The sequence below is a fragment of the Takifugu rubripes genome, chromosome 20, assembly GCF_901000725.2.
Source record: "Takifugu rubripes chromosome 20, fTakRub1.2, whole genome shotgun sequence".
In the NCBI taxonomy this organism is placed as follows: domain Eukaryota; kingdom Metazoa; phylum Chordata; class Actinopteri; order Tetraodontiformes; family Tetraodontidae; genus Takifugu; species Takifugu rubripes.
The window spans coordinates 8,171,434-8,310,634 of record NC_042304.1 but is presented as its reverse complement, the minus strand read 5'-3'; the positions used below and the strand labels follow the sequence as shown (position 1 = coordinate 8,310,634).

The following is a 139,201-nucleotide window of genomic DNA, read 5'->3' as shown; positions in this document are numbered from 1 at the left end:
TTCTGCACAGCAGCTCCGTTTATTACCGCAAACGTGCAGAGCCCCAGTTCGATCTGCCCGGCTCATTTAGGAAGAATTCTGCTGTTTTGGCCCTCCGCTTACACGGTCATTGTTATTAGGCTATATTCAGTTATTAAATCAAGCTCCCGTTTCTGTATTTCTAAAACCAGTTATGAAGAAGTTGGAACTTCAAACTTTTTAAAAACACTATTATTCTTCCCTTCACTTTCTTTTTCTTTCTTTCTTTCTTTCTTTCTTTTTTTTCTTTTTCTTTTTACATGTCAGTGCTTATACATTTTTACCCTGCAAGTGTTGCTGAACTGGCATGTTGGAGGTTGTGAGTTGTGGACTTTGTGCAGAAGGTGTGAATGTGGGAGGGGGGAGGACGTGGTCCAAACAGATAAAGCTATATGGTTCTGTTGTCAGCTGTCAGCACTGCCCAGATAGAGAAGCCAGTGTTATGCATGTGTGTCTGCAGCATATGTGGTCAGGTCATATTGCCTGACCACAAGTCATCATCACAAGTCATCATCACAAGTCATCATCACATGATGACTTGTTCAGACATATTCTGGCCATTGGAAGAGAGAGAGATTATTCGGCAATGAATTTTAACCCACTGTGTTTAATGAGAGCAAATTATAAATATACAATTGTTGGGTTTTGTTCTTTTTTAGCTCTCGTGGTAAGTAAACTTAAAAAGTAATAATAAAGATCATCAGCCACTTGAAGGTCCGTAAAACAGTAAAACAGACCAGGCCTGTATCAAATTCAGCTCGTCCACATCATCTTAGTCACGACGAGTCAAAAGAAGTGGGTTTGTGCTCAACAAAAGGCTAATTCACACAAGCAGAAACAAAGGGTTCCGTTAGCCTGGCTGACTGCTCCTTTCTGACTGGTTCCACTTTTAGTGTGGAGAAAATGTCCTGTGAACAAATGCAAACTCATGGGTTCTGCACCCGTGTTCTGCTTTGATGGGGTGATGTGGTCTTCCAAATGAGGCATTAAACTCAGTAAAACAAAAAACCTTGTATATATTTTGTGTTCAACAAGCCCAGAGAGACTTTTCTTTCCTTTAATTACCCCCCTTAAAGGCTTTTTATTGTACTTTTACAAGCAGGGACTGCTGTCCGTTTCTTTATTAAATATATGTGGGCTCTATTTTTCCTAATCTGTGTTGTGTTTTAAGCGTTCCTAGAGAGGAAAGAAGATTGTAAATGTGTAGTGCTGGATGCAGTGACGAGGCTACCATTAACATATGATCTAGCAGAAAGAGAACACGGATTTGCAACGAAGAAGCCTTCAATGTTATTGAATTTAACACACGCAATAAAAGCTGTCTTGTGACATGAATAAGACCATTCAGCTTCATCACACACACATACAAACAGAATAAAAATAGAATCTAAGGATTAAGACATATAAAAGTGTTCCATAATGTGTTTGAGGGCTGAGTGTCATATGATATATTGGGTTGGGATTGTTCTCTCTGCTTCTGAGGGGTGAGGATGAGGGGGGAAATATGGGAATTTAGCTCGATTACACTTGGGGAGAAACTGTTCTTCACGTGTGGAAGTTTAGATTCATGGTGAGGCTCATTGTCCAGAACACTCAGTGAAAACAAGAGGTGAAAAGGGCCTCAGAACATTTCAGGACCTGCAGACAGCTGAACATGTCCAGAGCGGATGGACGTGTTGGCTCCAGTCGGGTGATGCAACTGTCCCGTATGTTGGGACACAGAGACTGGCTGTTTATACAACATTCCTGGTGCTGAATCAATCATGTCCTACTTCATCACGACCTTCGTGGTAAAACTACTTTAATCTCCTGTTAACGCATTAAATTATCTTTTGCTTTATGACACCGTTGATGCTTCAGTGACTGCTGTTTTTACATAAACTGTAACCTTCACTAAAGAAGTCTGACAATAATCCGACATCTTTTATGACGGGAAGATTTGGTTGTTTTCCATCTCAGGGGCACCTTAATCAATCACTTTTTGTGCAAACACATTTTTAAGTGAAAAAACAGCCAATGTGTCCTCCAGCAGAAATCCGTTAACACACACCTACTGATGTGAAGGGGTTCACACACACACACACACACACACACACACACACACACACACACACACACACACACACACACACACACACACACACACACACACACACACACACACACATCTGTATTCTTACCCACTCTGATACAGGGTCACTTTCTCTGCCAGTCCCTGAAAAGCAGGCATTTAATCAGAAATTTAAAATTCATCCTCCGATTTAAGAACTTTACTTAAGAACTTTACTGTTTTACTCTTAAGTGAGATGATTTAATATTTTTGACCAGAATTATTAATGGATGCAGTTAAGACTTTGGTCTACAGGGTGCGCTACAGGCGTACACTTGATTGAACAGGGCCATGACCCATCATAGCCCGGAGTTCAAAGAACCATATTCTGATTAATGTTTAGATTTTGCTTTGTTAAAAATTTTTACATCGACATTTTTCAGACTGTATTCTCTGACTTAATCAACTGATGACTGGCAATAGGAAATGTTCTTAACAGCCAAAAATGCAAAAATATCATTGTGTCATGATGAAAAATTTACCATAAGAACTTCTTAAATACAATATATTCTGTCTACAATTTTTAATTGAACATTTTTGTTATTTATTGTAATGAAGGTAATTGATTGTGTGAAGGTCTGATGTTTTTTTTTGTTTTTTTAAAAACAAAAAAAAACATTAAAGTACAGCGTTAACATCAATTGAATTAATAATATATAAGAAAATCTATTCTTCCACACTGATGCTGAAGAGGACAATAGGATTCCTGAACGACGCTCCGCTGCCGCTGGACATGTCCAACACAAAAGGAATCAGTTTCATCAAGCGTGAGCTGCTACGTCATAGTGACTCAGAGGGGGGAAATATACTCTGAGGAAAGCAGTTTGTTATTTGACACACTGAAACTGAAAGAATGGAAGGAAGGGGTCGTGGAATTTCCTCATTCCTCAGGTTACTTCCTGAGTATGAGAATGAAAGCCTTATTAGTCAACACCAAAACACGGTGGTATGGCCGCCAGGGAGCACGGAACAGACATTTGCCCCTTTTGTCCAGGCTCAGTGCGAGAGAAGAAAAATTAGTAGATTTCACTGGTAAAAACCCAGTTTGAAACTGTTCTGCTGCACATAAATCTCCCAAAAACCAGTGTTAACAGGCGGGACTGGTGGTTAAATCACCCTCTGGTCATCCAGTCCTTGTGGATGTCATCCTGTGTAACCACAGGTCATCATCATGCTGCGCTGCTGGTTAAAGAAATCCTCACGAACGTGCATCAGCCAACCACATGAGCATTCTTCAACCTGCCCCATGAATGTATTCGACCCTTTACCTCCCGGCTTATCTTGTTTCCTTTGCTGTGTTAGCTTTTAGGCATTGTTTCGATACCGGTCATGTGTGATTTTTCTAGTCAGCAAATTCATTAGAAGCTTTGACATTTTCATGTATCCATAATTCGTTTTAAGAACATATCAACATGTTTCATAAGGGCTTTTTTGTGTGACCTCTAATTCCATCATTAGGCTTCCTCCTTTAATCTACTTACTGTGGAACTACTGTTCACTAGGGGGCGATGCTGTCCTGTGCGTGGGTTGACCCATCCGCTGAAGACTCCCCCGGGGCAACAACAAATACTCTTACTTGAGTAGTCTCGGTGCTCTCAACTGACACAGACCACAAAACCAAGAGTACTTTAACAGCAAATCGGCCTTTTATGCTCGTCTGGTGGAGAAATGGCTGATTTAGGGGAGCAGAACCAGGGCTCCTTCAGCTCTTCCTCTGGGCTTCTGAGTGCATGACGGTTAACCGCTGTTGCCTTGACAGAAATGCTGTTACACATTTAGAAGCACATGTACCTGTGACGGCTGCGTGGATTTTCTCACAGACGCCGCAGCCAGCCTCCCTTACTGACGAGCTTCACCGTCGTCCCCTTTTCTTTCCCACTCCCTCTCTAAACAGGATGTTTGCGTCTCGGTGGGGCCGGCCGCAGCAGAGCAGCACAAAGCTGATCAACAGATAGCGAGGCTGCGGAGTGCCCAGTTCTCCCAGCGCTGTGGCAGATTAACTGGGATTTAGGGCTTCTATTCAAAGTCCCCGCTAAACCAACATGCTGCAGGAGACAGCAGAGCACAGGAGGTCACGCAGCTGGCAGCACGCTTCCTCTGAGCTGTGTTTTACTTCACATTTCATCTTGGACTCCGAAATATCCGCTTTTCCGAGTAGAGCAGTGAATAGGCTGGGTTGAGAGGTCTCCCAGTGACCCCTCACTTATCTGCAGGAGATAAGAACATATTTTTGCTGATGGTCTGATGAGATCTGTCCCCCTCAGAAGAAGCAGCCCTGGAAGTCTTTTATGGTGACCAATAATTCAGGCAACAATGATTATATTCAGAAGTGATATCACCGGGCTCGGGAGACGTTTGTTTCCTTGTATTGTGTTGCTATGCACGCGTACCTGAACAATTAATACAACATGCCAAGCAAGGCTGTAGGGAGTGTGAGATCTGAACCAGGAGTGAGTGTGTGTGTGTGTGTGTGTGTCTGTATGTGTGAGAGTGTGTGTTTTTCAAGCAGGGTTTCAATGTAAAGATGACGTTACACCTACAAAAAGGCGTGGCCAAACACATTTCCTGTTGCAGAGGAGAAGTGAGGTGTTTCATTAATTCTTTATATTGGTGATGGTGTTGTAAAGATGAGGGTGGTGGGGGGGTGTTTGGGGGGGGGGGGGGGGGGGGGTGACGCAGTTTAGGCTGGTTTTATTAATAGTCTTTTGCACCGGAAAAGAAAGGAAATTTCATGGAAAAATTTGGAGGGCATTTCCTCTGAGAGGCAACGAGCAGGACTGAAAACACAGGAGTGGAAAGACGTGAGTGGCTCTGCCCTGTCCTGTTTCAGCCTCTCCCCACCTCCCCCCCCCTCCCCCCTCGCTCTGTTACTGACATTTACCATTTTTGGCCCTAATTTAGTCCACTCGCAAGCATGAGATCCATCAAATTCATTTTTTAAAAAGTGTGTGTGTGTGTGTGTGTGTGGGGGGGGGCTTTCGGGACTAGGAGGAATCATCAAACACGGATACCTAAACGTGTCCCCCGCTGACCCAACTGACACAACCGATTCTCTGTTGGTTCGATCCCCTCTGATGTTGCGTGGTTTTTTTCCTCTCCCAAATATGCACAAGAACCTGTGTGTGAATCGGGGCAGTAAGTGGTGTCATTAAATCAGCGACGCCCAGACACACGGGCCTTTCACGCCCTGGGCTCACGGCTGCGTGTGCACACATGTGCCATAGATGCGGCACACAACTGCACTATTGTCTGAGTCCAACGTTAACCTGTGGTCATAACCAGCCCTCGTCTGCCTCTGAAGCACGGGTTGGATATGAACTTGAAAATATGACATCACTGGTCAACCGTCGCCGCCTTCAACGCGCGTTTACTTTTACGGCTGGAGCCCAGCTGACTCGTGCGCGCTCTATCCTGTAACCCCTGTTTCCTCTTACGCACTCAGGAGGCCAGACTGCGTAGTTGAAGTGCATTGTAACAATTCCAGTAAACAGAAACCAAATCAAGTTTCCTGTTCGAGCGCTATCATCCGCCTCAGATGTGATTGCTAATGTCCCGTATAGGCTTGTTTCTCTTTCAACCGTTGAGGGCCATTTTCCAGGGTTTTCCAAGGCAGTGGGAATGCCAAGTGCCTCTGAGGCGACGGCGCTGGCAGCACACTCTGAGGTCATGTCTTTATCTTTGGGTCTGTGTCCATGGAAAACAATGGTGAGACAGAGAATCCTTAGGTCTAATAAGCCTTAAAAATGTGCAAATTGCGATACCTCGTAATTCACTCCATCCCGACACACTTGAAAAGAGTTGGCTCCAAAACCTGAGCGTGCTGGAAAATGTCCTTACGCACCAAGCCAAACACGCAAACGTACAAGATTAGGCTTCATTTGTCATTTTCCAAACATCTCCACAAGCCAATCCAGAACTGGGTCTGGGTCTACATGGTAACGCTTGACATCCTTTTTAGTCAAAATAGTGGGGACAAATGTCCATTTTCCTGCTTCAGTAGTCTAATCGGTCAGATTCTGCCGGTCCAAAGACCAGTTTAAAACAGTCTGTAGCAGTTTAATCTCGAGGCTGAACCATTGGAAAGGATTCCTTCAGGAAACTGTAAACTCTTTCATGTTTGTACAGCGGGCACATAAACCCCAGACGCATCTGACGTATCCTTGTTGGCTCTTCTCTTTGCAGCCCTCTGTTTATTTTCCCGCTGAATTCTCTCTGTCTAACCCGCACCCGCACCTCCCCCACCATCCACCTTTTTTCACCTCTTGTTCACTTTGCCCTCCATCAATAAACAAGCATTGACCATTACAGTCATCCTTTTCTCGTCCTCAGCTGGGGCGTGGTGGCGGCCTCTGCACAGCTGCAGCACACCGCGCGGCGCCCACAGCGACACATGTGGAGTGGCGAGGGTGCTGACGTGATCGTGGGCAAAGGGTTGGAGGGTGTTAGAAACCTAAGTGGACCGTGGAGGCGCTGTCAGGTACACCAGAGAAACATGTGTCCAGCACACGATGGGAAAGTTTCAGGAATACTATGTACAGGAATACTTTTTTTGCCATGAGGTAACCACAGCAGTGGCCCGCCTAAAATAAAAGGGGCTGCATTACGATGCTATTGAGATTAAAGCTCAATAAAATGAAGAAGTCACACCTATGATAGCTGCACTTTGTTTGGGTTGCGTTGACCTGCTCCGGGCCTGCGGTCAGCTGTCAGCGTCACCTGTGTAATGAGATGTGAAGTGTGTTTTCAGCCATTATTTTGTTCAGCGTGTCCCCGGAGCCGGGGAGCTTTAGCTTTTTCCAGCCTGTCTTACTGTCGTTGCTGGTTGAGCGGTCACCGTGGTAGCCTTTACTACCACTGCAGATCTCTATCAAGCCTTCCTTTATATGGAGAATCGCCGTGTCACACGGGCCACAGAGGCTGTTAGTCCGACGGTGACTGATCGCCATTCACACAGCGCTTCATTCACAAACATGGCCCATTCATACAGTGGCTCCGTCAGGTTCTCACTGGGTTATACTCTGAATGGACGCACAGATATGCTGGCATACCAATAAAGCTTTGGATTTTTTTCTTTGTACATTTCAAAACAATCCTTAAATAGGGAACAAAGACAATTGGAGGATTAGGGGGCTCTCAGAGGCCCTCGGTAATGGTAGCTTTCACCTTCCCACTTAAATTTGCTGCTGGATTCGAATCGGCGACGTTCTGTCCCCAAGAAACTTCGCATAGACATTTTTTGAAAATAATTGTTGAGGTCATGTCAGTTATTCCAATTTTTGTGTAACTGCATTAACATTTGGGTTAAATGTCCAGTTGGGAGGAGACCTAAGGGTTGGACCCAGGGCATGCTGAAAGGACTACGTTTCCCATCCAACCCCAGAATGCCTGGATGTTCTCCCAAATAAGCTGCAGGAAGTAGCAGAGGAGTGGGTGGTCTGGGCCTCACCCCCATGAACCCTACCTGGATACACAGATGAAAACAGGAACAAATTTGCCTCACGAGTTGATTCATCCAGAGGAACATGTGGGAAAAGATTAAAGTCTCACCACATGTGAGGGTTTTGGGACAAGGCCATTTTTGGCCACTGAAACCAAGAACACAGCCTGCTGCCTCCAACATGCACGTGCACAGACCTGTGCTGCACCACAAATACAGCCCGGCCCTCTGGTTCATCCAGGAGAGGTTCAAGTGGTTCTAAGTCTGGACTGGTGGTATTTGGAGATGGAGCCTGGTCTGTTTCTGTCCATGGGCTCCTTCGTTCTCAGGCTCCAACTGCGTTTATTTGGAGAGCTGCAGTTTCGGGGTGGGGAGGAACAACAGACTGCTGGAGAGGTGGGCATTGGGGGGGTGGTGGATGTTCTGTAACCTGGGGGTCACTGAAACATGTGTGGAGCCCCATAACTCCTCATCTCAGGGGGAAATGTAACCCTGACCTTTTCCTATAGAAAAACACACAGGACAAAAGGCAAACAGCCTCCCTGAAATAGGACTCATGATTCCTGCAGCAAACAGATGAATGTTTGCAGAGAGTCGCGTTTTCAGGGTGAAGGAGTGACGCTAACACAAACACACGAGGGAATGGGCACTGACACACACCGTGCCTACACACAGACACACACACAAACAGGGATCTAAGACAAGCTTTCCCACACATGAGAGAGGCCGTTCTGAGAAAAAAATCTGGCATGACTGTTTACACAACTGAGGTCAGAGTTATTTTTGACATATTCTGGACCTGAGGTCCACTTTGTGTTTAAGGGTTCCGCGTTGTAAAAGAAAATAAATGATGTCACAAACGAGACTTCTGGAGTTGGGTGAGCTTGCCGATCCTCTCTCGTAGATCTGAAGATGCCTCTAAGTCCCTGAGGTAAGTAAAGGAAAAGAAAGATGGCCACTTGTGTAAAGTCCTGATTTCCTACGAATTAAAGCGGATCTGAGTGACGCATCCTTTGAAGTTGCCCCACTAAGCTGGATCCAGATAAAAAGTTTATCTGACAGAACCAGCGAGGCTGGTTTTTAGACAGGCAGTCACCCTGTGGCTGAAGCCCTCCACTGATAACCCACCACCAGGACCATTTCCCCAGATACCCTATCAGCCCACAGAACCCCCGCTCCTGACCTCCGACAGGGAGGATGTGGTTGCTCTGCATGCAGACAGTGTAGCCCTCGAACCCCAGCGACACTACTAATGATCGCTCGTGATGAAGGAAGTCCTAGATTAGATATGGCAGATTAGTTTAGGTGGAGATGCGGCCAGAAGACGACCTGGAGAACATCGTTTACCTGAAACAGATGCCTCCATCTTTGATCCACGGCGTCTGGTTCCTGAATCTGTCCATGTTTTCTTCATTCAATTGACTGAATCAAATCAAGGCTTAACAGACCTCAGTCCAGATTTTACACAGTCCCTAAAAAAGAGAATATGTTTTACCAACAGCAATGAGTTATAATCCAAATATGTATATATATTAACAAAGTCAAATGATCTAAAGGATTTTAAAGGTTTCTAAAGATTCACTTTCAACGTGGAATAAAAGATAAACTAGGAAAAGCGGGTGGGCATCCAAATCCAGGCTCAGTGACTTTAAATGACAGAAAGAAAAGGAAACAATTAAACTTAAGAAAGGTTATAAGAAGCTTAAAGACATTGCAGTTTTGGTCCGAGGGCGGGACTTTCCCCGACCCATTACCAGCCCAATTTGTACAGATTTTCCCCACGGCACAAATTACCATTCATTCTTTTCTCCCGATAATAAAAGTTCCTGGGAGGATTGGTGGAGGGGCTCTTCTCTCCTCCAGCTCGCTGGCGACGGGGCAGTTACTCACTTCTCATCCTCATAAACCCTAATCACTCTAATTAATGATCGTCATAAAAACAGGCGGTCAGACTGCTGAGCGTAGAGCAAACATTCTCATCTGGCCCCCACAAAGGTCTCCTCAGTGGGTGTGTAGACTGCAGGAGTGTGGGGCAGAGGGTGGCGGCCCCGGAGGCCTCCCTTTTCCACCGCTGCCCTCCTTCGTTCCCACTGCACTTTGCATTCCCGGACATTTAACTCACCATCGGCCTACGCTGGCGTATTCTGAATCACGGAGCACCCCCACGCACGGACACACACAGTGACCACACACACACACAAACTGAACCGCACACACAGCTGCAGTCACAGACAACAGCACTATTACACAATGTTTTTTTCCAGGAATCGACAACAACGGCATGTTCTTTTTATGACACTGTGACCTGTAACCACATTTCCTTTTTTCCAACACAGCACCAAACATCCAGGATGTATGTATCCACCCTGCAGCAACTCAGCGCCAAGGCCGTCAGGGCGTTTATATATGGTTATAAATTGGAGGGTGGTCAGGGAGTGTGTACATCTCTCACTGCTCAGGGTAAAGTCAACAGCTTGGAGGGTCATTCATTAATCTGCCCGGGCAGACGGGAGAGCCAGGCTGCCTGTAACCTCTCACAATCAGCGGTGCTTGAGAGGGAGAGACAGTGGTCTCCTGCTCTTTCTTGGCTATTCCCCTCACTGCTTCTTTTCATCAACATTTGTCACGGCGTCGGTCTCTGCTGGCTTATCCTGCCATCCATCATAGTCACAGTTCCAGGTCTGCTCGATCTTATTTTAGCATCCTAGATCCAGTAAAACAAAGCACAAAAAAACAAACATTAAAAAAGAGGGGGGACAAAGACACACTGTCAAAAACAAAGTAGATATGGTGCTATTTCTAACACTGTCTTCAGTCCTTTTATCACATATGCATGGACTTTTTAGATCAGAAGGACTTCTATGGACACAACGCCATTGGCATAAATCCATTGTTCAGATTGTTTTTAGCATTAATGTAAAATCAGAGGCGACCTGTCACAGAAAAAGAGAACTCTTCAGAGCCAAACCTGGGTGAATCGCGCACATAAAAGAGTGATACTGCTAGACAAAAAGATAATGGCGTGCTTTATTGTGATAAGACACAAGGTAAGGACAGCAAGATGACAGGAAATGAGGGGGAAGAGGGGTGAGGAGTGACATGGAACAAATGATGAGCTTTTCAACCCCTGTGCAACCAGGATATCCCTGGTTCAACAATGATATTTCCACCATTCTTTTCCTCCAAAAAGAAATCCAAAATATAGTATGTTTGCAGAGAGATTGTGGCAGATAACTGAGTACAAGCACAAACAGGTGTAAAAGTGTATTTAGATTGGTGAACAAACTAGAAATCTTCAAGTTGTTTTGTGCTGGGTTGCTTTCCTCCCGGCTTTCCCTCATTCGAAGACCATCTCTCTTGCTCTCTCATGAATGTGAAACCACAAATCACTGACCATCATGTGGGGAAACTGTAGTGAACCTCATGGTGTAACCGGCCCTATTCCTCTCCCTCCAATAGTGCACAATCCATTCATTGGAAAAGTGGCTTTGGGGAATTTAACTGGAATGTGGACGGGCCTTTTTTTTCCCTCCACCAAACACAATGTAAAGAGAGCTCAAAGAGGGGGAGGATGCGTTCATTTGTTGGGGCAGAGCTGATGAGAAATTGTGCTCCGCGGTTTCATTCTAATCTTCTCTGCTGCTGGAAGGATTAAAAAAAAAGAAAAGGTTTGGATGGACTTGATGACATTTTCAGAAATGCCTGAGGCCGCGTGGCATGAAGAGCTGCAGATGAAACCACAAACGGCATCTCAGCGCATTATTTAGCCTCCCATTTCCGCGTCTTCCTTTTTGTTATCCGTGACAAGAATGCAGGGGAGAAGTGTCACCCCCCCCCCCCCCCCCCACCCCCATCCAAATTCATTTCTGTTGGTTCCAAAGGGGAAAACTCTGACCTATCTCACACTCCGAGAGGCCGAATCATCATTTATCTGAGCATATAAAACAGTGGGCTGTCCAGTCACATTTATTACAGACAGGCTGGTTCCTGACATCTCTGTGGATGGAACAAATTCCACATAAAGACAAATAAACACATTTGCTTGTTTTTTAACAGCGCTTGAGATGTTTATCTTTCTGAAAATGAACTGTGAGCGAATGAATCGTCATTTTAAAAATATGCACCAGTCACACAAACATAACATGAGGGTTGCCTCGCGTGGCCACAGCTTCCCACAAAAATGACCCTGCTGGTTAATAGGGCGCTTTTTGCCATTGTCCAATATGGATCTCCAAAAAAGCTAGCTACACACTGGTGTGATGTAGCAGCTGCAGAAATTGGTCTGCTGGGTTCATGTACTGCTGTGTGTTTGAAGCTTCAGCTAAATCTAGCGGCATAAACATGGACCCAGCCGTGGAGACATTGATGGGAGAGCTCTGCATTCAGAAGTATTGTCAAAACTCTTTGTTGTAGCATTTATTTAAAAACTATCGAACACTATTGTGAGTATAAATGCTCTAAACACTCAGTTCAGTTATGACTTGCGTTGTACACAATTCTCCATCTAATATTTGTGAATATTAGTTTCCGTGGTAATAAAATGGTTATGCTCTTTAAAAGTGAGGTTGTGAGTCAATATCAGGGTTACTGATATTGGCTACTTCAAGAATCACACACATTTGGCTTAATTAGGGCTTTCAAACTCTAAACCGAGTTTCACCAAAGCGGATCAAACTGAGCACCGGTTTCAGTTTAGTTCTGAGACGAGGTGTCTGTGCAGCCTCTGTTCATCTAGCGTGTGGCTTTGACCTCTGCCTTCACTCATTACTAATGGAAGGAACTTCATGGAGAGAATGAGGGAAGATCCCGCCCCGCCGGCGTGGAGGGCTGAGAGCAGTTCGGCCACAGCTGGAGACGGTTCACACCGAGCGGAGAGTGCGCCGAGAATTCCAGGACGCAGCCCAGCAAAACAGGACTTATCACAAGAGTTTGAAACTTTCCCGGCGACGCGGAGGATACTCAGACTTCTGTCTTCGGTCGCGTCAGAAGTGGCGGATCGGTTGTGTCCGTTTCTGAGGCGCGTCTTTACGCACGGGAGGAGATCGAGGTCCGTTAGTCTCCAGCGGGATGTGGGACCAGTAGCTCAACCAGGTACAAAAGCTCAGTGTTGGAGACTGTTTTACTGTTCCACGATGATGAGAACATGGTTCTTATACCTTTATAAACCCGACGGTAACTAATAGTTCAGAGAAATAAGGAATAAGTTAATGACTTTAGAGTTAGTTAATAGAACTTTAGAATATAAGCTGAAACACGGCACAGATACACATCTGCACACGGTTTGGTGTATTGGAGTAACACAACAGCACAAGAGGAACTTGTCAAGGTTCATTTTTTGTTTACATCTAGTTTTATGACATAATGTATTTAACGGGTGTCACTTTAACTGCTTCCAGTTACCCTGCTCCCTTTTATATGTTGTCAGTTGAATGTATTTATCTTTGCCTTTAAACGTTGCGCTGGTCGGAATCATGTGTACCGCCTGCTCTGTGAGATACTGTTTAACTCTTGATAGTTGTCTAAGATGAAGTTCAGTCTCCTCCATTTGTCTGGCAGGTCAGTTTGGAAAGCTTTAAGATGCCAGCTGTGACCCTCCCTGGTTGAGCTTCCCTCCTGTGTCCAGTGCTTTGGCGCCCTCTGCTGTCTAACCGAAGTAGGTTGTGAAGGGGGGCAAAAAAAGGATGGGGAACGAGCTGGAGGAAGGCATGAACCTGATCATCGTCAAACACTACAACCACTCCGGGAAGTGGGATCGCCCCCGCAGCAACGACGTCAGTAAGACGGTGGTGCTGCTCTTCATCTGCGTGCTGATCGTTCTGGAGAACGTCATGGTCCTCCTGGCCCTCTGGAAGAACAAGCGCTTCCACAGCCGCATGTACTTCCTCATTGGGAACCTGGCGCTGTCAGACCTGCTGGCCGGTGTGGCCTACATTGTGAACAACTTCACCTCCGGGCGCAGGACCTTCTTCCTGACGCCGGTGCAGTGGCTGGCCAGAGAAGGGAGCATGTTCGTGGCCCTCAGCGCCTCCACCTTCAGCCTCCTGGCCATTGGGATAGAGCGACACATGACCATGGTGCGCTTGCGTCCGTGCGAGACAGCCGGCCGGGGGAGGCTCCTGGGACTTCTGGGGGCCTGTTGGCTGGTGTCAGTGCTGATGAGCGCCCTGCCCAGCCTGGGATGGAACTGCTTGAATAACATGTCCTCCTGTTCCACTGTGCTCCCTCTCTATGCCAAGAGCTACGTGGCCTTCTGCATCAGTGTGTTCAGCGTGCTGTTGGTGGCCATCATCATCCTCTACATCAGGATATACCGCTTGGTGACGTCGAGCGGCCGCAGGGTGAGCAGCCGGCCCTCGGAGCGCTCGCTGGCCCTGCTGCGGACGGTCGTTATCGTGCTGGGAGTGTTCGTGATGTGCTGGACGCCCCTCTTCTTTCTGCTGCTGCTGGACGTCGGGTGCAGCCCCCAGCGGTGCCCGGTGCTCTACCAGGTGGAGTGGTTCATCGCCCTGGCTGTGCTCAACTCCGCTCTCAACCCTCTGATCTACACCCTGTCGAGCAGAGAGATGAGAGCTGCGTTTTTCCGGTTGTTGTGCTGCTGCCAGAGCGGTTTGGAGCCCACTGGGACAACCGTGGTGGGGAACCCTCACCTGGGCACTGTCATCCCCACGGCCGAGAACAGCAGGTCCAGTTTTGGCGGAGGGGGCAGCGGCACCGGGAACAGGGGGAAGGTTCCCACGCCCATCAACTCTGAGAATAAGTGCGGGGATCCCTCGGTGACCACCGTGCCTCACCCCTCTGGACCCGCAGACCTGCTCTCCGCCGTGCTGGTGAAGGCGGGGGCGTTGCCTTCACTCAGCAAATTCTAAGCGGAATTTGCCCAGGAGTGGACTTAAATCCAGAACTGAAACAGTCTCGCTCTCAGCCACTTTCTGTCGATGCACTACTGCCAGCAAGGCCTGGAGAAGATGAAGTGATGATTCATTAGATCCATATAAACACAAGAGCATCTGAAATCAAACCACTATTTAGATTTTACATTGCAAATACGGCAGGTTTGCGCTCATATTTCAAACCACATGACCACTCTGACGATTTCTCCCTCTGGAAAGGAGAGAACATTATGAGGCAAAGTGACCTTGATTTTCTATCTTAGAAGTTGCTGACCTCAGCATTCGCTCACTTGTAACTTTTAAAAAATGTGGTCATTTTAAAACATATGCGTTGGACCAAACCCCAGGGTTCATGGACAGATGCTAAAATAACCTGGACTAAATCATGGATTAACTCATCTAGCTTGGACGAGAGAGCATCTTTATCGATGTCGTGTACACCTTTTTGCATTTTATTTGTCATTATGAGCGTTGAATTTGGGCACTTTTGCATTGTGCTGTTTGAACGTCAAACACGTGCATTTTTCATCAAAGCTAATTCTGTTAACCTATTTATTTTCTGTGAAAACATTTACAATGTTGATACTATTTTTTTAGTATAGTTTGTGTGGACACAAAACAGTTATGGTACAAAGCTGTTCTTCTTTTTTAATGTAACAAGTGGACTTCTGGCTCTGTTATGCTTGTTACACAACAGAGAACAGACAAAATTTGCTATATTACATTTTAATCAGCATCGGTGAAAAAATTGACATATGTACTGCGACTCATGTATGCAGCCCGGTGCATGGCTGTTGTTCTTTCTGCTCCAGCGTTAGCAGTGCAGCTAATAGCTGCAGCTAATAGCCCATGGTTGTTTTGTGCATTTTATCATCGGCACATCTAGAAACCACTCACACATCAACTAACCACTAGTGAATTGGAGTGTTGGATGTGAATTATTTAATGGTGGTAGACAGTAAAATTACATTTCTGCCTAGGGTGGTGTAGTGCCTTACATATTATAGCATCTGAAACATAAAATAAAAGCCGTATTCCCTTTATTGAAGATGTCGCGTCTTGTGTTTTTTATATTAAATCTCGCATCATAGTCAGGGCCCATATAAGACAGGGGAGGGGGTGCACTGTAATAAAGATGCTGAGGATGTTTGCTCATGTCAGCTGAATGTCGTAAAGCTTCACTCATACATATATTAATGGCAGAATGGTCCTATTTGTCATTTTGCAGTCTGCTATTCCAACAGCAGGAGGAGAAACGTCACGCGAGTTAACCTGCGATGTTCTGCTGTGGGGCTGGTTTCTGACTACCTTTCCTCCTGAGACCAGGGCTAGCCTGGAAAATAATTAATCCTTTGATATTTGTTTAATTAGGGGGTTCCATTTTTGTAATTACCAGTTTTCTGGTGTTTAGCTGTAGCTTAGCATCAATTAGACTCTTCAAAACAGTAGAATATTGTAGTTTTAGCGGGCTTAGCCACACACTGCCTATACGGAGGGTTTTATTTACCTGGAAACATTTAATTCCTGCATTTGAATCAGGCAGCGAAGGTTAACCTGTCTCGATGGGCCGATTGCAGCGTAGTTTGCTCTTCTTAGCACATCGCACAGCACAGCTCAGACGAGAGCTGACAGACTGGCATTTCATACTCACCTCGAGTAAACGATGTGTCTATGCCACACCCCCCCTCAGATCTGATGGAAAAAGACAGCGGAGCTGCCTCAACAGCCACGCATTTCCAGCTTAAAGGTCACTGACTGCTTCCTGTCAGAAGTGGTGTGACACTCTGTCCCTGATAAACTGGGGATGATGGTGGCCTTATGCCTTCTGTAGCCCACGAAACCTCTGACGTTGCTCCCACAACTCTGTCAAACGTCTTTCCTCTGATTACCAGCTGAACCTGGAAAAAAGAGCTTAGTATTTAAGAGGAATCTCCAGATTTTTCAAATCTGTTGTTTGGGGAGAAGAAACAGAAGCACAGAAACATGTAAGCAACTTATACACACTTCACATTTGAAAGAGGAGCAAGAAAGATTTCTTTAGATTTGCCGTGATTGCAGACTCAACAATGGTTGTTGGGAACCAGAGGAGTCTGTGAACGCAGCCAGCAACACAAGCTTTAAAAACAAATACATCTTGGAAGATTCTCACTAAAGAGGTCCAGTTTGGAACAAACAAATGAAAAGAAGTTATTATGGTGGAATTTAAATTCTAGCAACTCGTGTTGAGCACATGTCCCCTGCTAATGGTGGGCTGTGGACGTCTATGTGCACCATCACACCAGGCACCCAAACACACAAATGTGAGAAAAGAAGATTAACCTCTGAAAGTTATCATAAAAATACACAGTTAAAAAATCTTGAGATTTCAGGCTATGAAAGAAGTGGGAAAAACGACCGTTTCCTAGCTGAATGAACATCTAACTGGGTCAAACACCTTAATGAATCATGTTAACTAAATAACCGTCGCCGGTGTTCTTCCAGGATTTAGACATGGAGGATTTGTGTCATTCTCTGTGCTCAATGATACGATTTGCATATGCAAACGGGAGCACAAAAGAGGACAAGAGAATCACAACACCCCCTGTTGCCATGATCCCGGCTTTATGCCGCCGCGCATCCCGGACGAGTGCATGCATGCGTGTTTGCGTGTGTGAAAACATGTTTGCGTGTTTCTGAGAAGCACAAACAAAGACCCCATCTTGCTGCGGAGTTCTGCCGAACGGTGTTTCTGGCCAGGTCAGAGGTGGAGTGGCGCCACAAGACGGATGCATTCAGAGTGTCGGGAGCCCCAAGGTGAAGCCAATCTGTCCCAGCGCCACCTCCGCAGCTCTCCGATTCAATATGGTCCAATTACAGCGGCAACAAAGACAACAAAGACTCGTGAAAACTTTATTGACAGAGGCCCAAACGACAGGAGGCCTTTATCCAGGCAGCAGCTTTGGGAGCGGAGTCAAAGGTCACGTTGGGAGGAGGAGGGCTGAAGATGGCGAGCATCTCTCCCAAAGCCCCACCACAATTAACCGGCCTCTGCTGTGCAGACAACATCAGGCTGCAGAGCGAAGGAAACATTGATCTGACATCTCCTCTAAGTAATTTGATCTCCATTTTATTCTCCCGCAGCAACAGGAGTAAACATTCAATAAACATTCTGTTCTATTATGGACGTTTCTCCCAATAATCTTTGCAGGTTTAATTGTTTGGTCTCTTAAATGTCAGATTAAAGGAGTCTCAAGATGATGTTTTTGGTATTACAGATTCAGCCTGTAGAGAATAAGATGAACAACTGTTTTAATAGCTTTTAAATGAACAGCAGAAACTTGTCTGTTATAGCACACATTTATAAATCGGAGTAAGTCGGAGGATTACATCCATGCTGCTATGATGGCGACCGCAGAAAGAACAAAGCAAAACAGATCAAAGTGTAACAGAACATGATAGTGAGAGCATGAGAGGGAAGCTGACCCTGCTCTGAGAACAGTTCTAGTAGGAAAACTGGAGTATTCCCAATTGAACCTCTGCATCAAGTGACACTTTCTTTCTGATTGTTCACGTTTGATATAAAGTTCAAGAGATTTTTTGCATACGTTTCTGAAAAAAACTGGGAAAACAATTGAAAAAAGCAATTTAAACACCACCATGTAATAACAGATAGATGGCAGGAGCAGATCAAACACACACACACACACACACTCACACACACAGAGCAGCTGCCTTCACTCCAAACTTCCTCTGAGTGCAGCTCTCTGGCACGGCCTGACCACACACCCACCTGCTCCCACTGACCTCCGATCCATCTCCTCCTCGCCTGCCTGCCACGGCTGCAGGGATTAACAAGTCTGGCTGAACAGCAGCGTCCCGTCCCTCATTGCCCCGCCGCTGCTTTTGAGCAGCTCAGTGTGGCGTCCCCGACAGCAGATATTATCCTGAGAGATCAACTGCAGGTAAATAATCAATTAGGTCATTAAAAATGACTCTTAAGTGAAATAAATTGGGCATTAAATGGCTTTATAGGGCTCATATAATGAGTTAGACACTTCCCACACGGAGACGGTATATATCTTAAATGAGCATAAAAATCGAATCGCTGGGTGTAATCAGATTCTCGTTATATGACCTGACCCAATCACAGTGCAGGTGAATGGGGAAGAGAGGATGAGCAGACATTCTGCTTCTATATGGCATGTTTGCTCTGTTTTTTCCCCTGCCTTCACATCATGACTACGACTACTGGAGTAATCTCTGTGTGTGATCCGATTTCTCATAATCATCTAATCAGATTATGCTGTTTACACGATCACACGCACCTAATCGCTCCAGAAGACTGAATAATGGTAGGATGTTTGTGCTCATGTCAACAGGCTGATTCTGACTAAAAGAACAGATGGAAGAAGTGCAGTGTAGCAAGTTCTTAACGTGGCCACGCACGGTTTTTACAGCGTGTTTTGATGTCAGTTGTCGGGAAGACTCAGCCAGTCGCCCCGTGTGTGTTGTGTGGATATTCTTCCATATTATCTTGATCTGAAACATGCCTCTAGCTTTTGCTCCTCTCAGACTGTTTTCCAGATTTATTTATTCACATTTCCGAGCACAGACATTATCATTTCATACTTAGATTTAATAGTTAATAAACTGGAATATTTCCCTGCCATTTTAACGCTGGTTTGGTGTCGTGACAGTGTCACAGCCACCCTGAAACTTTAGAGGCCAACCTGACTTCAGCTGTCGCTGGTTCACATCCGTGCTCCAAACGCCCCGACGTGTCAAGGCGGCAGACAGGCGCGTTTGCCCGCCTGACAGAGCTCTTCGCGTGTGCACGCTCTGGATGTTTTCCTGATGTGTTCCCTGGCTCGCCGCTGATCACAGGTGTTTGCTCCTCCCGGCCTGCCTGAAGGATTAACAGCTGCAGGCGCCGCCATAATCGCTGTCCTCTCCACAAATCAGACACGGGGCACAATGGGATTCAGACGTGACAGCTGCGCACACGCACGCACAAGAGCCGAGGAGGTAATGTTGCTACGGCGACACCATTCGTTTGTAGCCTACACAAACGTGCCCTTAAAAATAAGTCGGGACTAGCTTCTTTGAATGGGCTTTATTTACGGGGGGAAAGGAAGGGGAAGGTAAAATTTATGTAGAGATGCATGAATATTTCTTTGATTCCTACAAGCTGTAATTTTCAAGCTGTCATTATTATTCATACCCCTCCCTGGGGAGCCTTGTTGAAAAAATGGAACTAGAGAGCCATAGTCTCTCTAACATTCAAACACACACACAAACACACACCCACACACACACACTTGCTTGGAGTCTTGTCAGGGAAGTAGCGCCAGACACCCTTCTCCCCACTCCGCTTCCCCTCCCTCCCATCAGAGAGGGATCCAGCTCGTCTCCTCTCCCCGTCACATGGGTAATCAGCCTCTGCTATTTCATTTTGGCTCGGTAATGAAAGCAATCCCAGCGCTTTTCACTGCAGAGCTGCCCAAATAATGAGAGCCGCCTCGCCTCGCCTCGCCCCCTCCCCAACCACACCTCACCCTCTCCCTCCTGGCACGGCTGTTAATGGATGAACGGAAGCAAATGCACTGGCAACGTTGCCAAGCCCCTTCTGTCTTATTTTCCCCATTCTCTTCTGGGTTGCAAATCAGTAGATTGTAAGTCATTTTTATCATCTATTATTTGAAATCAGAATAAACCTGCCTTTCATCCATTGGCACCGGTTGTACACTGGCAGAAGAACCCTTTTCCAACTGCGTCTTACCGATTTTCAAACAAAAGAGGCAAGAATTCAAGAAACAATCAAGCAGACAATGCTGAAGAGGCCATTCAGAAAACTGCCTGCTACCTGAACTAAAACACCAGCCTTCACCTAACAATCTAGTGACTGACGACAAGCTGAAAAAAGAATGAGGATCCAGCTCAGCATCCATGTTTTACTTCATGTCCATGAAAAGACGACAGTGACGGGTTTCACAAACCCTACACGTCTCTCAACTGGACGAGATAACGAGGTGCAGGTCAGAAAAGTCCACATGAGTACCAACAAAACACAACTGTGGCTAACAATTCCCAGCCAGATCCTTAAAGTCCATCGGCACGGCGCCACAGGATGTCCGGGCAGAGGATTAAATGTTGGGTTGTGTACAAAAGGTGGAAACCTTTTATCTCAGAAAATAGCTTTCTTTATGGAAAACGTGCATTTCCCAACATTTACAGGTACAAATATGAAAAATCAGAAAAATATGATATGAGGTTTTCATCTACATCGTTCAGTCGGGTGTTTTTTTTCTTTTTATGTGGGACAACAAAACCTCTAAACTAAATCTACTGCAATCTGAGTACATTCAGAAGAGAATACACACGTTCCTCCGAGATCTGCTGGATTTAATTCAGCTGTGGAATAAAGTGTATAAGGAAAAAGGACCCCAGCTGTCCCGGGCCTTTGATTTGGAAAAGAGTGGCAGAAATTACATCATGGTTGGTGTATGGATCTGCCATTATAATGGAGATCCTGAATGTTCCAGACATTTGGCACAGCATCAGTGGAGGCTGTTAGCTTTAGCCTGTGGGGTGAGGAATTAAAAGTATCCAGTTTGACAAGAACACTAGCACTGGACATTCTGGTCCACGTGTCCATCGGAAATAACTCCTGCAGGTCCAGGCAGACCGTGGAGGGAAGTCAGAGTGTCTGCACCAGCACTGGGAAGAGCAGGGACAGGTGTTCTGCACCTCGGACCGGGAGTTTATGTGTGGTGTAGAAATGGATGACCTCTGGGATGGTGTCAAAGGGAGGGCTGTTCTGTCCCAGCACGTACTTCCCGTCTTTGCACTGAGTCAACTTCATGTGCATGAAGCCCTGGCAGCTCCTGCGAGGGAAAACACAAGAGGATTGCTCTGAGAGATGAAGGAGACAGGCAGATACACGCTGACAGACATGTTGTGATACAGGCTCTGAGTGGGGACAGCACAGGATCAGATGTCCAAGGGAGAGAAATGCAGCTAGCCGCAATTAGCAGATAACTGATAGAATAATAACTGTGTGTGCTTCAAGAACACTCGGTATTCTGGGAGAAATCAGCCCCATAACAGACAGGATTAATGACTGTTATCAGCTCATTTCTCTGATTGTTCTCCTTATTAAAAATACTGAAATAGCAGCAAGATCGTACTCTGGGAGGCATTTAAAATGCCTCAGTGCTGCAATGTGTAAAACTGTTTTTGCTGAAAAGTTTAGAAATCAATGTGGTGCACACTTAACATTCAAACTTTTTTCCTCACATACATGAGATGTCAGAAATGACAGCTTGGATTTGAAATTTCCTCATTTTTCTGCCCTTTGCGGCCATTAGAGTAACAAAGCCTTAACAGCATGTGACAACTTAGGAATAAAGGGACATTATAATGGCTCAGTGCGTGGGCTAATAGAAGAAATGACAACTCAAAGGAGAATGTGAGGGGAGAATGCTAAACCATCAACGTGTCTGAGCTGGAACTCTGCGTCGGTATCGCTCCCTGTAAGCCATGACATGACTTCCCCTTTAAGCGAGCCAGCCCATGACAGAGTATGTCTAATTATAGAAGCAGAGGGAAAGAAGGGGGCTGGATCCAGTCATTTTATAACTGTCATTGCTCAAGTAAACTAAATAAAAATTTGAAGAGTGGTGCAACTGAACAAAAACTGTGACAGCCAAACAACAGACAGTTTCTGATCATCCCACTGGCCTCCTGAGAACTGCTACTTCAACCCGCCAGCGTTAACAAATGTGCTTTCATCTAATCCTGTTTGTTTGTCTCCCATGTGACATTGTGCGTCTCTTGTATAAATATGCATGCTCCAACTCTTTGGTATGATGTACACTTGGAGCGATGCCTTATTTTTGTCCCATTTTAACAACCAATTGTCTGTGAGACTGCGTTATCTTAACGTGGTGGTTAAAATGGATCTAATCCAGACAGAATGTAGCTATCAAAGAATGTGTCCTTCCACTGTAACATGGAATGACTCAAAATCTCAGAATAACCAGCAAATTAGTCACAACAGCCTCATCCATATATGGTGGGACAATGTCATTCGCTGCCCAACGTCATGATACTGCTGTGTGTGGAATACTAATGTAAAGGATGTGTTGTATAAGTTACAACTACCAACAACGAGCGCTTTCCTGCCAGAGGAACTACACAACCCTCATCGGAACCTTTTCAGTTGCAGGCATGTCCTTTGACACTCTCAATTTAGCTCCTTTTTCTGGGTCAGGCTTGAAACTACCTGTCATGTATGTTGGTAGGTCAAACGCCACATGAGACATGCCATGAAATGGCAACTTTGCTGTGAATCGCAGTTTGTCTCACGTCGCTTCACACGAGTTCACATGAATACAGCCAGAAAAACAGTCCTGTGGGAAAGCTGCTCCTGGGGAAGGCTCTTCAGGTGGTTTGTGTGTCTGTGTGCGCGTGCACGACTGTGGGAATTGTTCATGCTTGATCCCATTCAGACTTTGAAGGTGATTATTGAAGGACAGTTCCAACGTCTAAACAACTAAAATAATGTCAATAGGAGGGCCGGCCCACATTTGGGGAAGCGCCGGTGGCGACCTTGCAATGCTGCCTCTGTACATGTGTGTGCGACAGTGAGTGTCAAGCCCGCTCTGCTCATTTAAATGAGTAATGCATGAGATTGTTTCTATGTCGGCGCAACACAGTGACACCCCTGCACCCCTCCAGCACCCCCCCCCGCCCCCTTCCCATGGAAGGTAATACATATTCATTAGCGATTACAGGGAAGATGATGTGTGCACTGAAGTGTGCTCTACCTGCCTGATTACCACTTAGAGAGCCCATTGGGGTCAGCGAGGGGGGGGCACTCACTAAGGCAAGGGTAGGGTGAAGAATGAGGGATGATGAGAAAGCGATGTGAGGCCAAGACGATGGATCATGGCACTAATTACAAGGGAGAGATTTGACCAGATAAGCAGTATTGTACCCTGCAAATGAGTATCGGGAGAGGAATGAGGGCAGCGATGATCTTGAGAGGAGGGGGAGGCAGATGGAGAGGTGTGGAGACTGCGATATGAGAGAGGTAACTCAGATGGCTTCACACGCACTTCTCAGACTAACCGTGTGTGTGTGTGTGTGGGGGGGGGGGGGTTGCAATTAAATTGTAAAAATGTGTACTGATTTATTTAGCAAGGGTGCATTTGTTTGCCTCACTCTATGTGTGACTGTGAATGTGAATACATCTTACCGTAGAGACAAGGAGTATTCGGAGTGGTTGGTCTGGCTGGTCCTCACCAGGTAGCTACACTCTTTACACAGCGTTAGCAGAGACTCCGCCTCTGAACGAGACAAGGAACCGTGGTACCATCTGACACACGGAGCAGAACACAAACACACTTCAGAGGCTGAGAGCAAATCAAAATCACTTGTTTGAGACAATGCATGATTCATATTGTGTGCATCATTAAAGCTCACATTCAAATGTGGCACACTGGGTTAAAATAACTCCATAAGCTTGCATACATACACCTGTTTCTCCAGAGGCAGAGCAGGATCCACTCTTTCCCCCATCATCTGGCCGTCCTGTGGCATTCGGAACTTCATCCCACCTCCCGCCAGCGGGCTTGACCTCGGTCCGGGAGGACGCAACCGCTCGGTGGGAGAAGAGGAACGGTCCCATTCTGCACCGTCAAACTGTACTGTTGGACAAAAAAAAACCTTGTCGTGTTTAAATGAACCAATGTTCAAAACATGATTGAACCTCACAGCCAGACTAAGGTAAACACAAGACACTCGGATATTGCTAAAAGTAGCACGTAGCACAGGACCCATGCGTGGATGGGTTGAAAAGGAGGGCAGAATGAGCCTCACTGACAGATAGCCAGATTATCTTTGTCAGCACAATTACGTGTTTTATGACACCACGAGGACCGACAGAAGAAGTAATATTGGCATTTTCTATGTCTGCCTGTTGCATTTTTCTTTCTCTCCAGCCTATTACTTGATGTTTACCACACTTATTGCACCCCGGAGTTGACCGCGTGCACAAGCTAGAGGGTTATTTACCTCTTTGTGTTATTCCCTCCCCAACATTCAACCATTGAATTTGCATTTTCCTCCATCAGAGCGAAGAACTGCAGGACTGACCTGAGAGTTGGAATTTTCTACACCATAATGGCCTCATCTGTCAGCACAATCATTTCCTTGTTTGTAAATGTGAAGACGCACACGTTCTCCCCCTCTACCAACAAAAACCACTGGTGCGAGGGGTAGATAGCAAATCCTAACAAAAAGTGGCAAACACCCACAGAAAAGAATCTGAAGCCATCCAATAAAAACACATGGCAAGATTAGTGTAGATTAAGAAAATGTAGTATAAATTTAGCATGACATTTCTTTAAAAAAACCTCTGAGGGATTGTGTGTTAACAAAGAGCTCCAAGTGCACCAGTTGCTGGTGGTGCAGATGAGGCCACGAGGAAAATTAGAAGGGGGAACCGGAGCAGATGTGGGACAACAGCTTGGGTGAAAAAGGTCAGGGTGACTGCATGTGCACGCTGGTGCTGATAAAGGATAACAGGGTGGAGGGAAGAGGGAAGGGGGGGGTCAGGGTGGGAGGTCACCTTGCTCTCCGACTGGGGTTGTTGAACCACCGGGGTATGCCCGGATAACTCCCTCCCTACTGGATATGGTAGGAGGGTGAGAAAAGGGGGGGGGGGCAGAGTGAGAAAACAGCAGATGGGTTGGAACAAAGTTAAAGGAAGGAATGCGTGAAAGAGATGCAGCGATGATTAAGAGCAGAAATCAGGTGTGATATTTTACTGCGAGGGAACGTGGAGGCGCGAGAGATGGAGGTTCTCCTGAGAGTAGCCGACAGGATGTGTACACAAGCATATGTGATGTCATGATGAAATTTAATACACCCCCTGCCTGACAGGGGGAGGCAATTTAATCTCTCTCAACTTGCTTCATCACACTGGTGAAAAATATTGTTTGAGACCCTGCAGTTATGGAGTCATCCATCATGTGAGATCAGAGTGAAAAAAGCCATGAAGATGGAACTGAAAAGACACGACAAGTCAAGAGCTGCATTATTTATGGTCATCTGAACAAATCCAGTTGAAGAAATGAGCTAGACGCAGCGATGAAGGCAAAATGGGGCTTTACCCCATATTGTGCTGGTGGGAGCTCATAGAATAATGCTACATTCAGGGCCCTACCTACAGCAACAGAAGGTGCACTGTGAGGGAGGCCTGAAATAGCTCATTATCTCCCGTGGCACGCCGCCATCCACGCTAAAAGTCTTAACTGCAGCTTTACACACATGCATTATGCAATTTTCCAGGTTAGCGCCGCACATTCGGTCCCCGCTTGCAGACAAAGCCGATTACAAAACAAATAAAAGGAAAAGAGGGTGATGTCTTAATGAGTCGACAAATCCAAAGCCCCCCCCCAGGCCGGCGACATCAAAGGCCATTTGAATGGGCGTTTGGAGTGAGACCCGGGCTGTACATACATGCCTCTCTCCTGCCTTTGTTAATTATTGAGCAGGCAGACACACTTCGCCACTTTCTCCGGCTCTCTGAATTATTGATGCGTGGTGCAGCACAATGGTCCCCCATCTGGTACGGGGCACAACTCCGCTCAAGCCCGGGTTGAAGTGTGGCCCGGCACCCTTCGATGAGAGACATGCCTGCAAAAGCTGAGGACTAAATGACCCACGTATACACACACATGTACGTACACACCTGCTCCACTCAATCACTGGTGGAGAGACATAAAGAGACATAGAGAGAGGGAATGAGTGACAGATAAGCTCATGCAGCTGTGGCACAAATCGGGAATTTGTCTTGATTCCTCAATATCCAGGTTTGGATGATCAACCATTTTTAAGAAGTAAAATGTTTTGCTTCATCTATAATGATTTCCTTTCTTCCCATTTGTAGACATGCAAACACACATGTGTGCCTTCACCAAGCAGAGATCAGTGGGGATTAAAGCGGATTCAATCTTTAGACATGTCTGACACACTCTCAGGAAGTGTAATGCAGTTTAACTCGGGGGTTCACACGATGCCGCAGAATCAACCTTTGCATGATTTTGTATCTGTATAAATTCTCATTTTTGTGCGTGAGTCAAGTGTAATTATTAAATCCAGCACCAACATCTGGCTCCTATCGACTTCTAAGGGGATCCAGTGGCTCTGTCAAACATGGAATGCTATTAGTGGCCAGTTTTGTTCTTCCATAAAAGACAATCACACACTTTAATGGATTACTGATGCAGAATTCATGTCAGATCCCAGTATGTACATTTGTGTTTAAAACAAAGCAACATGTTTTTCATCCATTCTGACCTTAATTTTAACCCCAGTGATGGAGCAGGCAACAGAGATCCAGTAATCTGTCATCAAACCAGCATGTGCCGGCTGATACGGCTAACTGCTAACAATTATCAAAATTACCTAAAGTGGAGGGAGGTGCCGGGATTGTTTCCTTACCGTGTTTGACGCAAGTGATGGATAACTGACTTTCCATAAGCACCAGCTGCTCATTTTGTTCTTGTAATGGAGGCGGTAGACAAAGAAACGAGAGCAGCTTCATCAGGTCTAATAAGACGTCTGCTTCTCAAACATCCTTCACATCTCAGCTGCCCTCTATAAGGTCTTTTGATCAGCAAAAAGGGCCCCATGGGGACAAATAATTAGCAACCTTATAGCATTGAAAAGAGGTAGGTTCATTTTAATTATAATCTTTAAAATGGGATTATCATCCTTGTATTCATTCACGCTTCTTTTCACCATATTTCAGTCTTCTCCATCATTCACCTGTCTTTCAGTGAAGTGGGGAATTATATCCCATATTGCTCCACCCTGCTGCACTTTTATCATCACCAGTGCTGGTGGGGAGAATCACAAAGGACTTGGCTTTTCATTAACATCACCGAGGGTTCACTCCAAAGCTGGAGGAAAAGCCGCAAACGAGCGGAAGAAAAGAAGCGAGAAATGTGACAAAGAGCAAATCTGTGAGGGAGAAAGAGAGCAACAAGAGTCCTTCCAGTCCGGCAGTAAATTGATGAAGAGGCTGGTCAGATGGCCCCAGGGCCCACTTATACCCAGCATGACACCAGAAATGGAAATGTAATTTACTGATTCTCTCTTCACCCCCCCCCCAAACACACACACACACACACACACACACACACACACAGATTTTCATCATTCACAAACAGACACAGCGAAGTATCCTGGAAACCATGGTCTGCCCCATCTGAGTACAAATCCATGCGAGGTGTGAGATCAGTCGGCCATCTGTCCAGATATCTGCAAGCTTTCCAAGCATTTGAACACATTTCACATCAAGATAAAGGTGTCCAGGATAACACTGCATGAAAAAAGCCCATGAAACAAATACATATTTTAGCATGCTGTAGGTGCGTTGATGTGGGATTTCTCATTTCCCTGTGAGAATGTCCTAATTGTATCATCTCTGGATCAAGTAAACTCATCTATGATTGAAAAGGCACTTTTTTCCACAGTATGTAAATACACCCAAATGTGGATAAAGCAAACGATGATATGATAAGGATTTACTGTTAAATAAAAGAAATATTTGACCAGAGCAGAACATGAAGGAAAGGACTCTCTTTTCTTTGGATTTTACACCGTAGACATTTATGTTACCCAATAAAGCGGCTGCACTGGAACAAGCGGTGGATAATTACTTACTGAAATAATAATAACAATAAAAAATAATTGGGGTGGCAAGCCATTAACCCTCTCCCCTCCCTACAGGTCTCTATCAGTCCTGCACATTCATGTCCATCACCTTCAACATCAGGCGTGGTCATCAAAGAGGTAATAAGTTTGTGCCGTTGATTAGCTCACTAATTGGAGCATAGCCGCAGGAATAATATCTCACTGCTGGGTTGCATTCGGAAGTCCAGGAATTAACGACTGCAATAATTTGTGCAGGATGATGTTGAGTGGTGACAGTGTTCTAAGGCTGTAATTAAAACGCACTGGAATCAGAGGAGGTTTAGCATGTGTGAACCCTCAGGCAGCGGCAGGTTCATTCATTCCGTATTCAATGGAAAAATAAATTAAAAGTTCAGGAGGCAAGATTAGTTTTTATGTTATTCAAAAAAATAGTTGGAATATGCATTATTAACCTCGGGGACTACGTTTAACTATGGAGCTGTGCAAAATCCTAATCAGGAGGATTTGGCTCATCAGCACTTGCATGAACGTAATGCATGCAAATCCACATACAATATGCAACACTAACACTCACTCGCGTGCGCACACACACACACACACACACACACACACACACACACACACACACACACACACACACACACACACACACACACACACACACACACACACACACACACACACTTGTTTGGGCCACCATGAGCTCAACCTCCTCTCCACCTTGAATTAGGCACCTGACGATCAGAGCTGCAGAATCCACATGTGCACATGTGCTAGTGTTCGTGATGATTGCGATGCCCGTGTTGCCCCCTGTAGCGTGCTATCTGAGCGAGCGTGTCAAGCCTTCGGGGAGGCAGGGCTGCGGAGACAGCCCTGTCGCCACTACTGCCTGTTCCAGGGGTGTGAGCAAATGAGTGATTGCAGCCCGCCACAGTGGCCGTGACTCCACCTCCTCTTCCGTCCCCTCACCTCGCCGCCATGGTCCCCGACCATTAATCTTCTGCATGTCCCTCCCCTCAGAAGCCCTGAGCCCTCAAACAACCACTGAGCTGCCGCCATATCCTTGGAAGTCCTTTTCGCCTTCTCTGCTCATCTCTTGCTATCAAGCAATCGTCCTCTTTTATTTCTGCCCCATCCTCCTCCTCCTGCTCCTCTTCCTCCTCCTCGCCGTCCCTCCCCTCCCCAAGTCAATCAGTAGGTCTGGGAGTGTGGATTGAAGGTGAGAATGGAAATACTGTTTGTGTGTTTATACTTTGGTGCTTTGGTCTGCTCAAATAATCAACACGCCAACTTATAACAGTGGTTTGCTCCACTGACGGGATGAAACGCTGCTCTGCAAGATGCCCAAATGGAAAAGAAAATGACAAAAATAGGAATGGGTGGTGAAGTAGGTGAGAAGTGATGTCGATCTATACATTTCTCTTTGTTCTTTAGAAATCATCGCCACTTTCTAATAAGTTACGCGGCCTTAATGCAGCTTTGCAATTTAAGTGATCAACATGGTTATTCCTCATTGACCAGGACTTCTCTTATTAAGACTGGATAAGCTGTGCACGTGTAGGCATTTAATTAAAAGAGGAGAAAAGGGGGAGGCGGGGAGGACAGGAAATAAGAGATCGGGGCGGGAGTGCTGATTTATTATCCAATCACCTTGACCTTGTGACTTTCAGATCCAGCTCAATTAATTCAAGCTGACCCTTCATGCAGCACACTGATCCACTCTGAAATGAGCTAATCAGTCTAGATCTGTTGCCTTTCTCCTCTATGCACCTCTTAGATTACCCTCTTTGGTTCTTCAACATAAAAAAACACCCATGACAAACAGGAGTAAACATCTGATAATTGCTGTAGACGACATATACAATTGAGACAAAACATTGCCAGGAAATGAGAGACAGTGTGTGTCATGTGAGGTGACTGAAGGTTACACCACTTTTCATGTAAAAAAAGGATACATGGGGATCCGACACCACATTAAAGGTCAGAGTATTTCACATTGCTGTATCAGCAGCAGGGTACTCGCTGTTCTCCTGTGAGGGCTCTGACCTTTGAAAATTATTCTACTGGATGATCTTGTCTGATCTAGTCTTTTCTTAATAAGAAAAATATATTTTGTGAGCCATCTTTAAAAAGGGAAGCTCTGAGAGCTTTGGTTTTGGTTTGAGTGAACCACAAATCCATGGATGTTGCTTGAAGTCTTCCTGCGAGTTGTAATTGTAATTGCCGTTACCTGCAAAAGCTTTGGAGATGTGATCCTTTTTCCATTCCCAGGGTTGGTCGTACTCGTCAGCCGGTCTCTCGTCGTCCTGCGGCAGCTTGCTGCTCTCCTTTCCCTCCTCGTGCACATCCCCGTACACCAGGCCCAGACGCTGGCCTCGCTCATCCTCGTACGGGGTGTCGTAGAGCTGCACCTCAGCCCGGGCTCTTCCTCCTGATCCACGCTGCAGCTCTTTGAATGCAACATACATAACGGGTTCATGCTTGGATGCTTTTCCACTTCGATTTTTAATATACCTTGAAATAACAAGCAATGTTAATAGCAATTAGTTTCCTCATCACATGGACCTAATTCAGCACAGCAAAATAAAGTGAAATGCCCAACATGACTGGAATTAAAATAGAGAGACAAATGGTGTTTGCACAGCCTGCCGCGGGCTCAAAATCTCATATATGGGGCTTAACGGGGCCCCGAGCTGGATGCCGAGTGGCGACATTGTTGACAATCACAGCCCCCCTCCCCATGTCCATTCTGAATCCCAGCAGCAAACTGATGCAGCATGCAACAGCGCCAACATTGCCCGTGAAGATTCTCATCACAGTCTCAGTGGGTTCCAATAGTTATCAGCACCTGCAACTGTTACGTGTCATCAGGAAATAAAAGGATTTATGATTATTGATGCAAGCAGAGGGGGAAAAAAATCTGATTTCTGCCTGCAGTGGAAATTCAGGCGCTTTGATACACTGACCTCAAAAATATGTTCCTTTGAAAGGAACAGGTGGGATGTGAGGGGGGAAAAATAGGAGGAAAAACGTCAGCATCTTTTATGCACATAGCCAGCAGCAGACCACACACCAGAAAAGCCACTAAGTGGAAGGATTCTCTGGTGGAAAACTTTAACCTTCACACAACAAGATGCTGCTTTTGAACAACCTTTCAGTCACCATGGTGACCAAACGGAGGCCCTGGGGAAGGGGCCTAAGGTTATGAGGAATGCGAGATGCGAGAGCGCGATGTGCGGGAGGTGAATGTGGAAAAGGAAGCAGAGAGGAAACAAGTGGAGGGAGGGAGGGAGGGAGGTGAGGGGAGGCAGGGGTCTGTCACTGCTTGATGTTAAGTCATTGAGACGGAAAGATGGTGGGGACGTGCACTGCTCTACCTGCGCTGGGAACCGACAGTGTCAGCAACAGCATGGAGATGAAGGAGATAAAAGGTAGAGGTGGAAAGGTAAAAAAAAAAAAACCTGACATGTGGGAAGTCAAATGAGAAAGACACAGAAAACATGATGGTAGAAAACAAAAGGCAGGGGGTGGGAATATGACAGAAAGGCAAAATATAGAAGACTGAGGGGAATAACAATGGTGAGGACTGCTCCACACAGAAAGGAAAAAATATCTGCCTTAAATTAAGAGTGTTTTTTCTTTGTGTCTTTGTGTGAGACAATTACGATTCTCATCCCTAAACCACTCTGCTGTTTTTTTTTTTTCACTGAACAGCTGACAAGTGCAGACAAAAGCAGGGAGACTGACAAGCGCAATTCAATGCCACTAAATGAGCACTGACAAAACTGCCTGTAATCACAGCTTCAAATCAGATGTAATCTCTCCAGCAGCTTTCATCCCGCTGTGGCACAAAAAGATTTTCTTTAAGGTCTCTCAGCTGATCTGTGGAATAGATTCGCTCCAAACCCCACAACACAAATACCATTTTTTGGCCATCGAAAGGCAGCCCGAGTCACAATAGAATGAGAGGAGGACACAAAATGGTTCTAGAGGACAGATCAGAGAGACAGTCAGACTCCCCCCGGGGGAACAGAGAGCCCTCAAGATGAAGTGAGATAGAGAAATGGAGAAATGGAGGGGGAGGTTTTCACACTAAATGGCTGGGACAGACAAGAGAGAGCGGGTGAAAGGGCCAGACAGAGATGTTACAGGAGGAAAGACAAATGGAAAACGATAGATGTGAGCTAGAGGATGTGGGAGAGAGGCACGAGGAGGGAGAGGAGAGGAGATACTGAACAGACATCGTCTCAGAGGCGTTCTGTACGGCTGAGAGCCGACTGTGATGTACTGACAACACAGAAGACTGGACACGTTCCACATTCTACTGTTGAGCTGACGACTAACAAATGGGCTATTAATTCTGAAAGATCTGCTGCTGGAATCAGAATTATTGATCAAGTCCAAGGAAAATAAGAAAATATAAAATCATTCTGCAAAAGCAGAAAAATGGGCCTTTAAAATTGATCCCACCAACCTGTAATGACCCTCTGGGCCTCATATGGTTCCATGTAGCTATTGTTCTCACAGGGAACTGGTCCGAAATCGGCTTCTGGTCTGTGATCCAAACGTGCATCGAAGGGGTCCGAGTAATCTGTGTCACCAGCCAGTGGAGCAGAAGGCAATATCTGCAGGACAAAATACACAAAAATGAGAATTTAAAAGAAATGAGCTCATCAGAACCCAACATATGGATCATTAAAATACCATAACATGAATCTGATGAATGGCAGATTATTTTTTGTGGTTAGACTACATACACTCTTTGATTTATTTAATGTGTGTTTTAAGCAGTTTTTCTCAGACGGTTGGTTGCTGGGGAGCATTTATCCCATCATGCAAGCACAGGTGGAAAACAATGGTCATCTGGCACAGCTACAGTAGCAGCCATATGGTCTCTTTGTCTCTCTCTGACATACACCTTTGGAAAACTCTCCCTCTCCATCCCTCTTTGCCAGAGTTTCCCTTTCCTTCCCAAATTTTTGCTCAACATAATCCCTGTTTGATTCCGGAAAAGGTCACATATCGACGCACAGGAATCTGCTATGTTAATTAGCGTGCAGGAGTTCCCACAGACCCTGGGAAATAAACGAGAGCAGGAGTCGAGCGGAGGAGACAGGGGCTCCGATCGACCCCAGTTAAGACTGTTACTTCAATCCACTTCAGCTCTATCGCACTTGTAGCGTTTTCCACGAGTGGAGTCATGGATTTCACTGGCGTGATGAAAGCCCAGCAATGCCTCTCACCTTACTCAGCACATGTGAGCTGATTTAATGTAAAGACCAGCTCCTTGTTAAACCTCTGGCTCTTCCCCAGGTGCTCTCCCGACATTTCCCGCTGCTTTCACATGTTCCTTTCAACACCATTGGTGACAACGGCAGAGTGCTGTAGCATTGCTAACACATACAGCACAAAAATATAAGTTATGCTTCTCAGCGGCTCGTGGCACATCACCACATTCCTTATGGCCTCAGAAATACACGTGCATGGGGTCTCTCTCTCAGCTTGCAAAACCAAACCCTATTTATTATTTATGTAGGGACATAAACTCGAGGGACTGTGACCCTCTCCAACTCAATGAGCCACTCAAACCATCAATATTGTCTTCTATCCAAGATGGGAATTTATGTGGCCCGTGGGATTTACAACTATATGATTTATGCTAACGGTGCATATTTGTGATGACACATGCAACTAGTCACACTCTGATGGAGCCTGTTCAATAAATCTTGAAAGAAATAAGCAGAGAGCAAAGTGGAATGGTGTATCTGTCCCTCCACCACTTAACCGCCTTCCCTCCTTTTTTTTTCTCCTTCCTTTTTTATTAAACATGACTGCTGTAAAGAACGTTTGTCATCACCTGCTCTTTGTTTGGGATGCCTACAGACACATGTGAGGGAAATGAGACGCTTACAGGCTCGGGGTGGTCTTCTAAAGAGATGGCGCTGAGGAGGATCTTGGTGCGACCCAGTTCCTGGGAGTCCACTTTGATCAGTCTGTGTTTGGGCGACTTCATGTCCACACCAGAGGACTTCATGGGAGACCCGTACACAGGCGTGGCAGGGTCTGAGGCCCCAGACTCACCCCTGGGCCTGTTCTCAGAATTGTCGTAAGGATCCTCAAAATCTAGATCCCGCTGGAGCCTGTAGGCTTTGAGGATCTCGCTCTCTGTGTAGTCTGGTGTGGGCGGCTGTGGCGGCACCTTCCTGCTGCCGAAGCTCAGGTAGTCCTTCAGCCACTTGGCCATGGCACCTTTGATCTCCAACCAGATGATGTGTGAGAAGGAGCCAACTGTGGACAGAAATGGATTGACTGAAAAAAAACAACAGTTTCAAATTCCTCAAGCCACTGTTAAAATTACAAAGTTGCTTTTCTTCCCCCCCCCCCCTCTGGACAACTTTCTTTACAGTCAGCAAAGGTGAAACAACTTCACCAGCATTTATGCACTCTGTTTTGAGCACAGAGTGATATGGCCTGGCACGTGGACTTTGCTCAAAGGTTCCAATTACATCTCACACCCCAGCAATTCAGTTCCACAGCAACCTGCTGGCACTGAGTACAATGAATCATTCACAGTTGCGCAAAAATTAAGCACATTATCTATATTTAACACGCATTTTCCTTATGGAGTAGCCAAACAGCCACATAACCACACAGTCCGGGTTGATCGCCCACTTGTACAGAACTCTAAAATGACTTCCAAACAAAGACGGCCACCAACACCACTGTCCGTGCGCCGAAGACACGCACACTCACCAACCTCGTTCAGTCCTTCAGCCACTTTGAATCATTTATTTGGCGTTTCTCCATGGCGATCAGGAAAATAGCAGCGCGCAGAGCTGACACGTCCATCCACTGCGCGCTTTTTCCTTCATAAAGGAGCGCAGGAGAAAGAAATCAGCGCCGCTTTTTCTGGATCTAAACAGGCGCTCAGGAGGACGCGTCGCGTTCCTGTGACTGCGAGCGTGCGAGTGAAGTGAGAGACTCCAGCTCCGAGACAAACTCAGCCGAGCGATTAAAGGGGAGGCGCTTCACCCCCCAGAGGAATACCCCCCAGTTCCCTTTCGCAGGCAGCTGAGCGTTCATTCACTGGAATATCTGCACATCAGACGGGCTGCAAACGCAGATACCCTCGAAAATTCCAACAATTGCACAGGGAAAACAAATGAAAGAGCGGAGACTGGGGGTGGCATCAAAAAAGAACAGGAGCGCAACGATGTGCATTATTTATTAATCCAACATCACCGATTCCTCACTTATTTTAGGATTGTTGCATATGTCGCGAATAAATTTGCTGCTTCTCTGAAAGTAAATGTAACTACAGAAAGGGTCTGAGGGAAGTTAGCACCCGCCACTGATGTAGTGAAGTAAAGAGGACAGAAAAACAGTCTTAAAAAAACAAAATGACAAACCCACTGGAGGAAAGTCAGCATTTCATTCCTTTTTACGTAGTGTTTTTTCTCTCTCTCCCTTTCTGGGGGTTTCACTCTCTCGCAAATGATGCCATTTAGATCCAGGCTGAGGGAGATTGAATTGTGTGCCACACGCTGACTAAGGCCATCTCAGAACGTGAAAAGCCAGCAAACGCTCCTTCTCTTTACGACATCCATGATCTCACTTTCCTCCAGGGGCGGGGGACTGGATGAGGTCATTGAACTACAATGCACCCCCTCCCCTATCACCGCAGCCATCAGTATTATCCCAGGCCTCCACATCTTCCCGCCATGCTTGTGGTTCTCCTCCAGGGCTGAGTTCATGATCCAATCTCTGGGCTGTGAGGTGATTCTAAAGGCACCATGAGTGTGTCATTAAAAGCAACTTACAGAACCCTGCGTGTTGATTTAAATCAGTCACAGAGATGAAGCTGGAAACCTGCACGCAGTCGATTTTATGACATCAGGTGAGAAGCATCTGAGTCCTTTAGATGATTTCCACAGCCTGATATCCTTTGGATATGCTATAAGGGGAATGTAAAAATAATACAGTATAAGCAATGTTTCGAGCCTGTTCTGTCCCGTATGCCCCTCCTGCATCCATTTGTTGCTTTTTCAATGAGTAAAACTACTATTAAAAACTAGTATAAGCACTCATAGATTGCATTTTCCCACAAATTGTGACTTAACACCCATAGTATGCGTGTGTGTGTGTGTGTGAGAGAGAGAGAGAGAGAGAGAGAGAGAATACCTAACAGGTTGCTTGCCGATTAAAGCCCCTTGGCTTTGATCTTTGGAAGATCAAAGGTCAAAATCCCTCCAGAATCTGGAACATCACCAAAATGGAATAAGCTCTTGCTTTGCCCATTATCAACACTACCTGAATTTTTTCTGTTCATGAATTTTTGAGTTATTCTGTGAAAACACAGACTAAAAAGGAGGTCCGCTAGCTTCATTTTGACTCTATTCCATTATCAGATCAAGCTTTTTGTAAGACGTGCCCATACTCAGGCTCATTCCGTGGGAACAAGATCAATATGTTGTTGGAGATCTCATCTAGGAGCGAGGTGTTGTCATTTGATACACTGATATGGACTGTGTTGGCACAAGAGCTTGAGTAAAGAAATCTATTTGCACAACATCCATGTGGTTCTAACAAGCAAAGATTCCTTTCAAGATTTTTTTTTCTTCTGCAGGTTTTTTGAACCTTCACTTGTCACATCTCTGAGAGAACCAATAACTCCACTTTCTCCCGTTAGCTACACATTCCTCGCTTTCCATCCCAAGACCCGATTCAGGTACTTCTTCTAACAAGCCCTCGTTCACGATCCACTCGACATCTCGAACAAAAATGTAATTTCTGTTACCCTCCTGGCCGAGCCGGGCGCCTCAACTGTACAGGAGGAAAGATTAGAACACAAGAGATGGAAAAATCACAGACACGAGGAGAGGCAAGCTGTCTTGCTCAGCAGGAGGAAACCACATGGAGAGAGAGACAGCAGAGAGGAAAACAGAATCTCAGAGGCAGGGAGAGATAATCTCAAACAGACAGGCTGATACAGTAGGCAGACAGCCGCAGGCAATGTGTTCTCGCACACAGAGTAAACAATAGCTGCAAGGAAGCTGATTTAATTGAATCAAACAAAAACAACAAGCCAGAGTGGAATCATCATCTCTCATTATATAGAGCTAAATATGGATGTGAGATTGTATTTGAACTCCACAAATTATTGCTGGTCTTTTCAGTTTCAGCAGCATCTTTTATGACTGATAAAGCTACATTGCAAGCGAGTGCCGGGGTCGTTTACCTCTGTTGATATGTTAAAGAAACCATGTTTCACATGCTATGAATGCAATTTTAATACTAGTGATCATCTTCAGCCGAATTTATGTTAGAAATAGCTGGTTGCCAGCCTGGACTCTGCTTTGCTTTTACTGCCCTCTTTTGGTAGCTTGTGGGTATTGGATAATTGGTTAGATATAGAGAGGGGAAGATATGACGGGAAGTGCTTTAGGAAGCAAAATATAATACCTTCGCAACTCAAATCAACCAAAAGTAACTGATATAAAAAAACATTTATGGTTTTAAATAAAAAAAATCCAAGATTAGGTCAAACATCAAAGTTTGGCAATTTTTTCCCAAGCACACGAATCGTTAAAAATAATTGAACTACCATAACATTCCACTTATTCTGCATTTGTACTCTACTGGCCCCGTGTTCGTTACAGCACACAAGCCGTAACTTCCGGGTATGTCTCTTCCTTTTTTGCTATTGGTTGGATTTTAGGAGGCTCGCAGTAATTGGCTAAAAAGACTAATATACGGAACTCTTTCAACATAACGTGAAAAGGACACTGAAATGAATCACTACTTAACTATTTTAATGAAAAAGTTTAACGCTAAAATGTTAGACGTTACTTGTAGTGTTTCTTATTAGCTTCTTACTTTTCTTGAGGGTTTTCGGGCTAATAGTGCCTCGGAAGAGGCGCCATATTATTCAAAGCGGTTTCCTGATTGGTTAATTCAGTCAAGGGGCGGGTCATTACTTCTGTGAGCCGGACTGCGGTCAGTATCCTGCCGCCAGCGATTGATGGGACGGAGAGGCGACACTCACCTGGAGCAGGTAGGCAGAACCCCACATGTTAACAAGTTCCTAAGACTGCTAATAATACATTTCCAAAAAACAAACAAACAAAAAAAAACATTATTATTTAATACTCTGTAAACTCTACGCAGGTCATCTCTGATAGCCCTTTTAAGGTATTTAATGTTGATCCGTATTTAATTTATGTCTTATGCTCTTTCACTATAGCGTTCCTGTTGAGACAGAGGCTGTTGGAAAACTATGAAAAGTCTGAAGGCAAAGTTTAAAAAGAATGAAGTAAGAACCACCAGGTCTTCTCAGGCACTTTTGAAACTCTTTGTTGTAATGTGTCAAAGCCAATAAGAAAGTTCAGCAAGAACTATATTTTTTTTAAAAGGAAACCTGATAAGATGGAACAAGATTGGCTCATAGGCTTTACATATTTTTTGTAACCCTTGGAATATAAGTCAGCTTAATTTTAAAAGTGTACACATCGAGGCTTTGGGATTCAGTATCTTTGAGCAGCAGCAGGAGAGCATGGCTCTGCAGACTGCTGCTATAGGCAGAGATCTCAGGTAGCATTCAATTATTAACACACACACACACACACGCACACACACATACGCAGTCTCTGGTACCCTGCTGTCATCACGATGGCGATCTCAATAGGCTTTGTAATGAGGGGGTCCTGTTCACTGATTCACTGTTTTTAACTTGTATTTCATGGATGTCTATGTTTAATATAACCTTTTCATAAAACTCTCAGTGCTCTTCTGCGTCTGTTCTTTTTTCCAAACAGCAGCCAAAGTTATACTGGCCCTGTTTCCTTGTGTTTTTGCTGACGCACAGGCCCTCCTCTGTAACTGCAGAGAAACAGAATAAAGCTGCTAGGTCTGCCGTGCAGGACCAGACCCCCAAAAAGAGAGATTAGTACAAGGACTAAAGGAGGAGGCTGCGGAGACATTATTAGGTTAGAGAAATGAGGACAGTGCAGAACAGACAGAGGTGGGAGCACCAGATGTGTGGCAGACAGACCAGCTATGGCTGATTTGGAACATGGAAAGGTAGCGCCATTGGAGGTATATTGATCTTTTCTGCGACTTGCTGCAGCCTATAAAAGCGACTTCTGTCAACGGTGACGCTCGGGTGCGTGATATAGCCAGGCGGCAGTGTGTCCACACACAGCACTGGCTCACTTCTTTGCAATGCTCTTTTTACTGATATGGATCACCAGCAGACTGTTTTTAGCCTGATGAAGAAGCTCTGTCCTTGTTTCAGCCTGCTGCCGTTAACCGTAGGTATCCTCTCTCCCATCTACTCCTCTCTGGAATCACATAGATGATGGAAGTGTTTATGGTTCTACCTTCAAATAGGGGCTTTAAAACCTGTTTTGTCATTGCATGGCTCAAGTGTTGGTTGTCTTTTTTCCTGTTTTAGAGTGAGGATGGTGCTGTTCTGCAGAGTCTTACTAAACTGCTATCATTATCTTTTTACACAATGGTGTTGTGTGCTTTTAATCCCCCTCCCAGAGTCAGGATTGGAGTAGGAGTGATGAGAGACTCTTGCAGGCGGTGGAGCAAAATGAACCGGAGAAAGTTGCGGCTCTCATTATCAAAAAGGGTCTCTGTCCTACCAAACTGGATGCTGAGGGCAAGTCCGCGTAAGTCGCTGACCTGGTCACTCAGAAATGACCACCATGAAGAACATCGTGTGCACATCTGACCTTCTTGCTCCTGGCAGGTTCCACCTCGGTGTGTCCCTGGGTCGGCTGGACTGTCTGGAGGTCATCATCGCTCACGGGGCAGACCTCACTGTAACAGACGGTGTTGGTAGGAGATTCAAAGCCATCCAGCCATTAGGTGTTATTGATTATTAATAAACATGTGTTTCCTTTTCTGTTGACTGCTTCCAGGCCTCAGCGCCCTTCACCTTGCAGCCAAAAACAGCCAGTCAGAATGTTTAAAAAGACTCTTACAAGTAAAGTGCATCAATAAAAGCTGTAAAAGAATGAAGGATAGTGTAATATTTTCTAATATTATCTAATTTTTACATTTTTTAAACAGGAGAGATTAGAAGTGAATTGCACTGATAGCATCCAGAGGATGCCTCTCCACCATGCAGGTAACTCCGACTTAACTAGTTTAAGCAGGGTTAAAGTAACAGCATTTTTAGCAGCACTAATGAAATTCAATTATAACCACTGTCCGCAGCCCTCAGTGGATGCTTGTCCTGCACTGAGATTCTGTGGGACTTTAAAGCTGATCTGGATGCTCAAGATGAGGTAGGATGGACAATTTATTGACAGATTTGTTCCAATGTTGTGCTTGCTAAATTGTTTTATTCACTCCATTAGGAGTATTACTGGATAATTTTACTCAAGTTTTAAACGTCTTTGCATCAGGATGGATCCACCCCTTTGATTTTAGCTGCCCAGATGAGCAGAGCGGCGCTGTGTGCCTTTCTTCTGGGTCGTGGTGCCAATGCAAACATACAAGACAATGAAGGAAGGTGATGTGGCCATCATTTTCTTCCTCTGAACCTCCGCTGTGTACGCTGTCTGCTTCTGCAGCTGTGACAGATGGAACAGCAGAGAGGGTCAGACAGCACTGAGGCAGATCACCGCTGCAGCTAGCTAAGCTACTGGATGCACCCCACCAAAAAAAGCCTCTTCAGGATTATTCAGAATTATTGTCACAGCGGTGGGGTTGTGAGGGTCAGGATGCAGAAACTGTCCATAATTTCGGAAGGATGGGGATCAGAGGCTTCAGCAGGGGGCATCCGCTTGCAGTTTTTCAGCTGTCAGGCCCTTTGGAGTGGACGATAATCTCTAACGCCTGATCTAGTCGGCAACGTTCAGAGCCAAGTGCTTCCTTTAACATTAACGGTCTGACAGTAATGTTCAAAATTAAAACAGAAACAGAGGAAAACTGCAGCTTGATCTTTGCAAAATACAACGATGATGAAATGTGATTGCGGAATTGAGAATATGGCTCATAAATTGCTGACAATCGGCCCTCGTTTGTTCGGGACCGTAGATCCGCTTTGATGCTGGCGTGTGAGAGTGACAGCGTTGAGACCGTACAAGTTTTATTGCGAGGCGGAGCCAGCACACAACTGGTTGACGCCCTCGGCCACAAAGCTGCCGACTACAGCGCAACCACGGGGAACCAGCGCCTCGTGCAGATGCTGCAGCATGGACCGCCGCCAGGTTCAGTATGACGCCTGCAGTCTGGCTCTTATTTTCCCTTTGCAGTTGGATAAATCCAGCACAATATTTTCTTTTTTTTTGTGGTATTACTCTGAATTCATAATAGACATAATTTAGTCAGATTGAAGTCAGAATAAAGGGTAATAGCCTTTGTCACCAGGTTTGGAGCGCGATATAACAGAAGATCAGATCAATTTATAGCTTCTGTTTGTGGCTCCCGATCGATCTGGGAGGAAGTGGATGAGGAGGACAGCTGGGTGGGATTTTCAAAGGGAAAAAGGGAAAGAGAGCGACAGAGAGAAGTCTTGCTTTTATCGTCACTTCCAAAAAAGTCTCTGCATATGAAAAGCAGATGTGTGGCTGTTTTAAAAAAACACACAGGATGACAGTGAGAATAGGGTGCACATGATGCATCACATGGGGCTTTTTGTGATCTCAGATTTTACGTGGATTAACTATAGTTAGCATTGATGGTATTTTTTCAATTGCAACAGAACAAGATTCTATCTTCTATCTTCTTAAACTATCTTACTTTATGTCTCTTTCCCTGTGCATACGTAGCTTCTGAAGCTGCAAATGAGGAGGTAACTGCTATGCTTTGATAGACAACCCCACCCTATAATGATCACGGCCTACCCTGGCCAATAATATTGTGCATGTTTTTCCATGTGAGTTTGTCCTATTTTACGTGTGTGTGTTTGTGTTTGCTATGCAGCAACTCATCCTCCGCCTCCTTTGCTAACCTTTGTCTGATGCCACATAGTTTGCTTTGTTTTAAGTTGATCATAACTGTCTGCATGCAACCTCAGCACATCCCATCATCCACTTCATCAGTGCAAGGCGGCACTACACCCCGCAAGAGGAAAGCTCCACCACCCCCGCGCTCTCCTCTCCCGGTACAGCCTAAGCCGAAGCAATATTACCACTTTATCAATGAATTAACTGTTAGTCTATTTAAACACATAACAACTGGGAATAAAATTTCAATTGAGTTGAAATATTTTCTCATTTATCTTGTGTATCTTACTTCCAAATTTTAAGATGTAAGTACAAGCAAGATTAAAAAAAATAAATCATTGATCTACATGCAAATCTTTACATCTATGTTTCTGGCATAAGAGATGCTCCAGCTTTGTGCATGTGTCTTCTCAACACCATTATTCAGGATTTATCACCCTCTCCTGCTCTGCCTGCTCCGTCCCCTGAGCCTCGGTCCCTTTCTGCCTCTCCCCAGCCCCCGGAACCTCAGCAACAATCTCAGGTACAGAGTACCAGGCCACAGTATCTCAGTGAGTACCTATTTGTCATATTTAATTGTTTTATGTCATCATCTAAGGTGGAGGATGAAGAAGTGTTTGAAGAGATCCGGCGTCTGCGTCTGGAGAGAGGCCGTCTGCTCCAGAAGATCAAAACTTTGGAGCAGCAGCAGCAGAGCGCCCTCTCTGCTCTAAAGGAGGTACTGCACGACAGTGAATGCAACGTATATAGTGTCTGAAAATCTGATCTCTAATAATCTCGCTAACGTCTAGCTAAGGTTTCTCTAGGTTACACCGTACTATTGAGTGTGTGTGTGTGCGTGTGTGTTTAGCTGTCCCAACTAAAGCAGCGTCTAAAGGAGGCTGAGGCAGAGAGAGACAAATTGCTCGAGGAGCTGAAGAGGGGTCATGGAAATGGCCTCAGTGACTCTGAGGACCTTGATGAAATGTTTGACTTCTCAGGTATGCCTGTAACATGAACTTCCCAGGGGCTTTCACAGAGCATGCACATCTTCCTCATCAACATTCATACGAACATGTGCTACCAGGAAGCACATAGGTACATTCATTTAGTTGGGGTTTTATTTGTCGCTAATTGTTGCTGTTTTTTTTTCATCGGACTTCCAGAAAAATTGCTCTCCAAGCAGTCCAGAGCCTGTCCTGACGAATCCACCTCTGAAGGAGTCCCAGATTCAGCCCACCTCTTCTCCTGCACCTGCAGACCCAGGAACTGTTGCTGAGCTGCGCAATCAAATCGAGGAACTCACCTCTCAGAACTCTGAATTGGCTCTGAAAGTGCAGGTAAACTCTGGGAAAATTTCATACAAGCACATCTAATTCCTTAAACACACACACACACACACACGCACACACACACACACACACACACACACACACACACACACACACACACACACACACACACAGAGTTACAGGCTCTGTAATGCGCAGCAATTGATGGTAAAGTGCTTAATAGATCTGTCTTGGGATGCTGATGTTAATTCTTATGTTGATAGGAGTCCATGCCTGACCCAAGCATTAGTCATCACCACTTTAACTTTATGATGCCGCTCACTTGTGCATTGACACACTAATGGAGTGGTTTCATTCAGGTATAAATAGATCATCAGATGCAGACATGGGGGGCCCTTTCCCATCATTCTTTATTAAGTGGATCACGATTAGAGATGTGCTAATATTTCCTGGTGATTCATCCAATGCTGATGCAGTCAAGATGACCTGGAGGATCAGGATGTCTGTGGTCTGATATAAGAGCAAATGTCTAAAAGGCACCATGACATTACACCCTTAACAATGCTCCCTAGTTAAACAGAATTGAGCAGATTGCTAGGTGCCTAAAGTACTTTATTAGCCAATGAAAAACAACGTTCTTTGAGGCTCTGGTTGAGCAATGTTTGACGTCAGTAGTGTTTAGTCAGCATGGCCATTAATAAATCATAAATGCATTACTAAAGATCTTTCTTACGCATTAGAAAAGTGAGTTTTGGCTAACAGTATAAAGTATACTGTCTATTATGAAACCATATTGAGTCTAGTTGTAATACTTTATTATCTATAGATGCTGGAAATGTTTGAGAAGGATGACACAGACATGCAGGCCTCTAGCTCGGACTTTGTCCCCATCACTCAATATGAGACCCTGAGGAAGGAGTTTGAAGAACTTCAGGATCGTTTCTCCAAGGCCCGAGCTTCAGATGATGCCACCAGTGTGGCAGAGGAGTGGTAAGAAATAAAATATTACCAATATTTTCCAAAAACTTAATGTCTTTAATGGCGTCTTTTCTTCCTTTCTTATCTCTGTCTTGTACTGCAGCGATGAGAAGTCTCAAAAGGGAGATGCTGATGCAGAGAGTGTGGAAGCTCTGAAGGAGAAGCTTCAAGGGCTGAAGGAGCAGCTGGCCTTTTCCCAAACTGAGCTGAAGGAGCTGAGGGAGCAGATGCGCCTCGGGGTGCTCTCTGTTGAGCATGGTCTTGGGGATACTGTGGAGGAGGAGAGTCCAAGCCAAGAAGTGCAACAGCTGAGATCGAGGGTGACGGATTTAGAGGAGGAGCTAGCTCAAAGATGTGGTGACAGTGACATGGTCAAGCAGCTGACAGAGAAAGTAGAGGAACTCCAGGCCGCTCTGGCTGGGAAACAAGAGAATGGCGGGGAAGGAGACGACGCAGAAGCGGTGAAGTTCCTTCGCGGCAGAGTGGCTGAGTTGGAGGCAGCCCTGGCTGAGTTCAGGAATTCAGGTAAAGAGGGAGGTGCAGCTGGAAGTGGAGATCAGATCCGTCGTCTTCAGGAGCGCGTTGCGGAGCTAGAGGGGCAGCTCCGGAAATGTGTGCCTCGCTCCGAGTTGGAGGAGGTGCAGGTGACTCTGGGGCTCCAGTGTGAACAGCTGGCCAGGGAAAGAGCGGAGGTGGCTAGAAGGCTCAATGATGCTCTCCTGGACTTGGAGAGACTCAGACCTTCTCAAGCTGGGGATGAGGAAGAGGAGGAAGAAGAGGAGCAATCAGTGAGCTCAGAGCCTTCTTTACCAGGTGAGCAGTATTCATTATTTCCACTTTAACCACTTTCCAGAGAAAATGTTTGGGAAAGGTCATGCCTCTGTCTCCAGAGAACTCCAGACACTCCCTGGCAGCAGTGAGAGAAGAACTGGAGGTGGCGAGGCAGGAAGCAGCCCAGGTTCTCGACTGTCTGTGCGCTGAGCGGGAGAGCCGTGCACAGGATGCCCTGCAGCTGAAAGACGCGGTGCCGCTCTCGAAGCATAAAGAGGCGCTGGCTGCAGTGTCGGAGCAGCTGGCTCAGACGCTGCAGGAGCTCCAGGAGGAAAAGCTCCTCAGGGGTCAGGCTGAGCAACAGGCAGCCACTCTGGAGGCCAAACTGCAGACCATGCAGGACGCTATCCCCAAAGAGGAACATGAAAAAATCAAGGTCTCAAATTTTCAAACCTCAGCTCTTGAGGCAAACGCGTTGCTCAATTTCCTTTGTTAAAAAAGAGGAAAATAATTTTGGTTCATTGTTGAGAATAAAGGAAGAAATTAGATTTTTGAACTTTGAGATGTAGGTATTTTCTCAACTAATAAATATAAACTATATGATGTGACTGTTTAATGTTAAAAAAACCATCATTTGAGTTCCGCTCATGCTAAACATAGAGCCACACTGCTGCGATATGTCTGATATTTGTGCTTGTTGTCTCTCAGGCAGAGCTCCAGCGCTCTCTGCAGGCCAGTGAGAGCAGCTTGGCAGCAGCTCAGGAGGCTCTGAGTGAGAAGGAGATGGAGCTGAGAGAGCTGAAGTCCCAGAAGGCCACAGAGCACGGCATGGTCTCCCAGGAGGACCACGAGGCCCTGCGACTCTCTTTGCAGGCTGAGATCAACGCAACCACGGCCCGTTTCAATGATCTGACGCGAAAACATGAGAAAACCTGCACTGAGGTGTGTGTTTGTGTGTGAGAGAGAGGTCATTATCCACTCCTTTCAAACCTTTGTAATACCAACCACTGCCATATTCTGTTGTGTCTACCACAAAGTGAACCATGCTCCATGAAGGCCTCTTTTTCCCTCTAAATTATTCAGATGTATTATCTTCTCTATTCATTCCTTCTCATCTCTCTGCAGGTGCTTAGTAAAGTCATGTTATAGTGCTGTAAGCTCTTGATGACACTCAAAAAGTAATATAATCCTCACCAGTAAGATGGGACATAAACCTTCGATGTATTAGCATAGTAAGGGACTTCATTTATGAGGACTTTAACTTTAAAAAACTGATACCGTAGAATTATTCAAGACAGTCAAATCCCCAGAAACTAGGAAAACCTTTGGTCTGCACAAAATGGTCTCTATCTACGTTCCACATGTTTCTCCCCCGTAGGTGTTCCAGGTGCAGCGAGAGGCTCTGTTCAACAAGAGCGAACGGCAGGTGGCAGAGTCGCAGCTGGCCTCGGTGCAGCAACAGCTGGCTGACTTGCAGGCCAAATCCAGCCACATCCAGGAGCTACACAAGGACATTCAGGAGTCCCAGGGCCTGGTCAAGGAAAAGGATCGTAAGGTGAGAGCTCTCCAGGAGCTTTTCACCGTGCTAAAGCAGAACTGATGTCTCTACGTTTGCACAGATCACAGAGTTATCCAAGGAGGTTTTCCGGCTAAAGGAGGCCCTTGGAGCCCTCTCACCTCCTTTAGGCATTACCTCCTCCTCCACCCCCACCTCCTCGTCCTCCTCTCATCCTACTAATCCTGGACAGCAGATGGCGCTGCAGAACAGGATCGCCATACTCAGCCAGCAGCTCCAGGTGAGGGAAAGGCTGCCAACAAAGCTGCTCGCAGAAGGAGACTATGGTGTCTGAATGTCCTGGTTTAAGAGCTTTTAGACATTTCCGGCGATCTTGTTACAGGACTGGGAGAAAAAGCACAAACAAGTTGTGACTATATATCGCTCTCATCTACTGGCAGCTGTGCAGGTGAGTTGGATGGACGCAGCAGCATAAAAAGATCACAGAACACAAGTTTGTGTGAGATTTCCACATGAAGGTCCTGTCACAGCCTGCCTCTGATAGTTTTGATCATAACAGCTATTTGTTACTGGCTGCATCTGTAGTTATTGTACTGACGGGGTTTATCTTTGTCGGGCAAGACAGTTAAGAGCGAGAGTGATCTGTGCACCAGGCAGATGAAATTTCAGAAGTGGTGCATAGAACAGTGGCCAACACCTACGGTGTCGGTTTCCACTTTTCTATCAGGGTAGCCACCTTTAACATTGAACTTTCCTGAACCTCCTTTTGTCCTCCTACTTTAGCTGGCGCTGAATAGGTTCAGTATTATCCAGTATTAGCCGTTTTGTGGACTATTTATTGTTATCTTTCGACAGAAGAGATCTGTCAGGTTTGGTATTAATTCCCCACCCTGAGTGTTTCATTGCTGCCTTTTTCATGTTTTTAAAAAAAAAAAAATCTCTGCTGTTTGGTTTCAACAGGGTCGAATGGATGAAGAGGTGCAGGGTCTCCTGCTCCAGATCCTGAGGATGTCACAGCAGGGACCGTGAGCACCAGCAGCTCTCTCTCTGCACTTCCTGAACCCTTTACAGGTCGGAATCTTTAACACAGCAACCTGTTGGATCAGCAGCTCTGAAACTAAACTCGGCTGATTTGGGTCCAGGCAAGCTAAAGTTGGGTAACATCCAGGCTGATAACAAAAAAGAGCAGCCTGTACTTCAGGGGTTTGAGGTTGCAATAAAAGAAAAACATTTTTTAGACAATGACGGTGTGAATGTATTCTGTAATAAAAACAAATACATCTTCTTTTTTATCCTTCGGATCTCCGTTGCTGTGCAGTCACAGAGCAGGTTTCCAGAGCCACACCTGCTGCGCTGCTTCTGCGGGGCTATTTTGGGGCGATCAAAATCTGGTCTTAATTTGGCTGGAGCATGTGTGCACGGGACGTTGGACAGCTGGGCATTACATGTCAGAACTCACAGAAAAACCCTTGTGGTCTCTTTTCAATTAACTTTATTGACAAAAAAAGGCATCAAAGCGGTCAAACCAAAAGTCCTGAGAAATAAAAAAAAAAAAAAGACCCCACCTCATCTCTTTGTGCACTGATGGGGTGGCGGAACAGCAGAGGGCCCAATTTAAACCATTCTGACTGATGGAGACGGAACTACGAAAAACACGTGAGAGATTTCAGGTTGGCAGAAGTGGGGTCACGTCACATTATCAGAGGACAGAAGCATGACAGTGGGATGAAGGTGATGAGTTAGCGGGATTCTCCTGAGCTGGGATTAACAAAGGCCAGTGTGATCGATGGCTCATCTCCAAGACATGAAGATACACTGAAGGAATGTCCACAAAGACGCCAGCAGCTGTGATGCAACAGGAGAGCAGAACAGGCGTGACAAGAGCAGCTTTGAATTATGTTTGTCAAGTACAACAGCTTCATTATCCTGGAGTTTGTCGAGTCTGACACTGATGCAGCAAGAGAATCAGTTTTGCATCGGGGGCACAAACGCACATTGTACACATTCTGATGCAGATGGCCGTCTGTGCACGTGTTAAGGCACTGAAGTCGGAGGGGCCGTGGAGTTCTTTTGATCAGTCGGATCAATGATGTTGACAGGCTCATCCATACACAGGGAGCATATCTACAGCTGACCATCTACATCCCCTCACAACATGATTATGGTGAGAGAGATTACACCTTGTAGTCAGACGTCCATTTGGGGGTTAAATGCAAATCTGAGCATAACCTTTTGCTGTCTGATGCGACCGTTCAGTTCACGTAAAGCGTGTCACTCACACGGGCCAACAATAATGGGCGTCGCCCTCCTCCATGAAAGTTTTTCCGGCTCAGATGTGAGTCCAACCGTAGATTCTGTTTGGTAGCTTAATAGCTGCATGCTGAAGAGTTTGTGAGGCGCGAGGGATGATTTGGTGTAATCCTGGAAGGAGGAGAGACAAGACGAGCTGCAAGGAAGTGTCTGATAATCAGTCTCTTCAAAACTGTCCCTGAAAAGTGGCACCAAAGTTCTCTTTTCCATGAAGGGATGGTGAAAAAAGCACTTCCGGATTTTCTCTTAAAAGACAGGACGACGAGAATTCACCTGGTAAATATACATACACAGAAAGCCACAGATGTTGTGAACACTGACCACAAGATCAAACTTAATATCGATTTTTCTCAATATTCTTCTGCATCTCTACAGTGTTCTGCATGCTTACCATCTCTTGCAGAAGCAGGCGGTTCACGGTTTTCTCCTGACCGCCTGTTTGAGGTGCAGTTCACTCTCTGCCGCAACAATAGGCAGCTCATTCTTCAGGTGGTATGCAATAAGGTGGTTGATGCTGTCAAACAACATGTCTTTGGTTCGGACCTGCATGGCGTCCGCAGCAAACCAACAGTCATGAATGTGGAAAACCTTTGCTGTTGGCTTCACGTTGGAGCAGTTTTGCTCTCTGCCATACTCACCACTCCCTCTGGATCCACCAGCAAGAGGTGTTTGGGCAGGCCACAGTGCATACCAGTCAGCACGTACTGGCCCGGGTTAGTGGTGCTCTCCCGGACCAGGAAGTCTCCGTCTCGGATCAGGAGTCTTTCTGCGTCCCGTCTGCTCATGCGGCTGTGATACCATGGTTCTCTACGGAGCTGTTCCTCATTCGGTGCCACTGGGGCTCTGCGACGTGGAGGACTGGGCCACTGGTCTTCCAGGACCTGGGTGCCACCAGCTGCAGCAGCGGTGGGCCCAGCAGCTCCGGCACATGCCTCATGAAGCTTCAGGGCATCCTCGAAGGGCCCTTAATGGATAAAATGCACACATGGTTACTCTTATCTGTCTTTCAGATTCTCCCATGCTGTCTCTGTTGACTCACTCATGTCAAAGATGTCCTTTAGGGGACTGTCAGGTGCACGACCCGCTCTGGGACCTTCTGCACCCTGTGAAGTCAGGTTGTCCAGATTCTGGGTGTTAACATACTGATGCTCCTCATAATCTTTGCCGCCTGCTGACTGGCCATCAGCACACAAGTAACCATCTGAAGTCAAACCTAATCAAAAGAGGCTCACGTATGAGGAAGATGCTGACAAATGCGTTTGACATCAGTTATTTGTCGCCACCTACCGGTTGAAATCAAAACAACTTATTTGGGTTTATCGGCCTGCCTAAATGTGTCTCAGTTAAATATCCGGAGGCACTTGTGACTGTGACAGTTAGTTATAAATAAAATATAAGTGAATTTAAGTCCTGTCAGAGTTTGAGGTTGTTTTTTTTTTGTTTGTTTGTTGTTGTTTTTTCCATTTTTAGTTCCCAGTTGTTCTTGCGCAATCCCACCACAGGGAGTCTCACCTGAGCTGCTGGTGGTCTCAGTGTCCCAGTGAAGCTCATAGCACAGCTGGCCTGATGGATAAGATGCTTGATTCCTCCTGGCAGGTGAGCCCATCTACATACATCAGCATACACACCACAAGAACAACACCCTTAATGCATTTATACCTCAAAAACTCACTTGTGTCTTGTCCCCGCATAATGCAGTTTTGAGGCACTCTATTTGAAACATTAGCCAGATGATGTCACTCTACAGTATGTTGAACAAGCTGCATGGAAAGGATGATGAATTCTGTCATGACGCAGAGCTCTACATGAATCTGGTTGTCTGCTAAAGGTCAAACATGCTTTGCCGAATAAGAAGCTGAGCCCATCACCCTTCTAAATGCAGTTGGTGAGGCTGCTCTCATGCATACAGATCAGGTCACAATAATTAGATAAGGTCACAATTCCCAGTTGACACTCTGTCTGGAGAGTCACCTGTGTGGTGGTGTAGCCCTGCAGCTGGCTGTGGATGTGACCCAGCAGAGCTCCATTCCCTCTGAGCCTGGAGTCCACAACGCCCCCAATGGGAGGCTCCTTGCCTGGTATGCTGTTGTAGTAATTGTGGTCAGAGAAACTCTCCTCCTCCCCCCATATAGGCTCTTCTGTCCTGACAGACCTACAAAGGTAAATATATGCATACTTAATTTACCTCACACCTGAATGAAAGTGAAAAGTCCTGAGATTAATATGGGATATTTGGGTTTCATACAGTTTCAGTCTGATCACATATGACGCATTTGAAGCTCATTGGTATCCATCTGCCGTACATTTGTGGAGCTGTTGCTGCGAAAAGGAAGCTTCTCATTTGAAACCAGGATGGGGAAAATAAAAGGGGTGTGAGATTCGGCAGCCTCTCACCTCTCCACTGAGGCCAGGGTTTTGGGAGGGCTGTGCAGGTACTGTTTGAACTGCAGCTCGAACGCTTGTCCAATGGTGCTGATGACGCCCTGAGCTAAACCGTCGGAGCACTCCAGGATGTGGCAAGCTGTACGAGACATAAACCAAAGGAGGCTCAACATCACAACACAACAAAGTCCTTATAAATACTATATGTGTGATGGAAATGAATTAGTTTTTAAAAATGCCAAAAATTAAGCAGCTTTAGCCTTGAGCAACAAAAAACAAACATTTTCCTGGAAATGGTTTCAGATAATCGTGTGTGTGTGTGTGTGTGTGATCAGGGCATGTGATATAATCTAATTTTGATATGCCATTATATGAAGTATGCAGACCTCTCTGATTCACTGGGTCTTTGGCCACATACGCAACATAATCTGGTGTGTCCTGCAACAGATGGGGGGGAATCAATTAGAGACATAAATTAGACCCACGTAACTAAAGTAACATCACTGGTTCTTCAGTCATGGGATTGGAAACCGGCAAGGAATGCAGTCAAAGCGTGCAGTCTGCCAAAATGTCTGACAGCATCATAAATCAGGAGGGAAGGGTGGGGGGGCTGCACTCACTGTGTCTCCCCCAGAGGCAAAGGAGATAGATTGCATGGGATGATGTGCAATCACCTGAAAAGGGAAAATAGGTTCATTTCATAGTACATTGTGATCTGTGGGGTGAAAAACAGAAGAAATGGACACAAAAACACAGATGGGGGGTTACAGGTTCAACCCAAACAATATGTGGGACAAGGATCACTAAGGGAATATTGTTCCGATAATAAACCAGAGTCAGACCTGTCGTGTGGTTGGGATGAGCAGACTGAGACCGTCTATGGAAATATTGACGGCGATACTCATGCCTGCAAATCGCAGGTTACTCTTCCCCATGACTGTCTGCAGCGCTTTGTTCGTGGACTAGAGGAAAGCAGCACAATTCATGTTTAAAATACAGTCACGTGTTCACATTTCTATACATATGTCATATATGTGAGTATCCCTTTTGAGGTAACGGGGAGCCAATCCCAGCCCAACATGTTTGAAGGCAGCTCACAAGCTCATGATGAGTCACCAGGCCCTATGTGAGGGCTCTGTAACCTTGCTCAAGGGTACCTCAGCGGTGCTCTGAAGGTGTCCTGGCATGTCCCCCTACTACCAGACTTAGCTACCCCTTCATTAGTATAATAACTATATCTCATACTTATCCTAGGTATGAAATTCTGCACAAAAGCCAAAGTTGTCCATTTGAAAATAAATATGTACAAATAGTTGGCAGACTAGAGAAATAAACCCTGATCCCATTGACCTTCTTCCTCCACGCTCCTCTTCCACCTGGCACCACTTCACACAGCCTGTTGATGGCTTCCCTGATGGGGAGAGTAAAGAAAAGGTCATCAGTCAGAACAGGAGACACCGATTAAGTGCTTTTTTCCCCATCATGTTGTTCCAGGTTTTTGGAGTGAGGCTTATAAAAATGTGAGGTTAAACATGAACAGAAGGATTGTTTCCCTCCCCGCGGATGGGTCAAAGGTCACAGACCCATCACAGTTCAAAGGTGGTAAAAAAAACCCCTCTGAACCAGCTCTTAGACTGATGTTTAAAGCCCTTGCATGAAGAACAGTTGTCAAACCTCCAGTTAATCTGCTGCAAAAATGAGCTTGGGCTGCTTTCAGCATTTGCACACCCTCCACAGTGCAAAAGCCGGCGAATCTCTGTGGTTGCCTAATGGCCGTTTAAAGCTTCTGCCCTCCGAGGGTCCGATGGAGCCATAATGGGAGGCAGAGGCAGCAGCTCCTGCTCAGGCTGCCAAGTGACAACAGGGACAGCAGTCAAAAATCCAGCTGCCCCTATCAAGTGGCTCGTAAATATTTAAAACAAAGCAGCCTGGGCCCCAGCTCGAGTAAAGGTCCTCTCAGGGAATTTTGAGGGGGAAAAAAAGACATGTGCTGAAGAGAGGGCAGATGAAGCAAGCGAGGGAGGGGCAGTTGTTTTTGTCTGCAGTGATGGTATCTTCTCTGCAATAACATGTCGGACCTCATTACTGCTGGTGTTGCTGTTTAACGCTGACACAGAAGAGTTCTGTTGGGGAAAATCTGCGACATGAGGTTTGATAGCACCTGCACAATAGTTTTAAATCCTTCCAAAAAAAAAATACTTCTGCATGTTTGTCGTGTTGTTTAGGGGACAGATGGTCACTCCTTAGCATGCATGTTTAGAAATTTGTCTATGAGCAGCCACTAAAAGTGTTTGTGCATTACACAAGACACCAAATTCTGTAGCAATCAGCTGATGTTCCCTCTCCTCTTGGTTTTAAAAGCCCCCCTCCCTTCACCACGTAAGTTATGGCTGCAGACATTACCCAGAAGGGCGCGTTCACAGGGGCCGATGCAGCTCTCCATGGTTATTAGTAAACATCATCAATAATAGATCTCTCTCTCTATCACTCCATCTTTGCTGCCTCCTCCCCGTTGCACTTAAACCCTGGATGTGCGGCGGGCTCCGGTTACCGCCGATCGATGGTGGAGGAGAAAGGGAACGGGGTGAACGACAGAGATGGAGTGGGGGGAGTGCACTTTCTCCCGCGAGGACGGGGAGGGTAAGGAAACCTGCTTTTATGACAATAACATCACGTGTCTGCAGGGCGTGCTTAAAAACACTGAGGGTTTACTCAGGAACATCTGATTGTCTCTGACAGAAGTAAAATAATACCAATAACACTGAGGCTAAAACAATAAAGCCTAGCTGAAAATCAGAACACTATCATTCTAATAAGCAGCTTTCAAGTGGCTTATGAATTTACTGTAGAGACATATGATAGTACAGTTTTTTCACGTAATCTATTCATCTTGGATCAAATTCTCCTGATCCACCAGAACCAGCGCCAAAGGGGACCAGCTTACCTCGTCACCTGAGTCCTTGTGTTGAAGTCCAAGGAGCGCATTGACCTCAGTACTTCAATACAGCCCATATACTGAAAAAACAATCAAACAGGAACAAAACATGCTGTTTGAGAATTAAAACACAGAAGCCCATGAATCAAGTCTCCTTCTCCTTTTCTTGACACACTTTATACTCTAATTATACTCTGCTAATTTTCTGTTTCGGGCCTCCTGGCAGTGAATAGAAACAGCTCAGAAGCTTCCTAATGGCTGCTAGGTTGAGGTGCTAATGGCACCTTGACTAGATTAGCGGTGCTAAAAGCTCCAAATCAGGGACAAGCGCTATGGGCCTCTGGGAGATGTGTCTGTTTGTCTACAAATGCCAGCGAGGAGGCTCCTTTTCACACAACCATGAGGTTTACCACCAGTGACAAGAATACAGACCTTTTTCTGTAAATACAGCAACCATATATAATAAACATGTATTCTGAGAATTTCCCCAATAGAGTGTTAAATGAGAAAACAAACCCTGACATGAAAAAATACAATGTAAAAAAAGGAATATCGCACAGTTTATGTGATGTAAGTACCTTTATACCTAATTTCATTCAACTTAATTTTGATATTTTCCTGCTGCTGCAGCACCCTGAATGGATTCCGTGTCGAATTGAGTGTATTTCCAGGATTATTGGTAACCGCAACAGACAGTAAACAGACATCATAACTGGCAGAGAGGAGGGAAAGAGAGCGAGAGAGAGAGAGAGAGAGAGAGAGAGAGAGAGAGAGAGAGAGAGAGAGAGAGAGAGAGAGAGATTGGAGTCTGAGAGTTTAATGAGCATTCTAACCAGATTTGGAGGCAGAGGGAAGTCTTCCATCAAGAAAATGGTCTGGATCTCTGTGCTCCATTGTCACACGCGCATCTGCTGATCCATCAACCAGAGTAACCCAGATCTGCAGATAGCTTGTCCTTCTTTCCCGAATTTACTTGTTTATCGTGTCTTCAAATTTGATGAAGTCTACAGGATGTGTTATTTGGGAGGGGCAGTTGGAAGCATACTGAGGGTAACGTGATCTAAGGAGTAGAGGCATCAGGTTGTTTTTAAAGTCCTGCCTTTCTAATATGATCACTTTTGTGTGTGATGAACCCAAGGTCATTTTCTCAATTGTGGATGTTTCACTTTATTCTGCTCATTGATTTTAGATAACAAAACAAAATCTATCTACGTTATATAAGGGTGGAGTTTGTGCTGCCTGGGTGGCAGCTCCAGCCCAGACTCGAAGCACTAAAGATGAAACCAAACACTAAGAACCATATTTTTGTCCTGCAGAGGAGTTGCGCTGAGCTGCTGTCACTTTGCTCCACTCCCACCGTTAAAGGATGCTATTGTCTGTCCAGAAATGACCTATAGGTTAGCTTCAGATTGAAAAAGTCTGACCTCATAATTAAATAAGATATAGAAGCAGCGTGTCACACATCCATGGAAAGCAATGTTCGAAAAGGAGCCGGGGCAAACGGAACCCTCCCACACTGATCCAACCATCGTCTTGCACATCACATGATGCAAAATGACTGTGATTATCTGTAATTGAATATAGGAATGAATGGTGCCTGTATAATGCTGTTAGAACGTTTGCTCGGGGCCCAGACTGGCCTAATCAAGAGCCTTGTCATTAGTTTGAGGACTAGAAGGAAGAAGGGGGGAGTGGTGTGAGGGGGGGCCGAGGGAAGGGGAGAGCTTTGTAAACACAAAGCTCGCAGTGATGAGACATTCCTCACAGCAAATTGTTTTTCCCCCCATGCGCATTCTCTGATCTTCCACCTCCTTGTAGTTTGTGTAATATCCGTCTCTAACTATAAATATGGCAGAGTTATGAGATAAAAATCACTGCTCGTGTAAAATGAAACCGTGCAAAGTGGATAAGATGGGAGCGCATGTGCAAAAATACACAAGGCAAATACAAGTGCTGTGGTATCAGTGTCCCTGCAGCTCCTGTACACGTCGACACACTCGCAACACGTTTCTGTCTATATTAACTGATCTGCTCTTCTCTCGAGTCTTGAGCTGCATGATAAACCGAGTCGCTGTGACCTCTGGGATCGAATCAGCCCTGAGCTGATGTTGTTGCAGACAGGATCTGTGCCTCACAGATGCTCTGGGAGAGGAAAGTACTCAAAGACTCACCCTGACGATATAAGACGCCCCTGGTCCTGCAATCTTCTTGTCGGGGTGCAGCCAGCCTTGGGAGGGTTTATGGATGAAGCTGCCCTTCTGGCTGAAGTCCTCTCCCGCCAACCACATGCCTTCCACCCTCGTCCTGCGGTTCATGCCAGACCTGGAGCTGCTGCCCCCGGGGCTTGCCATGGCCTCTGTGGCCTCAAATCCGTGGCCCGCTGGACTTGCAGAATTTGCCGCCACGACTGCCCTTTGCCCTCGGATGGCCTGCAAGGAACACGGGGTGACACAGACAGGGTCACATGAGTTAAGCACCGCTGCTAGGCTCGCTACTGGTCCACCAGCGGAGCTCATGGTACTGCTCCTCTGCGGGGACGAAGAAGAAGGCGGGACAGGGGCATGGGAAGGAGCTGCTGCTGCCTTTCCCGAGTCCTTGCTAGAGTTGGAGCCGGAGCCGGTGTTGGACGGGCTCCGGCTGAGCAACGAGTTGGAGAACTTCCACTGGGGCATCTTTGGAATGAGCATACAGAAGGTGGTCGTGGCATCCTGCTCGCCATCCAAACAAGGTGAGTCGGCGAGGGCTGCAGCCCCGGGAGAGGAGGACGACCTGGCGCCGGGATCCAGAGGAGGCAACGGAGGCAAAGGGAGGCTCGGAGCGGAGGAGGGGACCACCGGCGTGGCTACAACTTTGCTGCTCATGGCTAAGCTCTGCATCAGGTCATCGGAGGAGGTCACAGACTCATTGCGAAAACGGTCATACTTTGGCTTAAGGAGCATGCCCGGAGGAGCCGCCTGAAGCAGGAGCTGAGTGGAGCGGATAACAGCCAGAGGATGAGGGGGTGGCGAGGGAAGGGGGAGGGGAAGGGGAGAGGTGTAATGGATGAAAGAAGAGGAAAGTGAAGGGCGAATCTCCCAGGTGAAGTCCTAAATCCTCGTCAGCTGGATGCGATCCCCGCGTTCAAACATGCACCCTGTCCCACTGCCGCGCAGCTCTGTGTCTGACCTGCCTCCTTTCAGTGCCTTAGACCAGCATGATCGAATGCTCCCAGTCCCCCCCCCCCGTCCCCTCTCCCTCCCTCTCTGTGGATGATGTCATTAGCCCTGCCCTGCCCAACTGCTCCCATGCAGCTTATATGAACCAAAACACATCTGCCTGAACCACCCACCCACACACACACATGCAAACACACACACAAAGAATTTATTCATCACTATAATGTAAAAATATGTGACTGTAGCGGTCTGAAATGTTAATAAGAACTGAAAATTTTTACACCCTTATATAACTTGTAAATTCTGAATCTGTTTGTTCTCAAACTGAGGGGGCTATATAAACAGGCAAAACACAGATTAGAATTAAAACATTGATTGTGAATCATAAATGTAAGTGTAAATCGAGCCTCATCCAATTAGAGTAAGTGCTTTTCGTGATAGTTGACGCCTGTGTTCATGTGACCTACTATGGACACAAAAGCAACAATGGCGCAACCCTCACATCTCTGAAACCGTCCTCTTCATCCCATCTGTCTGTATCTGCATCCCAACTTCCCTCTCTTTCATCTCCCTGGGGAGAAATCCGCCACTTTGCTCTGATTGCTTCCACAAAAACCCTTTAATGCTTCCCTCCACTTGCCTTCTCATGTATTATCAAGAGGCTTCTCTGTAACTACTGATTTTGATAATGTCACTATAGGTTGGGGTGATTTTTACATTCTTACACAGCAGAAGCAGGAATATGGGCGAAAAAACTGATGTGAGCAGCGCTGATAGTGAAATAACAGTTGGAGTCATTTGTTGTGCAAAAAGAAGGCAAATATCCTGACTAAATAAATATTTACCTAAACAGATGCAGGGAAGACTTTGTGCCTTCACTAACTCAAAAAAACAAGTTAGTTCCATTTAATTTGGTACAAGATTACACACGTGGTCGAATATTTTACTCAATCCCAATACTTAATGTTGTAATAAGAGGGGCTAAAAATGAAAGAACTTACCAATATGCCAGGCTGAGTAGAAAGGAGGTCGGAGCTCAGTGACCACCAACTTATTCACAGAAGAGATCAGGGCTCATGCTAGTTGTACAAAGAAGCTCAGCTCAACATCCACAAACTGTGGCCTCCTCGCTGTCACGGCCGCTTCACAACTAACACTCATTGGTTTGAAAGTTACTGATAAACCAGCAAGGATCCATACCTGACCTTTCTAATTATGCCCTGTCTTCTTGCCAGACTCAAAACAAATAACAGATCAAGTTAAAAGGATATTTTGAATCAAAATTGAAGGAAATGAATCAATTAGCAATTCTAAAAAAAAACAAAGCACTATAAACCCCATGTTAATGACCTGATAAACTGTTATTTTCCCAACTTTAGTGGTTTGCATACAGAAGTGGAACAAATCATGCTATGAATACAGTTCCACCTATTAACAGCCATTACCATGGTGACCCTACCTGTGAAGAACATGGATTATTTATAAAAACAACATGCTGAAATGATACTGTGTGTTTAAAGTGTGAAGAAACATCATTTTTCTTACTGTAATTTGGCATTCACATAGAGCAAATTATATGATGTAACCTAGCAAGTTTATATTTTTTGTACATTTCCTAGAGAGCCAATGGACCAACGTCAATGCCTGAAATGAAATAAGTGTGTTTAGACACTTTTAGGTTAATTGTATTGATGACCGTTATTACTATTGTTATGGTTTATAAACACGAGTGTGCAGTAGGAAAAGGTATATAATGATAAAATAGCAAAAGCAGTGATATTTAAGTTCATCAAACTAAATAAAACGTCCACCTTAATCTATAAATTTAAGGGAAAATGAGACATTACTGATTCTCTAACGTCATGCGTCCGATTTTGTTTTCGAGACACACACTGAGCCAAAGATAGACGACGTCGACAAAAACGTGAAGACTGCTCACTGCCTCCTTATCTTGCTGCGTAACAAACGGGCTTCACATACAACAGAGCGTCTGGTTTCCTAGCGACAGTGAAAGAGACACGCTTTTCGCAACCGAGTAAGTTATCTTCTTATACATAGACGATTGGACATGGCCGGGCTGCACACGTGCCGCTGATCGACCAGTCAGAGTCGACCGTTGAGGTTTGAATTGTCAGCGGCAGATGACAGGTCGCGCTCGCTTATCTGGGAGTTAGCCACCGTCGCCGCATATAAACACGACTTTGGCCCTTCTCCTGCACCTTAAGAAACTTTGGGGGTATCCAATCGTGACTGCTCTCATCAGCCGAGAATGTCGAAGAAGCAAATTTACTATTCTGACAAGTACAACGACGAGGAGTTCGAGTACAGGTGGGAGAAACGCTTCGGCTGTCGTTGACTGCATGTTTGCAAATTTAACTTTGTCAATGTTAGAGGTCGGTGCAGCTACAAACCTCAAAAGATCAGTAATGTTTACAGGCAACGTCACTTTGATAAAAGGTAATTGGTGGCCATGCACGTAAACCTAAAGCCGGTGTTACTTTAAGTTTCTTAGCTAAGTAGCTAATGTAACTGCGCTAACTGCTACATGGCTAACGATAAGAGCACTTGTAATTTTAGGGGCGTTTTACTGTTAATGCAGCGAAATCTGTTAACCGACTTAAATCTACACGACGCATTTACCCATATATAAACAGTTAACCTGTTTCATCGGTGACCTCATTATTTCCCAGTATAACTTCGGTTAACTCTTGAGTGTCTGTTATCGACCCCTCCATGACGGATATTGCGTTTAGTAAATCATTCACCGGATCATTTAGCCACTCAAGGACATCCAGACTTCTCAGCAGGACTTAATGCCAGGAAACTCCGGAACATCCAGCTGCTCCGGGGTATATAAATGTGACTTTGTCGCCCTGTAGGCATGTGGTGCTTCCCAAGGAGCTGTCTAAACTGGTGCCTTCCTCCCACCTGATGTCGGAAGATGAGTGGAGGGGACTGGGGGTGCAGCAAAGTCCAGGGCTGGATGCATTACATGATCCACAAACCAGGTTAATATTCATAGATTAAGGGGATTTGTATGGACTTTTTTTATACCCAAAGTCTGGTCTTCAACACCACTGAGATTCTTTATTATCCAATCAACACTTTAAGTTCTTTTCAGGTTCAAATATCAGTATTGGTAATGAAATTCAACTGACATGAATATGAATTTATTTATTTCAGAAATTTTGAAAATACTGATCCACATGCAGCATCGCTGTGGTGTGCAGCACATTTACGGCAATAATTGGCTCCTGCTTTACATCACATGTTTATCAGTCCACAATTATTACTCAAAGGTAGATAAAATGTGGTGATGGCTGTGTGGCTGATGCTAACAGCTTCTTCCTGTGCTTTATTCCTCACAGAACCACACATTCTGCTCTTCAGAAGACCCCTCTCGAAGGACTGAGGAGGCGCCATCTGTAAAGCTTCTGCTATCATCTTTATTGGTCCGCGTCGTCTTGAGACGACACATCCTGCTGCGTACGTTAGTGCATTGTGTAGAAAACATTTAGTTGCTCCTTTTCTTTTGTCTTTAATGAGGCAAATGGTTTGATTCCACTGTGAATAAGATTCGGAAGGTTCTCTGTACATTTTTACATGTTTTTATGGCTTGATGTCATTTGATTTGAGCAGACTTTATTTGTTTTTCAAGGCCCACGTTTTCTGGGTGTGAATTTTGTGTTTTTGAAATACGTTTGTGTTGTAAATATTGATGTACGTCTTTGACTGTTGCATTTGATTGAGCAAGTTCTTTGTTAAAGAACCAAAATAAAATGCACGGCACTGTCTCTGTATTTAAAATTTTTTTTAATCATAGCTTTATTGTCTGAAAGTGGCCGATCAATCAGAAACATTCACAACAAGTGGAGTCACAAATTCTGAATGTCTGATGCCCAGAGAATAGGCAGGGGCCCGAGCTCTGTTAACCGTAACCTTTTCTGGGTTGTACTCTCCAGGCCCGGGTTTCTTGGTAGCATCTCTGGGCATTTTGTGCCGTCCCAGCATAGAAAATGCTGGTTGCCGTGGTAGATAAAGATTCAGGTCGGTGGTGTTGTACCTGCACGGCCCTGGCGTCTTGGCCAGATCCACAGATGGGCCCCCTGTGCTGTAGCTCCTTGACATGGTGTAGCTCGCACTGGATGGTTTGTTTGGGACTTGGGGGCCCATGACTGGAGGAAGGCAGTATTTGTTAGGAGCAGGGACGGAGTCGGTGCTTCTGTACTGTGTACGGGAGCGCATGGTGAAGCATGGGGGTCTTCGCTGGAGGTTGCAGGGTGGAGCTCTCTCTGGGCTGTATGTCCCTGGTCCAGGTGTCTGGAACTGCTGCTCTAATACACAGACAGGAGTTAGGAACAGATGTCCTGATTGTTCCTGCTATGGAGCAGTTCAGATTTTCAGTTGGAACAGCTGACTCTGCGTCCTTAGAAGTGGCATCAGGCACAGGTGTTCTGAACAACGGACCAGTGTCTCCATGTGATGAATTGGAACTTACTCTTTGATTTAATTCGACCCAACATGGAGTAGGCAGGCGTGCCGTCTCTTCCAAACCGAGTCATTCTTGCATCAATGTGATACTTGGGCCCAGGACTTGAGTCAACACAATACACTGCACAGAGAATGAAAAGTTAAAAAATAGTTTCATTAAAAGTGGTAAGTTTGCTGCAATTTCTTTTTAATAGCGGCGGACACGAATAATGACTAAACTATGGGGGGCTGTCTCCATCTAGTGGCTGCATATGTGTACTACAATAGGCAGCACGCACCAGAGCCCAATCCCAAAAAGGTAAATATGAATTTAACCTATGAAAAAATTTAAATCAAGAACTGAATTTAATAAATATCAACATGTTGCATTAGAAAAATCTAACAGGCCTCTTCTGAGATGTTAACCTACTGTTGCCAGTCATCTTTCCATGGAAAGAATAGGCAGGACTGGTTAGTTTGGTGAAGTCATGGCCAACAAATCCAACAGTCGGGGGGAGCCCATAACGTCCAGGACCCGGACCTACACACACACACACACGCACATACACACGCACGCACACACACACACACACACACAACCCTGTATTTCTTATAACAGCGTTGGGGAAGCGAATTGTAGTTCACCCTGGCTGTAGTTTGACCAAATTAAAAAAGCTGAAACAAATAGATTTAGTAACTACTTATACTCATTTAACCCAGCCTTAAATAAATCAGCATGTGGTGTATATAAATCTATTACAGCCTAAAAAATAATAAAAATGCCATATCAGCAGAAATGTGTCTCTCAACTTATTTTTATTTATTTTTTAAAGAAAAAAAGCTGACATTTCTGGTTCACCACAGAGATGTTGAAAATCCTACCTTAATGCCCACTTATAAATCAGAAATGTAAATCAGTCAACAAAAAATGTGATAAAATAAAGACACAAACAGGTAGAAATATTTTAGATCGTGTGTCTTGAACAACGTTTATAACGGGACCTTCAGAGGCACTAACACCTACCCACCGTATAACATATATTCTGGCTGCACACAAGCATCATTACAATATGAATTATTCTACTCAAAAATGTGGAAGATTATTTCAAAATTTTGGCTGGTGTGAGTTTTTTTTTCAGGGTGACTTTGCTTCAGAGCCTCCCGCTGACAAAACACCAGTCACCCAAACCAGTTCAGACCCCCGGTACTTTCCATCAGCACACACATTTACATTTACAGGAGGGGGTCTGCGGACTGAATGAATCCTTTCATTCCCCAACATCCCGGCTTTTACCCTTAAAGGGCTGATAAACTCACCTCTCTCTTTTCCTGTTATTTCTGCGTACTTCTTCTCCATTTACCTCCAGGAATCCCTCATGGATCCGAATCTTTTCTCCAAGATACCGGCACGGTTTCTCCCGTTCGCAGCATCACCCATGACCCCTCCCTGCACCAGTGAAACCCAGAGCACCCCCCCCCTCCTCGATCCAGAATCAATCCCTAATTTCCCTGGAAGACAATAAGGAAACCTGAGCTGTCTGATATGGAGGAAAGTGGCAGCAGCGGAGCAGACGGCACCGGACAGGGTTTTATCTGTCTCTGCTCCATCAGTGGCGACGCGGACAGGTGGATGTATGGGTGCACTCAGCTGCTACCCTGGAACAATGTCATCACCCCGATTAACTCTCATGTAACGCTAGATCCTCCTGCGGGGCCTGAAACCAGGATCCCCCCCACCCCCCCTTTCTCTTTTCACTCTTTCTGCTCACAGCGGCGTGGATATGCAGTATCACTCTTCAGCCACGCAGGAGACCGCTCTGCAGAGTTTGGAGTAAACAACCATGTCCCTGACCAGTGCATCCTGAAGCTGAACCCCCCACCCCACCCCCCACCCCCCCACTGCTCTCGGGGTCAGCTGCAGTGCAGCACACCTGGAGGGTCACAGCCTCTGTGCTTTCATGTCGGCGGGCCCCCGGTGCCTTCTACTTTCTGCTAACTTCAGGTCAAGTGGATTACCCAGATGCAGTTACAGTTCCTGTCCTCTAATCATCTCCCCGCGATGATTTATAGATCGAAGGCCTGGTTTGGGGCCCGTGGGGGAGGGCACCGGAGGCCGCAGTAACCGAGAGGGTCGAGGAACTGAAAACAAACATTAAACTTTAACAGGCTCCAGCCCTCTCCTGGGCCGCTGCTGCGGCAAACAGAATTTGCTGCTGGCAGCCCCACAAACAATTGACACAGAACCACATTTTTAGGAGATGTAGGCTCTTTAAATCAGGGGCATGTCAAGGGGGATCAGAGGCGGTTATCAAAGCAGAAGGTTCTCTGAAGCAGCAGGGCTGTAATACAACTCACAGCTGACAGGAAATTAGCTCAAGACCCAACTGGCCCTTCAAAGGAAGCGGGGCAACGCGGCTTTCATGAACGGAGCAGACATGCATTCGTTCACAACAGGACACCCAGGGAAGGAAGACAGCGACGCCTCAAGCTGAACCGCACACACACTTTTATTCACCTTTTGTTTCTCGAAGGGCAAAGACCTCTGATAGCTTCAAATAGTGGCTGTTTAATCAAAGTTTTTGGTACATTTACAGAAATTCAAAAACTTCATTTTTGATTTTTTTTTTCAGATCAATCACTTTACGAATCAAGAAAAAAAAAAGAAAGAAAAAAAACCCCCAACATAGCTTATCAACTGTACAATCAAATCTCAAGGCAGGTAGGGAAAGACACCGATGTGAGGAGACGTGACGGGCTTGTGCGTCTCTTTATCTGCATTGACAGAAAAGTGGTCGAGCTTATGTTTCGTGCGGCGAGGGCATCTGTCTTTCCCAGCATGCAAAGGGTTCATCACACATTTCAACAACTGGGTTAAAGCTTCCTGTCAAGTTAAAAAAAAATGCTTTTGACAGCACAAATGTTGGTTTGGACTCCGCAAGGGTGAAATGTAGACGGTGTAAATGTGCTGTGACAACAACAATCAAAATGATATGACCTCTAGCTACAAATAAATACCACAGATAGAAAATATAACAAAATATTTTGCTTAAAGTCAGGTGTAATTACAAACATAAATACTTGATTATTTCCTCTAGTGATTATAAAAGCAGTACAGTGAATAACATAGATGCTATGGTACTATGGGTTTGGACGAAGGAAAAATAATAATAATAAAGATGGGAGAACACTAGTTTAATAGCAGCCATTCACATTCAACCACATAAACAATGACAACAACAACAATTCCATCCACACAGAGTCCAAACAACGGTCACACACTCTCACACTCTCCATCTCTCCCCTTCAGGCTGGCCAGGAACCTCTCCTCTCTCCATTCACTATCATATTCACAAATAATGTACAATTTTTTAAAGGCGGGTATGGCTTCACTCCTCGAGCGTTTCTGTGGACGACAAGAGAACAGGACACGGTTTAGATGATGAGCCGATCTGTCATCCAGGAAAACTCAAGTGGAAAACAAAAAGGGAAAATTTGGAGATAATTTTCCAAAAGTTCCTATACTACCAGGACTATAAAAAAAACAACAACTTCATCCTCTGTAGGAGTGGCGTTTCCATCGCACCACAAATATCTGGAAAATTCATTCAAATCAGACCGATTGGGCCGATGGGGAGTGGCACGGTGGTCAGATCCACCGTGCCTAGGACCCGTGTTCTGGTCCTACTGCTTTGCTAAAGTCGCCTCAGATTTTCATGCATTTGTGTGCATCCTACATTTTCTCTGCAAACATATTCCAAAGAGTCTGGACCTCATCGTCCATCCACGTCTTATAGGTTCTCTTCATTATCTCCATTTTCCAAATGATGACACAAAGTGACGCCTGTTCTGATGCTTTTTAAAGGAAAAAATTTGGGGTTCCAATTTCTCTACTGGGTAATATCAGTGGTAATGATTGGGGGGGGGGGGTGTCCTGGGAAAGATATTAAAGTTCCTGCGGTTGAAAGGGGGCTAAAACTTCCAAAAACAGGGCTGAACTGTCGGGTACTCAGATTAAGTTTGAGGACAGTTGACAACCTGACCCACAAATATGCCTCGTGACGTCTGATGGCGAGCACCACGACCTCTTTCAGAGAAGGTGTTGCTTATTTGAGTGAGGCGCTGCCAAACCACATTCTGTCTGCATTACGCCAGCATGATTCCAGAGTAAAGGAGTCCAGGTGCTGAGCCGGCCCACCTGCAGCCCACCTGTTGCCCCTGGAAAGCTGCATTCACAATCAAAGCCACGCTCCACTTTTGTTCAACCGAAATGAAAAGGCAAAAAGCAATTTTGTGAAAAATGTATTTTGATGGAGAGGGTCATACCATCGCTCAGGGGTGTTTTTTGTGTCCAGAGCGGGGAGCTGGATGTCTGTTTTTATGTCTCCTCCTCCGTCAGGGAAGTCAAAATGGTCCCCTCTGTCTGCGTCAGCGAGGAAAGGCTCCGAATCTGGGTCATACTCGTAGGAGTAGTAGGAGACCTCTGCCATGGATCCCTGCTCCTCTTCACCTGGAGAGGAGGAACACTGAGTGATGGAGTCCAACAAACTGAGAGTTCCGATGACATTGTCCTTAATCCTGGATTAAAGGACTGGATCATGGACATGGCTCTACTGCTCCTGATCCACTGCTGCTTTTCATCTCCTGGTCTACAGGTGGCAGTGTGGTGAGAAATCTTAATTGCAGTGTTTTGTAATATTTAATGAGGACGAAAATGCACTAAGTTTTTAATACATTTGCTTCATAAATCCTTCATCCTGTACATCCAAACGTCTTGAAGCAGTACCCATGGCAGTCAGTAGGGGGCTCTACTTATCTAAATGTATAGTCACATGTGCTGACAAGGTCTAGCTTCATTAAGTTATTTACTTTCAACGCCTACTAAGCCCAGAGTCTGATTCAATGCTCAGTTATATCAGGTCACGTTGGGGGGTGGGGGGTGTAATTAACTTTGTACCATCCTTGAAAGAATCATAGAAATATGCATGAAACCGCATGCCTTGTTCTTAAAGAATGAAACCAGGCAGTCAACAAAGATCTAAAAGCAGGATTGTGAATGAAGATTGTTTGTCTTTGTACTGAGGTGCTCTAGTGCACGTTCCCAAATAAGACAAGTCTACACAGGGGCACTAATTCCAGAGATGCAGCTTCCTCCACTTTTCCAGTGGAAACTGTCATTTCCTTGGCACAGCCCACCTTCTCCTATAACTCCCAGCATGCACGCTGCCGGCATGCATGAGCATTCTAAAGCTTTACAAAGACGCTCTTTTATAGTGTTCATTAAACTGATCATCCTATCTTCACCATATTATAGCTGTGCAGGGAATGAGCTGAACGTGAAGGTGTGTGTGTGTGCGTGTGTGTGTGTGTGTAATACAGAATCCTTAACTGCATTCCTGTGGTGACTGTGAAGTGTTGGCTTTTGTACCGAGGAGGCCTTTGACTGAGAGCAGCTTTGTGAGAAGCAGCTACTGAGTGCTGGAGGGTGGGAAACAAGACGGTGCACGTTCTGCCACATCTTACACATACATACACACACCTGTGCACAACCTGAGCATTCACACAGGCCCCAGCTAAACAAGTATCTGATCACACAATAGTGTCCGTGTGCGATGTGCATTGTTCTGCGGTGCGAATGTGCGCACTTTTTTAATGTGCGGGCTGCCAAAGGTAACACAGCTACATCCTCCTTCCACAGGCAGCGAAACATCCGATCAGAAATTCTCTGGCTTCCTCTCTGGAAATGACACTTGAGCTAAGCTCACGCCAGAACAACAATGCATTCTTCAGGGTGAGACCTGCCCGTGAATTTATCGCGCCGCAGCAGATGTGACATAGCGGCGGGAGAATGTGCAGCCACAATCCCCATCTTCACCTGTATCGGTTCTCCTCTTCACCAGCTCATTCATTTCTTGATTTGAACTCATCGCTGGCAAACTCTGTAGCTGCTTCACTGTCTTTTGTTATTTTACATATGACCTGTGACCTTTATATAATATTGCGAACACATGGATGACAATCGGGGAGTCTGGAAAGGTGGAGATGCTACCTGTGTGTACAGGTACGGAGGGCTGCTCCGTTTCCTGACTTGCTATTGGATGCTTGTCCTCCACCGTGGCCTCCACTGTGAATGCAAACAGACACACGAACACCAGATTAGATTATTTACTGAATGTTGCAAAAGCACCAAAACAGCTTGTAATTGATTCAACAGAGTTTTATTGTTGCAAAATCTAGAAGCTGCCCAGAAGCATTATCCACCCCACTGAGCAAGCTTCTGAATTAACATCTACCCAAAAATAGCAGGGAAAAAAACAGAGCTGGGGGGGGGGGTGTGTGTGTGTGTGGAAACAATTTATTTTTTCACTTTTCTAACATAGACTAGCATGAGTCTCCTGCTGTTTAACCAGACACAAACAAACAGGGTTGGCGAGCTCCAAGTGAAAATATGATGCTTCTAATGACCCACAGAATGAGACACTTGGCACGAACCAAGGTCTTTTCCCACTAAAGTAAGTTTTGTCTATGCCTTCTCCCAATCTGCCCCTCAACATGAAGGCCCTTTTGTTGTTGGGCTGTGCGTTGGAAAGGAATGTGACAAGGATTTCAAAGGCCTGGACAAAAGCACTCTGTCATTTGGAGAGAGCCCTGTAATCTGTAATATGGACTGGTGCGTGCGTGTGTCCGTGTGTGTGTGTGTTTGCGCTTTTCTCAGACAACTCATCCAGTAATCAGCTCAACACCTGAACAGCTGTTTCGACAGCTCACATTGTGGCACGTGCGCTAGAGCTCGGATACTCAGCTGACTGGGGGGAAAGAAGCGCTTCCTGCTCCATACATGCTAATTCTGGAGGATCTCTGGGACTTACTGCTCACCAGTTATGTAAACAGACAATAAAGAGCCCATCCAGGCTTGTGTAGAGCAGCAGCATCCTAATCCCACAAGTCTAAATACAGGGTCTGATTTGTGTGTATCGTACTGACATATTCATCTGTTAAGATCATTGGTATTTGATGTAGCCGAGTGCCTCTCCAACCAAACTTACTGTGAGGACACAGGGACAGCGGGACCTGCTTGATGCGTGTCCCGTTTCGGCACGCATACACCTCCATCTGACAAAGGTTCTGGTAGAGCTGCCCATCTGAGCCGCACACAGGTTCCCCGTCATAACCGCAGTCCCTGTAGCAGGTGCACCGTTCAAACTGCTGCTCCTCCAGACAGCCGAACACGTTGTTGCACTGGTTGGCATGGATGAATCCTGCAGCAAAACAAGAGAAAAGAACTGAAGAGTAATTCACGTACAGAGGATGCGAAGGCTGAACGCGGCTCGGTCTCACCTGTCCATTGATTGCTTGAGCTTTCCACCTCATTGCATGTGGGGCCGTCACACAGTTCCCGAGCTAAGGGACTGTTTTCGCTGACATTGTAGAACCGGGTGGCCTCAAAGGCTGCATGACAAGCACAGACACACGACGGCACGTTAACGCACCCACGCTCTCAAAACAAACACGATGCTCCAACAAAACTATGTTTTTAAGGTGCCGTTCCCACAAAAAAGAGGCAAACGTTCATAAATCATGCTGGTTGTTTTCCTGCTATGCAACTCTTTCAAATATTCATCAGAGGCACACCTGGTTCGTAGTAGTCATAGATCTTGACCGGAACAGGCGCCGTCTTGCCCACAATGTACTCCCTGACAGCTTTGAATGCCACACACGTCATACACTGGCTGGGGATCTAAGAGGGGATGACAAACGGAGAAATATGTACCAAAACAGCTCCAGACTACGCTGAGGTGGAGAAATGCAAACATATTCCACAAAGAAAACTCGCGCCTAACCCCGTTGCAGATGCAGGTGAGTAAACCTCCTCATCCTCCATCACTCACCTCATCAAAGTAGAACAGCACCTTTCTGCCGTTCAGCTCGTATCGCTTCAGTCCCACCCGCTTGTCCATCAGCAGCTGTTGGATAACATGCAAGATGGTCAGGGCCGGAGATGCAGGCGAACGCCATGTCTGGGCTTAACAAGGTAAAGGACCCCAATCGGGTACATATAAAAGTGTGTTGATATGGTACTTTTTCAGTCTGCATTATTACACTGCTAACGCTAATGACCTCACAGGGCTCCAGGAGAATCACCACCACATACACACAGGACTGAGATGAAGCTCAAGGAGCCAGCTGGGGTTCAGTGTCTTTGCATGTTTTCAGTGATTAGAAAAGTGAATAATCAGCACCACAGCTGACAGGACAGCTCCTTCAGCGATTCTACGGCCTCCACAGTAGCGGCGCAATGCGAGCGACTTGAGCAGCAAAGTTAAAGTGGAAAGAAGCTCAACGTCATGCAACCGACGCAACCGACGCAACTGCAACTGCGGCGACAGCCAATTGCGGGCCAAACTGGATTTGAGGCAGACAGTGTAGAAAAATCCAAAAGGGGGAAGAAAGGCTAATGACTGCAGTCTCCTAGCTTCAACTTAACAACAAGGGGGTAAATTCACAATAATCAACTAGCCTGTTCCTTTAATATTTGAAGAATCAAAGTCATGAATTACGGTACACACAGGTCTAGTGAGAACAAGAATGATAGTAGCCCCAGGGTCATCCAGAGTTGCAGCTGATCTGCTGGGGTGGACACATTTGCACCACAGCTTGAAAGACCCACCTCTTGGGTCGCTGCACTCATGCCTGGTCAACAGCCACAGCAATGTAAGGGATCAAAATGGAAACAGTACAATAAAAATGGGAAAATTCATTGTTTCCTGCCACTTTCTGTTCCTTCCATAGACACTCGACATGACGATGAATGTTTAGGTGACCTTTTGGATAAGCTGAACTTGAGCGTATTAGTTGCAACAGCGAAACAGAGACCATTTCCTCCACCTTCTTGGTTTAATCTCAGTTAGTTATTGCCACTGACAGTGTAGGCTTGTTAATTAAATAAAAATGATTATTATCAGTTGTTTAATCAGATAAAATTATGTTATCCTGTATATATATATATTTTTAAAAAGCCTCCTCTTGTTTCCTTACATACTCAAGTTCTACACCACCATAAAATTGTGTTTAGATGTGAAAAAGTGTGACCAGGTTCCGTTATAGCTCTTGTTTGATGCTCTCCACCATCTCTCCATCAACATGGGTTCCCTGATTCACTCTGAGGTCATCTGATTTCATGTTTAGAGGGGCTGTAGAAGTTTGGTCAGCCATGAATGTACAACAGAGACGGTGTTTGCTAAACATGTGAGTGTAGAGAGGCAGCAGAGTAGAGTAGATTTCCCCCACGGGGGGAGTTTTCATTCTGTCAAAGGTGGCAGCCTTTGGACAGCAGGGGTTTATGAGGTGCTCAGCCTGAGCTGGCGCCACTCAGACACACACACACACACACACACACACACACACACACGCACGCGTGCGCGCAGGTGAATGAGCACACACATTTTCTCACTACCATGCTCACTATACAACTAGTCTTTGTTGCCTAAAGCATTGTGTTCTTCTACCAGCTAAACTCTGCCCGGACAGCTTTGGCAGGCCCAATGCTGGTTCTCCAGTGCTCTCTGAGCTGTTTGGCAAAAACTCATCATATTGGGTGACAAGAGGCTGCCGTAGCTCCCAGTCAGTCACTGGACTAATCATTTATGACTACAGCTTCCATGAAAGCAATGAGACATGACGGTAGAAGCCAAGCCTGCCACCATAAATTGAGGAATGTAAGTGGCAGTCGGGAAGGCAGTAAAACTCCGAGGGAGGCCAGCAGGGGTGTAAACTGAGCTTGTTAGCCACTACAACTCGGGTCAGCCTCAACTGACACACGTGCTGCAGGTTCTTTGTGTGTGTGTGTGTGTGTGTGTGTGTTTCACATCTCCGTGCAGCCAGAGTAGCTCTTTTAAACACAGAAAGCCTGGACTCGGGTCATATATGAGCCCAGTAATGAGGGCCAGGCATCTACTGGAAGGCTGAGAGATGACTTCTTTAAAGTTTACAACCAGTTTCTCTTTCTCCTTCACTATCATTGATAAAATAAGCCATCTGTCTTTTGTACTCTCAGCCAATCCATGTTTATGACAGCATCTCTAACTTCCTTCCACTACACCCCCACCACACTTCACCTGGCTGCCATCAGTGCTGTTTTATTCCTTCTAAAGAACCGCAGTTAAAAAAAATGTATTAACACGTGCAGAGAATTAATGTTTATGCTCTATTGCGTCATGGCTCTTGCGCTCTCAGACAAATATGTTCATGGCGCGTGTTACTGTACCCTGGGCATCATATCCATACCTCAGATATGAGAGCATTTGTTTGTCCAGGACCGTAAAGCATATACATCCTGTGTTGATGTGTGTACATGTGAGGCAGAGGTTTGCACTGGAGACAGGAGGAATCTGATGAGTTCCAGGACACAAAGCTTTTCATCAACTGGCCTCCAGATGTGGAAGAATCTGTCTGTCATTTCACCTGGATTTCAGCTTGGGTGCTTTACCTGCCTAGAAACAGGCGACGGCACGGGGCCAACTGGTGCTCGTGGGTTTGTGAGAGGTGTGTATGTGTTGACTGATGTGGTCCTTACCCGCTCCAGACTTTCAACGTCAGCTCTGAAACCAGAAATCATGGGAACTTCTATGACAGCCATGTTGGATGAGCCGGAATGGAGCCACCTGGACAGAAAATTTAGGTTCGTACCAATCAAACTTGGACCGTGCGTGTGTGTGTTGGGGTCTTTACCTGGCACAGATCTCTAATGAAATGTGGAAATCCAGCTTGTCTTGGTGTCCTGCCGGGTCGTCATCGTCTATGGGTGCCCGCCGCTTCCGGTTCAGCTCCGAGCGGTTGTCGGCACGGCTTCGCGTGCGTGTGGGAAGATGCCGGGAGGAGGAGGAAGATGAGGGCTGTGTGTGCCGCTCCTGGACGGGCTCCTTCAGGTCCACCTTGAGTTGGAAGGCTGGCTTGGATACGGGGTCGGGCAGGTTGTAAGACACATCAATCTGCAGACACGCGGGGAGCAGAAGTAGAAGCAGCTTTCAAAGAGACTCTCTGCAGTATTGATAACTCAAGAATACAGTAAATTAAAGGTGGTTTGAAAAGCCTCCGGTGGGGCTCAGACCCAGCTGAGCAATGGAATTAACTGGGCTCTAAAGTGCCTTGGAGAATTCTGCATGTTCGCACCGCCTGCGTTCAAACTACTCAGAGGATTTCTGAACATGTCCGACGCTGCGACTCTCCTGCTGTTTGCTGAACGTGTGAACAGACAGATGTGTGTGTCCTGGAAAAACTCCTGGACCCATTCTGCAAAGGGGCTTTTGATCGCTCGGCTCTTGTGTTTTAGAAAAGCCCAGGTGCTGAGGTGGGGGGGTGGGGGTTGCTGTCAGAGGTGTTGACGCACAGTGTGGATGGGGAGAGGTGTGAAGAAAAAAAGAAAAAAAAAAGAGTTTCTTTTTTTTTCTTTGAGAAACCGGCTGAGGAAAACAAGTTGGATAACATTTCAGGCACAGCAGGAAGTAAACAGCCTCTTGTCCAGAGGAACACGGGAAATAAACAGACACCATCAACACATTCCAACTCTGGCTCCAACACACAGGAAGGAATTCGGGCATTATGTTGCAATGGGGGATTGATTCACCTTTTGGCCCGATGCTTGCTGGTGAAGTAAGCATTGCGGTTCCTTTCTGGAAAGCGTTCAAGAGCTGAAATGTTTGCGGGGGCTTGTTTGTGTGAGCATCACAGTACCTGCATGAGGCAGCAGCCTTCTCCTTTAGCACTGACGAAGAGTCCTGTGGGGATACTGGGGATCTGAAATGAGAAGAGACATACAAGAGAGATAAACAAAGAGCTTGAGAGGGGGAAGGAAGAGGTGAATGAGTCAGGATGAATGCTGCAGATGGCTGTAGTGCTGCTAGAGGGGGTTCCCTGGCTACAAACCAGCGTAATTACCCTCAATTAAGCTGAAACCACTAATCACAGGATGAGGAACACGACCAAGCGGTGACAACACGACTCACCTGAACTGCTCCGGCTGTTCTGATGGATTCATACCCACACAGTGGTGATGAACCCTATGGCCACACTGTCATGTTTGTGTCTTGTTAATGTTAGGGCAAAAGGGCCAATAGAATCGACGACCCAACACTCTTTCAGGAAATCCCGCCCAGCTATGCCTGGTTTAGTTTGGCACTAGAAAAGTTCCTGGCTACTAAACAGCCGGACACAGAAGCACAGAGATTAATGGCTAATACCACAGCGTAGTTCAGGTATGCGGTCGCTCATGAATTTGTGTATTATACAGGGAAGTCTTTTCAAATGACATTTACTGTAAGTGCTGGTGTTTATTTTAAGTGGAAAGCCCACGTTTGAAGCTGTGGAATTCGCGCTGTTAGAGACCACTGTTGACTAAGGAAAGCTGAAACACCAGAGGCAGAGTCTAATTTTGGTTACCCTGGCGCTCTGGAGGAGCTTCTTGTTGTCTCTATTCAGTTCAAAGGTCTCCTGAAAGTCGAGGTTGGTGGAAGCCAGCGAGATGGTGAGGTTGACCCCTCCCACGTAAGACAGAATGGCATATTCTGACAAGGCCTGCAGAGCAACGCACGTGTCCTGCAAAGAAATGAGATATACACTTCACTTTTCTGCTTAAGCTGTATTGGAAATAACACAAAAATATGACTTCATATTTTTACCTGTGTGGAAGAGAAGCCACCTAAGGAATTCCTCTGCTGTGAGAGCCATTTGACCACAGGCAGGGCTGAAGCCACATCCCCGAGGAGCGTGTAGGTCAGAAGACTGTAGGCAGTCATCTCCACCTCCGCTGACACCACTGGCGAACGGTAGACGGCAGAACATTTGATGGCAGAAACTGAGACTAGTTGGGTTCTTTGTGTGGCCTGTTGGAGTTTACAATAGGAAGGTGTACTAAATGGTGAATACCTGACTGAGAGAGGCCATCGCTGAAGCCCATTAGCGTGTCCTCATCTGTCACGGTGCTACCAGTCAGGCTCCAGTGAGTAAGTCCCTCTAAACAAGAAAGATAGAGAGATGGGGAGAAAGAAAAACCAAAGATGTGACAACCAATGGTTGGGCTCACAAGAGCACATAACCATAAAATGTCTGAGATATCTGAAAATAACTGATTGAGTCTTATTAAAGAATGTTATATGTTGCCTTCAGCCATGTCACATTCTGGCAAAGACCCAGAAAAAGGACAGCAACAGTAAGAACAGCTGCTCTCCACACGTTCGGTCAAATATCTGGTCTGACTGCCTGACTCACTGGCTACGCAATTTTCAGTCAAACATCTGTGCTCTCTCTGGCACCCGGTGAAACATCTGGGCCTCTGGTTAACAATCCCCGAACGCATGAACCTCCAGTGACTCACTGGCTGGGCGGATGGTACAGTGTGTGTGGCAGTACCTTGTGTGATGGCCATGTGGTTGAGGCGGCGCAGAGCCAACGGTGCATATGGGCTGCGCAGCAGAGCCAGGGCATAGGCAGACAGCGCAGTGGTGTATGGGTCCTCAGCAGAATACGTGTTGCTCTCCAGAAAATCCTTGGCTTTGGCCACTGCAACCTTCTCGTCCTGGACCAGAGAGGACACAATAATGTGCGACAGTGGTAAACACTGGTAATGTTGAAAGTCGTGACAAGTATTTTGCTTTGATGGTGGAAAAGAAGGGGAAGGAGTAGGAGGAGGACAGGAAAAGATAAATAAAGTAATTAACCGCATTCACGCATGTCGCTCTTTCTATTGATGATCCAATTTTTTTCCTTTCCAAGTAACATTTAGACAGTTTTACACAGAGTTTCTAGTGAATTTTTTTTTACTATTCACATTTTGTAACTGTTCACAAATGGCATAAAGCACAATGGGGCTGTGGATATAGTTCAAATCAACAATTAACAAAGCTTCTGCTTTCATTTATGCAACATTCCCAGCAAATTCACTGTAATGTTTCTCAGTCTTTAGGCAAGAATTTGCAGGATCTGGCTCTGTTTCGTACTCAACCCTTTCTAAAGAGCACGCTGGAACATTGCTCGGATGCATGTGTGATTTTGGGTTTGACAGGGAATTTACCAGGAAGTCTGTGTTGGGAATGAAAGCAAGAACAGTACTGGGAAGGGCACATAGTTAACATCCTAACATTCCTTTGACCAGACCATGCCAATGAAGTATTTTAATCCATAAGCTGTTTACAGCAGCAGCGTCCTGAGAGCAATCACCAGAAACTTTCTCTTATTCAACTCTGGTCATCAGTAAGGTTCAACTCTGATTCATTCAGGTGATGAAAACACAGTTGCTGTCTTGGATTTATCATCAAAGCATTAAAAGAAGAAATGTCCACTCCTTTGTGTAGACAGAACTTGGAGTATTTAGACTACCAACAGCTCAATGTGTGAAAAGGCTTTGGTCAAACCCAACAGTCATGTGGCAAATAAAAAGTCCTGGGCTGAAACCGCACCTGTGAGTTTCCACTTCATTTCATTTTTTTATCTGCTTATAAGACTCTCGTTCATCAGAGCAGGAGTTCTGGTACGCCGATTGATTTTGTTCTATGGAGCCTCTGCTTCTGTTCGAAGTGGACGTGCACCACCTGTGCTATATACTGTAAAGGCTGTGGAAAACCCATCAAACTGCTGATGTCGTGGATGAATTTCAACATTCTCATTGGCGCTTTCACACCTAACCCCGTTTACTTTGATGGGGTTCTACTGTTCTACCCACCTCTGTGGTTATCCCTGTCTCCAAGAGAGCTGCTACCACATACGCAGTGAGTGAGATCTTCCCATGAATGCCTCCCTGTGGACACAAATGCAGATCCATTGAAAAGGTTGCATGATTTCCTCACAAAAGGTCATCTTTCCTTAGGTCTGTTTTGACCTTATTCCAGGCACACGTTTGCGGTGCAGACACATCAATAATGCAAACCTGAGCCTACCTGCAGGTCCTTGTTGAGGATGCGGCCCATGGCGGGAAAGGAGCCGTCAGCGTGCTGGTGTCTGATGAGCCAGGACTTGGCTGCGTGGAGCTCCTCTGGGTCAATGAAGATGAAACCCCGAGACTGGGCAAAGGACTTCAACACGAACGCTGTCAGCCTGGATACAGTTTTTACCGCAAGAGATACTTAACAACCAAGAATTTGGGCACAGGAGTTGATGAAAAGGAATGTGGGCGATTAGGAAATGTAGAATGAAAATACACAAAAAGAAGGGGAAAATGGGAGGGGGAGTAGGAAGGAGGTGGCGGAGTGGGTTGCAGCTGTGGCACCGAGAACCTGAAGTACATCATCTGTCTTTCCACAAGTACGTTAGAGAATCTCCCAAAAACATACTGAAGCTTACACAAACACAGATTCTGGGAATGAAAGCTGTGATTTCATTTGGCCGAGGAGTGCCACTGAAGGTTTACGGGTTGTGGTTTTAGTCGGTCACATTGGGAAAGGACAAGAGGAACCGTGGAGAAAGGCCAAGGTCGTCCCCAGGGGACACGGCTGAACTAATAAACACCAACTCAACCATAAACAACAGACCTCCCGGCTGCAGTCCAGAGCCACACAGTCAACAATTCCACAGCGACAGCGAGACATTCTGCCAAAGCACCTCTGACCACGATTGACGTGCAGCACGAGACCAGCTGCTCGCCCTGAAATCCCGAAGCAACCGAGATAAACAAGCCTGTTACACCGCAGTTACTCAAATCAACCCTTAAGTGGGGAACGCAGTCGAAGAAGGAATCCCGGGGGAAGGAGAGACCTCGCTCTCAAAAAGAAACTTTAAATCTTCCCTGGCTGGAACCTGGATGTTATTCCTCCCTGGAGACAAAACCAGGAATGAAGGCACGAGGCTGCTAGAATTTTTATAATGTTAAATAATATCGTGTCACTAGCTTTAAATGCCTGGCCCTGGGGAGAGGGACTGGACAGTGTCAATATGATTTAGTTTAGGGAAGGAAGCAATAGACAAGCTGACTTCCACAACTTGGCCCTTGGCTGCAGCTATCCTCTCCGGATTCCCCCACTCTCTTATTATTTCTTCTGTTTTTTGACTTCCTACTTCCAAATCCCCTCTCTGAGCTACTCTTATCCAGCTCCATGCTTCAAAGGGCAGATCAAAGGGATTTTTTAAAAGACAATGCATGGGTGTGCTCCGTGATAAAGCCAAGGCTGACGAGCTTAAAAGGGGAATGTTATGAGCTGGACTCGGAGAAACTGCTCCCTATTCCTGTTTGAGTGTTTTTACTATTGCTATGGTGTTGCTGTTTTGTTTTGAAAGCATCTTTGAGGAATACCACATCCTAATTTGACTTCATCATACCAGCATGTCCTGCCACAGATTAAAGTCAGGAGGTGTTCATCAATTTTACATTAGCACTAACTGGTCTTCTTCCTGATTCTGAAGTTTTTTGAATTACAGCAATATTATGTAATGCTACTCTACAAATTCCACATTTTGGTAATCCTTATCAAAAATCCCACAAACAGATTTATGACATACTGTGAAATATTAGGATGTGACATATGCTGCAAAGTGATATTGCTCAAGTAAAATATTGATAGGTTGATACCATGTACTTTAGTAAATGCAATGCTTGGGCGCCCTGTCCGTGCAAGGGAATTTAGTAAGAATCCAGCAAAAAAAAAAGTAGAAAAAAATCTAATTTCTATCAGCAACGTCCCTTCAGCACTTATTTTTGCACAGGAATGCAAACATCTTATATGCGCCAGTTTGGAGCAGGAATGCAAACAGCTGTTATGTTAATACAGTAGCAGATATTAGTTCTTTTCATCTCTGGTATTCAGCCGCCCAACTCTGCTAATGTTCCTAGATCAGACGCGGCTGACGTGCAGAGTCAAGGAGCGAGATTGGGAAATTCTTAAATTAGAAAAATACTAAAAAAGAACTTGTGAAAGCAAGTAGGGAGGCACCTTGAGCGGGTCCAATTAATTTACTACAGCTGCAACCGTTCATCTGTTCTCAACCTCCGTTGAACAAGGTGAAGTAACCTCTTAATGTGCCACTACCACAAAATAGAGTGATGTGGGACTGTATGTCAAAGGGTGATCTGCTGTTATGTGAGCCTCTCTAATAACATCACGAGGGTTGCTCCCAATAAGGGCAGATGACCAACCCATACAGAGATGACTTTTACATTTCACACAGTATACAGGGCACCCAAACGGAGCAGTAATCACAACTCTGGAGGGTGATTTGAGCTAAAGATGTAGTTAAATGAATGTAAACGCCTCTGAGTCTGATATTAACTCCCCATCCTGCCTTGCAGTTTTCTATTCTACAAGGAGACATTTCTGCCCAGTCTGCAGTGTTATCGGCTAATAGTTAACACTGCTTGCTGATCCATGATGAGACTGTGGGGACTTGGGAAAAAAATCATCTGTTGACTAGATCCTGGTGATTTCCTCTCAGATACATTTTACAACTTGGATTTAATCATCACTGAGCTTACAGGTGCAGACTGTAAATGCGCGGCTTTAACTCTGGAGATGAAACACCAGCTGGGGAGGTTTGAGCTCCAAACATGTGGCTGATGGCTTCAAAAAGGTGCCTGACATGGGTCAACTAAGAGCTCACGGCCCAGGCTGAACACTCACACTCCCACACAACGAAGCCAAAGACAGTTCCCAAGCAGGAACCCTCTGACAGTCGTCACAAGTATGGTTCAGTGGTGCCTGCTCTTATTTATTTTCAGGTTGTTGTTTTTTTTTTTAAAGCCACCGAGCGAGGTGGCTCCATGCAATTTAGAGCACGAGGAGCCATTCTCGGGGCCAACAGTGTGAGTCCAGCGCCACGGGTTTGAACCCTGATAAACTCCAAATAAATCCTGAGAACTCTGCTTACCTCAGGGATTCAGTGGTGCGGAGTGTTTATGATTCTGTGTTGTTTATGTAACCTGCCGTTTCACAGAGCTATCGCTATTAAATATCATAACACCGAACCCCAGCTAGTAAATCAACCAGAGGTATGCACATTGTGCGTAGGCCTCGTTATCCAAACACTGGAGTGCCCCATTGAGAGCGTTGATTTCATTTTATAAATACAATGAGGCACTTGTACACCCTGGGGGAGGGCGTAAACCTGAAATAAACACTCACCGGTGATTTAAACACATCAACAGGAACAAATTAATTTGATCGCAGCACACTGAGATGCTGATAAAATCTTCATGGCTTTGGCCAGCAACCTATGTCCCAGTTAAAGCTAAAGAATGCGGCTACAGCTAAACACAGTTGAGCTGGGTATGACTTGTGTAAACTTTACAGCTACACCTATAAGGACTCACCACATGCTGCCAGAAGAATCCCTCTCCCCAAAGGCACTGTAGGATCCGTCCTGTCGCTTGTAGGTCAGCTGTCTCTGATAGCCTGGATGAGAAGGAAAACAGTGATGAAAGCAATCGGGAAAGTGCCGGGGAGCACTCTGTTTGGGTTTAGGTGAGACTAAACTAGGTCAGGATATGATCAAATGTTCACTTGGTGTTTATTTGCAGTGGAAAGAGTGCAAACACTCGAAAAAGGAATTAAGGAGTTGCACGCAAATAGTTTGAGGGGAGGTAATTATATCTGTGCAGAGCTGCACACGCGCACACACACTACACAGTTCTCTAACTTCGTGCAATTTCTTGCAATTATGTAGATTAAGTGAGCTAAGGAGCAGAGGGGGAGGGGTCTGTGCTAGACTGACAGTTATTCTTTATTTCCTCGGGATAGTTTGGCACTAATAGTTTGGCCTCACGGTGAGATCAGTTAGCGATGGGGTCACCTTGCAGCAGGTAGTCGGTCGCTTCGTTCTCGACATCGGGGCTGAGCTGCCTGGTTTTCTGCAGGTATTTGAGAACAAAGACGTTGGGAGCAAAGTGGATCATGTTCTGCTCTCCACATCCGAAAGGCAACCGCAACAGTCTGTCAAGATTGTTAAGGGTTGGCCCCATCACGTCCCCTGAAACGCACACACACACACACACACACACACACACACACACACATAGAGTTAGCGCTTTAATTGAGCTTAAGATGAATAAACTGGTTCCTAAACAGTCTTGACAAAAACTCTACCGATCATAAAGGCAGTGGCCTTCTCAGATCCAGGCACAATGTTGTGTGGGACCCCCAGAGTGAAAGCTTCATTATGGTTCTCATCTGAGTCCTCCTTCCTCCAAATTTTAAACTCCCCAACAGAGCCCCAGCCTGTGGAGAAACCTATGTGTCGCACCTGTGGGAAGGGATGTCTTTAATAAAGAGCTTCAGAGGATAAATGATGCCACGGGTATACTGGGGATGTAAAGGTGTCCCACCTGTGAGGGGAACTGTCCGCTGCTTCCCGCCCACTGGAGGATCACTGACTCATTGGACGGATATAAACCGTAGCCAACCTGGTGGGGGATGGAGGAGCGGAAAGATTGAAGGTAACATCAGCGAAAATTCTACATTTTATCCTATATTTCAGGTACCTGGACAACACTGCCTCTCCAACTGATCCAGAAGCTGCGGAACTCATCCCAGGAGAGGATGCCCGGTGTGGCGGCACTGACCAGAGGTTCGCCCATCTTCCCCACGGAGATCCAGGAGCGAGTGTTTTGCCTACCGCCAAGAACGATCTCTATCATTTCCGCGCTGTCATGAGGGCTGGAGGACAGGGCGAAGTGAGCGTCGTTGTGGGTCTTGACCGCCACCTGGAACTGGGTCATCCTGGCCGGCTTTTTCACATACTGGTACTCGTACTTGTTGGGGGTGGAAATATGGATTCTCTCTGTGAACGTTGACGACACCAAGCCATTAGTGGAGCAGATCCCAGACATAAGTAAGAGGACACAGAAGGATTTGATCGATTGAGAGTATATTTTTTTAAGATTCCTAAAATTCCTATGAAATCGATACTTCTGTACTGACCATTGGGACAGAAGAAGACACTGTAGGTGTATTCTCTGGGCAGGCCTTCTGGCTATAAGGAGAGGAAGGAAAAGAGGGATTTCACAGCTGTACATCAAAACATTTTGTGTTTCAGACAATTTGTGTTGTACAAAAAATGCCTAACCAATCAATATTAGCTCACCTCTACCAGGACAGTCCTTCGGACATAATCTACGCCGATGGCGGTGCGTCTTTCTTCTATGTCGTTGCTTAATTTGCCCTTCAGAAATCCGTCATAGCAGCAGCTGGGTTCACTGTAGGCAACAGCTCGAGCTGCAGGGACGACCGAGAACAGGATCAGGACGCCTGATTTCAGTTACGCTGCTGCACTTTTGACTGGCATGATCTGACTGAACCCATCACTTTAAAAACACACATGTGACTCCATAGCGATACTGTTTTGCTTATCCTTCTTAATCACTTTCCATGGAATAATATTAGCTGAATAACGGCGTAACTGTAATATCATTTGAGGACATCGACTATGTTACATGTATGTAGGAGGACGCTCAGTTCTCTTACTGGGGAACGCATTAGAAATGTGGCCCTGTGCCAGTGTTCTTTCTTTGTGTGTGTGTACTGAGAGGGAAACACAAGGGGCCAGGGGACTAGGAGTGGGGCCATGGGGGGCCCATTGACCGCCAGTGACCTGCAAACTCATCAACATGCCACTGAGTGTCCCAGCATGGCTCCGGCTGCTCCCCCACCTCTGCTTGGCTTTGTTCTCACATGCGCGCCGGGCAGGACTGTTGGTAACTCTTGGTGGGTGACCAGGACACACACACACTGGCTCGCTGGTCAGCACAGCTCTCTGGAGTCAGAGGTGTTTTTTTTTTTTTTGGTAATACCGCTTCCACACTGACATTAGCACGTTGATGCGGGTTTTTCTAACACAGATCAACCTGCCTTTGTTCGGCCTTTGGGCATTTTCATATTACCAGCAGTCGCGGGTCTGACCTCCCGCTGAGAGATACGTGTTTTTTTTTCCTTCCTCTCATACGTTATCACATTGGCATCATCTGTTTGGCTTGACAACACAGTGGAGGACGAGGAGGGCACCAGTAATCGCCTTTTCTTGGCGGATGCTGAGCTGCTCGAGGATCTCGTGATCTTGCCAGTGCGCTGGCATGATGGACAAAAAAGGTGTGCCCTGTTACTATAAACAGTGTTGCGCATGTGCACTTCACACCAGGATTCCTCGATTCCCAGAGCATGACGTAATTCCCGCTTGTGTTATCCGTTAAAGATTGTGTAGCTACAAACTGGATTTGTTTGATTGAAAAACAGAGAAAATTGAATAAAGTGAGCAGCTCTTCGCCGCCCTTGAGCTTCCAGAATGCGACAAGCTGCCACATCGACGTCATTGGGTAATTTATCGGATCTACACGGGACACCTTCCACATTGCAGATGAGCTGAGCTGCAGATTTCCCAGGAAATGCAGTGACAACTCCTTTGTCGAAAAGTCCTGCATCGATCAGGACAACGAGGGATTTTCGCGCAGTGTGAATGCGGCTTAAGACATCACTTCCAGGGCACTGACATCCCACAGCATCTGCTCTACATTTACAAATCCACTCATCTCCTCACTTCCAGCTGGCGCTCACCTCCTCTGTCAAGGTTGAGCTACGCGAAGCCAGTTTGCTCAGCTGTTAAATGTAAAGATGTCAGGGGGACTTTTATATAAACAATAGACACCTGCCGACCTATAAAGAAAATTAAAATGAAAATGACCTGTGATATTTGCTGGCCCCAGTTCATTGACAGACAAGACAATGGATGTCGGAGCAGCCTCTCCAGGAGGAACACACTTCTTCCTGGTGAGGTGATGCTTTCCAGGATGGCCAACAAACTTTATGCCTTTAGGAACGGAGACTTTAACGTGAACCTGGGAAGGAAGAGGGGAGACAAAAGGTTCAGAGGTGACCGAAGTTCTCCAACGGGCCACGATGACATAATTTCTCCAGGAAAGCCCATCCCTCATATAGCGTGCTCGCCTTGGAACTCCGAAGGCGAAGGCGAATTTTTTAAATCACATTGTGAATTTTCCATGCTGACTGACTCATACGCTCGGGCTCCCTGGAGAATCGAGTTCCGCTCATCATCCAATTTTCACAGAGGGCTCGGTAATGCAGAGGGCTCTTTTAACTGCTCTTTGTCTACATGCCACAAGTCATAAATAACTGAGCAGAAAATATAGGAATCACATGTTGCTGGGGCGGGGATCAAAGCAGAGGTCACTCTGGTTCGCATATACACCTAGAATGACATCAGCAGCGCACGCACGGACCGTTTAACAGGCTCATCTGCTGACATGATGATGTAATTGGTGTGGTGTACAGGATGGACCCATTTAAAGCTTTGAGAGTCATTCAAAGGGGGAACTAGAACCATTCTGCCGGGCCAGAGTCAGCGCCTCTGAATGAATGATTTTGGTCTTTACACACAAAAAACGATGTCATAAACAAGGTTAATTTTGCTGAAGATTGATTTAGGGACTCAATGTGGCAATTTTCCCACCAACATACATCTGAGCATCTCATGACAGGTAATAAAATCAGCTAGTGGAGGCTTTGCAACAAATCTGTTTTCTCCTTTGTTTGGATGGGGTGTGTCTGTCTCTAACACAAATACAGATGCCATAGATTTAAAACTATTCCAGGAATTCCGCACCACAACACAATACCACCACCATCGCACAAGCAAGTCAAGATGTGGCCTGAAACGATCGCAGAGCATCGCATTTTCAACATTAATCCGGAGATAATAGGATTCATGTAACATTTCTGAGCATCACCACTGGAGAAGAAAGCAATAAATACCAAGCAGATTAGAAGCTGTTGGCTTGAAAACCCACAGTTTCCAACTGGTGTAGTAACACAACATGCCTTCCAACTTGGGAGCTCAGCAGTCAGAACAATAAGTTAACACCAGAATGAGTGATGAAAGGATTCGATGGTAAAAACAACTCAAAGGGATGATTTATGAGGCTGGTGTACAACAAATTCAAGCTAGTCTAGGACTGAGAAAACCATGAGAAAACACTAACTTTGCTTACAGTAAGAGGATCTGCTTCAACATCATGCGGCTCTGTCACATCTACCTCTGCAGAAAACGCCACACATACACATCTAAAGAGGTGGTACCCTTGACCTTTGACCCCGTTTCCTCCCTTTTCCCCTCCCCGTTTGCCGGCTTACCTCAGCGCAGGTTGGGAGGTAGTTGTAGACAGTGAGAGGTACTTTGGTCTGCTCCCCTCTGATCAGGCTGTAGGGTAACGTGAAGTCAACAAAGAAGGGCTTGAAGGTGCGAAGCTCTGCCCTCTTGGCTAAGCCTAGTCCCTTTCGCTCCGACAGGCCCATGGCCTCCGTCACCCACGTGGTGATGGAATCTGGCACATCCAAATGCAGCTCGGCCTCCCCGGTTTCAGAGCTGTGAGCGACATATCACAGGTGGTAATGTTTTAGCATCTTTCTTTGATCGTTATTTTATGAACACCTGCGTCAACATCAACAGGCGCAGCAGCGGCGCTCCAGCTAGAGATCAGCAGAGATCGTTGCTGGCTTTACATCCAGTATTTACTGCTGCTTTTGGAAACCCATCACAGGGCAGAATATCCTTAAAAAACTGCACGTCCACTTAATCAAAGCTGAAGAAAATCTACTTTAATGGCATTTGAAGGTAAAATCAAAGCGCCGGCCGCAACAGGAAACGCAGCCGAGCTGAAGTCTCATCCAAGGGAATCAAGCACATGGAAATCTATGGGCAGTGGGTTTATGTTGGCTGGAAGGAGCTGCTGAGAAAGTGACAGCGCGTTCCAAGGTCACCTGGCAGCATGTTCACACCCAAGAGGAGTGAGGGAACATCTGGTTTCTCACACATTCAGACTCACACCTTTCCTCTTCACTCAGTGAGATCCTTCCTTCCCAGAGTACATTGATTATCCCCACTTCCCCTCTCCCCCATCCTGCCTCACTTTTAATCTCACTATTTCTACCTAAAAAAATTATTTTAATATTATTCTTTTAATCCCCCTCTTTGGGCCTGTCTGCATTACTGTCACGTGTTGTGGTAAAAAAACCATTAACTAAACATTACATATAACAGACATATACAGAGGCACGCACAAAACACACTCACACAAACACACCCAAGTGAATTATTTTTATTAAGATTTAAATACCTGACATTGAGGCAGTGCCACACCCAGGTCTCTGGGAAAAATGTGCGCCTCCGCTTCTCTGTTCTGCAACCAAAACACAAGCTGACATCAATAAAAGCTTCAGCTGCGCAAAATAAAACCAATACCATAACTGGGAAAACATATTATTCTGAATTCCAGGCTGACATTCTCTGAGCCACGTGTTTCATGTTCATCCCTCGAATTAAGCATTTTTGGCGTTTGTCTCATTTTTTTCAAGAGCTGAGAATGACAAGACAGGCAACTGAATATGTGGGTGGGTTATGGCATCAGACACTGCAGCCTCTGACAGATTCAGAGGAACAGAACAGCCAATGCCGTCATTTAATACTGTGGTTGAACAGGGGTTTTAGAACATTAAACGTACAAATGATCCTGATGGAGATCACAGGTCTTTAGTATTCTTCTATGTTCCAGCATTTTTGTGTATTATTTTAAATGAATAATTGCAGTGCACATTCATATACGCGAATCAGAATTAGCACCCATTCGCTATTAATTGTATGTTATCATTTTAAGGGGAAAAATACCAATGACAGATGGTGATATATATATCACATAATGTGTTTACTTTAAACTATAGCTGGTTATATGGTTTGCAAATTTTTGCAAACAACTCATTCTGGCCCTGATGTTGTGTGAAGGTGCTTTGGCTCAAACTGGGCACGGCCAATGAACATGCAGAGCAATCCTCCTCTAGCGTTAAACCTTGACTTGTTGGTTTACCTGGCGGTGGGTCGTGAGTGCATGGCCGCCACTAAAGTGGATGTGTGCGGCTGGAACGCAGGGACGGCCTCGTCGGTGTACATGCCTCCGCTCTGCCGGTGGTTTAAACTCACCATGTCTGTCATGACGATCAGCCCTGTTTCCTGAGTTGGACATGCAGAGAAATAAAAGCACACGCAGCCTAAGAATATGTCTTTTTTCCCCCTGTCGTTGCCATGACGTTGCTGCGGGTTCTTGAGTGGAGTGTGTACTCACTGTGAAAGCAAAGCGAGCGTCCTTGGTGATGTCCCAGTGCCACGGGAACACGGAGGAGCGCCTGCGTCTCCTCGACGACAGTCCGGGCCACCAGAAGTGCCCGTCGTCTTTGGGGATGCCGAAAGCATCCGAAACGTCAAAGTCTGCCAATTCTTTAAAAATCTGAAAAGGAAGGAGCCAAATGTTATCGCTGGTAGTTTAGATGAATATTGGAACTATTCAATAGCCTGTATGCACCAACACATGACACTGGAACTGACCTTGTCAGGACTGAGCTGGAAGTCAGGCTTTAGTAGATACAGGCTTTTATCCACAGCAGCCACACAAACACAGGAACCTTTCTCCCCCTGGACACGCAGGGTCATGGGGTCGCCTGGCATGCTCTCATTAGCTGACAGGGAAACAGACACCTGCAATCCATACGTCGGATTAAAGGCAAGAATTTTTATGTGCCAGCATCTACCACAGCAAAGGGAGATGAGCTGGGACATTTGCTGACTGTCTAAACACACAACATAACAATTCAGTGTGTTGATCATAAATTGTGCAAACAGTCGTGCAATTTTACTTCAGGGCAATCTGAAGTAATGTTCAAAGACTGTGTTGTTCAAAAATGAAAACACACATTGCGTGTGGAAGAGAGTAAACTGGGAAGAGATGCATGAGGGCAGAGTGGAAACCTTTAGGTCGCTTGCGTAACCCCAGTTCTCTGTGTAGCATAATTGAGGGTGTTACATTGGGAAAGCCTACAACATGACCTCTAGAAGCTCAAATTGCATTCGGCCGGCCAGGATTAGCTGAAAACAGGCATGTCAGTGTCACAGAGGGAGGCTACCTTCCCCTATAAAAGGGCTTGACACAGCACTATCAGTCATTCAAGAACAATTCACCACTTCCCCACCACGAAGAGCAAGGAGGGTGGTCTGGGGAGACACTTGCTCAGAGAACCGGGGTTACGCAAGTAACCTTAAGTTCTTTTTCCTAATATGTGTTTTGTGTCTCATGTTGAGAAATATCGACTCCCAGATTGCTGGGAAGATGTTACCTGGGGAATAACTGTCTCAAAATCAGTGTTACCGACCTTGAGCCACCCCAAGCACTGAATGGGCTACTGGAGAGGCTGTGCTGTCGAGCCAATAGAACCTGGTAAAGGTATGTGGAGAGGTCCAACTTGCTGTAGCACTAATCTCCCGGACGGAGATCCCTTTGTAAAGGGCCCACGAGGTGGCAGCCAGTGACTTTTCCTGAAGCTCTTGGTTTTATCCTTGTAGATACGTAATGCTCGCACTCTACGCAATGGACAGAACACGCTTAACCCCCAATGTTCGTCTGAGGAGAATGCTGGGGCATAGAAAGATACCAGGTCAATGAAGAACATGACCCCAGAACATCAGGCATAAAGCGACCCTTCTGTTCTCTGGAGAAAACCTTTCACAGGCCTGGTTTACAGAAAGAGCATGAATCTCACCTACACATCTCACTGACGCAAGGGACAACAAAGCTGCCTTTAAAGACACCATTTTAAATTCCACCTGTTCCAGTGGTTCAAAATATGCCGGCAAAACGCAGTGAGAAGGCCTCGGGATGGACTCAGCCATTCAGAAACAGTGGTCCTCATGAAGCGCCAGAGGGATGCTGCCAAACAACCTTCCCCTCAAAACCAACATGGCATGTAGAGATAACTGCCAGGTATCCTTTTATGGCGGAGAACCCCTTTCCCTTGTCCACCTTATCCTGTAAGAAAGCCCAGATCACAGCCACACTGGAAGGAGATTTCCTGCATGTTTGGACACCACTTTTCAGACAATGAGCTTTTACTGTCATAGAGGGACCTTGTCAAGGTTTAAACCTGCTTTGCAGGCCATGGAGACTCACAAGGTGCGAGCCATGAAGGTGTGGCTTGAGTCTCTGAGAAGCTACCCAGTGCTGCATTCTGCTTATGTGCAAGTATTCCATTGGAACTACCACCAGTGCTGGGGCTATTAGCCCTAAAAACCTTTTGCAAAGTCTTATAGGCAGATATTTCCCCCTTTGAAAATGGGGCTCTGAATGCCTTAAAGAACCACTGACTGCCATAAAAAAAGACCAAATCCAATATGAAGGACAATGTTCCTTGGCTATCAGGCTGTGCTGCCATTGAAGGATGGGGGTTTTAAACCCAACCAGTGTCAGTTAAAAGTCACGGCCATCCTCGTCGGACATGAGGAGATCTGACCCACCAAGCACTCTAGAGACCCACCATGAAACCGGGGCTGGTTGATTCCTTGGGTGATGGGTTGAGAAGGTCGTACTGGCACTCGCAGAGTGATCCTGCTCCAGCATTGGGGCCGCGAGCTTTGACTCCTACGGTGGCTTATGAGCTGTGAAGCAATGTTACCTGAAGGTCCCATTGCTAAATGTGGGTGGTTTGTTTTAACAGCATGGAGCCAACTGGGAGTGTTGAGTTTAGGCGGCTCATACAGCAGGAATATTCCATGGGGCTATAGCCTGTAGAGCTAGCCAAGATCGAAGGGAAGCGTTGCAATTTCAGGGGTATTGCAACCCTCCCTTTTATACGGGAGGGTCTCTGTGACACTTATGCACCTGATTCCAGCTAATTCTGGCTGGCAGAATGCAATAGGAGCTCCTGGCGAGGTCACACCTTAGGCGTTCCCAATATGAGACACAAAACAAATGCTATGAAAGAGAACTACAAGCTTAGAAGGAAGGCGGGACGCTGAGAGTTGGCTGTAACCTTTGACATGGCGAAGCTATTGCTCGGTCGCAAATTAGCGCCGTTAATCGGTTCTGCTGCTCTCCTTTCACCACGCAATGACCTTTTATCTCCCCCTGTCATGACCCCACTCATCTGCCCCTCATCCTCACTGGCCTCAGTCTAATCATACCCTTAGAAACTCCTTTCTCCTCAGTTACATGCACACACACACACACACACACACACACACAAACAGTGTCGTAATGTCATACCAGGGAGCTGTAAATACTTCGGGGACTTAACTCCACCTAATGCAGGCAGGAGCTGGGGAGCTGTCCCAGGCCAACACAGCTGTTTGTTTACAGTGTGGACAAAGCTGCGTGATATACATGTATTTGGATACCAAAATGTAAATCCAGGGTGTTTTTCAGCACTTTAGCTGGTTATTACATAATAAAACCTTCTTTATAAAATAATGTAGTGTTTCTGTCCAGTATCCATGTTTATAACGATTATGCTTATGTTTAAAAGAACAGTTCATGCAAAAACCAAAATCAGCACACTGGATGGAATATGGACTAGACTTGGTGTTAGTGGTTAAACACAGTGGGCACCATAGCAACAATTTGGGGCATACAGGGGGCTGTTAAAAAGGCAACTGCCTGGGGCGCGATGTTACCTCAGAAAAAAAGACAGCATTCAATCCACACTGCAGACCCCTTGTGAAATCACGCACTTCGGAATAATACAAACCTGGTTCTCGAAGTCAGGCTCCACCGGGATTTGCATGCTGTCTGTGACACCTTCACCGTTTTCCCTCACATAGTAAACCAGCAGGTGACTAAGAGGTGCCATGCTATGGCTGACAGGGAACTGCAGGTAAGACACGCAGCTGTCCACCTCAGCCTGGGAGGATGAGCCTGCAACACCACAGTCACAATATTAATGAGTTTCTGCAATGACGCAGCACTTTTTTCATGAAATAAAATCAATCCCAACATTCCAAAATATTTGAAGATAATATTTGAAAGGGTTTTAAAGAAGTGATGTCCTTTAAATTCTTTCTGAATTCATCTGTGATCCTTGATTACATTAGATGAGCTTTGCAGAGCCATGATGTCAGGGGCGTAGGTCTGATTTGAAAAACTAACATAAATTTGGCCTCACTGCAGGCGAGCAGTTCCACGTGACACGCCTACGAGACGTCGGCGTATTCAGCCCTCATTCTGGAGTGTCAAAGAAATCTCAACTTTAGATATTTGATGATTTATTTTGGTAAAAATATGTCTAAAATAAACTTTATCTCACTCAGAACATTAATGAACCACCTGGAAAAATAAAACTTGATCAAAGCAGCTTATAAGTTGGCTATTTCAATTTCAAAAATACATTTATCTTTTTTTTAAATAGATCATCTGTTATGAGCATATCTAGAGATGTTAGTGACAAAGATGCTAACTCAAAGCTCAACCACAAGATCATGACCTTAAGTGAGATAAAATAATGCTCTATGTGTTATAATAAATCCTGTTCAAAACCACACTCCAATGGCTTAAAAGTGAATACTGACAAAATCTTAAAAACATAGGAATGCAGGGGATAAAAACATGTTTACCAGAGGAGAAAGGTGGTTGGTGGGTGGGGTGAACGTTCATGTCAAAGGTGACTGTGGCCCTTTTGCCTCGGTGGGAGGCTGTCGTGTTGGACAGCTGCTTGCCAGAGAGGACGATGTTCCCCCTGGATGTCACCTCATAATGGAGAGTGAAGTTACAGGGACACGTGGACTTTAGAGCAACTTCTGCATTTTGGCCCACCTGTGAAAAACACCAAAAAGCGTTAACATTGCAATGCTAATATTTTGGTGATCCAAACCGCTGGAGAAGGTAATACTTACTTTGAGCGGAGTGCTTGGATTCTGAATCTGGATATGACACCGACTGGGAGAATACCAGCTACTGATGGACAGGTAACTGGGCAAGTATTGGTCTCCGACTGCCTTACCTTCTATGGACGTCACCTTGGTCTGTGGCAGATTAACAGAAAAGCACAAAAGTGTGTTTTACATTTTAAAAGACATGCTTAATACGAGTAAGCCGAAGATGTGACTGCAGCCACTGACCTCCAGCCACACATACTGGGCGGCAGTGGGGATTGAAGGGATCTCAAAGGTTGCCTCGCCATCCTTGGAGATCAATTCGCTGGTGTACACGTTGTCTTTAGTGGTCAGTTCTGCCTTGACGCGCACTTTCACCCCATCAGCAGGGCTTCCATCGGGGTAGGTCACTTCAATCTGAACAAAGAGGAATGCAGTAGATGGGAGTCTGCATGAGAGATGCATGAATGGCTGCACCCAGACTGTTTCCTCACCTTCCCTTTGTAAGGCAGACCAGGCTTGAACTGCTTTCGCGTGTCCTTGGAGTACTTGATATCAATGAGCTGCTTGTGAACTGGTGTGGAATCATCAAATGTGGTCTGCCTGCTTCCGTCTATGCTAGTGACCGATGCCCAGATGCTCACAGAGCCCCTGAAGTGGTCGGCCACGTCCAGCGGCATCATGTCTTTGACGCAGATGCTGAAGTTGGCAGAACCTTTGATCTGAGGGCAGCAGAGCACGGGTCTGAAACCGGGAAGACCTCAAACGCAAACTGCGATTTTCTGGGGGTGAACTGTCGTTAACACTGACCTCCGTAGTTTTGATCACAGGGTGGCCCGTCTCCTGACGATAGTAGCCCACCCCGTTCACCGTCATGTTGACGGTCAATTTCCCCACCACCGGTTTCCCAAAGGTATACCTGTTGGACAGTGACGCGTTCAAATGAGCCGCACCTTAGGAAGAAAGAGGGTCTTCTCTAAATCTGAGAGGTATACCTGGCCCTGATGCTGGCTTGCTCACATGAGTTCAGATCACGAATGTAGGTCGGTGGGTCGATCACCAACTCAAACTTGGGCATTACTGCAAGAGACGAGGCAGCTCAATGGACTTTGGCTCCTGAGCCTTTGTCTAAAATTGGCTTTGTTTTGGGTTCTTTACCGTATTTTTGCACTTCGAAAGACTTGTTGTAGGTGTGGCCCTGCACCTCCACAAAGATCAACCATTCTCCAAAAACAGGCTGGTCTGACAGAGGGAAGCTCATGTTCACCACACCTACAGGACAGATAGAGTTAACGGCGTCAAAGAGTTGGACGAATACCCCGATTCAAATGTAGAAATGCCCCGATGTGGCTTACCACAGCAGATGGATTTTAGACCTTTCCACTGGACCATCCTGGACCCTCGTGGATCCTAAGAGACCACATTAAAAGATTGAAAACAGGTGTTACACTCACATACCGAATAACTGAGTGTTAGCTTATTAACCATGTGACAAATCGTGTGCCTGCTGAGTCAGAAGGGTCCTTGAACTGAACTTGAACTACAGATCTGACTCCTGTCTTGGACCACTGTCAGAAACCGTTTACCCCTTCTCTCCAGTGCACACAGGCTGCTATTTAAAAGCAGTAAATTAGAAGAGGTCAAAGCACCCGGGACAGTTCAGGTGTCCGCCAGGTGTGTCCGGGGGCATGCAGACAGGAAGCAGGGAGGGTAAGCTACATACAAGTCATGGAGGGGGCTCTCTTAAGGCCCAGGAGATTAATCTTTCCTCTACAGCCAGCTGGAGCCTGTAGGGAAGGAGCGCGTGGGGGAGGGACAGATCAAGACAAAACCAAGAGATGGATGAAACAAAAAGGGGAGGTCTCTTTCATGTTGTTTATCCTCATACAGTTCCAAAGAGCACCCTGTTATCTAGGTGAGCTTCCCTGACTTGTGCTCTGTAATCTCAGACCCAGGCTGGAAACTAAAATTGCCGCTGCCCCTGGGTGGTCCCATCAAGTCTCCACTCACCAAAACATATGCCTCGATCTGTGGAAAAGAAGAAGAAAAACGAGGCGTAAGGACAAAGAAAGAGACAGAAGTTCACCACCTTGCACTGCCTACAGAAGCCTCCTTCTCTCACTCCTTCCTTATCCTTATCGTCCATCTGTGAAAGCGAGCGCTGGCCTTCACCAGCCGGAGCTTTACAGCTGCAAACATCAATAAACTGTCTGTCTGCACAGTTGCACTGTACATGTGGAGCCGCCGCTGACATTCCAGGAGAAATGGCTCCAGCTCGGCTTCTGTAAACAGGTAACTGTACATTTCTTTGCACTCGGAATGAACCAGGCCTCTCCTCTCAGTTCCCCTGACTAAATGTTGCTCTGTTTCCAAGGCAACACAGCCAATCTGAACAGGTCTGCTGCTTAGGGGATGACGTTTTTACTCATCTAAGTAATTAAATTTCAAATTTGGAATTACCTTGTCATTTACCGGCCTCAGGTCAGGGGTGACTGTGTAGACATTGATGAGCACTAAAGACAGAAACAGAAAACAACCAGTTAAACGATGTTTTTGTTTTCTCTGACTGATTCTTTATTCTCCGTGTGAACCTCTGTGTTTGGGCTTGTAGACGGGCTTGTCGGTCTGGATGAAGACGGCTGTGCCTTTGCTCTCCACCGTGATGGTGGTGTAGTTGTGGAAGATGTAGCCTCCCTCTGCGAGGTGACGGTTCCCCCACACTTTCAGGTGAGCCTGGCCTCTCAGGCCCGAGGGGACCTGGAGAGAAGAACCAGGACATAGAAATAGAGAAAACCTGGAAATGTGTGCGTCTGTTGAAGGAAATTACAAAAACTGAGCATGAAAGAAAGAAAGAAAGAAAGAAAGAAAGAAAGAAAGAAAGAAAGAAAGAAAGAAAGAAAGAAAGAAAGAAAGAAAGAAAATTGAATTATGTATCCTAGATTGATGTATTCCAGCCTTTGGGCAGAACGTACATGCACATCAGCAGCTGTTGCCTATTACACTATATTGAAGCTGTTACCTTATTCCCAGTGAGAGAGCAGAGACAGATGTTGCATTACAGATAATGTTAGTGCTGATTTGCATGTTGCCTGTGGAATGTGTGCGCGGTGGACGAGCGGCCCTCGCAGCGCAGCTGTCCATGCACGTGCGTTTCAGGACTCACCTTGAGTTTGATGGTGCCTTTGTCTGAAACAAGAACAAGGAGAGGTGTTATGTAATGAAATCTGGAGGACCGACGCACGGCAGGGAGGAGAGCTCCTGTTAGCCTCGAGGTGTTTTGGAAGGGTCAGAGGTCCCACTTGGAGCTTTTCTCCTAGCCATTTGAGCTACAGGCTATCAACAAGTCTATCAGTCAAACCCTGAAATGTCTACACCGAGAGGATGATTAGGCTCAGCTTCATCAGCTCATCCAAGAGGACATCGATGAAACGCAGCAGGATGGCGCGAGTGAAGCCCTAGCTTTGGAAAAACTGTTCTCACCGAGCACCGAGCCGTGGGCGTGGGTGACCGTCTGCCCCTTCACCAACAGCTGCACCTGGACACGCGTCTCCGCCCTGGCTCCAAAAATGGTGATGCTCACGCTCTCCTCTACGCCGGCTCGGAACACTGAGGGCGCCGCCACCAAATAACCCCTGAAAAAGGAGGAAGAAGAAATAGCCAATAAATAAAGCGAAGGAAGTGGAAGGAGGGAGCGGCGGGAGTGTAATAAAAGCAGAGGTCACACTATGACAGCAGGAGGACAGAGGAAAACATGCGGGCCTCCATGTACCCGTGTGGATTTGTGGGTTAGGATCAGGTTTAATGGGAATGAGGACTGGGGGTAAACTACCTGTTGATCAGTGAGCTTCTGGGAACCAGTATTCTCTGTGGGTGGTCTGGTGTCTTTTTTTTAATTAGTAAAATTAAGATTCAAGTCACCAGTTTAATTGGGGGGTTAATTGAGGTTGGGGGCATCAGCGAAGTCACAGAGCAAAGGTCAAACTTTGATATCCATCAGCAGAAGGGAAAAAAAAGAGCAATCTGACTTTAATGTGTATCAATGGGACTCCCATGCTGGACCGGGGGGCTAAACTGGAAACACTGACTAAGAAGGATGTCAGGATTGCGTAGAGAAGCTGATAAGTGCTGATGGGAATGTGTAATCCTGCACAACTCCCTATCTGATTCTGTTTTTGACCCTTTCCGGACCTAACTTCCAGCACAAAGCGTTCCGACCCCTGGCTGAAAAACATACGTGTAGATCAGACAAATTAGGAGTGAGCAAAGCCGCCGGGCAGAATCCGGTTGCATGTCTAAGACGTGGATCAGGTGGTTGGCATTACGGGGCTGCCGGAGGCAACTGCAGTTCCTCGGAGAGTCATGAGAAAATCCTCTGAAAAATAAGGCTTGAGGAGAGGGACGGTAATACGAGGAAATTGACTCCGTGTTTGATCTGCAGTGAGTTCAACCAGCGCCGGGATGAGCCGGGATCAGGTGGTGAGACCGTGCCGTCTTTTTCAGTCACATGGCCTCGTGTGCTCACTGCTTTTGTCCAACTTTTGTCCTTGACCGGGAGCTGGTAGGTGCCCAGTGAGGATTTACGTCCTCCTTTGCTGTTGGCTTGTTATGGTTCAGTCACATGGCTTTAGACTGGTGCTCCCCCCCCCACCCCCCCAAAAAAAATACCTGAGCTGTTTAATACTTAATGCTGGAGGCAAGAATTCTTTTGTTGGCTATAAATTTTTAATAATTCCGCTCAGAGCAGGCTTTCACACACACTCCCCTCTCTCCTATGAACGACCTGGGAGAATTATTTAGAGCTTTTTGCGTTTAACAACAACTCTCAGGGTCAGAAATCAGCAGCTTTGTAGCATCAAAGGACCAGAGTTTTTCTTTTGCCTCTGGGCGAAAAAAAAAAAAGAAAAGAAAAAGGCATTTGCTCCAAAACCTCTGCAACCCCTGAGTCACCCAGATTACTGCTCTGATAGGAATAAATGAATGACAGTGTTAGAGTAGGTAGACAGTGCGCAGTAGGTTGAACAGACTGACTTTACTGTGTCAGTTACAGGATAATAAGCTTCATTGCATGTTTATGTTTAGGTTTTCCAAAGCCACGTGTGACATAATTGAGGTTTTTGGGTTTCCCCCCCCCCCCCCCCCCCCCCCCCCAGGCTTTGGCTCGATTTGCAGTGGAAGTCCTGCAGCTTTACAGTAGGGACGCAACACAAAAGGCAAGACTTGCAGACGCGGGCTACTCACTGTCTTTCCTGTGCAGAAGCTGCGGTCACGCTGCAGATAAACAAGGTCCACGAAAGACTCCAAGCTGTCAGCGGCAACTGCAACATTTTGGCCTCGGTCAGCGCTGGCTTGTGCGCTCTCCCCACTGAAGGATCTGGGATCTGCCAACTGTGAGGAAACTCTAAATGAAACTTCAGTCCGTGTCACCAGCCCTCTCTATTCCATTGAGGCTGGTCGCGCTTGGAGGTGTGCACAGTTCAGTCCGGAACCCTTACTTCATCCCTTACTTCGCCAAATCCAGCTTCGAGCTATTCGCGTGTCCCCCCCCCACTTTTTTTTTAGAGCCCTAAGTACACGAACAGTCCTCTCCCATGTGCCGTCACCCGCCCCGGTCCCGTTCTCTCATATTTCAGCATTACAAATGCTAAGCGTCCTCCCACTCCGCCGAGCAGAAATGTAAAGAAATGTTGGACGTGCACAAGAAGATCCGTGCGACTCTGAGCTCTCCGGCTGGTGATCTCTTTAAAGCCAGGAGGCGTCGGAGCGCCGCTTCATTCACTTGGAAACCTCCTCTCACGTCTTCAGTGTGACGTGCGGAGCCTGCAGGTCATCGGACATTACCTGCAGAATTCTGCTCGGGTTCAACCTCTGGTGTCATCTTACTCCTCCGGCTCGTCCTTTACGCGCTGGGAAACATAATTTCCCCCCACCAGAGAAGAAAGGAGCTAGAGAAAAGAACAATATAGTGCCACGGCAGCTCTCCTTTGGTTCTGTGAACGCTGAAAGCGCGTCTAGATATTTGCTGCCCCCAACAGGCAAATGAGCGTAAACGCAGCTTGTTCATGTGAGTTTTTTTTTAAAGGTTTTCAAGTTTATTGGAACCCATCTGAGCCGCATCATAAGAAAATGAGTCTAAAATGAGTTTCTAAAATATTAACATCTTTATATGTATCAACATACAGTAACAAAGCACTCTGGTGAGGAGAATGTAGAAACCTTTGAAAAAAGAATTGCTTTAATTTTATACATTTTCTCAAGATAAACATGACTCTTTAATCAACAATAACAAATACTGCACACAATAAAAAAACTTTCTCCAGGCACTGATTAAAACAACTTATATTTATGATAACTGACTACTTTAACAACAATAAAATCATGATGGAGTACTATTGGGATAGTTCTGACTTTGTTCCCAGTCACTACCCTGCAGTTGGCACTTTCTTTTCCCTCCACATACCTGCCTAATAATCTGCATAAGAAGAACATTGGATTGATTTAGTTTGAACCTGACAGAATCCTGACAGGAAGATATTAGTGCAAGACCAATTCTGTCAGTCCTTAACTCATACTGGCCAGAAACCTTATCTTAGCTTTCCTCTGTAACCAGCCTTAATTAATTTCCTGAAGATTCTAATGATGGAGGGATGATACATTGAAGAACTCTCCAGCCATGATGCGCTTCACCTTAGATGTGGAGAAAAGGGAAACAAAAGCACATTGGATCACACAGACTCCATTATTCTCAGGTTTTCCTCAGGTGCACCCATGAATGATGTTCTCGATGGCCAGGTCTTTCTGTTTGTCAGCCACAATGCTGTGATACTGTTTGCAGAGCAGATTTCCCTTTTCAGGCTCTGCAAACGCAGTCTTGCAGAAAACCACCTGGCTGTCCTGGGTTACCTCGAGCCCATAGGCCCGACAGAGTTGGGCTGCGTGCGATGCGTCCAAGGACAAGAGCTGAGCCAGTCTGTCCAAAGGGAAGCGACAGTTGCGGCTGTTGTACCCGTGGCTGTATATCAGCAGCAGATCCCTACGACAGGCAACAAGGTGGCGATGTAGGGCGCAGCTCTGGAGGAAGTCCAGCCGCTGAGCCAGTCGCAGTACACAGACAGGATTCCGCTCCAAGAAAGCTTTGTTGATGGACAGAGCCAGAGTAATGGTAGGGGAGCTCCGGAGTCCCTTGGGTAGCTCCAGGATGTGCTGTGCTGGACGAACTAACCCTGAGGAAGAAAAACAACAATAATCCAATGAATCTCCTGGGCTGGATGTGCTTGTCAGCACAGCCTTGAACTATGCCAGGACCTCTACATCAGTAGTTTTTGCTACTTTATCATAAAGATGTCAAAAGGATGGCTACTAACCCAAATTGTACAGGAGTCCTAGAGCATAGAACTCCTCTTGGTTTGGATAAGGTCCCTTTTCCCTGGCGTAGCTGTCCAATAGCCAGGTCAGGTTCTCCTGTAGGTGCGTGTCGTTAATGCACGGATTATATAAGTGCGGGGGTTCGCCACAAAGCCGGTAAGAGCTGTAGATGAGGAAACGCACCATTCGCTCTAGAATGGCCACACAGTTTAACCCAGAAATCCTCTGGATGATCATGTCCTGCTTCACACCACGCAGCCGATCAAATACAAAGCTGTACACCTGCAAGACAATCACAAGTTTATTTCTGGGAACCACATGCAACTGTGGCTTGATGATTACACACATCAATGCAAGGGCAGAGTTAATAACCTGTTAAAACTGCATGTTTCACTTCCTTCTATTTCCAAAATATTAAATTGTAGCCTGTTTTAGACATCCTTTACCAACCTCATTCATAAGACTGGGTTTAACATGAACACAGAGGGAGACTAAACGAGGATGTCTGAACTCTAATAGCTCAGCCTATTGACAGCATCGTGGGTAGGTGTGAAAATGAAGCTGGTACCACTAGCCTCTGTCCAAGGGTGCGGACGAGAGGAGGCAGCGATGTCATCGATGAGATAACACACGGTCTTCAACAACACCTCAGCTGGACGAAGCTCTGCTGGGTTGGTCGAGTCTTTACCAGCTGCCGGCCTCGTATATTCTTTGACTGCGCGCAAGGGGTCACCCCTGGGCAATCTATCCCTTTCTGTGCCCGGCATCATCTCAAAACGGTGAAGTCGTTTCTGCCTCTCGCGTTCACGCAGCTCTCCAACAGAACACATGGTCAGGCAGGAGCCCTTGGGTGCAGTCTCCAGCGGCCGAGGCTCGTCCTCTTTCACTTCTTTCAATCGTGATTTGGTCTGACATCGCCACTGCTCCCGATTAATCTGTTCTCTTCCAACTGGGGCATCCCTCCTCTGGGAGTTAGAGCTGCTTGAACGAAACAAGCAGGTCATACATTTAGTTTTCTCGGTTCTTATCCTTTTAGTTAATCAGACTGTCCGGGTCTTACAGAGAAACCACGGTCTTCTCTGTAGTTTAAGTGAACTAATTAACGAAAAATAAATTAACATCTGCCGGCTGTGACAAGCAAAGACCCCCCCCCGCCCCCCCAAAAAATAAAAAAAACGACCTCTATGGGGCAGCAAATACGTTTAAGTAGAAGTTTGTATACTCCCAGGCTGATGTTAAGCAATACTTGCAGTTAGCCAAGTTAGCTAACATTACACTTCAACACGCGACTAGAGCATTACTTTATCAGCAAGCAAAAATTGAATCTCCACGAAAACGTGCACGCATATGTTTGTTAGATAAATGTAGAATGCATAAAATATACTTACACGCGACGTGGAGCTCTCCTACGGTCCATTTGTAAACATTCAAAGCTTTTACGCGTTAATCATGTGACCAGAGGGGGCGCTGTCGCAAAGAAAATCATCAGACCTCTCTCACAGCGCGAAAGAAGAAGAGTGCTTGGCATTTTTTTCAAAAAAACTTTATTAATAAGCATTATCCAATGCAACGTTTGAAGTAGACCTTTTAAATCTGTGAATTTCGCATGTCAGGAATTACTAAAATTATTTAAAAAAAAAAAAGAAAACTTAAACTATTTGCACACACACCTATTCATGATGAATTTCTCCCCATTGGACCCATCCACACACCAGTAGCCAAGAGACCCCAATGTAGTGTGCTTTTGAAACAATACTAAAGAGCATACGTCTAAATATGACATGGAGAAGACCTGAAGAATTTTCTTCAGAATGTATGAATGCCATTTGGTGTGATCTTGATGCATCTGTAGATGTTTTTAGATTTTAATCATCAATCCAAAAAAATTTTTTTGTTTAGGTGTGCCTAAACCTATTTAGTTGTAATAGTTACACAAAACATAACAGATTTTAAGAAGTTTTATCATATGCACACAAATAAGCATTTACAGTATTTCACAAATAGGGCCCAAACATATTAGGCAGCATGACAAACATACAAGTAAGGCACTAATGACACAAATACATTAATCCAGGGATAGTTGATGATACTATGTGATGTTCCTTCACCGTTTGTTGCAGTAGAGCTCCTGTATTCTTGCAAGTCCAAGCTGTTCTTCCTCGATGGACTGCTGAAGATGGACTGTATGACGGCAAACCAATGATGACAGCTCCAACAACTCTGAAAATGTACTAGGAAAATAAAAAAGAGACCTGTTTGTTCACACATAGTTACATTTTCAAGCATGGTGGTGACAAATATATACAATTCCAACTAAATGATCAACAGCACAAGCTTGAAAGAATCTCTACACATCCTCACCCTGAAAGCTCCTGACTGATGTTTTTGGACATAATTTTTATGTCCCTCAGACACTCCAGAGAAGTGCTGCTGTCTTCATGAGCTCCCTCTGTGCACTCCAACAGCAGCTTTTCACTCTCCTTCAAGCAAGTCTCAGCTTTATCTGTTCATGACAACAATGTATTACAAGAGCATTCAGTCAGAACAAACAAACAGTCAAACCCAGAAGTATTTGCCTCTTGAATGGACACTGAAACATTTTGAATTTATTTTTCTTACATTTTTGTTATTACATTGTTATAATTAACAGCAATTACTACACCAGTACTGTTTGATTTCTTTGTGCCATTTTTCTAGATTTGTCTGGCTACAAAGATTTTACCTTAAAATAAAGAATCTGAAAAATTCAAACAAAAAGACAGTCAAACCTAAAAATTCTCTCCTGTCTCCATCAATGTAGAAATTCTTGACAGGCAGTTCATGCCTAGTGGTGTCAACAGCTGTGGCAAATGATATGTATTCTTTTGTAAATTCCTTGGCAGCATCTGCCACTGGAGTTAATACAGCAACCTGATGAAAAATGATAAAATCAGAGTGGTTAAAATAGTTCTAAAATAATGTTTTACATTTCAAATGGTCCCACGACAAGCAATTGGTTTACTGACCTGCAAATCCAACATCTCGTTGATCGTTCTTTCCTTCTCCATGAGAAGGTACTGACGCTTCTTCTCCTGGACCTCGTTATGCAGCGCATGTTCCTCCTCCATCTCCTGCAGGATCCTTGCCTCTGCCTCAGCTTTAAGCTTTGCAGTATTGCTTTCCATCTTAAGAAAGTAGATAGTGTCAACCAGGATGTTGTCATCATAAAGGTTTTGTTTTAAGAAAAACAGCACATAAAAGACTTACTTTAGCTGTCAGGTATGCCAGTAAAAATGTTTGCATCTCAATAAGCTTCTTATCATTCTCCGGATTTCTTTCAGGTTCAGCCACATGTTCATGATCTATTTTATCTTAGAGACACAGATCAGAAATGTCCATAGGGCAAATTGTAATTTCAAGGATTTAAAGGGTTTATGATGAAATTTACCTTTAATGACTGAAATGTCAAAATCTGGTCCAAAACAATGTCCATCTGAGAAAGTGGACTGCAGGACACTTTTCCCTATCATTGACAGCTCGGTCTCGTGTGGCAGCGTTGCTGTGAACAAACAGTTTCATTTAGACAACACGTGCTTTGGAAGAAAGCTGCACTGCAATACCAGTAATTACCAAATCAACAAATTAATACACAATTTAAGTATCAATAACAGACAGACGACACAACCATAAAATAGTACTTACATGCCCCTAGTGCATGTGGTGCCAGTGAGCGTTTAGGTGGAGTGCCAAACTTTGGTTTGGGTGGAGTGCTAACCTTTGATCTGATGCCACTGGGTTTTGGCGAGGAAGGCTTTGGTGGTACCGCTATGGACTCATTGGTCAAAGAGTTACTCTGGAAATTACAGGGATATACTAAGCTATATGCATTATTAAAGTATTAATGATACAAGAGCATGAAAACAACCTTCTGCAGGTTGATTAATTTCAGTCTACATGATATGATACTACAAAGTTATAAAAAGCACAACTCACCTTTGAAAGAGATGACTTCTCTGCAGCCTGCATATATCTTGACTTGACAATGGTCCCAGCTGCTTATCAGTGAATGAAAGACGTTAGAGAATGAAAGACGTTAGAGAAATTGCTGCATCACAATACAGATCATATGTAATCAGCTATATGTTAATTCATATAAATACAAAGTATCATTTTCTCCCATAGGCATTTATGATATTAAATAAGGTGAAAACAAGAGCAGTATAAAGGTTATCATAAACAGAACGTCGTTACAGCATTTCAACAAACGTATAAGCGTGCAAAGACCTACATTTAACAACTTTCTTCCCTGTTGTTGTTCTTGTACTCGCTGTGTTGTCAGCAGTCGATCCCTTGGCGCTTAAAAGAATACATCATTTAGAGGAGTTTTAAAACGGGAGCTAATGTAAACCTGAAGTAGAGTTATGAATCTTTCCTAGAATCGCTGCGAATTCAATTTCATATTAAACTGGAGGCATGAAAATAACCTTTTTTTTATAGAATAGGTTACAGTGGGAGAAAAAAGTTACCGGTAGCTAATGCAACGGAATGGGTGCGACTGAGTATTCGCAGCATCTTTTATTAAAATGTAACTAAACCTTCGAAACACGTTTCTTAAAATAAAACAAAGTATGTTTATACCTTTTAGCGTCGGTGGTGACATTTTTAAAAGTGTTTGGCCCAAGTGTTGTTCTTCTGGACGCCATGTTTTGAAGGAACCGCCTGCACGTCTGTTTCCGTACACCGGCAGAAACAAGATATCAAACATTTGTTCCGCCCTCATTGTTCTGTCATTGTGGCGAAGTGCTACACGTTTAAATTATTATAACACAAGGAATATATAGATCGTAATCAATCGAACTTTTACACAGAGAATTCAGTTGGAAAACTAAGTTGGATAAATGTATTAGTCTTAAATCTTCACAATTCTACCTAAACTATCCAATCATCCTATCCATGTAGTATTTATTTCCAAAATGCAAGTCTAGTTAAACCCTTTTTTGTCTTTGTTATTAGTGCCATATATTTACTTCAAAAATATTAGTATGGACACTGGAATATTAACAATGAACTGAAGAGCAAATGCTATAGCCTTGTTTAATACAGTGGCCTTGTTTAATACAGTGGCATTTGAACCATATTCTGTGGGTTGTTTCATTTTTATTGTGTTGGAAACGCATAAAATATATAGGCCCTTGCGTACTGTATATTGTTTACATATGTTCAAAGATATGTCGTGAACTGTTTTTTGTCTTCCTCATGAAGTACTTACCCCCCGAATCTCGAAAGGTTTACATGTTTGTTTTTTGTGTGTCCACGTGTGCACAAGTCTTAAACAACATAATAGGTGCTGATCCACCTGTCTGAGCTGCACTCTGACAACATGGGGACAATTGAAAGACAGTGGGTGTGAGGCAGAGCTGGTAAACATTGGCCACAGAGTGTCCTGAGTCACTCACACAGGCTAGGCTTCTGGGAGCTCCAGAAAATGAAAGAAAACCTTCAGCCAGTTTAAGGTTTGCCTCAACGTTTGAAATTGCTGTTGTTTGTGACTCTGCTATTTGGAGCACACATGGTGAATTAAGTTTTTTTATCTTTCTTGTCTGTGTCTGCTTGTCAACACCTGAACATTCTGACCTTTCTCTTTTTTTATAAATTCTTATAAAATAATGGCTTAAACAAATGTGTGTGTCATTTTTACCCTAAAGTTTGGTTCTTCTCTCTCTCTCTCTCTCTCTCTCTCTCTCTCTCATTCTTGCCATCTCTCTTTTTTCTCTGCCATCCCTCTTTCTGCAATAAACTATTGATTCTGTCTGCTGCTGCTGTCTGTCCATCTCTCACCACCATGCAATGCCCTTGCCAATAGCTGCTTTGAAACAGACAACAAGCACTATTAACCACATTCATTTGATCATGTTTGAAGCCTCTTTTGGATTTAGTAATTAATACTTGTGATTAAATATAAGGAATATTCAAATGCTCTCTGTGGTGTAGGTGAGACGATGAGCTCCCGTTGCACATGGAGGAGACTAAGTGAAGGAGTGAGAAGTGCACGCTGAAAGATGGCCCTGTGGAGTCTCTGAATGAAGGCCCTTGTCCACATTCTGAGCCCACCACTCTTGTCTCTCTCAGCTCCGAAACTGTGACGTCCACGAAGGCCCCGTGTATGTCACTCTGACCTCACTGATACTCCGCTTCCCTGCTTGAACGTCGAGAGGTGATAAGAATGCGAGGTGGAACGTCTTGAAAGTCTCGTCCTGAACGTAAAGAAAAAAAACTTGTTTTCAGTCGGTCCCCGCACATGCGTGTGCACATGATTGCACCCACATAGAGGGGTCCCACCCGTGCAGCCCACACAGCGGCTCGTCTTCCCTTTGTGGTAAGCTGTTACTCATCACTAGCCAGTCGGCCAGTCTGGTCCACATAGCCTTCCAGGAATGCCTCAAACACACAATGCCTCACACTGTAAAGCCAACAAGCAGCATTTGCAGCCTTCAGAAGATGATCTCACTGCTTCAGCTCTGATTATAATCCTACATTTAAACATTTTAATTTGTATTTATTTACTATCTAAGTGCTTCCTTTATGTTGAATCCATCTGCTCCTCAGAGCGGCTAAGTGATCTCCAGTGTTTGCTCCCGTCCAACTGGTCCTGTACTATATCCCAAACCAGTGAGCCAGTCTCCTTTGACTGTCATTGGCAGCACCAAGAAATGGTTTATTTCTAAACTTCTCAGGCTGTTTTTTGAGGCCCAGCTGGTCTTGGACTGGAATCTGTCTCTCTGATGTCAGTTAAGTAATGAAATTTATTACATTTTTGACAGCTGGTTGGAATTTTCAAGGCCTCTAATAGATTGTGGTTAATAATATAAATACTGCGTGAAATATCTCAAATCCTGAATTTCCTGGACAATTATTATCCAAAATGTAATTTTACTAACTTTTTTATTTTTAATTATTATAATTAGGAAAACTGGATGAAAGTTTCATTCTAAAAAAAATGAAACTTACATTTTACACAAAGTTGAAAAGAAAGAAAACGTCTACAAATGAACAAATTAGAAGACCTGGAATGCTTTAATCATGCAACATTTGTGGGCAAAATAATAATTACCTCAGTTTCCCAAGTAAAGTACAATAAAAGCCCCATGTAGGTGTCTGCGAAGAAATTATAATAGAACTTTAAAAGTATATGAATAATTAAACTTGTGATTTCTGAGATTTAAGTACAGGCTGACCACTGAAATCAAATCTTTTATTTCTCATGCTTTACAGACAAACATCATTGTGATACAGATACTGTCCCAGAACTCTAAACAAGAACACGGACGGGTTCAACCGTTCCTTCCTTACGTCTGAGAACACTGTCAGAGAACATGGTTCTGCTGTATCACCCTGCTGCCAGGTGCTGACCTTAAAAAATGCCAGCACAGACTCCCCCATGACCACCAGCTTCCACCTCATACTTGTTTAATGGCTGAGCTTATCTTCTCAGGATGTGGCCGCAGCTTGGTGCTCAGTCTCATGGATGGATCCTGAGGCTTGGGGGGATTTCCTCTGTGGGTCTCGGGGCAGTTGGATGTTAACTGAGGCAGAAATGAAGAACATACATTTAATTACATATGAGGAGGATAATTACATGTCTCTGCCAATTATTTATATTATTTTCCGGCGATCAAGCTTTCGAGTCTTTCTCTAAATTACACATTTTTTCCAGGCCTGGACATATAATGTGTGGACTGCTAATGCTAATGTTCATGAGCTAGCCTATTAACATGAGCCTTTAAACGTGCACGCATCCAAAAGTGTCAGAATCACTTTTTTTGATGCATGTGCCAAACTTCTATGTGTCCGTTTTTGCAAACAAGTGCGTGAAGCCATGCAGGGAGCGTGACTGCTCGTGTGTGAGAACCGTGTGCGGCGCTTTAACGGGGCAGTGTAGCGTGCAGTGCAGGAGAGAGCAGAGGCGGCCCAGGCCAGGCCAGACCCAGTACCCTGGTAATCCCTGCGTTTTCAGGAGCCCTGGCCCGTACTTGATGAGCTTGAGCAAGAAAAAGGTTGCGCTCTCTGGTGTGTTTCTCTCTCACTGTCTCCCTCTGGCTCTTTTATTCCCCTCTTTTTCTCATGCCTCCCCGCCTCCTCCTCCACCTCCCCTGTCCCCTGGAGCCACTTTGCGAATGAATGGATTCCAAGTGTTTACTCAGCAACTCTGCCCGTCTCTTTATGTTTCTCCACATTTCACCTAAAATAGGAAGAGCTGGCTGAACTGTCAGCGACCCAGGTGATGTCAGAGAAGAACAGAAGGCGGAGAAACTGAGTTTATCAGGAAAATAACTGCTGATACAAATTTGTTCTCGCTGTGCGATGACGGCACGAGCAGAAATATCCATCAGTTCATGCATTCATTCATTTTCTGTTCAGGATCAGTGGGTGTACTGGTTTCTATCCCAGTATTCACCAGTTCATCACAAGTCACACACAAACACACACACACACACACACACACAGACACACACACACACACCAAGTGGATAGTTAGAGTCTCCGTTAAACCTTATGTGCATGTTTTTGACTGTGGGAAGAAACTGTTGAAAAGCCACAGCCACTGGCCAACATGATGATGCTCAGTATCAGTTAAGGGGGTCTCTGTTCTGCTCTGCTCTGTCTAATAATGTTAGCTGTCCTTATATCAGAAAATGCACAGTAAACACATCTGAAACAGATTTTCAGTTACGGTAAGATGCCACATTTAAAATAACAGCATATGATTCCTAAATTGGGAGTCAATACAGTAATACAAACTCTCAAACATTCATCTATTGTTCATTAAAAAAAATGGCGAGAGAGCAAAAAGATGCAGTGAAGTGTACTGAAGTACTAAATAGTTCTATTAAATGTGCCGGTCCCATGTTGGCCCGAGGTCAGCATGTACATAAACTGCCCAGAGAGTCCCTGGACAAGTGCAAGTCGAGCTCAGAGGTGCACAGAGGTAACAGGGAGGCTCTGCCGGGGTAGTTTAGGAGAAGCGGGGATTAACAGGAGGCCATGGGCCCTGAGGCAGAGGACCCATTTCCTGGCCTGAGCCCCTGTTTGTCCTGCCTGACCTGGCATCTCTGGGGGCAGATCCTGCTTGGATACAAGCCCGCTCCCACGCCTGTCTGAAGCTGTTAGCCACTGGCTGTGAGTCGCTAGCTGCATGGGCTTAGTGATGTCTGAGCTGCGGCTGCGTTGGGAGGGGTTTGATCGTGTGTGTGTGTCTGTGTGTGTGTGTGTGTGTGTGTGCTTGTTTGTGTGTTTGGACAGTATTAATAATGTCCTTCATTTGATTTTATTGCATTGCAGTAACAACTTAATATAATCTTATTTGTACCTTCTTTCTTACCTCTAGCCAAATACTCTCAGTCTGACATGTTTGTTGTAGCAGACGGCAGCATCAGCAGCACTATTTCTTCTCAGATGTGTAAAATGGCTGCAGCAGGCCACAGATTTTTTTTTTTTTAGCCTCAACCCTCCATTTGCTGAAATAATCAATTAGCAGCACTGTCATATGCTTTATGATTAAAAGGCTGTTGTAGGAACACAAACTGTGTGCAGAAGTGTGTTTTATTTAAAAATCCATAAGACAACAGTTTTCCCTGCTGGCCGAGGGTTCTGTTTGATTATCACTCTCCAAAAATCTAAATGAAATGAGGGGGGGTATTTACTTTTCTTCCCTCAAAAGCTTTTATAGCTCAATTGCTTGTTTTCAGTGGCTTGTTATTATTTTTCAATTGCTGGATTGGCTCTTGGGTTTGTAGTTACACCAAGCGGCTCCAGAGTGTTGTTTCTGGCCTAGATATACACAGAACAGTCAGTAAAAGGAGGGAGAGAAAGAAGGGTGGGGGGGTGAGGTGGAGGGGTCTTAGGGGGAAAGTTTAGAACATTAAATTAGAAAACATTACTTTGAAGCGTTGTGGTGTGCAAAACGGTTTTATTTATGGGTCAGAATGTCAATAACTGTCTTTTGGGTTTAGTCCACTAGCCTCCATCGTCACAGGCGAGTCAGAGGCGTCACTCCCCCCCCCAACTTTATAAAACTGTCAACGCCTTCCTCTCACCTGGACACACACTCACAGAGACACACTCCAAACATCAGGGCTATTTTTGACCAGAGCTTGGAGTCTAACTTTCGGCTGTCAACTGGCTGTTATTTCTACAAAACAGGGGACTTTCACATGTGTCTTTTATGAATCTGGCAAATTATTCCTACTTCTCTGGCATGTGCAACATGACCGCCGAGACGCAGCACTCGCCGGCCGAGGCGAGTCCCGTCGTCATGTCTCCAAATGTGAGCCTGGATTCGCCGCTGCCTCCGCCGCCTCTGATGCTGCAGGCCCGGTCAAAGGACAATGTGCTGATCAAGTCTGAGCCCCGGGGGACTAGCCCGAACACGGAGGATGGAGCAGCCGCGGGCCAGACCGAGGAGCACCTGCCCACCGGGAGTCGCCGCAGGAAGAGGCCCGTCCAGCGGGGCAAACCTCCGTACAGCTACATCGCACTCATCGCCATGGCAATAGCCAACTCCCCCGAGAGGAAGCTCACCCTGGGCGGCATTTATAAGTTCATCATGGAGCGTTTCCCTTTCTACAGAGAGAACTCCAAAAAGTGGCAGAACTCCATCCGCCACAACCTCACTCTCAACGACTGTTTTGTGAAAATCCCCCGGGAGCCCGGCAGACCGGGCAAAGGCAACTACTGGACGCTAGACCCGGCCGCAGAGGACATGTTCGACAACGGGAGCTTTCTGAGGAGGAGGAAAAGATTCAAGCGCACGGATGTGAGCACATATCCCGGCTACATGCAAAACACCAGCGCCTTCACCCCGACGCCGATGAGCAGGCCGTCATACTCCAACACCCTGTACGCAGGGATCGGCTCCGGGTACGGCTCTCAGCTGTCCTCCACATCCCCGCATCCGGCCATGCTGCATCACTACCAGACCTCCGCAGGGGTCAGCCAAGGGCAGCCGCGCATGTTCAGCATCGACAACATCATCAGCCAGCAGGCGGTGATGCAGGGGGGTCCCGCTGGAGACCTCACGGCCCAGACCCTTGGGCTGAGCGGTGACCTCGCCGCCATGACCTCCTGCTCGGTCAACAGCACCGACCCGTCTGCTTGCTTCCAGGCCCCGGCAGTGAACCCCTCAGCGAACATGCTGAGCAGGAACAGTGGAAACATCTCGGCGAACATCGCCGGTGGGTACTCGTACTCCTCCTCAGCCTCTCCCCCGAATCTGTCCACCATGACGCAGTCCGGGTTCTCCCCGGGCGGCTCTCAGGTGTACTGCCCGAGCAACCGGCTATCCTTGTCGGCCCTGCGCCCGGGCTCCTGCGCCGAGCACACGGAGCAACTGCTGGGCCTCTCTAGCTCCATGAACTCCTACAACAACACCTACATGAGACAGACCAACTTTGCGTCAGGATTGGAGCGATATATGTGAAACCTTATTGAAAAGCGCAAAGTTTTGGGTTTTATTGCGCACATGAGCTGGGACAGGTCAGCGCGGACATATTCGATCACACATCCAAAAACTCCAATAAACAATCCTGCTAGTTTATTATGAACACGCTATGACTCAAAATGACCGAGCCTTCAAAAAACATTCCTCTTTTAATAGGTGAAAAGCCATTTCTGATCCGTTTGACACATTCCATGACTGTATATCCAAGAGTTTTACTGTTGTGTTCTTGCTTTTCTATGTTTTGGAGTCTTTCCGAATACTTTTCGATTGTGTCTGATGGTGTCAGAATTCAAACGCGATGTATATATTTTCTTTGTTTAAATCTTTATTAAAACAAGAGTGTTTCCATGACGACAGGTTGCGTGGCAATAAATTCATTTTTACAGTAAAATAAATGTCGTCTTCCCTATTGAAGCCTTTAACAGCTCAGTCAGCCTGGTTTATGTCCTTATCAACTTATACAGCAAATATTTAAATCGTTCTTTTGACCAAACTAAGTTCCCCCTTACCTCAGGCTTTATTGGATCGTGACGGCAGAGAGTTACACATATTTTAAAATCTTTTTTAAAACTACATCATAAAAACCTTTCATTGTCAGCTATGATTTCAAACATGTCTTTAAAAGCCTGAGACAATAATTTCTGCATTCAGTAACACTAAAAATGTAACGAAACAGTAACAAAATAGTAACGATAATAGCAAAAACAAATTAAAGATTTTATCACCCAATTTAATTATTTTAATTCAAACTAATCATTTGCAATTTTGGATAAATGTCCATTTTTTTTATTTTTTTGTTTTACATTGCAGCTTATTTTAAAGCAGCCTTACATACTGTCATCCAGGTTTTAAGTACTAAAGTTTAATCCAATTTCATATACTTGTTTTTGTATTAGATCAGTATCATCATATTGTTAATTGCACTCAAAAGCGCTGATAGCTTGAAACAATTATTGTAAATTACCTCCTTAATCATCCAAAATCTTGGAAAAAAGCAAGAATTTCCGGATGTTCTTTACCAAATAAACAATAAGTCGTCTAACCCCTGTCGTGTGTAAATGTAATATATGTAATATATTACCACAAGGAAAACTCCCTCCCAGTATCACCTAAACGTTGTACTCAAGCCAAACTGGGAGCAGTTTAGCCTCTGTGGAAGAATGCTGGAGAAAGGTGCACTTTTACCAATCTATGTAGATTTATTATATCGATAATTTGAAATTTTTTTTGTCTTGTTTCATTGCAACTCTTAATCCTTTCTGCTGAACTACAGGTCTGCGTAACAAATAACAATTATATTTTGTGCTATAGTATTTTAATAAAGGATGACCAACATTTCACATTCCTTAAAATCCAGATGTTTCATGAGATCGGACAGTTAATCAAACAGACTTATTAACGTGACTAAAAGTGAGTCTGATTATTTCTGAGTTCATTGAAAGACGAATAAAACTTTTCACCACTAGATGGAAGCAAAAACATGATTTGCTGGAGAATATGTTTCTCTTCTGATTTCCAGCGTGTTGTAGATGAACATATAAATACATTTAAATAACCAATGCAATTTAAATACAAACAGAAGATGGTATTGGCTACATATGTATATACATATGCAAAAATTCAAGTGACTTTGCAATTATGTTATACATTAAATCAGCTCTACGGTTTATCAATATATATTTTACGTGCACAGCCCTAAATTCCGAAATAAAAATATGTCCCACAGCTCAGCTGCATTTTTAAATCTAAATCTAGAACACCTACGGTACAGGATGGTGCAATTCCAGTAACAACACAGAGCTGATAATAAAATAGATTCATCCTCCAGTTTATCAATGGGCAGATTTTCAGATCCTCCTCGTGCGTCTATGTTGGCACAGTTGTGTCTGCTGCTACAAGGTTATGAGTCCAAGTCAGACTTCATCACACCTTTCCTATGAAATCAACACACAGGCGCTTTAACCTGCCGCAGATGCTTCGTGACACTGTGGTCTGTCTTTGTTGTTTGTCATATTTTCGAAATGACAAAAATCCTGTTTCACTTTGTAGTTTCGGGAAAGCAGCTTTACCAGCAATCAGTTTATCTGCCACGGGACAATTTGAATGGAGGCATTTGGTTGTTGTTGATTTTGTTAAGGAAATGCGTTATGTCCAACAGAGGGCGCCCCAGCTCCATCCGAGAGACCATCAAACGCAGAAAGACCGACTGGGAGACAGACAGACCGACAGACAGACGGACAGTGTTGAAGACTCACGTTAGGTCTTATCATTATAGAAGAAAGAAAACGCGCGTAATAAAATATTCACACATGTATATCTGTATTTAAAGTTAACATGTTATTTCGTTTTCTTGAAACAAACTTTCACTCATTATTGGGTTTGTTAAATAAATAATAAATAAATACGGTAATACAAGTCTGGGTCGCTCACCATACGGTAATAAATAATATCCCTTACGACAATTCGACACACAGAAAAAACTTAATAAATAGTAATGCGTCAGGAAAACAATCGTTTTTTTCTGTCTTATATAGTTTCAATTAATACATTACATTTAAAATAAATCCTTTAAAAAATCTATGTGATTCATCAAGCATAAAAATAAATCATGACATTTCGCGCGATCTCGTCTTCTTAACACACACACACACACACACACACACATATATATATATATATATATATTTTAAATCGTTTTGTTTGACTCAGGTAAACGAGCCGCGGGTGTAAACGCGTGATATGAACCTGCTGCTTCTTCAGGGAAATGGAGTGGAACGTCTTCCTGCTCTGCAAAGGTCCGCAAACACACCACTGTCATCAGAAGCCTTTTCCACAGGAGCAGGTTGCACCAGTTAACTACAACTCTGTAACATCTTTACAGAAAGCGGCTTTCTGTCAGAGAAAACCCTGGAACAACGATCCTCAATCGAGCAGCAACCTGCAACCTGCAACCATCGCTGAAATCTAAAATAAATGGATTTTGGCCTCTGATCAAAATGTAGGCTGAATGTTAAAACAACAATAAAGCCAAATTAGAAACGACACCTACGGAGCAAAATTACACAGGCAATTAATTAAAAACATAATTTCATACATTTTTTAAAAATCAATATTGTTTGTTCAATTATCCCCCCGACTGGAGGTGATAGGAGGTTGACGATACTCTTTCATCTGCAGTGCGAAAACGATATTATAAGTCGTGCTAATTTAGCTTCGCCAGAACATTTGAGTAAAAAGTACAATTCTACTCCTACTGTTAATAATGTATCGATTATAATAAAACAACCCCGCCATAATGTATGTTCAGTCTTAAAGGTCAATATTTTTCTTTTTAATTACTAACCATAATTGCAAAAGTAAAACACTTATTATATAACATGTATTTAATCTAATTCAAAAACCAACCGAATGGTTACCTTTTCTAAAATAGGATTTAGGTAATTAGCAGCAGTGGATCGATGTTGCAGGGCAATAGTCTCCATTTCCTGGTAACGGTGACTCAAACATCACGTGATCAGCATGGCCCTATAAATACCTATCGAACACTGAGGAGGATAGTGTGACAGTGCGGCTGGATACTTCCCCAGTCCCGTGCGTAAAAGAAATTCTACAGACCTAATTGATGTGCATGAGCGACAGAAGAGACTCGTAACAGGTGGAAACTTTGAAAGAAAGCGCACGTTCTTGCGCTATTTCGATGATTTTAGTTTTTCTTCTATTATTACAAGAGTACAGAAGTTTCCGCTCGATGGGAACGCCGCACGGCCCTGATTGACAAGTATCGGACGTCCAGGACTCGCCAAGTCAACAGGTCAAGCAGTCATTTTTATACATTTTTTTTACTTTAAAAACTAGATTTTAGCCATGTGTGCAGTTTGTTTTGGGAGATAAAGCTGCAGATCGTTCTGTTGCGCTTTGAAAGAAGAACTGGGGAGTGTGTGCGCGCTCCCGCTCAGCAGCTGGACAAGAGGAGGAGGAAACCTCGAAGAGAGACGGAAGAACAGCGGCGTCTCCAAGGATGACTTTAGGGACGGATATGTCCGACAGCTCTGCATTGTCTGATGATGTGGACATCGATGTGGTCGGGGGTGACATGTCTGTAGGCAAAGACTTGAAGCACATTCACCACGACTTCAACTTGGACAATGACTCGGACGATAACTACTCGCAGAACGCCGTGGAGAGAGTTTCATCTCCCGGACTCAGCAGCTCCGACTGTCCGTCGGAGCAGATGGGCTCTGAAGTCGGGACCATGATCGGGGATAAGCCCCGAAAGAATGCACTTGTGAAGCCGCCCTACTCCTACATCGCCTTGATCACCATGGCCATCCTACAGAGCCCCAAGAAGCGTCTCACCCTCAGCGAGATCTGTGAGTTCATCAGCAACAGATTCCCGTACTACCGAGAGAAATTTCCAGCGTGGCAGAACTCCATCCGCCACAATCTCTCCCTGAACGACTGCTTCGTCAAAATCCCACGAGAGCCCGGCAACCCGGGAAAAGGCAACTACTGGACCCTGGACCCGGACTCCGCGGACATGTTCGACAATGGGAGCTTCTTGCGCAGGAGGAAGCGCTTCAAGAGGCAGCAGGCAAACGAAATCCTGAGAGAATCCGGTGGCTTTCTCCCCGGGTTTGGATATGGCCCCTATGGATACAATTATGGGCTTCAGCTGCAGAACCTCCACGCAACTCACGGCCCCTATCACACGCACCATGCCGGCTCGTTCCCATTCCCAGGCGTTCCCTGCACCTTGCCCCCTTCAGCCTCCATCTTCCCGGCGCCGCATCCCTTACCCACTCTTTTAGGGGCCGACTTAAGAAAACCTTTTTATCCTCAAATAAGCCCGTCCTTACCGCCACTTAAGTCGGACTCCAGCGCTCCGAGCCGGCCTTCATTCTCCATTGACAACATCATTGGTGCCGCCAACTCCACCGCCTCTTCCTACAGCGCACAGCCGGCCACCCAGGCTCAGCTCCTGGCCATGCTGACCCCGGCACTGGCCTCGGCTTCCAGCCACTTGAACCTATCACAGGACAGCATAGGCCTGTTACAGTCCGGGCCACAGACTCAGACTTTTTCCAGCAAAAGCCCGAATATGAGCACTTGTCCTTTCTAGAATAACATGGTAAGATTTAAAACGACAAACAACTTCATATAGAAAAAGAAAGAAAATATGGCATCATCTTATGTAGACGTTGGCTGTACATATCTGGTAAAATTAAAGGGACCTCTCTGCTAACAAGACGTGTAGGGAGGATATTGTTTATTTATGGTGTAAATATGTGTATAATGTTTAGAGACAAGCGCAAGTAAATCTCGGGAAATGGGCATTTTAATCTGGCACGTGGCCTTATCTTGTCAGTGTTGGGGGAAAGGAAAATTTTATTTTAAGTTAAAGTCGTCACTCGAAAAAAAAAATATATATATAACTGAGACTTTCATTATGAATTATGCTGTTTGTTTTCTTTAATTTTGTGCGTAAAAATGGCGCTGTGGCTATTGACATAGAAAGACGGCAAACTCAGGTTTTATTTAGGAAGCACATGAAGGAAAAGGGTGTGTTATTGATTTTAAATGCCCCTCTTAAAGGAAAAAAAGACATTTCCCTTACATGGTGATTTGTGACACTTCATGTCGTCGGTGGACATACAGTACCTCTCTCTTTTTAAGTGATGTTCGTTCCTATTTCACAGTTTAATATGTGAAACATATATAGTAGGTATGTCCTGTGCTGCCAGTAGAGCGAGAGAGACACTCATCAATGTTCATAGGTCATTTTTTGTTGTAAGGACACGATTAATAAATGTTTGTGAATTCAAAAAGATGCTTATTAAATCGTTTCTTATTTACTGTAAAGGCTTTGCACAAACAGGCTAGAAAACCAGACTCGTATGTTTTAGTCAGTAGTTATTCTGGATGATTATTGCTCTTATTAATTAGAATTATTAGGAGATGTTTTTAATAGAGCTTTATTTTGAAAACAGCTCGACATTAAGAATATGTAAATGTATAGCAGTTATCATAATTACAAAAATAATAGTTCGATTCTTTTTTTTAATATATATATATATATATATTACGCGTTATGCACTTATATCACGCAGCGGCCTACGGGTATTCACCTCTTGTGTGGTTTCTCCTCGCTTGTAAAGGACCATTTTCTAGTATGTTACAAAGGGCCTAAATGAATGGGGTCCGTTAGGCCTCGGCGGTCTGTAATTGAAAGTGAACAAGGCCGTACCCACGGTCTTTTGGGTTTTCGTTGCTAATTTGTAGCAGCATTTTTCATCAGGCTTCTAATCCACCATAATGCGGCTTTTTGGCCGTTTGTTGATGTTGTCAGTGTGGACCCCCGGCCCAAGGGAGAGAATGTGCGCGCAGCGAGCGGTCCCCCCTTGTGAGAGCAGCCACACACATTTAGACCCTGAAAAGCAATCTCGTCTGAAGGCCCTCGGTTTGCCCCGCTTTCATGTCGTCTGTGTTGTCTCGGGGTGCGCATAAAAGACGCAGTGGGACTCGCTGGGCTGCAGAAAACAGGGGGCATTGGACTTTTTTCTCAGTTGTCGGAGCACATGTTTCGAGACAGAAGGGGGGTGTAAAGCCTCCTTTATTTACGAGATCTGTGTGCCAATGGTTAAATTAGTTTGCGGGTGTTTTGACAGATGATTATTAAGGATGAAGGGTGGGGGGGCGGACTGTTTTTCTTCAGCACAGCTCACTGAAAGTCTTTGAAACGAAAACCATCTTTATCCCGACTCAGCCTTTCTTTCCTCTATTCTCCTTCAATCTCCCCGCATGCAAATTGGGTGTATATGTTGGCTGGGTGTTGGGAAATAATTAAGATTGGAGCACTTTTTTCTTGACAATGAAGGGGAAAATAGAAACAAGCAACTTTTACGCGCACGGATCCTGGTGGGCAATCATTACTCACCGCGTCAGTCCATTAAAATCGAGTGTATTTGGAAGGGGAAAAAAAATCAAACACACAAAGGCAGGCTGAGGTTATCCGAGGCAACCAGTTTTACAGATGAATGATACAAGACTGAGTTTATCTTTATGTTTTTCAAGCTCAATCAATCCACCACAGAATATTGAACACGCATCATTCCAAACGCCCCCCAATTACAAGAGGTGGTGTGATATCATCATCGATTTCACGCACATTAATGCCCGACCTCAGAAAGAGACATATTAAGAGACAGAGACCACCCACACTCGCAGCGCCACAGTCAGTCTTTATTTAAGGCGCGACATTCGTCATTGTTTTGGTGACGGTTCCCAAACAAAATGACACGTGAGTGATATGTGAAGTGACAGCAAAATTACTCGACAGCAACCAAAAACACATTTATACTTCTCAAAACAATTCCCATCTCTTTCTAAGCGCTCCCATATGCTGGCGGGGATGACAGGATTAAAGGCGTGCGCCGAGCAGAAGCAACGACTGAGACGCCAACGTAGACGTATTTTTAGAATGATCATTAATGTTATTGTTTTTATTTAGTTATTATTCAAGCTGAACCCGACAGCAGGACGGGATTAAATGAAATCGTTTCACGTAAAGCTTTCGGTTCGTATCGATGCGTCTTGAAGGGCGCGGAACAGAGGATTTGCTGACCCAGTGTGTGTGTGTGTGTGTGTGTGTGTGTGTGCGTGCGTGGGTGTGTGTGCGCGCGCGCGCGTACGGTTGCACTATCAAAAGAAAGCATGATTCATGACAGACAGCACCTGCACGAATCTGTAAATTATTATAATGGAATATGTTGCTGCATTTGAAAAATGGAAGGTTCAGGCTTTATTTGAATAAACGTTGAGATATGCATAAAATAACTATTTTGACTGATATCCAACTAGACACAATGCAGCCGATGGTTTGATATTGTTGTCTGAAACGACTCACAAAAATCTAGATGTATATTAGAAGTTGGATAACAGGAAGGACAGAAACTGCAGAAAAAATTCTCGGTGAAAGTGCAGAAAGGCCCTAAATCGGGGGTGTGTAGCTCCTCTGGTGATCCGTCAGGGGAACACAGCAGATGAAACCAGTTTGAACCTTTACGCTCCGACAGCTGCAGTTTGTCGGTCATCTGAAAACTGCTACTATCACACCAAGTGCGAAAGTTTCCAACTGAACATTTATGTCAGCGTTGTCCAAGACACACACCACCCCTCGCCTCGTTCACTTCCCCGTGCATTTGTGCGGCCGCGCACGGCGCAGACGGACCTCCGCGCCCCCGCAGAGGAATGTTGGCCGCCTCCGCGGCTCCGCGGCCCGGAAGAGGAGAGAAGCGAGCCGCGGCGCGGCTGCACAGCTGATATAAATCAGAGGCTCCCATCACTGCTCCCAGTTACCTCCCCTCCGACCCACCGTGTTTTTGAAACGGACGGAGGATTCCTGGGCTTAATTAATTTAGAATGTGCAAATAAAGCAAGGACAGTGAACTCCCTATCATCTCTGGAAACACAATATTAACTTTGGAAGATCTTCGCACGGCTGAATCACTGATACTGAGGAACACCTGCTGCACACACACGCACGCACAATTTGGAAAATCATATTGAAAGGTACACTTTAATTACCCTAAAAGGCCAATCAAAGGCCTGTGTATTTTAAGCAGCATGTGGCTGCTGAATTCAGCTCCACACACACAATACTATTAGGGTCATTCTGCACATTAATAAAGGCTGGGCGAGAGAGGGCAATAAAAATCTTAATAGTGAGACGGACCAGAAGAAAATAAAACTCACAATAATACAGTACATTCAGATCTTATGATTTTTTAATTAAGAGGTTTCATTTATCTGTTTTTTATTGTGTTATGTCTATATTTGTTTTGTCCCTGCTTTTTGGTACATTTATGATAATAGACCCAATGTTTTGATGATTTATTTATTCTCCATCAACACCTCTTCATGGCTGCATGTTTCTGTTCTGTTCTGACCTTCAGTGGAGGCCTGAAATCATTCCTAAATCCAACTCAAACAATGTGTTCAAGCCCATTTATTAAAGTTATGAACAGACCTTAACTTAACTGTCATTATCCTCCTGCTGCAATTGTTCAGACCCAACAAAACAGCCAAGGACGTTTAACACACACACACACACACACACACACACACACACACACACACACACACACACACACACACACACACACACACACACACACACACACACACACACAAATTAGGCTTAATTTGAGGCTCCAGGGTTTCAGCCATTAAAATCCAAAAACAAATGCTGACTTTTTAGATCCATTTTCAATGGTTTATACTTCAGCATGCACGGGTCTGGTGTGGCATGCTTAAGAAGGAGCAAAGACACAGTTAACTTCAAAACAAAGGTGAAAATGAAACCCTGCTGGTCTGATCTTTTCCTGCATGACAGCATGTTTTCCAAGCGTAGGGCGAAACCTCGCGATAAAGCTGGAGGTTTACTATCCAGAGTGAAATGTGATCACGTTGAGGTCGTGGGGCCAAACTTTTTAAGACTAATGTTTATTTAGAGAAGTGAGCGCTGTCTATGGGACTCCCTGTTCACCCAGAATGCTGCACTAATGTCTTTACCAGGCCTGCACAGACCACCAGCAGCACTGCGTGCCGCTCCCTGCAGCATCATCTGGCCTTTTTTAAAAAAGACACTAACTACAACCCAACATTAAAACCAGGCTGAGCATCCTCTAGCATGCAAAGTTGACTCTAAAGCTGGAGTTTAAAACATAGAGTTTTGGAAGAAATTCATTTGATTTAATGAGATTATAAAGGGTTTTTGATAAGCTATTCAGAACATTTTCCCTCTATTTCACAGTAATATTCTTCCTGTTCTTTCTGATAATATAAATACAAACAAGAATGTAAATTTATCAAATGACTATCTATTAAACACATTCATGAATTATGATTAAACCAGTTTGATTGATGAGTTAGAAAATGTGCATATGTTCACACTTTTCCCCAGAGCTCTGAAAGCAGCAGCGTGTTTTCTTGCAGTTTATAAAATTGAATTAGTTATGGTGGGGGAATCTGACCTCCTGCTAGACCTGCATATTTTTCCTCAGATTTTAGTGTTCCTTGTTTGTGTATGCGCGTGTGTTTTCTCAGCTGTGTCTGTCATTAGCCATCATGTCCATGCTGTCATTTCTTTCTTTACCATCTCTTCTATCTCAGCCCTTCATCCTACGCAGCTTCACACCGGGACTCCCCCCACTCCCCTTCCCAAACCTACACTTTCTCCTCTTCTGGACAGAGGTCGTGCTCCCCCCCAGCCCCCAGTGTTAATCTGAGACCCAACCTGGACAAGGAGAAGCAAAATTAGAGGAAGTTCCATGGAAGAAAATGGTACTTAAAAAGGCCAGACTGCAACTTTCTTCATTGATACGTTGAAATTTTTAAGAAGAATATTTCATATAACTAAACTCTTATTTCGGGGTTCATGTGTTAAAATACCCATAGTTTCGACATTCAAACACAATAAAATGTGCAAAACCATAATCATTGTTATACAGCTCAGTACCGTCTAAGTGATACTGAGCCCAAATTTGGTTAGTGCTGGAGAACAGAGGTCCTCAGTCTCCAGAGATGGACGGGTGTTTCTGGCAAGTTGTTAAGCAAAAGTGCCTGCACAATTGCATACAATATAGCTCCATATGATTCTTCAGGGCACAAGAGCCCTGGGAAGCCACAACAGCAGTTATAGAGTCAGCAGCCTGTAAGCAGCCACTTCATTGGAGAGGCAGAGTGTACAGAAAGAGTCAAGAGACAGGCAGGAAAAAAGAGGAGCTGTAGAGATGCGGCAAAAGTTTCGATTCATTGTCGCACTGCAGCCGATGAGCAAATTATTTGGATTGAGAGAGAGAGGCATCTGTGGCTTTGTGCTTCAGTGTAATTTCTACAGGCCTAATTAGGTTATTGATGCAGGAGTGAGGTGTGTTTTAACATCTGTGAGTACATCTGCGGCTGTAGGCGAGTGCAGACGAGCAGAAAGAGACCTAAGTTCAAAGGCAAAGCGAATGAAAAGGCCAGAGATGATAAGGCCACTTTGAGCCTCCATATGGAGGAACAATGTCACACATAAAGAAAGGACAGCAGAGCAGACTCCACGGTGAGAGGCCAGGGTGAAGCTGACTGTGTGAGTGTGTCTGTGTGCATTTATGCAGGGGGCTGATGTTGTTTAGGAGTTGTGGAGTAGTTTGAAAGGGTTAGAGGGGCTGCTGGAACCCAAAGGGGTGAGCAGATGGGTAAGTAGAGAAAGTAAGGTTAAGTGGCAGTGACATAGCAGATCTTAGCAGATCAAAAGTAAGAGACTGTGTGTGTGTGTGTGTGTGTGTTTGTGTGTGTGCATATAAAAACTTAAAATAGACAGTAAGCCAGTGTGTTTTTTCTACCTTCTGTGGGACTTTACACTACTTTTTACCCATAATTTATTATGAATGAGTAACTCAACAATACGTACAACCCTGCGGAGGGATATGTAACCTCTTTTATGTCATTTCCTCAAGTATTCCACTTGGCAGCCTCTTAAAGAGAAAGCATCTTTAAGTTCTATAAAGAGTTAGGATTTAGGATTTTTGTTTTATTGCTGCCATGATTTAAAAGTGAAAGCATTGACCCTGAATTGACAAAAATGCTGAAAGCTCATTTTAGTGTGAATTTTCTGGTATTAATATTGAGCACTTAAGCTGAAGAAGAAAAATTGAACCAAGCAGAGCAGAGTGGGGACCAGAGGGCACACAAGGCTCAAAGACTGAATGGCCAATCAATGTAACTCTCTTTCTCTCTCTCTTTGTATGTGTGGTTGTGTGTGTGTATGAGAGAAAGAGAAAGAGAGAGAAAGAGAAAGAGAGAGAGAGAGAGAGAGAGAGCGCTTTAATAGTTGAACAGTAAAGTTCCTCCAGTTCATCCAGTTTCAAGCCATGTTAGCCAGTGCCAGCATGACTCTGGTGGATAAGCAGCATCCTGGCTGTGTTGGACTTGTCCACCATGTCCTGTGTAATCAGTGATTAATTGTCGTTAATGCCTTTTAAGCCTTGCTACTCATGACACAAAGCTCTATTAACCCTTTTGTTGTGTCTTATAGCTGGGGCTCCAGGGGGATACTGCCAGAAAGTGAAGATGAGAAAAGGCATCTGAGGTCCAAGATGAATCTTGATGAGGCCAAGTTTGACCCACAACATCTCCTCGCACTGCCAGGTCTTCCCAGCGCTGAACACTAAATTACATGTTCAAGCGAGAGCTTCAGAATTTAATAAAATGCTTAAAATCAGTTTTGTGGAAGGTATATAGCTGCTGTTGAGGGGATGATAAAGACTTTTTCCAATGAAAAAGAAATCAAATAAATGGTAGCAGTGATTTAATTTTGCCTTGAACTGGACAGTGTGACTTTGACCCTACTAAGAAAATAACTTAACCCAACTGACTAAAGTTTCCCAGATTCTTGTCGGAGCTCTTGCCATGCATGGGTCACAGAAAGGAAGCAACATTTCCCATGAGGCTGCCCTTTTAAATAGTGACCCTCATCATTAATAACAACAAATGATTTCAGTGTCAGATGTGAGCGCAGACTTGTTGCAGTAATGTAGACCAACTGGACACTGAGAGGCTAAATATCAGCTCACTGATGGGTTTGTTGTGTACTTAAAAAAAAACCTTCTTGAAAGACGTTAAAGAGGCCATATTTCCTCTCTTTCTTCTTCTTTTGAAAGTTTTGGACCAAATTCTACTGTTGTTATAGAACAGTTTTTATTTTTAAATTTACATCTGATTTTTATCCTGCTGCTTAAAGCTTAAAAAAAGCTTTAAAAAAATCACCACTCAGTATAATACTTATATATTGTTACTTATATATATGTTACATACACATATCACATCATAGGAACTAAACCTTATTTCAACATACTTTATAACTTTGGAGTCTTGTTGGGCTTAAGTTATTTATATCGAGTCGTCTGACAGAGTGGACAGCGGACACATGGGGAGGGTTCAATGCAATTCTTTCAGCTGGGAATTTGTTTGGGATTTGCTCAACCTACAGCTCATTTTCAGTGACCTTACAGTATGTTAATGAGATTAACGTCTACACTCTGGCTCCAGGACACTTTGATTGCTGCCTTCCCTGGTAGAGTCACAGATGCTGAGTAAGGTTCTCTTCAAATGATACAGCTGTAGGTCATTTTAGCTGTTTTAGATATAAATCTAAGTTTAAATGAAGCCATAACTAGAGCCTCTGGATGTCTATCTCAGTATTAAGGTCTAAAAGATGGCTGTGCTGACATGTTACTACAGGTACATGGTGGCACCAGTTTGTTAAATTGCAATACATTTTATATTTTTGTCAAGTAGCAGACACTTTTGTCCAAAGCAACATGTGTATTAATGTAACACTAGTATCATTAAAATCTGTATAAGTGGCGTTATTGTTATTATTATTATTGGTGTTCTTTAATGCGCGAATTCCTGATAGAACACCACAGCAATGACAGAAACACTTGGACTGACTGTATATAATATAGCCTTAAATAGTTTCATAGACCTGCCGTTTAAGTCAAAATGACCCCTGTGAAAATGGCCCTACTGGGCCCTTAAAAACACAGAGCAGCAGGACAGATTTCATGTGTGTTTGGACTATATATGGTCCATGGCTTACCAGATACTTGAGGAATATGACAACATGGTTAAAGCTGGCAGGTTTTTCACCCATCTGGTGTTGAGGAGTTTAGTCCAACATGGTAAATGGGGACGAGGGGGGACATCTTTCATCAATGAAAGAGATGAGGTGTCTTCTCTCATTTTGGGGACTGGCGAGCTCAGGCAGGCTGTCTGGGTGGCGGGCCTGTCACGGGTCTGTTGGTGCACTGTTACACACCATTGTGGCACCGTGGGACGGATGAGAGATGGTTACAGGATAAATAAGGGTTGCATGGGAAAAGGAAAGAGGAAGAAAATATAGGGGGGAGGAGTAAAGATTTTGAACATTTTTAAATTATAGTTGACGGTTTGTGTGTTGTCACTTTTTGGTGCCTTTAGACATTTATTAAATCTTATGATTAGCTCTCAGACAGTGGGGAAGTTCCCTAGTTTGGTCCCTGTCAAGGTTTTACCTTCTTTCAAGTCCACCTACCATCAAACATGAGAAGGTAGAAACCAATATTCACAAGTAATATCTAATCTATAAGCCTCCCTTGTTGCTGCATCCATCCTCTCTTCCTTACTGCTCGTAAATTACGGTAATCCACCCAGGGATATAACGGCTGATGTACAACGGGTAATGGTCCTCTTCCTGCGTGCACCCCAGCTTTCCTCTTTGGTGGGTTCACTTGGTGGCTCCTCCTGTCTTAATTCAATTCTACATGCTTTTCTTGGCTTGACACACTAACATCTTCACTCAGCAATTTTTCTTTCTGCCTCTCCCTTTTTCCTCTGGCTGCCTTGCTTACTAAATCCTCCACTTTTTCTTTTAGCAGTTAACCTCACTTTTAGTCCATTCTTGAACTCCCAACATTCTCTGCCTTTCTTCTCTCCCCCTTTTCTGCGTCTCTTGCTCCCAGTTGCTATGTTTTTAGTGCTGCCTCTGATTTGCGACCGCTGGATATACCCTTTCTTGCTCTCCCTCTCGGGCCATCTGAATCCCTCGGAGAGAGTCAGTCACTGTGGCTGAGAGGGGTCATGCCTGGGTGAGAGATATCACTTCACTGAATCCTCCTAGCTTTCTTTTCTCTATACCTCCTTCAACTCTGTCACTTTTAGATCTTTCTATACTTTCCAGTGTTACTTTTTCCTTATCAGGAATATCCAATTCCAAGTTCAGCTTTAAGAATTAAAATTTACACTGACATGTGTTTGTCCAGAGGTGCAATGATGTCGGAGTAATTCTATATGAAGTTGGCATGCTCTTTCCCTTATGTCTATTTTTCCCCCCCTACAGTCTAAAGACTGGAGATGCTTATGCTATGCTAATGCAAGCCAGTATATTGAACAAAGATCTCCAATGTGGGGTATGTGGTCCAGATTACAGTTACAGTGTTACTTTAGTGGAGAAGCAGAAGATGATTCGCTGTGATTCAGCCAGTGTGTGTTACTCTACACATACGATACAGAGCCATCCCAAAACCCTGGATCACACCGATAAATTATCCTGTTACTCCTTTAATGCTTTGCAGTTTTATTGCGAGTGTCTGGTTCAGGGTGTAATCCAATCTCTAACAAATGTCGGTTACTGATTTATATTTTTGGTATCATGTAATAACCACACATTAAGATTATTTTACGTTTAATGCTACTGCTGTGATTTTTGTGGGCAGAGCTTGCGGCAGAAGCAGTCAGTAAACATGCCAAACAATTAGATGGAAAGTGCTAAAGTGCTACACATTAAGTTAAAGTCTTCCTCCCCTTGAATTTTTAAATTTTTGGATCTATAGGTGTGTCTGTGGAATCACCACTGTGAAACAGTTATTAATATCTATGTTGTAACTTTAAAACTTTGTTCTAATTGTCATTAAGCCCTCAACCTTAGCACAGCTGTAAGCAGGTTTTAATGATGGAATGTATAAAAACCTTTCTGAATATATACAGTTACATTGTTAGAGAGTACATAGCCCTTCAAAAGTTCAAATATAGTTTGGGTTATAGGGGGACACATCATAGCATCATAACACATGTATTTTTCATCAAATGGGTATATCAACAGTCGATCGACTCAGTAGCTTCTGCCCTTCATATGACTATAAAACTGGTTGGATTCACAACAAACCAGATCATTTAGTTCTTCTTGCACACTTGATCTTTGAAGATTAAAATCCTTAAGTGCCATTGTCATGTTTAAATAGCTTTACAGTGGATGCGTAGGCATACATTTTTCTTAGGCCCAAGAGTGGGCACATAGGGCTTAATAAGGGTAGTTAGATGGATGGATGGATGGGTGGATGGATGCATGGATGGATGGATGGATGGATGGATGGGTGGATGGATGGATGGATGGGTGGGTGGGTGGGTGTAATGATTGCAAGAATATAATGGCACATCATCATGAAGAAACCAAGTGTCTTTGTAAGACATTTTTGCATCATAACTGGAGGATAATATCATCCTTATTATACACAGATTCAGAGAACGAGCCATACAAAGCATCTGGGAAAAAGTCAAAAAAGAGGAAAATCACAGAAAAGAAAAAAAAGAGATATTCAACATTTTGTGTTCTTGTTTGGTGGAGCAATGGAGGGGATCGTCTTCCCCTTTCAGCCCACCCCTGGCTTCAGCCAGAAGCCTTTGGGGGGTCCCTGGGTTCCTGAGGAAAACATCACGGCCCCCTTCACCCCTGAACCCAGAGCTGGGCTGTTTACCTTGGCCTGGCCGCCTGACAGCTTTACTGATGTTACATACAGGCACACAGGGACCCTGACTCAGAGAATGGGGCAGGAGAACAGGGAGAGGACGAGAAGGCAGGGCAGGAGAAGGAGGAGGAGGAGGAGAAAGACAGAAAAGTAGGGGAAAGAAGGAGTGAGGAGTACAGAGGATGGAGTGGAAGAAAAAATGGCGCAAGCTGAGGTGAAAAAGTAAGGATTCAGGGCACATATAGGAGGAGTATAGGATATAGGAGGAGTGAGGCAAGAGGTGTGAGGTAGTGGGAGTGTTGTCTTACTCTGATCTTAATCACCACAATCTGATCCACTGGGCTAGATCTCCAGAGAACAAAACCATTCAGAGGGCACGCTGAGTACACACTGTCAAGAAATATTGCCGGCCAAACGTCAGTAGAAACACAGGCGTTCGTTTTCATCAGCTTTCCAAGGAGATGGCGATGTATATACAGCAATATTTTGGTTTTGGGATCGTTGGTCAGTGCAGTGGGTGAGATTTGAAAAGCAAATGTAAAACGGAGGCTCAATATTTTCACAGGAGTCAATGTTACTCATTAAAAGTGTGGTGCAGAAATGAATACACACTTTCCATACTGTTCACGGGGAGAGATCGTGGTGTGGGGAGGGGGCTACCGCAACTCACTACACAAATGTTGACGCAGGTTTACCCTATCTATTCAAAATAAATGGACATTATCAGAAAGGAAACAAAGCTTTATATCATGGAAACTCCCGTGTCCATCTGCCTGAAAGCTCATGAATTATGAGTTAGGGAGTTTTATTGTGAAACAGGGAGCAGAATTTGGTAGAGATTCAGTACAAATATCCCAGACAGCCAATTTCATCACACAATTCGAAAAGATGAAAATGTTTTGTGCTAGATGGTGATTTTAAGTTTTCTTTTCTTTTTTTTAACATCATTCATCATTTTGCTGAAAACTTCCTCTTGCACTTTTTTTCTGTTTGTGGACTTTTGTTTGTCTTTTTATGAGGCACAATGCAGGGTTGGGCTGGGCCACAGGGGTTTCAGCAATGGGGTGGGAGGTCTGTTTTTTGCAGCTCTGAGCTCTAAGTCTTGTTTGTCTGTCTTGAGCAGCTGGACAAGCTGTAATAATATAAACGGGCCTTTGAACAGTCTGCTGTGTTGTGCCGCTCTGGCTTGGGTTACATCCCACACATGCACACTTTCTCGCTCAGAAATGCACGCATACTGTCAGGGCACGGTGGCCACACTGCTCGCACACAAGTCCCTACCAAAAATCATGCGTTCACACGCTCACAGCGGCAGGTGGATGGCCACACACGCAACGCTGCACTGCCGATCAGAGCGGCATCAAGCTGCGGGGATCTGTGCTTAACTATGATTGATCACCTCTATCTCCGCTGTCGCTCCTCCCGTCGGCCTGTTTGTCTGTCTCCTCTGTTTGTTTATTTGTGTGGACAGACTGTTGGGCTGCTTGTGTTTGTTCTCAACTCATCATTTGTCACACTAAATCATTAGCTAGGACACACACATACACAGAACACTGGATCATTTCCATCCCTCTCAGACTGATTTAGCTTTACACAAACACCCCGGCACTGTCACACTCACGTACTGGTGGAAGCCGCAGCTCACACAGAGGGGCAGGGGGAGTAAAATGGGGACCATTTGATTGCCAGCCCTCCCCACTGCACTGACGGATGACTTCCTAAGTCATTATGTAATGAAGTCGGGGCTTCACCTGGCCTGGCCTGGACAGTGGCCTCTGTACACATGGCAGGATATGACAGCATTGGGAATTGGCCAGAATGTTGATGGGCCTCTACACTCTGGACCCACATCTGGGTTGCAGGGAAGATGGTTTCTGTGGTGTCTGTTTACGCTGCACAAAAATACACATTTCATTTGATGTGCAAAACCGCAGAGATTGATGGGTCTTTGTTGCAGTGTTTGGAAAATGAATGAAAGTAAAACTTGGGTTGTTGTAATGAGGCTAATGCACAGCAGTAATGCAGAAGGTTCCCACAAGAACAATGATCTCTTAAGGTGTTTCTAAAAACTCTAAAAATATATTCCCCAAACTGAAGACATGCAAACAGTACAAACTACTTCACTGTTTACAGCTGGGATGGAGATGAGCTAATTTTAAAACCAGGTTCCTCAGCCCGAATGAATGTGGAGAGTTACTGCCCCAAGTGGAGGAGTTCAAGTATCTCAAGATGTTCTTCAAATTAATGACAGATTGGGGCAGAATCTGCAGTACTGGGGACACTGAGCTGGTCCATTGTGGTAAAGAGAAATGAGCCGGCAGACCAGTACCTGTCAGTCCATGTTCCAAGCCTCACCTATGGTCATGAGCTTTGGATAAGGCTGAAAGGACAAGAATGCAAAGTCTGGGAATGCCTTGGGATTCCCCCAGAGGAGCTGGTGGAAATGTCCGTGGCCTTCCTACTGAGGATGCCACCCCTGCGACAGACAAGCACTCGGAAGATGAAGGCAAAAGCACAATGCTGGACGCTCTTGTTCATGTGGCAAACATCCAGCCAACACATTAACCCTAACTGCCAATGCACTTTCCTAGAGTGAAAAAGTTGGTCTTTTTGATATCAAATGGTTAAAACAACACAGAACACTTCACAAAACAGTTTCTCTTATATTTACCGTTACGGCCATCTTTTCATTCAAACAAGATATTATGACCTCAGTAGACCACACAAGATGATGATGTTTTAGTAATTACATATGTGATTTGTTACTTTTTGATCATAGCAAAGTACAATTACGTGAAATTACATGGCTCCACATAGCCACTGTTTCCTGACCAGAGTGTCTGGGCAACACAGAAAAGCAATTTTAACTACTATTTTTATTTTGACAGTAAATAGACCTTGTTCACAGTAGACACTGTGATTTTGCCCGACAGCCAAAGGATTTGTTTTATGATCTCACTGGATGGCATTGCAATGGCATGCTATTGTGTCGCGGCATGCTTGTCATTTCAAACCTTCAGAGCTTGAAATATCAGATGAGATGAGTGGCTGAGATAAAATCTGTTGTTCACCACCCGACCCTACCTCTCATTGGCACATTATTTATTATTTGATGACAGTGACACTGAAAACAAGGCAGGAAACCCTCTGTTGACACAATCGTGCCCTGTCTTTAGGCGCAATTCAAAATAGTGCAAATCACCAGTGTAAATCTGTCCTTCAGAGCAATTAAAAATGCTCTGTACCTTCAGGACACATGAGCGGAACCTGTGTGTGGATGCATGAGCAAAGTCTTTAACATGTTTTACAAATGTTTGATAAAGTAAAAATAGCATTTGGAACATGATTTAGAAGCAATTAATTTTAATAGTCTCTTGGCCTTGTAGGAGAATGAGATCGTGCCAGTGGAAAGAGAACTGAGCATTAACTCAGGATGTGATCTGCCTGGGTTATACAGAGGGGAACATCTGGTCACAAAGTGTGCACAGATAGAGTTAACTATCCCTGACAGAAACAGACAGATGGATACTTTACACAGTTTTTTCTTCCTCTGTTGATAGGCCATCAAACAGTTGAGACTCTTTGGGATGCTACTCTTGCCAAATCCCTCAAGATTCAACATTAGAACATTGTGCAAGCAAAGCACATTCATCTTCAAAACTGTTCTACCAAATCATCACTAGATCTGTGTTCCACCACAAGTGTTCTTGCTATAGTACCCTTGGTACTGCGTGCAGTCATGCCTAAAGCCATGATGTGTTGGTGTTTCCACTGCACCAGGGCTGTCATGGTAGCAAGATCTTCAGTACACAGGAGATACAGCATTTATATGTTCCTTAAATGTGCTAATGAAGTTTCAGGACTGTCAGATTAGCCCTGTAGAATATTTCATCAGTTTTTTGAAGGCGGCATTGATAACTGTAACCGTCCACTCCTTTTATGTTCACATATTTTGAATAGAAAAATAACTGTCATAGCATGTAGTCATGTGACTCAGTCAGTCAGTTGATGCTGCTTCTTATTTGTTTATTTACCTTAAATTATCTGCTGCTGTATATTTAATTTAATATATGGCTTTTTAGCATTAAGGATTTTGTCAGGTGACTTTAAGCTCAGGTCTGAAACTAAAAAGACAAACAATGATTACATGGTTTGACCCCAGGACTTGCTGTCCTCTAGTTCAGACCTTCAGGTTCTGGATTGAGGTTTGCAAACTGTTTCTTAGTTACAGCCACACTTGACCACTTTATTTTACAAATGTCCTCCCTCCAACACAGAATTCTCCACATAAGTGAGCACTCTGTGTTCTGAGTGGGCTTTCCCCCGTTGCTTTGAACTAAATAGGCAGCTTCTTTTAGCAGAAGTCCACTGAGGGGGTTCGCGGGAGTGACACGCGTCATTTTTTTCCTGTCCTGCTTGCAAATGTCAAGTCTTTGCTTTCACATGCTGGGATTTGTTGCTGTGCTTGCCTCACAACGCTTCACGAAGTCCTCACTGGGTGAAGAAGAGGACGAGTAACTGTGGAGGGAAAGGAGGAGGTGACAACAATGTTTGGACTACACATGCATGAATGGTCCATTAGTGGTACTGAACTATGCAGCCACTGAGCCAGCAGAAACAACTACTGTATGTTTTTACAATGACTAGCACCTAGAAGTCACTTGTTTTCAATGATGACGTCATTTCTTAGCTTTTACTATAAGTTCGTAATTTTTTTCAGACCTAAGGTCAAGTTCTAACATTTTAAAGTACTTATGTACATACAATTTGTTTTTAGGAACAATAAATGGCTACTGAAGAAGAACCAGGAGAAAATAAATAAGTAATTTTAAAAAACAACAACAAAAGGGCATGAAAAGACCATGTGAAAAATAAATAACAGACAAATGAAAAATTGAAGCCCAGCTGTCCAGTGGGGCCAGTTAGACTGAGTGGAAAAGGTAACTGGGATGGGCTATCAGGAGTGGCACATCTGCAGAATTCATTAGTTAGTGTGTGCATGTGGCATGAGGATGTGTTTTTTCTGCCAGCCCTGGCTCGGGTCTGCGCGGCAAAACTAGGATCGGGTTTCCTCAGAGTGCAGCGGGGGGCAGTCTCCAGTTGACGTGTGATGATTTAGTCAGGTGTGAGCGTGCACTTTCCAATTTGGAGCGAAATAAATTACAAGTGATTTTTTATGAGACCTCTGTCCCGGGCTGTCTCAAGACTTTCCCTCCCACCCTGCTGTGCACTGTCAGTCCAACTGATGTGTTTATAAAGAGCGCCACATACACACACACACACACACACGCACACACACACACACACACACACACAAGCACACACAGACGCACACAGACGCACACACACACAGACACACACACACTCACACACACACACACAGTAGTGTTTGGTTGCTAATGGTAAAGGATGCAAAATGACTGATAATGGTTTTCTGAAATAAAGGAGAGATCCCAATCCTTATACCGAGCTGACCTCTGACCTCGGTCTGCTCCCTCTGCTACTGCCCCCACATGCCTGCGCCTGCCATCACTGAAAAACTGTCTGACATTATCTGGGCATTCTGGATTTTCCTGCCTGATCTGTTCTTGCTAACTAAACACACTGGCCTTTTAATTAATTCTACATTTTGATTCAATATCCAAATGTTCACAATATATATATATATATAATCTGTTAGTTCTCATCAAGTGCCTTGACTAATTCATTGTGCTACATATCATGTAATACTATAGATTTTAAGAACATCATGTATTTGACTCCACATTGAAGTTTCATGGGTGAGGCGATCACCTCAGATTATCAGGTGGTTCTTTCTTTAAAAGTAATGTTTTAGACATTTAAAATGAGTCCTATGCCTTTGTGAAGTATTGTCATAAGTCAGTAGTTTTTATAAGAAAAGCATTTAACAACTGGAAACTTACAAAGGAACTTTGAACAGCGTGGGCACACCGCTGCTGCCATGACCAGGTAAAAGTCAGCCTGAATTTGCCCAACCCTCCTACATGAACGACAGAGACTGGGAACTTTTCACTGAAGGGGTCAAAGTCTCCTTCCTTTACGAGTTGTTACAACATGAATGGGACCACTGAGAGAGTAAAGGAGAGAGGGAGAGACTGAGAAAGAGAGATGGGAGCACATGGAGGACGAAGGGAGGGAGGGAAGGAAGTGTATGGTGTACATTTTCTCAACTATAGCGCCCCTGAGTGAGGTGAGAGGTGGGGGCCAGGGGGCACAGGCTGGGTGGTCAGCCTGATCGGCGAACGTTGCACGTGTTTATGTGTGTTTCCAATGACTGCATGCACGTCAGAAAGCGAAAGGAGTTACATTTGAGGACGGGGATACTCGTGTCCATTTAGCCCGGTTATCCTTCTTTTCTCATCACTTGTTTTAATAATGTTTTCTTTTCCGCAAAATACTTGCACACGCACATTCTCCAAGGTTTTGCTCTTTATGGGCTGCTGAATGGGGTGTAGATCGAAATGACTACTCTCCTCGAGTAGCTGCGCCGGTCCTAAAACAACACACTGGATTTAGCCAATATGTCTCATTCCCTTCAACCATAAAATATCCAGGCTTAATAAAAAAAGACATCAGACATTGAAAGCTGGAGTGTTTCATTTCATGCAAGCTCTCGCAAAGAAAAACACAGCGTTTGGCTTTTGGACGTACGACGGTGCATTTAAATCAAGTGGGAAATCTGCTGATTTGTTACTGCTGGAAGATGACAAGATTGATGGGACCCAAGTGCTCAACAAATCTATCTATCTATCTATCTATCTATCTATCTATCTATCTATCTATCTATCTATCTATCTATCTATCTATCTATCTATCTATCTATCTATCTATCTATCTATCTATCTATCTATCTATCTATCTATCTATCTATCTATCTATCTATCTATCTATCTATCTATCTATCTATCTATCTATCAGCTGTCTATGCTCTACATCTCATTTAGCCTGGAAATGGTTTTGGCTCCCCTTTATGAGTTCTAATAACTAACGATCCCAGACCTGGAATTCTACACCACTCATATATTAAACATTTCAGTACTCACGCCACACTAAGCTAACTGGCTTTTATTGTAATGTAACAGAGACATTAGTCTTCTGCATTTTATATAATTTCTGATACACACTATTTGATGTGTTACACTCATTGTTCATATAGAACTAGACAATCAAGGCCACTGGTTGTCAGAACAGGCTCCAGTGTTGTTGCTCTTGAGTCTTTGTATCAACAACAGCTAGAGTCGTCATCAGATGCCGCTAAATCTGAACAGCCTTGGATCTTATTCCCTCTTAATACACCACCATCTTCTTTCCCCCAACAACACTAAACAAACTCATATGTTTTTTCTCCTTCAGAGTTTCTTATAGAGATACTTTCCTTGCTGCACAACTGTGTTCTTTGGTTGCTGCTAACACCCCAGGACTTTGATCTTCTTTTTTCTTCTCGTGCCGTCTCTCTGGTGAGTGCCGTCTCTTCAACGCACACATGGTAAATAGGCCTCTATAGGTCATACACAGACTAAAATGAAGCTTTGTACATTTATGAGCCTTTCATCCAGAGGGTTCATGTGTGACAGAATGTTTTGGTGTGCAGGGGGAAATCCAAACCAGCCAGGGCTAAGGGAATGGATCAGCAAGATCAAGTGATGTGGGCCGAGAACATTCATTTCAGATGGCCCAGGCCGTGACAGAATTATCCACCACCGAGCGCTGGTGTCATGTTCACAGGTTCCATGTGTTGTAAAGTTAAAGTGATTCTGGCACGGGGCTGAGGCCGGCTCCTGTTCCGACGATGAACCCCGGCCCGTCTTTTGCGTGGAGGAACCATACAAATCCAGGCGAGAGGAGCCAAAAGTGTTGACAATGCTGAGGGAAGAAATCTAACCCAAGTTTGACACTGAATACTCAGTCCGCCACTTCATGCCCTTCACAAATAGCAGGCCCCCGCCCCCCCCCCCCTCCATAGCTGTCTGTATTCTGCTTCTACTCTCTTCACTCTTTTCCAGTTTTTCTAAATACCCTGTTACATCAAATTAAAAGCCAAAATTCAGTTTCACTTGTATGACGCGGAATTTTCCTCTGCGTCATTTACGTTCTGTTTTTGTTTTCAGCCCACTCACGTCCGCTGCCTGAGTCCTCTCCTGTTGTACTGTTTGTTGTGACTGCGTTTCACACGACACCAAACCTGTCGCATGTCATAAACCTGCACAATGGCTACACGCGTCCCATCAAAATAAACAGTTGCCGCGTAACATTTTCACTTGACGGAAACTTGCTTGCGAGCCGTGCCAAGCGTCTCTGGGTTGCCCGCTGTGTGTCTTAAAGGTCACACTGATGCGACAGATTGTTCGGTAACACACAGCTCTTTGGTGTGTTACTGAACTCCTCTGGGATGTAGGAACAGCCCACAGGGCAGCCATCAAAGACAGTGCACCCCAACCAGCTGCAGTGGGCGCTGTTTTGTCTCCTACCTCTGGGATTTGCACATTCATGCAGCTTTATTAACTCCAATGGTGATGGTGATGCTGACGATGATGATAATGATGCAGAAAAGGTGGCAAGGCTTTATGTTTACTGGCATTATAAAAAGGTGATAAGCTGCAGCCAGACATGTGATGTTGCTCCGCGGTAGCTGCAGATTGCCGTTGTTCACAGATTCGAACCTGATAAGGTTACAGTTAGATGAGGACTAGAGAGGGAGTAATAAATAAAGAGTTGAGTTAGAGGTAAAGAAAACAGGAGTGAGCACAGAATAAGGGGAGGGGGGGCGGTGATATATGAGTTTTAGGAGGAAGTCCAAACGGAAAAGGATTGTTTTTATTTTTCTGGCAGGTATCTGATTTATTCCGCCATGATGATATTAGCAATGCTGTTTTTCCCACTCTTTCCCCTCACGTGATGCTGCAGACTGTTATATTTCCTGACGTAGCCAAACAATGCGACACAAACACTTCAGCGCCTCCATTATGTGGCCGTACTGTCATGCTTTAGCACACAAGTGGATGAAACATTGGTCATTAATTCACACCAGCTCTCTGAAATCCATAACTGCTCAGCTAAACCCTGATGTCCTCTATCAACCTGCTCCGCTTTCCCTGACGCCCAGGCCTGTATATCAGTGAGCTGATGAATACTTCAGAGTGACAAAAAGATGCACAAAAAAAAAAAAAAATCGGGTATTTATTGTTGCGATTGCCAGTGACGATGGTTTCATCTTTGTCTGACCAACTTATAAGGTCAAAAGCTTCCTGTTTACAGCTTGAGAAAGAAAAATTAATGCAAATGACAGATCTGGACATTAGTGCTTCTGTAAAACTCTTAGGAATCAGACCTCTGACCACAGCCTAATTTGTACATGAGACGCTTTTGAAAGCGAGGCTCCAGATCACCCATTGAGCTCAAGTTTGTATTTTTGCACAAACATAACAGCACAGCAGCATAAAATAATCCCCGAGATGACTCTTCGCTCATCTAATCGTCTCCACTACTGCCTAATGAGACGTCTCCTCATGTCTGAGGCTCTGGTTTGATTAGCTAATGAGGCAGTGTCGCACGTGCACTTATGGTTAATGGTTTGTGTCATGCATAAACATTTAGAGGCAGCTGAGGAAATTCTATATGTACTTTCCTTTTTTTTTTTTTTTTTAAAGGCAATTATCTGATAAATTTGTGCATAAATAAGTATAATGGAATGTGACGGTTATTGTTCCGTTTGAATCCAGTTTGTCATATTAAGCTACACTCTAATGAAAAGAATATGGGCTGTATTTACTCTGTCAGGCGTGAGTGACAAAGAAATCGCACGGCTGCAGCAGTGGGGTCATTCCACTCTGCGGCGTGTTTTTGAAAGCCATGATTATCTGTGATAGGAGGCTTTTTCTTCTCCCTATCACAGTGTTAATCTCAGCTTGAGAGCAGGTCAAGTTCTTTGTTCGACAGTCTTCATTTTCAGCCGATTCGGTGCCTGTGCTTGTCAGTACCTGTCAGTCAGGTCTCTGTTACACATGCCTGCAGGACAGAAAAGAAAAGGGATCGGAGACGGAAAGGTGAAAACAATAGCTCAGTCTCTGTGCACACGACCTGGCTGTCTTAGCTCAAAGACATCCACTGGGAAGCGATAGTGTCCCTGTATGAGTCCTGCTCCGGCTTTTTTCCTGTTCAAAGGGAATTTTTCCCTCAGCATGTTTGCTTGATTGTGGAGCAGAATCTGGGTTTCTGGCCAGAGACAATTGAAATAAATAAAGTTGCATTGAAAGCATCTGATTAATGGAAGGGTGGCAACTGAGATCCATCATGCCCTGGATAGGGAATCAGAAATTCCATGGATTGGTGGAAATTTTTGTTTGTCACCATAGATTTATTTCATATTAAGTGCTCTACACATGAATATATATATATATATATATATATAGTATGACCTTCCTTCAGACTTGGGTCCTCTACCAGAGGCCTGGGAGTCTGAGGGTTCTGTGCCCTAGTGTCCCAGTCACTACTAGGACCACAGTTGCCTTCATACCCCATTCTCTCTGGAAGTCCCACAGGATCTTGGCCTGCTTGTTCTCCAGCACTTTCAGGGGTGTCTCCCACCTGGACCCTGGGACCTCCAGTCCATACTCAGTGCAGATGTTCCTGTACACTATGCCAGCCACCTGGTTATGCCACTCCATGTATGCCTTGCCTGCCAACTTGTTGCACCCTGCTGTGATATGCTGGACTGTTTCAGAGGCGTCTCCACACAGCCTACACCTGGGTCTTGTCTGGTATGGTAGACCCTGGCCTCTATTGCTCTGGTCTTCAGGGCCTGTTCTTGTGTAGTCATGAGTAGTGCCTCTGTGCTGTCTTTCAGTCCGGCCTTTTCCAGCCACTGGTAGGTATTCTCGATATCAGCCACTTCCTCAATTTGTCGGTGCCATATCCGCAATATATATATATACTGTATATTGGCACTGACAAATTGAGGTCAAAATGAATAATGACTTTCACATTTAAAAAACTCAATAACATAGGAAAGGACTGAAAATTTTCTCATTTGTAAATGTGAACCCACGATTAGATAGTATTAAATATTTGTGTCATTTAAAAATAACATTTAAATCCTCTGAAGTAGTTGAAGATTTCAACATTTAGGAATTATTAATAATTTATTCATGTCTACGAAATCTCCAGTTTAAACGGGATTGAACTGGTTAAAGAGAAAATTTTAGTTGTTTAGTTTAGTATTGAGTCACATGCTATCGGTATGTCCCAACATTATCACCGCGCATCAAATATGATTGGACAGATGTTTTTACGGGTTTGTTGATTGGTTATGATAGACAAACAGCATCTCATAAACCGAGTGGACAAACCCTTGATAAGTGGGTCAGTGTTTTGGGATCATATGTGTAATTTATCCTGACAACAACAAAGCACTGAGATTAATGGGATCATTCAGATTTGTTCTTGTAACTCTGTCATCAGGATCTTGTGAGAACCATACCATCCAATCAAATGTCCCACTTTAGCTGCATAGATGTGGCGGTGAAGGTTTCTCACGTACTGTAACTGCAATTATTGCGGAACATCACTTCCTCCTGCTGATATTGTCCTACTACAGCGTGGGATCTGAATCCCTGAATTTGTTATTCCACACTCAAGGTGCAGAACATTTTATGTATTTCTTTCTTTATTTTTTGCTGCCATCTAGAACCAAGTTTGCGACTGAAGTTCAAAACAAATCTTGTGGTTCAGTTGAAAGCGCAGTTGCAACGCAGCCGAGCGACATAAAAGACAACCAAAACATCTCTGCTGCTTCTTTTATCAAAGCCTTTTTTAAAAGGAAAAAAACATATCTTTTCTGCTCGTTGAGCAACAGAAAAACACACAAGCACAGAAGAAAGCTAAAAAATATTAATAGGACGTTTTCAGACCATAGACCGACTGAGTGCTTTGTAAACATTATAAGACCAGTTGTGATCATTTACCTCTTTACACACACACACACACACACACACACACCCACACGCACACACACACACACACACACACACACGCGCACACACACACACACACACACACACGAGGGAAAAGAAGAGGATTTGCCACAGGAACAGACTGGGTTTTACTGCTCGGACTGGAATAAAACATAAAGGCTTTCTGGGCCACAGTGCAGGTGGAAAGACAAATATTATTTTTTACGAGCCAAGAGAAGTGCAGGGATTGGCCATATGAAGGGCCTTAATGACTGAATGGCTGAAGTATTAAAACTTGCTTTTACCGTAGCGGCGTGACCTGGATGAGGGAGTGGCAAAACGAGAGGGACGAGAGCTCTTCTATCTGTGAGCAAACACGCCTTCAGCTGCTGCTCACTACGTATTTATTTTGGAGCGATAACTTGTTTATTGGTCACCTATAATTGAGGAGTGTATGGTGGCCTCACCTTGAGTTCAATGGTGCATACCAGACAATC

General features: G+C 44.9%; 13 protein-coding genes and 2 long non-coding RNA genes across 24 annotated transcripts in view; 8 read left to right on the top strand and 7 right to left on the bottom strand.

Annotated features, from left to right (window-relative positions):
• The window catches only part of mier2 (mesoderm induction early response 1, family member 2), a 9,201-nt gene extending 8,716 nt beyond the window's left edge, over positions 1–485 (bottom strand). The window contains exon 1 of one of the 2 annotated variants that reach the window (XM_011614816.2): positions 1–485. This exon is cut by the window's left edge and continues 57 nt beyond it. The gene's annotated coding sequence lies outside the window, so the exon portion shown is untranslated. The other variant, XM_029828232.1, reaches the window with a different exon arrangement.
• Positions 486–12,331: 11,846 nt separating this feature from the next.
• Positions 12,332–15,503, top strand: s1pr3a (sphingosine-1-phosphate receptor 3a). Its single transcript, XM_011614818.2, has 2 exons — positions 12,332–12,656; positions 13,122–15,503. Exon 2 carries the CDS (start codon positions 13,247–13,249, stop codon positions 14,429–14,431), a length of 1,185 nt encoding a protein of 394 aa, XP_011613120.1. The 5' UTR covers positions 12,332–12,656; positions 13,122–13,246; the 3' UTR covers positions 14,432–15,503.
• Positions 15,504–20,611: 5,108 nt separating this feature from the next.
• shdb (Src homology 2 domain containing transforming protein D, b) lies at positions 20,612–35,152 on the bottom strand. Of its 3 annotated transcripts, none has more exons than XM_029828563.1 (7): positions 34,910–35,152; positions 34,074–34,450; positions 32,637–32,787; positions 30,393–30,611; positions 23,973–24,144; positions 23,694–23,813; positions 20,612–21,318 (listed from the first exon to the last, which is right to left on the bottom strand). In XM_029828563.1, exons 2-7 carry the CDS (start codon positions 34,404–34,406, stop codon positions 21,132–21,134), a joined length of 1,182 nt encoding a protein of 393 aa, XP_029684423.1. In that variant the 5' UTR covers positions 34,407–34,450; positions 34,910–35,152; the 3' UTR covers positions 20,612–21,131. The 3 variants fall into 3 exon arrangements, with proteins under 3 accessions (XP_029684423.1, XP_011613121.2, XP_003974187.2); XM_011614819.2 differs by having other exon boundaries at positions 34,916–35,152; XM_003974138.3 differs by having other exon boundaries at positions 34,920–35,152.
• Positions 35,153–39,037: 3,885 nt separating this feature from the next.
• On the top strand, positions 39,038–42,987 carry LOC105417933 (ankyrin repeat domain-containing protein 24-like). Its single transcript, XM_029828796.1, has 12 exons — positions 39,038–39,471; positions 39,707–39,837; positions 39,918–40,006; positions 40,090–40,154; positions 40,241–40,298; positions 40,388–40,458; positions 40,579–40,685; positions 41,213–41,385; positions 42,195–42,281; positions 42,620–42,646; positions 42,722–42,841; positions 42,974–42,987. The coding sequence occupies exons 1-11, from the start codon at positions 39,400–39,402 to the stop codon at positions 42,730–42,732; spliced, it is 891 nt and encodes a 296-aa protein (XP_029684656.1). The 5' UTR covers positions 39,038–39,399; the 3' UTR covers positions 42,733–42,841; positions 42,974–42,987.
• Positions 42,988–43,268: 281 nt separating this feature from the next.
• LOC101070930 (ankyrin repeat domain-containing protein 24-like) lies at positions 43,269–47,944 on the top strand. Its single transcript, XM_029828795.1, has 9 exons — positions 43,269–43,442; positions 44,221–44,384; positions 44,476–45,185; positions 45,263–45,579; positions 45,852–46,085; positions 46,522–46,698; positions 46,763–46,939; positions 47,042–47,107; positions 47,620–47,944. Exons 2-9 carry the CDS (start codon positions 44,221–44,223, stop codon positions 47,686–47,688), a joined length of 1,914 nt encoding a protein of 637 aa, XP_029684655.1. The 5' UTR covers positions 43,269–43,442; the 3' UTR covers positions 47,689–47,944.
• A 196-nt stretch (positions 47,945–48,140) lies between these two features.
• On the bottom strand, positions 48,141–59,323 carry shc2 (SHC (Src homology 2 domain containing) transforming protein 2). 2 transcript variants are annotated; one of them, XM_029828360.1, is made up of 14 exons: positions 58,443–59,323; positions 56,458–56,715; positions 54,296–54,366; positions 52,702–52,762; positions 52,194–52,313; positions 51,972–52,025; positions 51,738–51,789; positions 51,364–51,490; positions 50,941–51,121; positions 50,482–50,575; positions 50,009–50,182; positions 49,608–49,933; positions 49,361–49,512; positions 48,141–49,242 (listed from the first exon to the last, which is right to left on the bottom strand). In XM_029828360.1, exons 2-13 carry the CDS (start codon positions 56,635–56,637, stop codon positions 49,384–49,386), a joined length of 1,569 nt encoding a protein of 522 aa, XP_029684220.1. In that variant the 5' UTR covers positions 56,638–56,715; positions 58,443–59,323; the 3' UTR covers positions 48,141–49,242; positions 49,361–49,383. The 2 variants fall into 2 exon arrangements, with proteins under 2 accessions (XP_029684220.1, XP_011613122.2); XM_011614820.2 differs by lacking the exon at positions 58,443–59,323 and having other exon boundaries at positions 56,458–58,408.
• Positions 59,324–59,532: 209 nt separating this feature from the next.
• Positions 59,533–61,241, top strand: cks2 (CDC28 protein kinase regulatory subunit 2). The gene is given in 4 exon segments (XM_003974139.3): positions 59,533–59,769; positions 60,321–60,414; positions 60,416–60,449; positions 60,810–61,241. Coding segments are annotated over 4 exon segments (231 nt in total). The 5' UTR covers positions 59,533–59,710; the 3' UTR covers positions 60,854–61,241.
• Positions 61,242–61,287: 46 nt separating this feature from the next.
• Positions 61,288–63,596, bottom strand: cimap1d (CIMAP1 family member D). Its single transcript, XM_003974164.3, has 4 exons — positions 63,229–63,596; positions 62,342–62,452; positions 61,940–62,053; positions 61,288–61,775 (listed from the first exon to the last, which is right to left on the bottom strand). The coding sequence occupies exons 1-4, from the start codon at positions 63,266–63,268 to the stop codon at positions 61,288–61,290; spliced, it is 753 nt and encodes a 250-aa protein (XP_003974213.1). The 5' UTR covers positions 63,269–63,596.
• Positions 63,597–64,400: 804 nt separating this feature from the next.
• cpamd8 (C3 and PZP like alpha-2-macroglobulin domain containing 8) lies at positions 64,401–97,504 on the bottom strand. Its single transcript, XM_011614823.2, has 44 exons — positions 96,808–97,504; positions 95,050–95,201; positions 94,733–94,755; positions 94,161–94,326; positions 94,030–94,082; positions 93,580–93,597; positions 92,925–92,979; positions 92,728–92,841; positions 92,565–92,649; positions 92,380–92,488; positions 92,064–92,291; positions 91,816–91,986; positions 91,591–91,719; positions 91,312–91,510; positions 90,450–90,616; positions 87,262–87,411; positions 87,002–87,163; positions 86,747–86,889; positions 86,003–86,065; positions 85,020–85,251; positions 83,554–83,707; positions 81,964–82,094; positions 81,801–81,852; positions 81,362–81,660; positions 81,206–81,283; positions 80,967–81,123; positions 80,674–80,850; positions 80,195–80,276; positions 76,836–76,992; positions 76,622–76,696; positions 75,313–75,478; positions 74,830–74,916; positions 74,583–74,719; positions 74,344–74,499; positions 73,639–73,701; positions 72,637–72,896; positions 72,482–72,569; positions 69,798–69,872; positions 69,541–69,646; positions 69,247–69,357; positions 68,955–69,167; positions 67,958–68,032; positions 66,235–66,418; positions 64,401–65,314 (listed from the first exon to the last, which is right to left on the bottom strand). Coding segments are annotated over exons 1-44 (5,589 nt in total). The 5' UTR covers positions 96,894–97,504; the 3' UTR covers positions 64,401–65,313.
• Positions 97,505–97,775: 271 nt separating this feature from the next.
• Positions 97,776–100,418, bottom strand: sac3d1 (SAC3 domain containing 1). 2 transcript variants are annotated; one of them, XM_011614825.2, is made up of 5 exons: positions 100,320–100,418; positions 99,507–99,909; positions 99,115–99,213; positions 98,931–99,027; positions 97,776–98,789 (listed from the first exon to the last, which is right to left on the bottom strand). In XM_011614825.2, exons 1-5 carry the CDS (start codon positions 100,346–100,348, stop codon positions 98,323–98,325), a joined length of 1,095 nt encoding a protein of 364 aa, XP_011613127.2. In that variant the 5' UTR covers positions 100,349–100,418; the 3' UTR covers positions 97,776–98,322. The 2 variants fall into 2 exon arrangements, with proteins under 2 accessions (XP_011613127.2, XP_011613126.2); XM_011614824.2 differs by having other exon boundaries at positions 98,931–99,213.
• A 147-nt stretch (positions 100,419–100,565) lies between these two features.
• haus8 (HAUS augmin like complex subunit 8) lies at positions 100,566–103,667 on the bottom strand. 3 transcript variants are annotated; one of them, XM_029828870.1, is made up of 10 exons: positions 103,549–103,667; positions 103,199–103,266; positions 102,904–102,965; positions 102,613–102,763; positions 102,359–102,469; positions 102,178–102,281; positions 101,937–102,095; positions 101,700–101,841; positions 101,293–101,434; positions 100,566–101,162 (listed from the first exon to the last, which is right to left on the bottom strand). In XM_029828870.1, exons 1-10 carry the CDS (start codon positions 103,611–103,613, stop codon positions 101,036–101,038), a joined length of 1,131 nt encoding a protein of 376 aa, XP_029684730.1. In that variant the 5' UTR covers positions 103,614–103,667; the 3' UTR covers positions 100,566–101,035. The 3 variants fall into 3 exon arrangements, with proteins under 3 accessions (XP_029684730.1, XP_029684731.1, XP_011613128.2); XM_029828871.1 differs by having other exon boundaries at positions 102,178–102,272; XM_011614826.2 differs by having other exon boundaries at positions 102,904–102,962.
• A 5,362-nt stretch (positions 103,668–109,029) lies between these two features.
• Positions 109,030–110,763, top strand: foxe3 (forkhead box E3). Its single transcript, XM_003974140.2, has one exon. The coding sequence runs from the start codon at positions 109,133–109,135 to the stop codon at positions 110,384–110,386; it is 1,254 nt and encodes a 417-aa protein (XP_003974189.1). The 5' UTR covers positions 109,030–109,132; the 3' UTR covers positions 110,387–110,763.
• Positions 110,764–113,968: 3,205 nt separating this feature from the next.
• Positions 113,969–122,763, top strand: LOC115247319 (uncharacterized). Its single transcript, XR_003886377.1, has 2 exons — positions 113,969–114,218; positions 122,487–122,763. It is a non-coding gene; the product is annotated as an uncharacterized lncRNA (long non-coding RNA).
• Positions 114,212–116,007, top strand: foxd2 (forkhead box D2). The gene has a single exon (XM_003974141.3). The coding sequence runs from the start codon at positions 114,426–114,428 to the stop codon at positions 115,524–115,526; it is 1,101 nt and encodes a 366-aa protein (XP_003974190.1). The 5' UTR covers positions 114,212–114,425; the 3' UTR covers positions 115,527–116,007.
• Positions 122,764–124,694: 1,931 nt separating the features above from the next.
• LOC115247321 (uncharacterized) lies at positions 124,695–135,005 on the top strand. 3 transcript variants are annotated; one of them, XR_003886380.1, is made up of 3 exons: positions 124,695–125,079; positions 134,110–134,213; positions 134,348–135,005. It is a non-coding gene; the product is annotated as an uncharacterized lncRNA (long non-coding RNA). The 3 variants fall into 3 exon arrangements; XR_003886381.1 differs by having other exon boundaries at positions 134,110–134,242; XR_003886379.1 differs by lacking the exon at positions 124,695–125,079 and adding an exon at positions 132,808–132,946.
• Positions 135,006–139,201: the final 4,196 nt, after the last annotated feature.

Excerpts from the sequence above, each read along its gene's own strand:
- foxd2 (XM_003974141.3), top strand. The coding sequence starts at position 114,426 with ATGACTTTAGGGACGGATATGTCCGACAGCTCTGCATTGTCTGATGAT.
- cimap1d (XM_003974164.3), bottom strand. The coding sequence starts at position 63,268 with ATGGAGAAGAAGTACGCAGAAATAACAGGAAAAGAGAGAG. Across the intron at positions 62,453-63,228 it reads AATAACAGGAAAAGAGAGAG|GTCCGGGTCCTGGACGTTAT; the intron begins GTGAGTTTATCA and ends GTGTGTGTGTAG. Across the intron at positions 62,054-62,341 it reads TGGAAAGATGACTGGCAACA|TGTATTGTGTTGACTCAAGT; the intron begins GTAGGTTAACAT and ends TTCTCTGTGCAG.
- s1pr3a (XM_011614818.2), top strand. The coding sequence starts at position 13,247 with ATGGGGAACGAGCTGGAGGAAGGCATGAACCTGATCATCGTCAAACAC.
- shc2 (XM_011614820.2), bottom strand. The coding sequence starts at position 57,225 with ATGCTCCTTAAGCCAAAGTATGACCGTTTTCGCAATGAGTCTGTGACC. Across the intron at positions 51,790-51,971 it reads TTGCCTCTGGGGGAGACACA|GACACACCAGATTATGTTGC; the intron begins GTGAGTGCAGCC and ends CATCTGTTGCAG. Across the intron at positions 51,122-51,363 it reads ACCCTGGCCTCAGTGGAGAG|GTCTGTCAGGACAGAAGAGC; the intron begins GTGAGAGGCTGC and ends TTACCTTTGTAG.
- sac3d1 (XM_011614824.2), bottom strand. The coding sequence starts at position 100,348 with ATGGACCGTAGGAGAGCTCCACGTCGCGT. Across the intron at positions 99,910-100,319 it reads AGGAGAGCTCCACGTCGCGT|CTCTAACTCCCAGAGGAGGG; the intron begins GTAAGTATATTT and ends TCGTTCAAGCAG. Across the intron at positions 99,214-99,506 it reads GTCCGCACCCTTGGACAGAG|GTGTACAGCTTTGTATTTGA; the intron begins GCTAGTGGTACC and ends ATTGTCTTGCAG.
- foxe3 (XM_003974140.2), top strand. The coding sequence starts at position 109,133 with ATGAATCTGGCAAATTATTCCTACTTCTCTGGCATGTGCAACATGACC.
- cpamd8 (XM_011614823.2), bottom strand. The coding sequence starts at position 96,893 with ATGTTGCAGTTGCCGCTGACAGCTTGGAGTCTTTCGTGGACCTTGTTT. Across the intron at positions 92,842-92,924 it reads TCTAAAATCCATCTGCTGTG|GTGTGGTGAACATGAGCTTC; the intron begins GTAAGCCACATC and ends TCTGTCCTGTAG. Across the intron at positions 72,897-73,638 it reads AAGGCTGCTGCCTCATGCAG|ATTGATGTGTCTTACAACCT; the intron begins GTACTGTGATGC and ends GCGTGTCTGCAG.
- LOC101070930 (XM_029828795.1), top strand. The coding sequence starts at position 44,221 with ATGCTGGAAATGTTTGAGAAGGATGACACAGACATGCAGGCCTCTAGC. Across the intron at positions 45,186-45,262 it reads CTCAGAGCCTTCTTTACCAG|AGAACTCCAGACACTCCCTG; the intron begins GTGAGCAGTATT and ends CTCTGTCTCCAG. Across the intron at positions 46,086-46,521 it reads ATGAGAAAACCTGCACTGAG|GTGTTCCAGGTGCAGCGAGA; the intron begins GTGTGTGTTTGT and ends TCTCCCCCGTAG.
- shdb (XM_029828563.1), bottom strand. The coding sequence starts at position 34,406 with ATGGCCAAGTGGCTGAAGGACTACCTGAGCTTCGGCAGCAGGAAGGTG. Across the intron at positions 30,612-32,636 it reads GGCCCAGAGGGTCATTACAG|AGCTGCAGCGTGGATCAGGA; the intron begins GTTGGTGGGATC and ends TTGCATTCAAAG. Across the intron at positions 23,814-23,972 it reads CTGCCTCTGGAGAAACAGGT|ATGGTACCACGGTTCCTTGT; the intron begins GTATGTATGCAA and ends TCCGTGTGTCAG.
- haus8 (XM_029828870.1), bottom strand. The coding sequence starts at position 103,613 with ATGGCGTCCAGAAGAACAACACTTGGGCCAAACACTTTTAAAAATGTC. Across the intron at positions 102,282-102,358 it reads TGACATTTCAGTCATTAAAG|ATAAAATAGATCATGAACAT; the intron begins GTAAATTTCATC and ends TGTGTCTCTAAG. Across the intron at positions 101,842-101,936 it reads ACGAGATGTTGGATTTGCAG|GTTGCTGTATTAACTCCAGT; the intron begins GTCAGTAAACCA and ends ATTTTTCATCAG.
- LOC105417933 (XM_029828796.1), top strand. The coding sequence starts at position 39,400 with ATGGATCACCAGCAGACTGTTTTTAGCCTGATGAAGAAGCTCTGTCCT. Across the intron at positions 39,472-39,706 it reads TCAGCCTGCTGCCGTTAACC|AGTCAGGATTGGAGTAGGAG; the intron begins GTAGGTATCCTC and ends TCCCCCTCCCAG. Across the intron at positions 39,838-39,917 it reads GATGCTGAGGGCAAGTCCGC|GTTCCACCTCGGTGTGTCCC; the intron begins GTAAGTCGCTGA and ends TGCTCCTGGCAG.